Source organism: Musa acuminata, chromosome BXJ3-8 (assembly GCF_036884655.1).
Source record: "Musa acuminata AAA Group cultivar baxijiao chromosome BXJ3-8, Cavendish_Baxijiao_AAA, whole genome shotgun sequence".
NCBI classification, from domain to species: Eukaryota; Viridiplantae; Streptophyta; class Magnoliopsida; order Zingiberales; family Musaceae; genus Musa; species Musa acuminata.
In genome coordinates this window covers 48,849,459-48,993,637 of record NC_088356.1, presented here as the reverse complement: position 1 = coordinate 48,993,637, position 144,179 = coordinate 48,849,459, and the positions used below count along the sequence as shown (strand labels likewise).

General features: G+C 39.0%; 5 protein-coding genes and 2 pseudogenes across 5 annotated transcripts; 1 reads left to right on the top strand and 6 right to left on the bottom strand.

Moving 5' to 3' along the window:
• Positions 1–30,064: 30,064 nt before the first annotated feature.
• LOC135644408 (uncharacterized) lies at positions 30,065–34,042 on the bottom strand. Its single transcript, XM_065161950.1, has 5 exons — positions 33,686–34,042; positions 33,064–33,323; positions 32,858–32,980; positions 31,950–32,168; positions 30,065–30,431 (listed from the first exon to the last, which is right to left on the bottom strand). The coding sequence occupies exons 2-5, from the start codon at positions 33,229–33,231 to the stop codon at positions 30,078–30,080; spliced, it is 864 nt and encodes a 287-aa protein (XP_065018022.1). The 5' UTR covers positions 33,232–33,323; positions 33,686–34,042; the 3' UTR covers positions 30,065–30,077.
• Positions 34,043–47,858: 13,816 nt separating this feature from the next.
• Positions 47,859–51,735, bottom strand: LOC135644261 (uncharacterized). Its single transcript, XM_065161731.1, has 5 exons — positions 51,671–51,735; positions 50,934–51,096; positions 50,728–50,850; positions 49,820–50,038; positions 47,859–48,308 (listed from the first exon to the last, which is right to left on the bottom strand). The coding sequence occupies exons 1-5, from the start codon at positions 51,733–51,735 to the stop codon at positions 47,859–47,861; spliced, it is 1,020 nt and encodes a 339-aa protein (XP_065017803.1).
• A 2,986-nt stretch (positions 51,736–54,721) lies between these two features.
• On the bottom strand, positions 54,722–61,359 carry LOC135644260 (uncharacterized protein At4g26450-like; annotated as a pseudogene).
• A 736-nt stretch (positions 61,360–62,095) lies between these two features.
• On the top strand, positions 62,096–121,488 carry LOC135644259 (uncharacterized). Its single transcript, XM_065161730.1, has 4 exons — positions 62,096–62,263; positions 63,731–63,853; positions 119,326–119,544; positions 121,063–121,488. Exons 1-4 carry the CDS (start codon positions 62,096–62,098, stop codon positions 121,486–121,488), a joined length of 936 nt encoding a protein of 311 aa, XP_065017802.1.
• On the bottom strand, positions 86,710–90,084 carry LOC135645659 (uncharacterized; the record flags this gene model as incomplete). Its single annotated transcript, XM_065164285.1, has 4 exons — positions 86,710–87,171; positions 88,683–88,901; positions 89,591–89,713; positions 89,797–90,084. Coding segments are annotated over 4 exons (1,092 nt in total), but the record flags the coding sequence as incomplete, so codon positions are not given.
• LOC135645658 (uncharacterized protein At4g26450-like) lies at positions 93,633–99,286 on the bottom strand (annotated as a pseudogene).
• Positions 121,489–121,918: 430 nt separating the features above from the next.
• On the bottom strand, positions 121,919–128,228 carry LOC135644406 (uncharacterized). The gene is made up of 5 exons (XM_065161948.1): positions 127,908–128,228; positions 125,010–125,135; positions 124,804–124,926; positions 123,876–124,094; positions 121,919–122,357 (listed from the first exon to the last, which is right to left on the bottom strand). Exons 1-5 carry the CDS (start codon positions 127,941–127,943, stop codon positions 122,031–122,033), a joined length of 831 nt encoding a protein of 276 aa, XP_065018020.1. The 5' UTR covers positions 127,944–128,228; the 3' UTR covers positions 121,919–122,030.
• Between the last annotated feature and the right edge of the window lie 15,951 nt (positions 128,229–144,179).

The window sequence follows — 144,179 nt, the reverse complement described above, 5'->3', positions numbered from 1 at the left end:
TGAACACTAGTAGTCCACTTCTTTACAAAAGTTTCATACTTACGTGTTCTCATTCTCACTTCCTTTCCCTGGAAAGCCAAGAGGCAACCTCTAGAATTTCTAATTTATCTTGATAAAATATACTAGAAATCGAACTTAGATGTGTTACAAGGATCTACCAACTGCAAGCCAATCTAGCACTAAACATAAGATTAGTGGGAAAGAGAACATCTGGAAATATAATGAGATAAAACATTAACTGATAATGATACTTCAGCAATATTAGCTACATAGAGCACAATTAAGTTAATCAATGTTAACCTTCATCATCAAACAATAGACTATGGAATTAGATGGAAGCCTCTCCTCAAACAGGCAAACAGAAGTTACTGAACAAGGTACAAAACAACCATTCTCACAAGGTAAGGACAAAGTTAATGGCAGGAATTTAAAGCAGCAGACAACAAAAGCAGAACACAACTTTGTGACATGTGGTTTAGATACTGGACACAGCAACTGATAGTTGATATATCAATGTGCTATTTATTGTCTAAAATCCTAGATGTTTGAAATCCAGATACTGGCTGGAGGATAAGTAATAAGCAGCCTTACTTCAATTGCCACAACACAGTTAAAGGTTCAAAAGAACTTCTCATAATCTTGTGTTGGATGGTCCCAGACCTCCATGAATCCTACAAGTGAAAAATATTGTTAAAATTATAAAACAAAATGTTGTGTAGCAAACACTTAAAACAAACTTGGAAAACTATCTAATATGCTTCAATATCCAAACTTAATCATTCATGTAAAGCAATTTACAATGAATACAACCACACATCAGATGAATCCTCAAGCAAAAAGAGAGAATAAAAAATTAAGTACAACAGTAAATACACTCCATTTTCACCAGCTTATTACCGTAACAAGTATTTCGAAACCATTATGAATTGAGCTTGGAAATGTTTGTGCCAATATGCAAATTCAGCCTAACCCAATTCAGATGATCTGGCATACCTAGTGTCATGAGGTGAACATACTTGGACATGTTTTTGGCATGGCTTATCTTTACAAAATTTGACATAGGTTTTCAAATGACAAGAATTTTGAAAAATGCCTAGTATACGAGACTCTATACTGAGGTTGGGTCTAGGGACCCCTCAAGCTGCTATGTTCATGAAACTTGGTCACCTGGTTGTGAAAAGAGCAACCTCACTGTAATGCCATGACCCAACCTCACAATTGATTCCTACTAATACACACTGTACACAGATAGTGAACCAGAATTTGACAGCACTTAGTTGCACTCGTGTTAGTCTTGCATATATTTAGTTAACATATAGGTTGTTTATGTACATGTACTAAAGGACTATTGCGAAGGAAACTGAACTTGAACTCAACCTTAGCAAGACTCTCCAGTTGAACTGCCCGCATCCACTATGTAACTGGCTAAGCCAAGGTGGGTTTCAGCTCCAATCATGAATATCCTACATGATTGGCCATTTGGACAGCTTCGTGCTGCTGTGTGTCACTACAAGATGCATGTGACAAGGCTTACTTTCACTCGGATGGTGGGAAGATTAATATGCATGGCATGCATTTGAGGTGTTCCAAGGTCAACCAGGATTGCTAGATGGATTAGGCAAGGCTCAAGATACAATTTCACCACCTGGCACTTTCATATTTGGATTTGAAAGTGGAATCTAGCCCCAAGTCCCACTAAGCACTGGAACTGAGATGAAGGAAGACAGAGTAGGGGACTACTACTCATTCCAAGTTTTTTCCCTATCTTTTGTGTTGTACCAAAATTTTAGCTCTAATCTTATCTACTAAATTTAAATGGCTTTGCCTTCTATTTCATGAAAAGAAAAATCTCATGAACATCCAACAGTAGTAATAACTTGAATTTTAATATGTTAAAGAACTTTCAAAATTCAAATGATTGCAAAAATAAAAAGCTAACTGCTAAGAAAAGACTAATTTTGTGGGGGGAAAACAAAAATAGAAGTGAATTACTAGCACTAATCAAAGTTAACTCCTGAAAAATGATAATTTGTAAAGAAAACAACAAAAACTGCAGCAAATAATACAAACCTATATCTCCAAGAGATCCATATATTGAATCATCAACACCAGGAAACCCCTAAAAACAGACAAAAAAGAAAAAAAATAGCAGATTTATATTTGTAACAGGATTATATGAAAGAACAGAAAGATTATCTTCAAGAGATTAACTAGCAGAAGAAGAATTTAATCTGAAGAACAGGATTTCTGTTAACAAGCCATGCATATAACTTGAATTTTAATATGTTAAAGAACTTTCAAAATTCAAATGATTGCAAAAATAAAAAGCTAACTGCTAAGAAAAGACTAATTTTGTGGGGGGAAAACAAAAATAGAAGTGAATTACTAGCACTAATCAAAGTTAACTCCTGAAAAATGATAATTTGTAAAGAAAACAACAAAAACTGCAGCAAATAATACAAACCTATATCTCCAAGAGATCCATATATTGAATCATCAACACCAGGAAACCCCTAAAAACAGACAAAAAAGAAAAAAAATAGCAGATTTATATTTGTAACAGGATTATATGAAAGAACAGAAAGATTATCTTCAAGAGATTAACTAGCAGAAGAAGAATTTAATCTGAAGAACAGGATTTCTGTTAACAAGCCATGCATATAACTTGAATTTTAATATGTTAAAGAACTTTCAAAATTCAAATGATTGCAAAAATAAAAAGCTAACTGCTAAGAAAAGACTAATTTTGTGGGGGGAAAACAAAAATAGAAGTGAATTACTAGCACTAATCAAAGTTAACTCCTGAAAAATGATAATTTGTAAAGAAAACAACAAAAACTGCAGCAAATAATACAAACCTATATCTCCAAGAGATCCATATATTGAATCATCAACACCAGGAAACCCCTAAAAACAGACAAAAAAGAAAAAAAATAGCAGATTTATATTTGTAACAGGATTATATGAAAGAACAGAAAGATTATCTTCAAGAGATTAACTAGCAGAAGAAGAATTTAATCTGAAGAACAGGATTTCTGTTAACAAGCCATGCATATAACTTGAATTTTAATATGTTAAAGAACTTTCAAAATTCAAATGATTGCAAAAATAAAAAGCTAACTGCTAAGAAAAGACTAATTTTGTGGGGGGAAAACAAAAATAGAAGTGAATTACTAGCACTAATCAAAGTTAACTCCTGAAAAATGATAATTTGTAAAGAAAACAACAAAAACTGCAGCAAATAATACAAACCTATATCTCCAAGAGATCCATATATTGAATCATCAACACCAGGAAACCCCTAAAAACAGACAAAAAAGAAAAAAAATAGCAGATTTATATTTGTAACAGGATTATATGAAAGAACAGAAAGATTATCTTCAAGAGATTAACTAGCAGAAGAAGAATTTAATCTGAAGAACAGGATTTCTGTTAACAAGCCATGCATATACCTCAGCACCATGAAGATCAATTCCAACTTGAAGGTTATTAAGGTCTGCTTGTACTGATGGGCTGCATGACATATCAGCTCCCAGGTAGTCAGAAATGGCTAGACTGTAGCTGTTCATAATCATATATAGACTGACCACTGTCACTTCAAACAACTTTTATGTGTATAAATAAGCGTCTAACATGAAACGTTTGATGCTTCTTTTGCTTATTTTGGAGAAATGCTTACAGCAAACTTACCAAGAGGTGCACTTCTTGAGTTCCTCAAAAACTAAATAACCGATGAGGTTACTATAAATGGCATCAGAGAATACCAATTTTAACTCCAGATATAAGTGCTAAATAGAGACGAAACAACTGCTTTCCAACTGCTGTCTTGCTCTCTTTCGAGTTAGAAAACACTCTCTTGCTGAAGCCAATGCGTCATCACCTCTCGTGTAACGTTCAGTTGATTGATCCACAGCTGCCAATTTATCACCATCATCGTAACCTTTTACAGTTACATCTGATGTTGTTAACTCTGCAGCTTGCTCAGAGTTGTTCTGTGTATGACTAGAAGTCTTGGCTTGAGTATCAACTTTCTCTATATCCCGAGTATAATCTGTCTGTGCATTCTTCTCAGTAGGGCCATGTTCAGGTACCGCTGAAGTGCCTCCGGGTGGCTTTTGTTCCTTCCGTTTTGTGGCATCTTCTGATTGAGCACCAAAAGCTACATTCTCACCGAGCCCAAAGTAAAAATCGCTCAAGTCACTCTTCTTGGTTACCTACATGAAGCAGTCATGTCGGTTACATTAACTGATTAAAGAAAAGAAATGGGTGCTGCATAATGAAATTTAATGACCATGATAACCAACTAAAAAAGTAAAAGCATCGAAGAGAAGTGTGATCACTCCTGAGAAATAATGAAATTGCTAGTCCCACTTAATTGCAACATAAAACAACTTATCACTCAAATACTAGTCAAATTTAAATTGCATCATTGCTGAAAGCAACCATTTGAATTGGATTCGACATACAATAACTAGAAGCCTTCACTCATAATGGATCTTCTTGCACTATGGTTGATAACATAAAAGAAAATTCACATTAAGTTTCGGAACATTAAACATGCGTATTGTCACCAGAAGGACCAATCTTACTGGCTAAGCGTAAAAAAATTATGGTGCTCCATGTTTCACAATAACATGAGAACCATCATAAGTCTTGTCCTCTCCTAAGTCTTGCCCTAACTGATGTTAAAGACAAGAACCATGCTGATCATAAGTTAGCCAGATTGTCAAATCCACTCAAACCCTCAAGACACCTCACTGTGCTTCATAATTGGAAGATCATAGTTTATAAGACTACAAGTGTCACATATCTTAACACGATGTGATCTGATAGCCTATCTGACTAAACTGGGTATGAATCAAACCCCTAACCAAAACTGTCCAAATTCTGATCTGATCAAGGTTTTAAAAATCGAGATGAAGGTCAAGACTGGTAAACAAGAAGGGGATAATAATGCAATAATTGGTTGGGACAATATGGTTGGAGTATTGGACAAAGATGATGATAGGATAAGGTCACAGAAAAATTAAAATCAATACAAAAACCAAAATAAGATAAATTCAATTTTTATGGAAAAAATCAAAATTACCACCAAGTTTATATTAATAGATGACTAAGATGTGAACCTTGGATGCAATACTTTTACCAAGGTCTCATTCCATGTGGCCAACACCAAATAGCATCTAATACTTGATAGCTAATATTACAATTCATCAATTAGCTAATAGATAAATTCAATAATTATGCTCACAAATGCAATACTCCCGAAGGCGAAATATACACTTAATAACTTTCATCACTATAAATCTACAAAAGTTATCGAAAGTATTTCTATCTGATGTTAATACCAAAAGGATTTAAATTTAACAAAAGAAGATGACACAAGTATGTACAACATGACTCCAAATTGGAAGCACATTCAAATAATAAATTGATAAGTTCTAATAAAAGTATTACCATGTTTCATGACCCCGACAAACTCATAGTTTTGGCTTCTCAAAAAAGTCCAGATAAACATACAAAAGGCAATTGCTGATGAGCTTATTCTACAACAATGAAGTGATTTTAAGCTTTTATTCTTCCACCAGAGAAAAACAAAATCAATTGTCGAATACACCACATTTTGTTGAACAGTGGATGTTTTTTATGCACAAAAGGTTGCATAAATCACATTACATATGCAACAAGAAAAATAAAGCAAAGCAGCAAAAAGAAAGATATGAGCCACTTACATCATCTCTTTCTTCACGAATTTGGCGCAGCCTCTCTTCGTCCAACCATTTTTCTTGTTCTGCTATCTTTTTCTTGTAGGCACCGATTACAAACTTTTCCTTATCCACAAAAAGGTGATCATCCTTGCTCCTCCCTTTCAGCAGCTTCCTCTCATATACAATTTCATGTTCCCCCTCACGTTGTTTTGCTTTCTCCATAAGTGTTTCTATATACTTTGACTGCAACCAAGATCAAACACAGACATAAAATTTTTAACTTGCATTCTTAATCGTTAAGCACTCAAAAAACAAGGTCGATCCTCTCCCACAATTTAGGTTTAATACAAAAAGGATGCCGCCGAAAAAGAACTGCCGAATTAGGATTTTTGAATTCACATCGTACTTGAACAAAGCACAATTGAAAATTAAAATGTTAATTATTGTGCCAAAGCAAACATACAAAGTCCACAAAGCTTTACTTTGTATCCTATTATTGATATGAATTTCAACCAAAATATAATTCAATACTCTTTGTATGAGAGATCGACTAACTTGAAAAAGAAAAAAAAACTGGAAAAGGTATCCCATGTTTATTTCAAGAAAGGAATGGAGAAGATACCAATTTCAAAAAGAGTAATAATGTGAGTTCGTTTTGTAGAGTATCCAACTTTGGGTACATATCTACTCGTTTTCTTCCTCTGAGAAATATTCTTGAAGCCCAATTATCACCGCCATAGTCTTATCTAAAAGATTACTTCTTTCAATTTGATCCTTCGAAATGACCATAAAAGAAGAGCATAAAGAGGTCTCACATAAAACCGAAACGCAATTTCATGGGATCATCAGCGTAATCAAAAGGATCATGTTTTCATCCAAACGTAGGCAAAAGTGAAGTACCTTTCTCTCCGTTCGATCTTTCACCTTAGGGCGCGCAATCTTCCCTTTCATCTCGTCGTAAACCCCATCGTAGTCGAAGACCGAGGGATCCTCTTCCATTGCCTTTTTGTGTTGCTCCTCGATCTACCAAATTCCACCATCAATCAATCAACCCGTAAGTTAATTTACTCATCAATACCTGGAATAAGGAAACCATTTTAAAAAACCTTCCGGAGAGACTTGTTCTTGGACGCCTGCCGTGAGATTTCCCTCTCGATATCATCCTCGTCGTCGTCGCCGTCGAAAGCGAAGGCAGGAGGGGGAGGGCGAGGAGGAGCTGGCTTCGAGGTCTTCTGCGCCAGCGAAAATCGAAGATGGAGTCCGTACTTCTTCAACCCTCTTGCAGAACAAATAAGAAAGTGATGGATCGATCTCCCAATGACGAGCTCCGAGCTCTTAAACAATTAGGGCTCAAGAAAAGCCCTAGTTTGCAGAACGAATCAATCGTCGCTGGGCTCCAATCCGAAGGAATCACTGATTTGGTTGGATCAAAAACCCAAATAGACGCCGAAAACCCATGAATCCCGCGTAGAACCACTCAAGATTCAGTTGGATGGTCCGGGGAAAAGGTCAAAAAGCCCTAAAATTCGACCGCCGATCGTTCCGAGTCCGGTCTCCGATCGAAGCCCCACCAATATCGAATGAACCGAGGAAGGGATTTAGCATACGCCTCGGGAGAGGATAAGTAATCCTAGGCCGACGAGGTGTCATGACAAAACTCTCTTACTCTTTCCGGCCAACGCGTTCAATTACCTGCTTTATAATTGGACAAGTAAAAGTGAGCATCGTGAGAGAGCGAGAACAACTCAACGACCTTCCGGTTTTCCTGGCACAGATATGTATCAAAGAAGGGTGGAAAGCATACACAAAGACTGTTTCATACAACACGTCATGTCAACAACAACAATAAAAGAAAAATCACCTTATTTGGATTTTTTTATAGTCGTTTTTGTGTTTCCATGTCATAAAAATCAATTTCTAAATAAAGATAAACTCTATTTAATCTCGGTTGAGTTGATTGGATCGTCAATTTTGTTAAGTTGAAATCACTGTTTAAAATTTAAAATTTAAATTAATAAATAAATAAATTTAATTTTTATAAATTATATTAATTTTATATCTAAGATGAGTCGAGATATTACAAATTCTACATAATCTAATTATGACCTGATGTATGCGAGGTATAATATTATATCGTGACGAGTCATCTGACTTCGATATAATTAATTATATAATTATTAAAATATTTTAATAAAAAAGTATATTATATCATTTAAAATTTTCTAATATGGTAAGAAAAAGCCTTGTAGAAGAGCATATCTAGGTGATTCACATACATTTGCTTAGGCAGAAATGGATCATTAACACCATATATAATAACATAACATAATTCTTCCTCTTTAATCTCACTGACGAAACCATCATGATTTAGTTTATATTATAAGTCCTCTCATCCAACCAACTCCCAGTTTATATCCAGCTATAGTAAAATTCAAGATAACCCTTTGTGGATATTATAAAAACAAAATCAAAAGAAAAAGAAAACAAATTGGAATAAGAAATTGATTCGATGAGAAATATTTCCACCTTGTGATACAAGAAGCTGCAATGACCATATAGGATTTCGGATGATGCTAAGGCCATTGACTAATCATGGACTCTCCTGCAAATGCAGGATTAGAATGTTGACTTTTTATGAGTAAAACCTACTTCTGTGTCTCCTTTCTCATTATGCAGCATTCAAGCCATGTCTTTGATTTCAGAAGCTGCGTTTATTGTGAATATGTTCATTCTCCGGTTATATTATTCTAGATCCGATAATGTGATGATATTACCAAAAAATAAAATCCCTGAATACCTTTTAATTATATATATATTTATGACAAATATTCATTCTAAATGTTGGTGAAGACCATGGCCTCTGTAGCACCAGCAAATTTGGGTCCAACAAAACCAAAGCTTGCACACATTGCGCTGTCCCATACACGGAGCTCTCAGACCATGCATGTCTTTTAACCATGTCACAGCTCCTTTTACCCAGCCAGATTGGCAGCGCACAGTATGCAGCCTGTTCTTTGACTTCTTGATCAGATGATTCCCCACTTTGTTTCACTTTCTCTGAAACAAGCTGCAGCAATGGAGTCACTGCTTGTACCATAAATTAGATGAGCACAGTTGTTCGGTCGAACAGAGGGGCAGAGACAAGACAAACGAGTTGGATGTCTGTCTGATACTTTTTTGTTGGCCTCTGCTTTATCTCCACCAACACACAAGTAGAACTACTGTTCAGATGAACACTTGGAAAGCCACATCCGTCTACTGCTTCTCCGACCAATCTCTCTCTATATTTGAGGTTCTTTTAATGCTACACAACACCAACAAAATTAGATTTCTGTTCCTATTTCACGATTATTTGGTCAGTTGTGTCACCAGAGTCATCTCCATATATAATTACTGACGAAGAAAGCTGCCTATCGAGATAGGTAGCAGCTGAACAATGAATCCACATAAAGAAGCAGAACTTGCAATGATGATGACACCAGAAACCTCTAGACATTACAACACAAAATGCACAAGACAATGAATCCAAGCAAAGAACCATGACATACAGTGATGACACTAAAAACTTGTATATATCACTATGAAACATGGCAATATGGCAATTCTATGCGATTATCAGCGTAATCAAAAGGATCAGTAGGCAAAAGTGTACCTTTCTCTCCGTTCGATCCTGAACCTTGGGACGCGCAATCTTCCCCTTCATCTCGTCGTAAATCCCGTCGTAGTCGAATCCTCTTCCATTACGTGCTGCTTCTCAATCTACCAAATTCCACCATCAATCAATCAACCAACCCGCAAATTCATTTACTCATCAATACCAAGAATAATAAAACAATTTCAAGAAAACTTATAGAGAGATTTGTTCTTGGACGCCTGCCGTGAGATTTCCCTCGCGATGTCATAGTCGTCGTCGCCGCCGTCGAAACCGAAGGCAGGAGGGGGAGGGCGAGGAGGAGCTGGCTTCGAGATCTTCTGCGCCGGTAGGCCTTTGGTTTTTAAAGCCTCTTACTCGGGATCGGATTTGGCGAATCCAATCCGCGTAAGAGGCTTTAAAAACCAAAGGCCTCAAACCTCTCACGCGGAGGGGGAGTGGACCGGGCTGAGGACGGGGCTGGAGTGGAACGACGTCGCCGTCTTTTCGCCGTCATGGGAGTCACGCGACGGGCTCTGCACGTAGTACACCGGCCGGGCGGGCGACGAGGGCGCGATGCTCGTGACCTCGGAGTCGGTCTTGGCGTGCATCTTTGGATCTCAGCAACCCACAATTGGCTCCTCCTCCTCCTCCTCCTTTCTCCCTTAATTTCTACCCTCCTCTTCGTTGGCCGGAGAAGTTTCCGCGTGCCAACGCTGGACTTTGTCGCTTTTTGTGCCTTACCGTGGGTTTCAGTATTAGTTTACAGAGGCAATGGTGTATGGGTAATTTAGTCTGTGTTCTTCGCTTGCGTCACCACGGCGTGACACCCCACGTGCAGTTATTCGGTGACAGGTCACAGGTTAGCTGTATTCCTCTTTCCCCCCCCATCCGCCCCACGAAACATTTTTCTTGTGACAGACAATACATTACTTATTTCTACGAGGAGATGATGTTTTGTTTTCCTTGCAATGCGACGGTGATCGAAGCATGTGAGCACTGTCGTAGATTGTGGAACTGATAGCCAGTGAATCGACGAACGCGATTGGAGTTGATTCTGCATACTATATGCGATGAAGTCAATGCTGCACATGAGAGCAGACTCGACCTTGTAGAGCGCCACTAACAGTGTCCATTCACTTCTTTCCTTGCATGCATACACACTGTGTCAATTGTCAATGCATGGGAAATTGATTTCCCTCGTCTTAGAATTGTTGATCCTCGATCGAACAGTAGCCCATTACACGACGTGACAACTTGCAGGCATCAGCCACAGGCTGTAGGCAGCTGCAGGCTGCAGGCCGCAGGCCGCAGGCCTTCCTACAGCCGCCGTGGACTTGTAACAGTCCACGAAGCTGTGTCTTCACAGTGCGAGCACATGGCGAACCGCTCGCAGGCTTTACAACTGCACCAATAAAAAGGCCGGCGAACGAGTCGGAAGGTTCTCCTCCTCTTCGTATTCACCGCGTTGTTCACCGGTGTCCGTCTCACATGGTTCGATCAACTCATTGTTCAACCAATGCAATGAAAATCTTTGTCCTCAATAAATATATATATATATATATATATATATATATTTGTGACCTTTAACGTCACGCATCATAGTATATTCACGTGTAGTATATACGCGACTTAACCGTGTGTTTCTTTCCTTAAACGGGATTCCGAACCGTCCACCAACCGTGGTGTGTTGTGCTTGTACACTACTGGTTGGATACAATCGTATGGATCAACGTGTCATCGATTCAACTTCGAACTAATCTGCTACATTTGGAACCAAACTCCTGCCCGTAAGTTCAAATTTTGTAGATCTCGGCAATGTGGTTGGCCACCCTCGTACGACATACATTATCTCATAACATGTTCTCTCCTCTGACATCTCTGTTACTCGGAAGATAAAAGTTGCAGTAGGCCATCATCCTCCCAAAAACTCCATTCCTTGGCTCTCCATCATCTCCATTTCCATCTTGCTCTGAAGGGCAGAGAGAAAACCGTCATCCAGTAATCATATTAGTGATCACAATGATGCAGGTATGTTTTTATATCTCTGTTGTCGCTCAAATCTATCTTGGTTCAGAGCTTCAGCCCTCTACTACAGCTGCTGCCACTGCTTTTGCTGCTACTGCTCCATTCACGCCTTCTTCCTTCGTCTTCTGCTGCTCAGGTTCTTTGCCACCCTCTTCTCTTCCGTCACCTTTCTCCATCTCTCCTCTTCACTTTTGGGTTTTCTTCTTCTCCGTAACACATAGCTCGGTTCGATTTGCTTGTCCAATGGGAACTGCGACGCCAGGTTGCATTGCGAGACATGTCTAGCCAACGGCAACCTCCGGCCCAGGTGTCTTTCTTTAAGACCGAATCTGATCCGCATGACAGAGGCTTTAACAATAACGGGTGTATTTCTTTAAGATTCGTGTTAATGTGGGATGCTTCATACTTTTAAACGATGTATGCCATCAAAATCCTAAAAAGAGTCGCTTGTGAAATTTTCTTTTTGTCTCATCAATCTTCCCTCTCTTCTATTAAAATAACAAAATACCAATATGTCACATCCAATTATCACCTAACCAAAGCCAAGCTTCTCTATCTTTGCCTTCAAATACTATCAATCCTTTCTAAGTAGATTGCCTAGGCAACATCCACGCTCAATAGATGTAGGAATGTCCTATGCAAGAACTATTTGCTTTTCAGGTTAATTATGCACCATGTCTGATTTTCCATTGTAGAAACATATAACAGTTGGTCTTGTGAAACATCCAAGTTCTGCTTCAATTTCTAAAGCAACGTGGTACGCAACTAAGAACAATGGTCAAATGTGTGATCCTAGACCTCTTCCTTCAGCCGAACCATGTGTTTAGCAACCCACAGCTCTTCATGGAATATAAATGTTCTTGTTGCAAGCTCATGAATCTTATCCGTGTCGGCTTCAATTAATCAAACCTTTTCGACAATTTACCAAACCTTAGCCATAATTATCCATCATACCAAAAAAGAAATGTCTACCACATCAAATTCTTCTACTCTGTCCGAATAACGTTCTCTTACCCTTTCTTCTTCTATCATCCTGTTGCTTTGTTACCATGTATGTGTCCCTAAGTTGGTCCCAATCCTTTATGGATCTGGACAATGTTGCTTTGTTACCATGTATGTGTCCCTAAGTTGGTCCCAATCCTTTATGGATCTGGACAATTTAATTGGCACAAAATAAAACCTCTGGTGAACCCTTACACTGGTTCAGAAAATTGATTCCAGGATCATTGGTTTTATCCTGAATTGATCCAATCAGCTCGAGAAGTTTAGCACAATATGGGAACAACTCATTGACACTTCAGATGTTAATTGTTAGATGGTTTCTTCAATGAACGTGGACGGTGATATTATTTATAAGAGATTCACCTCTCCATATGGCTGCCGCCGAAAATGGAGGAGGAACTCAGTTATTCTTTTTTTAAAGAGAAAAAAGCAAATAAAACAGGGTTAAGAACATAATAAAAAAACATGCATGTACTACCGATCACCATGTCAACATCAAGGATTTTTGAATATGTCATGGTACACAATGAAGGCAGATTTAGAAAAATATAATCATCTTCAGAAGGCTAGATTTCATAAAAAAACTACATTTTAGTAATCTTTAGGCATAAATTTTATATATGACAATAAGTAGCTCCTGATGATCTTTGTATGATGTTTTCATATATAATACATGATTAGCCAGAGCTAGACTATTAGAGTTTCTTTTCACAAGTAATCAAAGATGAAAATAGAAAGTTAGAAATTTTGGTGAAATTCAAAATTCATAAATTGAACATTTAGGGGATTTTATCTAGAAAATTGAGTAATTTTTCTTTAACTTTCTGTTGTAGTTTCAAAAGTTGAGGAAAATAACAAGCTTTAAGTATTTTTTTATTTTTAATTTTAATTTTTCCCCAAATTTAGGTTCCTTTAATATTTTAATTATTTTTATCACAAATCTGATGTTTTTATTACACATTGTCCAATTTGACCAACCTAATGCAACACAAATTTTTATATCCTTGAGCATTCAATCCAGTAAAAGACTTGGTTCAAATTTCATGGACCTTTCTAACAGCAATAAAAAGTTTCATTCACTCTTCATTATATGATTTCACATGCCAATTCTTTGAACACTAGTAGTCCACTTCTTTACAAAAGTTTCATACTTACGTGTTCTCATTCTCACTTCCTTTCCCTGGAAAGCCAAGAGGCAACCTCTAGAATTTCTAATTTATCTTGATAAAATATACTAGAAATCGAACTTAGATGTGTTACAAGGATCTACCAACTGCAAGCCAATCTAGCACTAAACATAAGATTAGTGGGAAAGAGAACATCTGGAAATATAATGAGATAAAACATTAACTGATAATGATACTTCAGCAATATTAGCTACATAGAGCACAATTAAGTTAATCAATGTTAACCTTCATCATCAAACAATAGACTATGGAATTAGATGGAAGCCTCTCCTCAAACAGGCAAACAGAAGTTACTGAACAAGGTACAAAACAACCATTCTCACAAGGTAAGGACAAAGTTAATGGCAGGAATTTAAAGCAGCAGACAACAAAAGCAGAACACAACTTTGTGACATGTGGTTTAGATACTGGACACAGCAACTGATAGTTGATATATCAATGTGCTATTTATTGTCTAAAATCCTAGATGTTTGAAATCCAGATACTGGCTGGAGGATAAGTAATAAGCAGCCTTACTTCAATTGCCACAACACAGTTAAAGGTTCAAAAGAACTTCTCATAATCTTGTGTTGGATGGTCCCAGACCTCCATGAATCCTACAAGTGAAAAATATTGTTAAAATTATAAAACAAAATGTTGTGTAGCAAACACTTAAAACAAACTTGGAAAACTATCTAATATGCTTCAATATCCAAACTTAATCATTCATGTAAAGCAATTTACAATGAATACAACCACACATCAGATGAATCCTCAAGCAAAAAGAGAGAATAAAAAATTAAGTACAACAGTAAATACACTCCATTTTCACCAGCTTATTACCGTAACAAGTATTTCGAAACCATTATGAATTGAGCTTGGAAATGTTTGTGCCAATATGCAAATTCAGCCTAACCCAATTCAGATGATCTGGCATACCTAGTGTCATGAGGTGAACATACTTGGACATGTTTTTGGCATGGCTTATCTTTACAAAATTTGACATAGGTTTTCAAATGACAAGAATTTTGAAAAATGCCTAGTATACGAGACTCTATACTGAGGTTGGGTCTAGGGACCCCTCAAGCTGCTATGTTCATGAAACTTGGTCACCTGGTTGTGAAAAGAGCAACCTCACTGTAATGCCATGACCCAACCTCACAATTGATTCCTACTAATACACACTGTACACAGATAGTGAACCAGAATTTGACAGCACTTAGTTGCACTCGTGTTAGTCTTGCATATATTTAGTTAACATATAGGTTGTTTATGTACATGTACTAAAGGACTATTGCGAAGGAAACTGAACTTGAACTCAACCTTAGCAAGACTCTCCAGTTGAACTGCCCGCATCCACTATGTAACTGGCTAAGCCAAGGTGGGTTTCAGCTCCAATCATGAATATCCTACATGATTGGCCATTTGGACAGCTTCGTGCTGCTGTGTGTCACTACAAGATGCATGTGACAAGGCTTACTTTCACTCGGATGGTGGGAAGATTAATATGCATGGCATGCATTTGAGGTGTTCCAAGGTCAACCAGGATTGCTAGATGGATTAGGCAAGGCTCAAGATACAATTTCACCACCTGGCACTTTCATATTTGGATTTGAAAGTGGAATCTAGCCCCAAGTCCCACTAAGCACTGGAACTGAGATGAAGGAAGACAGAGTAGGGGACTACTACTCATTCCAAGTTTTTTCCCTATCTTTTGTGTTGTACCAAAATTTTAGCTCTAATCTTATCTACTAAATTTAAATGGCTTTGCCTTCTATTTCATGAAAAGAAAAATCTCATGAACATCCAACAGTAGTAATAACTTGAATTTTAATATGTTAAAGAACTTTCAAAATTCAAATGATTGCAAAAATAAAAAGCTAACTGCTAAGAAAAGACTAATTTTGTGGGGGGAAAACAAAAATAGAAGTGAATTACTAGCACTAATCAAAGTTAACTCCTGAAAAATGATAATTTGTAAAGAAAACAACAAAAACTGCAGCAAATAATACAAACCTATATCTCCAAGAGATCCATATATTGAATCATCAACACCAGGAAACCCCTAAAAACAGACAAAAAAGAAAAAAAATAGCAGATTTATATTTGTAACAGGATTATATGAAAGAACAGAAAGATTATCTTCAAGAGATTAACTAGCAGAAGAAGAATTTAATCTGAAGAACAGGATTTCTGTTAACAAGCCATGCATATAACTTGAATTTTAATATGTTAAAGAACTTTCAAAATTCAAATGATTGCAAAAATAAAAAGCTAACTGCTAAGAAAAGACTAATTTTGTGGGGGGAAAACAAAAATAGAAGTGAATTACTAGCACTAATCAAAGTTAACTCCTGAAAAATGATAATTTGTAAAGAAAACAACAAAAACTGCAGCAAATAATACAAACCTATATCTCCAAGAGATCCATATATTGAATCATCAACACCAGGAAACCCCTAAAAACAGACAAAAAAGAAAAAAAATAGCAGATTTATATTTGTAACAGGATTATATGAAAGAACAGAAAGATTATCTTCAAGAGATTAACTAGCAGAAGAAGAATTTAATCTGAAGAACAGGATTTCTGTTAACAAGCCATGCATATAACTTGAATTTTAATATGTTAAAGAACTTTCAAAATTCAAATGATTGCAAAAATAAAAAGCTAACTGCTAAGAAAAGACTAATTTTGTGGGGGGAAAACAAAAATAGAAGTGAATTACTAGCACTAATCAAAGTTAACTCCTGAAAAATGATAATTTGTAAAGAAAACAACAAAAACTGCAGCAAATAATACAAACCTATATCTCCAAGAGATCCATATATTGAATCATCAACACCAGGAAACCCCTAAAAACAGACAAAAAAGAAAAAAAATAGCAGATTTATATTTGTAACAGGATTATATGAAAGAACAGAAAGATTATCTTCAAGAGATTAACTAGCAGAAGAAGAATTTAATCTGAAGAACAGGATTTCTGTTAACAAGCCATGCATATACCTCAGCACCATGAAGATCAATTCCAACTTGAAGGTTATTAAGGTCTGCTTGTACTGATGGGCTGCATGACATATCAGCTCCCAGGTAGTCAGAAATGGCTAGACTGTAGCTGTTCATAATCATATATAGACTGACCACTGTCACTTCAAACAACTTTTATGTGTATAAATAAGCGTCTAACATGAAACGTTTGATGCTTCTTTTGCTTATTTTGGAGAAATGCTTACAGCAAACTTACCAAGAGGTGCACTTCTTGAGTTCCTCAAAAACTAAATAACCGATGAGGTTACTATAAATGGCATCAGAGAATACCAATTTTAACTCCAGATATAAGTGCTAAATAGAGACGAAACAACTGCTTTCCAACTGCTGTCTTGCTCTCTTTCGAGTTAGAAAACGCTCTCTTGCTTAAGCCAATGCGTCATCACCTCTCGTGTAACGTTCAGTTGATTGATCCACAGCTGCCAATTTATCACCATCATCGTAACCTTTTACAGTTACATCTGATGTTGTTAACTCTGCAGCTTGCTCAGAGTTGTTCTGTGTATGACTAGAAGTCTTGGCTTGAGTATCAACTTTCTCTATATCCCGAGTATAATCTGTCTGTGCATTCTTCTCAGTAGGGCCATGTTCAGGTACCGCTGAAGTGCCTCCGGGTGGCTTTTGTTCCTTCCGTTTTGTGGCATCTTCTGATTGAGCACCAAAAGCTACATTCTCACCGAGCCCAAAGTAAAAATCGCTCAAGTCACTCTTCTTGGTTACCTACATGAAGCAGTCATGTCGGTTACATTAACTGATTAAAGAAAAGAAATGGGTGCTGCATAATGAAATTTAATGACCATGATAACCAACTAAAAAAGTAAAAGCATCGAAGAGAAGTGTGATCACTCCTGAGAAATAATGAAATTGCTAGTCCCACTTAATTGCAACATAAAACAACTTATCACTCAAATACTAGTCAAATTTAAATTGCATCATTGCTGAAAGCAGCCATTTGAATTGGATTCGACATACAATAACTAGAAGCCTTCACTCATAATGGATCTTCTTGCACTATGGTTGATAACATAAAAGAAAATTCACATTAAGTTTCGGAACATTAAACATGCGTATTGTCACCAGAAGGACCAATCTTACTGGCTAAGCGTAAAAAAATTATGGTGCTCCATGTTTCACAATAACATGAGAACCATCATAAGTCTTGTCCTCTCCTAAGTCTTGCCCTAACTGATGTTAAAGACAAGAACCATGCTGATCATAAGTTAGCCAGATTGTCAAATCCACTCAAACCCTCAAGACACCTCACTGTGCTTCATAATTGGAAGATCATAGTTTATAAGACTACAAGTGTCACATATCTTAACACGATGTGATCTGATAGCCTATCTGACTAAACTGGGTATGAATCAAACCCCTAACCAAAACTGTCCAAATTCTGATCTGATCAAGGTTTTAAAAATCGAGATGAAGGTCAAGACTGGTAAACAAGAAGGGGATAATAATGCAATAATTGGTTGGGACAATATGGTTGGAGTATTGGACAAAGATGATGATAGGATAAGGTCACAGAAAAATTAAAATCAATACAAAAACCAAAATAAGATAAATTCAATTTTTATGGAAAAAATCAAAATTACCACCAAGTTTATATTAATAGATGACTAAGATGTGAACCTTGGATGCAATACTTTTACCAAGGTCTCATTCCATGTGGCCAACACCAAATAGCATCTAATACTTGATAGCTAATATTACAATTCATCAATTAGCTAATAGATAAATTCAATAATTATGCTCACAAATGCAATACTCCCGAAGGCGAAATATACACTTAATAACTTTCATCACTATAAATCTACAAAAGTTATCGAAAGTATTTCTATCTGATGTTAATACCAAAAGGATTTAAATTTAACAAAAGAAGATGACACAAGTATGTACAACATGACTCCAAATTGGAAGCACATTCAAATAATAAATTGATAAGTTCTAATAAAAGTATTACCATGTTTCATGACCCCGACAAACTCATAGTTTTGGCTTCTCAAAAAAGTCCAGATAAACATACAAAAGGCAATTGCTGATGAGCTTATTCTACAACAATGAAGTGATTTTAAGCTTTTATTCTTCCACCAGAGAAAAACAAAATCAATTGTCGAATACACCACATTTTGTTGAACAGTGGATGTTTTTTATGCACAAAAGGTTGCATAAATCACATTACATATGCAACAAGAAAAATAAAGCAAAGCAGCAAAAAGAAAGATATGAGCCACTTACATCATCTCTTTCTTCACGAATTTGGCGCAGCCTCTCTTCGTCCAACCATTTTTCTTGTTCTGCTATCTTTTTCTTGTAGGCACCGATTACAAACTTTTCCTTATCCACAAAAAGGTGATCATCCTTGCTCCTCCCTTTCAGCAGCTTCCTCTCATATACAATTTCATGTTCCCCCTCACGTTGTTTTGCTTTCTCCATAAGTGTTTCTATATACTTTGACTGCAACCAAGATCAAACACAGACATAAAATTTTTAACTTGCATTCTTAATCGTTAAGCACTCAAAAAACAAGGTCGATCCTCTCCCACAATTTAGGTTTAATACAAAAAGGATGCCGCCGAAAAAGAACTGCCGAATTAGGATTTTTGAATTCACATCGTACTTGAACAAAGCACAATTGAAAATTAAAATGTTAATTATTGTGCCAAAGCAAACATACAAAGTCCACAAAGCTTTACTTTGTATCCTATTATTGATATGAATTTCAACCAAAATATAATTCAATACTCTTTGTATGAGAGATCGACTAACTTGAAAAAGAAAAAAAAACTGGAAAAGGTATCCCATGTTTATTTCAAGAAAGGAATGGAGAAGATACCAATTTCAAAAAGAGTAATAATGTGAGTTCGTTTTGTAGAGTATCCAACTTTGGGTACATATCTACTCGTTTTCTTCCTCTGAGAAATATTCTTGAAGCCCAATTATCACCGCCATAGTCTTATCTAAAAGATTACTTCTTTCAATTTGATCCTTCGAAATGACCATAAAAGAAGAGCATAAAGAGGTCTCACATAAAACCGAAACGCAATTTCATGGGATCATCAGCGTAATCAAAAGGATCATGTTTTCATCCAAACGTAGGCAAAAGTGAAGTACCTTTCTCTCCGTTCGATCTTTCACCTTAGGGCACGCAATCTTCCCTTTCATCTCGTCGTAAACCCCATCGTAGTCGAAGACCGAGGGATCCTCTTCCATTGCCTTTTTGTGTTGCTCCTCGATCTACCAAATTCCACCATCAATCAATCAACCCGTAAGTTAATTTACTCATCAATACCTGGAATAAGGAAACCATTTTAAAAAACCTTCCGGAGAGACTTGTTCTTGGACGCCTGCCGTGAGATTTCCCTCTCGATATCATCCTCGTCGTCGTCGCCGTCGAAAGCGAAGGCAGGAGGGGGAGGGCGAGGAGGAGCTGGCTTCGAGGTCTTCTGCGCCAGCGAAAATCGAAGATGGAGTCCGTACTTCTTCAACCCTCTTGCAGAACAAATAAGAAAGTGATGGATCGATCTCCCAATGACGAGCTCCGAGCTCTTAAACAATTAGGGCTCAAGAAAAGCCCTAGTTTGCAGAACGAATCAATCGTCGCTGGGCTCCAATCCGAAGGAATCACTGATTTGGTTGGATCAAAAACCCAAATAGACGCCGAAAACCCATGAATCCCGCGTAGAACCACTCAAGATTCAGTTGGATGGTCCGGGGAAAAGGTCAAAAAGCCCTAAAATTCGACCGCCGATCGTTCCGAGTCCGGTCTCCGATCGAAGCCCCACCAATATCGAATGAACCGAGGAAGGGATTTAGCATACGCCTCGGGAGAGGATAAGTAATCCTAGGCCGACGAGGTGTCATGACAAAACTCTCTTACTCTTTCCGGCCAACGCGTTCAATTACCTGCTTTATAATTGGACAAGTAAAAGTGAGCATCGTGAGAGAGCGAGAACAACTCAACGACCTTCCGGTTTTCCTGGCACAGATATGTATCAAAGAAGGGTGGAAAGCATACACAAAGACTGTTTCATACAACACGTCATGTCAACAACAACAATAAAAGAAAAATCACCTTATTTGGATTTTTTTATAGTCGTTTTTGTGTTTCCATGTCATAAAAATCAATTTCTAAATAAAGATAAACTCTATTTAATCTCGGTTGAGTTGATTGGATCGTCAATTTTGTTAAGTTGAAATCACTGTTTAAAATTTAAAATTTAAATTAATAAATAAATAAATTTAATTTTTATAAATTATATTAATTTTATATCTAAGATGAGTCGAGATATTACAAATTCTACATAATCTAATTATGACCTGATGTATGCGAGGTATAATATTATATCGTGACGAGTCATCTGACTTCGATATAATTAATTATATAATTATTAAAATATTTTAATAAAAAAGTATATTATATCATTTAAAATTTTCTAATATGGTAAGAAAAAGCCTTGTAGAAGAGCATATCTAGGTGATTCACATACATTTGCTTAGGCAGAAATGGATCATTAACACCATATATAATAACATAACATAATTCTTCCTCTTTAATCTCACTGACGAAACCATCATGATTTAGTTTATATTATAAGTCCTCTCATCCAACCAACTCCCAGTTTATATCCAGCTATAGTAAAATTCAAGATAACCCTTTGTGGATATTATAAAAACAAAATCAAAAGAAAAAGAAAACAAATTGGAATAAGAAATTGATTCGATGAGAAATATTTCCACCTTGTGATACAAGAAGCTGCAATGACCATATAGGATTTCGGATGATGCTAAGGCCATTGACTAATCATGGACTCTCCTGCAAATGCAGGATTAGAATGTTGACTTTTTATGAATAAAACCTACTTCTGTGTCTCCTTTCTCATTATGCAGCATTCAAGCCATGTCTTTGATTTCAGAAGCTGCGTTTATTGTGAATATGTTCATTCTCCGGTTATATTATTCTAGATCCGATAATGTGATGATATTACCAAAAAATAAAATCCCTGAATACCTTTTAATTATATATATATTTATGACAAATATTCATTCTAAATGTTGGTGAAGACCATGGCCTCTGTAGCACCAGCAAATTTGGGTCCAACAAAACCAAAGCTTGCACACATTGCGCTGTCCCATACACGGAGCTCTCAGACCATGCATGTCTTTTAACCATGTCACAGCTCCTTTTACCCAGCCAGATTGGCAGCGCACAGTATGCAGCCTGTTCTTTGACTTCTTGATCAGATGATTCCCCACTTTGTTTCACTTTCTCTGAAACAAGCTGCAGCAATGGAGTCACTGCTTGTACCATAAATTAGATGAGCACAGTTGTTCGGTCGAACAGAGGGGCAGAGACAAGACAAACGAGTTGGATGTCTGTCTGATACTTTTTTGTTGGCCTCTGCTTTATCTCCACCAACACACAAGTAGAACTACTGTTCAGATGAACACTTGGAAAGCCACATCCGTCTACTGCTTCTCCGACCAATCTCTCTCTATATTTGAGGTTCTTTTAATGCTACACAACACCAACAAAATTAGATTTCTGTTCCTATTTCACGATTATTTGGTCAGTTGTGTCACCAGAGTCATCTCCATATATAATTACTGACGAAGAAAGCTGCCTATCGAGATAGGTAGCAGCTGAACAATGAATCCACATAAAGAAGCAGAACTTGCAATGATGATGACACCAGAAACCTCTAGACATTACAACACAAAATGCACAAGACAATGAATCCAAGCAAAGAACCATGACATACAGTGATGACACTAAAAACTTGTATATATCACTATGAAACATGGCAATATGGCAATTCTATGCGATTATCAGCGTAATCAAAAGGATCAGTAGGCAAAAGTGTACCTTTCTCTCCGTTCGATCCTGAACCTTGGGACGCGCAATCTTCCCCTTCATCTCGTCGTAAATCCCGTCGTAGTCGAATCCTCTTCCATTACGTGCTGCTTCTCAATCTACCAAATTCCACCATCAATCAATCAACCAACCCGCAAATTCATTTACTCATCAATACCAAGAATAATAAAACAATTTCAAGAAAACTTATAGAGAGATTTGTTCTTGGACGCCTGCCGTGAGATTTCCCTCGCGATGTCATAGTCGTCGTCGCCGCCGTCGAAACCGAAGGCAGGAGGGGGAGGGCGAGGAGGAGCTGGCTTCGAGATCTTCTGCGCCGGTAGGCCTTTGGTTTTTAAAGCCTCTTACTCGGGATCGGATTTGGCGAATCCAATCCGCGTAAGAGGCTTTAAAAACCAAAGGCCTCAAACCTCTCACGCGGAGGGGGAGTGGACCGGGCTGAGGACGGGGCTGGAGTGGAACGACGTCGCCGTCTTTTCGCCGTCATGGGAGTCACGCGACGGGCTCTGCACGTAGTACACCGGCCGGGCGGGCGACGAGGGCGCGATGCTCGTGACCTCGGAGTCGGTCTTGGCGTGCATCTTTGGATCTCAGCAACCCACAATTGGCTCCTCCTCCTCCTCCTCCTTTCTCCCTTAATTTCTACCCTCCTCTTCGTTGGCCGGAGAAGTTTCCGCGTGCCAACGCTGGACTTTGTCGCTTTTTGTGCCTTACCGTGGGTTTCAGTATTAGTTTACAGAGGCAATGGTGTATGGGTAATTTAGTCTGTGTTCTTCGCTTGCGTCACCACGGCGTGACACCCCACGTGCAGTTATTCGGTGACAGGTCACAGGTTAGCTGTATTCCTCTTTCCCCCCCCATCCGCCCCACGAAACATTTTTCTTGTGACAGACAATACATTACTTATTTCTACGAGGAGATGATGTTTTGTTTTCCTTGCAATGCGACGGTGATCGAAGCATGTGAGCACTGTCGTAGATTGTGGAACTGATAGCCAGTGAATCGACGAACGCGATTGGAGTTGATTCTGCATACTATATGCGATGAAGTCAATGCTGCACATGAGAGCAGACTCGACCTTGTAGAGCGCCACTAACAGTGTCCATTCACTTCTTTCCTTGCATGCATACACACTGTGTCAATTGTCAATGCATGGGAAATTGATTTCCCTCGTCTTAGAATTGTTGATCCTCGATCGAACAGTAGCCCATTACACGACGTGACAACTTGCAGGCATCAGCCACAGGCTGTAGGCAGCTGCAGGCTGCAGGCCGCAGGCCGCAGGCCTTCCTACAGCCGCCGTGGACTTGTAACAGTCCACGAAGCTGTGTCTTCACAGTGCGAGCACATGGCGAACCGCTCGCAGGCTTTACAACTGCACCAATAAAAAGGCCGGCGAACGAGTCGGAAGGTTCTCCTCCTCTTCGTATTCACCGCGTTGTTCACCGGTGTCCGTCTCACATGGTTCGATCAACTCATTGTTCAACCAATGCAATGAAAATCTTTGTCCTCAATAAATATATATATATATATATATATATATATATATATATATATATATATATATATATATATATATATATATATATTTGTGACCTTTAACGTCACGCATCATAGTATATTCACGTGTAGTATATACGCGACTTAACCGTGTGTTTCTTTCCTTAAACGGGATTCCGAACCGTCCACCAACCGTGGTGTGTTGTGCTTGTACACTACTGGTTGGATACAATCGTATGGATCAACGTGTCATCGATTCAACTTCGAACTAATCTGCTACATTTGGAACCAAACTCCTGCCCGTAAGTTCAAATTTTGTAGATCTCGGCAATGTGGTTGGCCACCCTCGTACGACATACATTATCTCATAACATGTTCTCTCCTCTGACATCTCTGTTACTCGGAAGATAAAAGTTGCAGTAGGCCATCATCCTCCCAAAAACTCCATTCCTTGGCTCTCCATCATCTCCATTTCCATCTTGCTCTGAAGGGCAGAGAGAAAACCGTCATCCAGTAATCATATTAGTGATCACAATGATGCAGGTATGTTTTTATATCTCTGTTGTCGCTCAAATCTATCTTGGTTCAGAGCTTCAGCCCTCTACTACAGCTGCTGCCACTGCTTTTGCTGCTACTGCTCCATTCACGCCTTCTTCCTTCGTCTTCTGCTGCTCAGGTTCTTTGCCACCCTCTTCTCTTCCGTCACCTTTCTCCATCTCTCCTCTTCACTTTTGGGTTTTCTTCTTCTCCGTAACACATAGCTCGGTTCGATTTGCTTGTCCAATGGGAACTGCGACGCCAGGTTGCATTGCGAGACATGTCTAGCCAACGGCAACCTCCGGCCCAGGTGTCTTTCTTTAAGACCGAATCTGATCCGCATGACAGAGGCTTTAACAATAACGGGTGTATTTCTTTAAGATTCGTGTTAATGTGGGATGCTTCATACTTTTAAACGATGTATGCCATCAAAATCCTAAAAAGAGTCGCTTGTGAAATTTTCTTTTTGTCTCATCAATCTTCCCTCTCTTCTATTAAAATAACAAAATACCAATATGTCACATCCAATTATCACCTAACCAAAGCCAAGCTTCTCTATCTTTGCCTTCAAATACTATCAATCCTTTCTAAGTAGATTGCCTAGGCAACATCCACGCTCAATAGATGTAGGAATGTCCTATGCAAGAACTATTTGCTTTTCAGGTTAATTATGCACCATGTCTGATTTTCCATTGTAGAAACATATAACAGTTGGTCTTGTGAAACATCCAAGTTCTGCTTCAATTTCTAAAGCAACGTGGTACGCAACTAAGTAACAATGGTCAAATGTGTGATCCTAGACCTCTTCCTTCAGCCGAACCATGTGTTTAGCAACCCACAGCTCTTCATGGAATATAAATGTTCTTGTTGCAAGCTCATGAATCTTATCCGTGTCGGCTTCAATTAATCAAACCTTTTCGACAATTTACCAAACCTTAGCCATAATTATCCATCATACCAAAAAAGAAATGTCTACCACATCAAATTCTTCTACTCTGTCCGAATAACGTTCTCTTACCCTTTCTTCTTCTATCATCCTGTTGCTTTGTTACCATGTATGTGTCCCTAAGTTGGTCCCAATCCTTTATGGATCTGGACAATGTTGCTTTGTTACCATGTATGTGTCCCTAAGTTGGTCCCAATCCTTTATGGATCTGGACAATTTAATTGGCACAAAATAAAACCTCTGGTGAACCCTTACACTGGTTCAGAAAATTGATTCCAGGATCATTGGTTTTATCCTGAATTGATCCAATCAGCTCGAGAAGTTTAGCACAATATGGGAACAACTCATTGACACTTCAGATGTTAATTGTTAGATGGTTTCTTCAATGAACGTGGACGGTGATATTATTTATAAGAGATTCACCTCTCCATATGGCTGCCGCCGAAAATGGAGGAGGAACTCAGTTATTCTTTTTTTAAAGAGAAAAAAGCAAATAAAACAGGGTTAAGAACATAATAAAAAAACATGCATGTACTACCGATCACCATGTCAACATCAAGGATTTTTGAATATGTCATGGTACACAATGAAGGCAGATTTAGAAAAATATAATCATCTTCAGAAGGCTAGATTTCATAAAAAAACTACATTTTAGTAATCTTTAGGCATAAATTTTATATATGATAATAAGTAGCTCCTGATGATCTTTGTATGATGTTTTCATATATAATACATGATTAGCCAGAGCTAGACTATTAGAGTTTCTTTTCACAAGTAATCAAAGATGAAAATAGAAAGTTAGAAATTTTGGTGAAATTCAAAATTCATAAATTGAACATTTAGGGGATTTTATCTAGAAAATTGAGTAATTTTTCTTTAACTTTCTGTTGTAGTTTCAAAAGTTGAGGAAAATAACAAGCTTTAAGTATTTTTTTATTTTTAATTTTAATTTTTCCCCAAATTTAGGTTCCTTTAATATTTTAATTATTTTTATCACAAATCTGATGTTTTTATTACACATTGTCCAATTTGACCAACCTAATGCAACACAAATTTTTATATCCTTGAGCATTCAATCCAGTAAAAGACTTGGTTCAAATTTCATGGACCTTTCTAACAGCAATAAAAAGTTTCATTCACTCTTCATTATATGATTTCACATGCCAATTCTTTGAACACTAGTAGTCCACTTCTTTACAAAAGTTTCATACTTACGTGTTCTCATTCTCACTTCCTTTCCCTGGAAAGCCAAGAGGCAACCTCTAGAATTTCTAATTTATCTTGATAAAATATACTAGAAATCGAACTTAGATGTGTTACAAGGATCTACCAACTGCAAGCCAATCTAGCACTAAACATAAGATTAGTGGGAAAGAGAACATCTGGAAATATAATGAGATAAAACATTAACTGATAATGATACTTCAGCAATATTAGCTACATAGAGCACAATTAAGTTAATCAATGTTAACCTTCATCATCAAACAATAGACTATGGAATTAGATGGAAGCCTCTCCTCAAACAGGCAAACAGAAGTTACTGAACAAGGTACAAAACAACCATTCTCACAAGGTAAGGACAAAGTTAATGGCAGGAATTTAAAGCAGCAGACAACAAAAGCAGAACACAACTTTGTGACATGTGGTTTAGATACTGGACACAGCAACTGATAGTTGATATATCAATGTGCTATTTATTGTCTAAAATCCTAGATGTTTGAAATCCAGATACTGGCTGGAGGATAAGTAATAAGCAGCCTTACTTCAATTGCCACAACACAGTTAAAGGTTCAAAAGAACTTCTCATAATCTTGTGTTGGATGGTCCCAGACCTCCATGAATCCTACAAGTGAAAAATATTGTTAAAATTATAAAACAAAATGTTGTGTAGCAAACACTTAAAACAAACTTGGAAAACTATCTAATATGCTTCAATATCCAAACTTAATCATTCATGTAAAGCAATTTACAATGAATACAACCACACATCAGATGAATCCTCAAGCAAAAAGAGAGAATAAAAAATTAAGTACAACAGTAAATACACTCCATTTTCACCAGCTTATTACCGTAACAAGTATTTCGAAACCATTATGAATTGAGCTTGGAAATGTTTGTGCCAATATGCAAATTCAGCCTAACCCAATTCAGATGATCTGGCATACCTAGTGTCATGAGGTGAACATACTTGGACATGTTTTTGGCATGGCTTATCTTTACAAAATTTGACATAGGTTTTCAAATGACAAGAATTTTGAAAAATGCCTAGTATACGAGACTCTATACTGAGGTTGGGTCTAGGGACCCCTCAAGCTGCTATGTTCATGAAACTTGGTCACCTGGTTGTGAAAAGAGCAACCTCACTGTAATGCCATGACCCAACCTCACAATTGATTCCTACTAATACACACTGTACACAGATAGTGAACCAGAATTTGACAGCACTTAGTTGCACTCGTGTTAGTCTTGCATATATTTAGTTAACATATAGGTTGTTTATGTACATGTACTAAAGGACTATTGCGAAGGAAACTGAACTTGAACTCAACCTTAGCAAGACTCTCCAGTTGAACTGCCCGCATCCACTATGTAACTGGCTAAGCCAAGGTGGGTTTCAGCTCCAATCATGAATATCCTACATGATTGGCCATTTGGACAGCTTCGTGCTGCTGTGTGTCACTACAAGATGCATGTGACAAGGCTTACTTTCACTCGGATGGTGGGAAGATTAATATGCATGGCATGCATTTGAGGTGTTCCAAGGTCAACCAGGATTGCTAGATGGATTAGGCAAGGCTCAAGATACAATTTCACCACCTGGCACTTTCATATTTGGATTTGAAAGTGGAATCTAGCCCCAAGTCCCACTAAGCACTGGAACTGAGATGAAGGAAGACAGAGTAGGGGACTACTACTCATTCCAAGTTTTTTCCCTATCTTTTGTGTTGTACCAAAATTTTAGCTCTAATCTTATCTACTAAATTTAAATGGCTTTGCCTTCTATTTCATGAAAAGAAAAATCTCATGAACATCCAACAGTAGTAATAACTTGAATTTTAATATGTTAAAGAACTTTCAAAATTCAAATGATTGCAAAAATAAAAAGCTAACTGCTAAGAAAAGACTAATTTTGTGGGGGGAAAACAAAAATAGAAGTGAATTACTAGCACTAATCAAAGTTAACTCCTGAAAAATGATAATTTGTAAAGAAAACAACAAAAACTGCAGCAAATAATACAAACCTATATCTCCAAGAGATCCATATATTGAATCATCAACACCAGGAAACCCCTAAAAACAGACAAAAAAGAAAAAAAATAGCAGATTTATATTTGTAACAGGATTATATGAAAGAACAGAAAGATTATCTTCAAGAGATTAACTAGCAGAAGAAGAATTTAATCTGAAGAACAGGATTTCTGTTAACAAGCCATGCATATAACTTGAATTTTAATATGTTAAAGAACTTTCAAAATTCAAATGATTGCAAAAATAAAAAGCTAACTGCTAAGAAAAGACTAATTTTGTGGGGGGAAAACAAAAATAGAAGTGAATTACTAGCACTAATCAAAGTTAACTCCTGAAAAATGATAATTTGTAAAGAAAACAACAAAAACTGCAGCAAATAATACAAACCTATATCTCCAAGAGATCCATATATTGAATCATCAACACCAGGAAACCCCTAAAAACAGACAAAAAAGAAAAAAAATAGCAGATTTATATTTGTAACAGGATTATATGAAAGAACAGAAAGATTATCTTCAAGAGATTAACTAGCAGAAGAAGAATTTAATCTGAAGAACAGGATTTCTGTTAACAAGCCATGCATATAACTTGAATTTTAATATGTTAAAGAACTTTCAAAATTCAAATGATTGCAAAAATAAAAAGCTAACTGCTAAGAAAAGACTAATTTTGTGGGGGGAAAACAAAAATAGAAGTGAATTACTAGCACTAATCAAAGTTAACTCCTGAAAAATGATAATTTGTAAAGAAAACAACAAAAACTGCAGCAAATAATACAAACCTATATCTCCAAGAGATCCATATATTGAATCATCAACACCAGGAAACCCCTAAAAACAGACAAAAAAGAAAAAAAATAGCAGATTTATATTTGTAACAGGATTATATGAAAGAACAGAAAGATTATCTTCAAGAGATTAACTAGCAGAAGAAGAATTTAATCTGAAGAACAGGATTTCTGTTAACAAGCCATGCATATACCTCAGCACCATGAAGATCAATTCCAACTTGAAGGTTATTAAGGTCTGCTTGTACTGATGGGCTGCATGACATATCAGCTCCCAGGTAGTCAGAAATGGCTAGACTGTAGCTGTTCATAATCATATATAGACTGACCACTGTCACTTCAAACAACTTTTATGTGTATAAATAAGCGTCTAACATGAAACGTTTGATGCTTCTTTTGCTTATTTTGGAGAAATGCTTACAGCAAACTTACCAAGAGGTGCACTTCTTGAGTTCCTCAAAAACTAAATAACCGATGAGGTTACTATAAATGGCATCAGAGAATACCAATTTTAACTCCAGATATAAGTGCTAAATAGAGACGAAACAACTGCTTTCCAACTGCTGTCTTGCTCTCTTTCGAGTTAGAAAACGCTCTCTTGCTTAAGCCAATGCGTCATCACCTCTCGTGTAACGTTCAGTTGATTGATCCACAGCTGCCAATTTATCACCATCATCGTAACCTTTTACAGTTACATCTAATGTTGTTAACTCTGCAGCTTGCTCAGAGTTGTTCTGTGTATGACTAGAAGTCTTGGCTTGAGTATCAACTTTCTCTATATCCCGAGTATAATCTGTCTGTGCATTCTTCTCAGTAGGGCCATGTTCAGGTACCGCTGAAGTGCCTCCGGGTGGCTTTTGTTCCTTTCGTTTTGTGGCATCTTCTGATTGAGCACCAAAAGCTACATTCTCACCGAGCCCAAAGTAAAAATCGCTCAAGTCACTCTTCTTGGTTACCTACATGAAGCAGTCATGTCGGTTACATTAACTGATTAAAGAAAAGAAATGGGTGCTGCATAATGAAATTTAATGACCATGATAACCAACTAAAAAAGTAAAAGCATCGAAGAGAAGTGTGATCACTCCTGAGAAATAATGAAATTGCTAGTCCCACTTAATTGCAACATAAAACAACTTATCACTCAAATACTAGTCAAATTTAAATTGCATCATTGCTGAAAGCAGCCATTTGAATTGGATTCGACATACAATAACTAGAAGCCTTCACTCATAATGGATCTTCTTGCACTATGGTTGATAACATAAAAGAAAATTCACATTAAGTTTCGGAACATTAAACATGCGTATTGTCACCAGAAGGACCAATCTTACTGGCTAAGCGTAAAAAAATTATGGTGCTCCATGTTTCACAATAACATGAGAACCATCATAAGTCTTGTCCTCTCCTAAGTCTTGCCCTAACTGATGTTAAAGACAAGAACCATGCTGATCATAAGTTAGCCAGATTGTCAAATCCACTCAAACCCTCAAGACACCTCACTGTGCTTCATAATTGGAAGATCATAGTTTATAAGACTACAAGTGTCACATATCTTAACACGATGTGATCTGATAGCCTATCTGACTAAACTGGGTATGAATCAAACCCCTAACCAAAACTGTCCAAATTCTGATCTGATCAAGGTTTTAAAAATCGAGATGAAGGTCAAGACTGGTAAACAAGAAGGGGATAATAATGCAACAATTGGTTGGGACAATATGGTTGGAGTATTGGACAAAGATGATGATAGGATAAGGTCACAGAAAAATTAAAATCAATACAAAAACCAAAATCAGATAAATTCAATTTTTATGGAAAAAATCAAAATTACCACCAAGCTTATATTAATAGATGACTAAGATGTGAACCTTGGATACAATAATTTTACCAAGGTCTCATTCCATGTGGCCAACACCAAATAGCATCTAATACTTGATAGCTAATATTACAATTCATAAATTAGCTAATAGATAAATTCAATAATTATGCTCACAAATGCAATACTCCCGAAGGCGAAATATACACTTAATAACTTTCATCACTATAAATCTACAAAAGTTATCGAAAGTATTTCTATCTGATGTTAATACCAAAAGGATTTAAATTTAACAAAAGAAGATGACACAAGTATGTACAACAGGACTCCAAATTGGAAGCACATTCAAACAATAAATTGATAAGTTCTAATAAAAGTATTACCATGTTTCATGACCCCGACAAACTCATGGTTTTGACTTCTTAAAAAAGTCCAGATAAACATACAAAAGGCAATTGCTGATGAGCTGATTCTACAACAATGAAGTGATTTTAAGCTTTTATTCTTCCACCAGAGAAAAACAAAATCAATTGTCGAATACACCACATTTTGTTGAACAGTGGATGTTTTTTATGCACAAAAGGTTGCATAAATCACATTACATATGCAACAAGAAAAATAAAGCAAAGCAGCAAAAAGAAAGATATGAGCCACTTACATCATCTCTTTCTTCACGAATTTGGCGCAGCCTCTCTTCGTCCAACCATTTAGCTTGTTCTGCTAGCTTTTTCTTGTAGGCACCGATTACAAACTTTTCCTTATCTGCAAAAAGGTGATCATCCTTGCTCCTCTCTGTCAGCAGCTTCCTCTCATATACAATTTCATGTTCCCGCTCACGTTGTTTTGCTTTCTCCATAAGTGTTTCTATATACTTTGACTGCAACCAAGATCAAACACAGACATAAAATTTTTAACTTGCATTCTTAATCGTTAAGCACTCAAAAAATAAGGTCGATCCTCTCCCACAATTTAGGTTTAATACAAAAAGGATGCCGCCGAAAAAGAACTGCCGAATTAGGATTTTTGAATTCACATCATACTTGAACAAAGCACAATTGAAAATTAAAATGCTAATTATTGTGCCAAAGCAAACATACAAAGTCCACAAAGCTTTACTTTGTATCCTATTATTGATCTGAATTTCAACCAAAATATAATTCAATACTCTTTGTACGAGAGATCGACTAACTTGAAAAAGAAAAAAAAACTGGAAAAGGTATCCCATGTTTATTTCAAGAAAGGAATGGAGAAGATACGATAAATAATCACCGTCACACCTGCCCCACCCTGAACACGAGGGAAAACCAATTTCAAAAAGAGTAATAAGGTGAGTTCGTTTTGTAGAGTATCCGACTTTGGGTACATATCTAAGAAATCTTCTTGGAGCCCAATTATCATCGTCATAGTCTCATCTAAAAGATCACTTCTTTCAATTTGATCATTCGAAATGACCATGAAAGAAGGGAATAAAGAGGTCTCACATAAGACTGAAACGTAATTCCATGCGATCATCAGCGTAATCAAAAGGATCATGTTTTCATCCAAACGTAGGCAAAAGTGAAGTACCTTTCTCTCCGTTCGATTCTGAACCTTGGGGCGCGCAATCTTCCCTTTCATCTCGTCGTAAACCCCGTCGTAGTCGAAGACCGAGGGATCCTCTTCCATTGCCTTTTTGTGCTGCTCCTCGATCTACCAAATTCCACCATCAATCAATCAACCCGTAATTTAATTTACTCATCAAAACCAGGAATAAGGAAACCATTTTAAAAAACCTTCCGGAGAGACTTGTTCTTGGACGCCTGCCGTGAGATTTCCCTCTCGATGTCATCCTCGTCGTCGCCGCCGCCGAAAGCGAAGGCAGGAAGGGAAGGGCGAGGAGGAGCTGGCTTCGAGGTCTTCTGCACCAGCGGAAATCGAAGCCGAAGTCCGTAATTCTTCATCCCTCGCGCTCACCGGCTCTTTTTCCTCCCCTTCCTCACTCCTATTCGAGGTCCCAATGACCAGCTCCGAGCTCCTTTATGAGGATTGTATTCTGCACATATTCATAAACAGAAACATCCTATACAAACATTATAAATTCACGGGCTAAAATCATCAAAACACGAAAGAAAAAAGAAATCCACAAAGCAACATATATGAACTTCTGGAAGTTCTTTCCGTACAAAATCTCGCCATTCCCTTTCACAGGGAATAACACTTTCTGTCATCCTTTTCGGAGAGAAGAGAAAAGACATCAATCCGAAATCCATCTAGACCACCACCAAGCACACATGATCGTGGGAGAAAAAAAGGCCACATCAAAACCACAATGGTTCATGTGATCGGATCGGTGTTCTCTTCTTGAAACAAATTTTATCGAGAAGGTAGCAAAGCGACCGTAACAGAAGTGCGCACCTCGTAGGCAGCAGCAGCAAAAAGCGGAGAAGAAAAGCCCAATATCAGATCAGTAGGGGGATTAGGGCTCGGACGGGCTCTTGATATGGATGGGTGTAAGGAAGAGGACGCGAAAGGAGTGACGGCGGAGGGATCGAGGATATGTGCGGCGGAGATCTCAGATCGCGAGACGACGTCAATTTATCGAGGCCCTCTGGGTTTGATTTCGCTCAGGTCCTCCCTATCTTCTCATTCGCTGCGAGTCTCGAAACCTTTGGACGGATCCTCGTAGTCTGTAATCGTTTCTGCTCAGATATCCTACACAGGCGGAGCTGTGTACTCTCAGACTCCACAAGAATTAATTGCATCAACGCCAGCCATATTGACCTGTTTAAAGCCTTTACCACAAGAATTAATTTATATTTATATACACATGAATCATATATAACTTGACATTGTATATTTTATTGGAAGACAGCAAACATAATAGAATATATTATTGATAAATGATCATTGCTTGACACTTAATTAATTATCACCGATGTAGATAGGCATTAGATCTATGATGGACCATACAGGATTGTGCTTGTGTTAATATATTTTTGTACCAGGTTTTTCTAGATTTTATGAGTCTTTTCTAGAAAATATCATTTTTGAATATTAAAAGGATTATATAACATAAAGCGAAGAAGATAATTAAGATTTTTTTTTTTTAAGGTTTTTGGAGTTGAAGTTAAGTCTGGCGATGAGTTGGCCGAATCAAGCTAGATTAGTGGAGGGTAGTTGGTCTGTACAATACCGCGTGAGAGCTAAGTGATAGAGCAAATCCTTCTATATTAGAATTAGAAATCGGGTGAAGTGTGGATCTTAGTATAAATCGATTCAAGTTTGTTTTAATTATTATTGATAGATTGATTGTGTCACGATGATTTTTCCTTGGATTAAATCTTGGTCCTGGATAAATAATCTAATCCGTTTCTTTACACCGGTTCCCCAGTCATAAACGTACCGGAGTTAGAAAAACAAATACAATTTGGTCTGACAATTGGCCACCCCATCTCAACAAATGGGTCAAAATAATTTATCAGATTAATATAACATTCGGACGTTTCGATCGATTGATCGATCTTATGAATCAAAGATTAACTTAATTGTTTCGATAAATCATTATATTATGCATCATCTAATCTCTCACAACCTATACCTAATAGTTGAATATTCTGAATCTTCAAAATCCCTTGAGAATTGGGGAGACACGCTCAACACAATTATAGAAAATCCAATCCGATTGAACTCAAGACTCCCTACAGTGGCTTACGACCTATTTGAAAGTTGGACACACGTCCTCCCCTACTACACATTACACACCAAAATTTGCTTTAACAAAAAAAAAAAACACTTATAGATGGCCCGGCCCAAGTGATGCATTAACAATAGGCTATAATTGGTCAAATTACGTCCAAGAACAGATGATGAGGAAACACAATCAAGATTAAACAAGACCTATGCATGTTTCCGGTGGCCAAGTTGATCAACAATTGGTCCACAATATGAAACATAGGCTGTAATGGCTTCCTAGAAGGTAAAACGGGGATGAGTCAAAGCATCAGGATACCTAAATGGACAAATACCAACCATATCCGAAAGAAGATGATCGGGCACTCAACCATCAACACCAATCCAAAAGAAATTTTCTTCACCAGTATTACACCAACCATGAAATCTCAAAAGAAACCCAACAAACTGGCACCAAATGATAGCTACAAAAGCATAAAAGAGGAGTGATAGCAAAGAGTTACAAACCAAGCTAAGCTGCACCTTTGCTCAAAAATAAAATCCCAAGATCATCAAACTTCAATTATAAGCTGAATTGCTATTTCCCGGTTCATGCTTCACTTTCATAAGAAAGATATTGTGGATCTTGGATGTATTTTCCATGTAAAATGACATCTCCGAGGAAATGTTTACCCAACATCATTGTGATGCTTTTTTAAACAGCAAGTAGCACTGGCAGAAAATGAAGCACATTATGTTATACTATGACACATCCACACCAAGCCAAACTCCAATGTCAAACCCATCAAGAAGTGAAACATTAAAATCTTTCCAGAAGCAAAGTCCAAGAATAAGAATTGATTTTTTACTTATCAACCAACAGGCCATTACTGTCCTAAATTTAACTAATGCCAGTTGTTCAATCCCCTCCTTTCACCCATCCCCTCTCCCTATCCACATTACCAACATAAGAAGCTTTTGGATTCTTAATTGAAAATTTGCTTCTGATGTTTTTGCCATTAAGAATGCTGCTGTTTAATGATATATTTGGTAAATGTATAAGAGTAAAGGCAAGTCTTATCAAACAAGACAAGCATGACAGAAATGAAATAAATCAATGAAAGTGTAATGGTTAATAGAAACTAAAGTGGAATAAAGGAAATACACTTACGAGTTGCAGGGGTTACGTTAGGTCAATGACAAAGCAATAGAACCAGTTGAGATGGTAAGTATTGTACAAGAAAAAATTGAAGCATTTAAATTTATCAAGATCGATGTTTTAGTTCACAATGTATCATCCGGAGGTGCTCAAGTTTGTTCTGAGGTATCCCGAGAAACAGTACGATGGTTTAAGTGCATGAAATATTACTTAGAGGAGTGCAATAATATCACATAACTCCTACAAGAAACAATTAGCCTCTGAACTTCCAAAAGCCAAAACTTTAGTAGACCTCAATAACTTGGAAGCAGTTTCACTTTATTATATCATACTCTTTTACTGCAAACAGTCCTGATAAAAAAATTTTAAAATGTCAAGAACTAACTACCAATAGCTCACAATATCTCTAATGGAAGATTCCTTCAAGAATTGACCAACAAAACCTTTGAATATGCAAAAGATGACAATTATATTCTTGACACGGAACCTTTATTTTGCTCAAAATGAGAATAAACAAGTCATATTTTAACCATTCTAGCAAGCAAGAAAGTCTACGGTTATTATGAATTCAGATGCTCCCGTTTACAGCAAAACATAGATTACACCTATATTCTCGCTAATGTACATGACATACTTGCAGTGAAGATGATCCTCTAGATTATTTTGCAACTAAAGACCAAATATAATACAGAGATGACACTAAGAACATTATTGTAAAGAAACAAGTCCACTTTTTCTTTAATTTCCAAAAATAACAAAACAAGATAGCTTATTCTATGTTCACAGATCACTTGCCACTATTGGCAGCATCGCAAGTAATTTTAGGATATGAAGTTTGTTAATGGGGGGAAGCAGTTTCATGATTAACCTCCACTAATTTCAGGTGAAAATTCCAACCAAAGCAACAACAATTAAAGCATAACAATCATGTTTATACATAAGCTTTAAAGACAACTATTATCAAAAATCAAGTTTCAAGTCCTGATTCATCTAATCTCACCTTTTCTCATGTCATACCTGCTATACAATGTAATTGTCTTTTGATGGCTTTGAAGAAGAATGCTTGATGGCACAATGACCATCATGACAAGTCTGACAACAGCAGGCTTTCAGATGAGGTAATTTGTCTCGCTGCTGTGATGAAATACAACAGATCCAACTGCTGAATTGCTCACCAGCAGATAAAAGTAGGGGCAGGGAGGAGAGAAAGATGGGTCGAGTAATTTTGTTGTATTAAGTCACATTAAAATTATAAAAAGAAAACAAATGCAGGGTCTTGTGACAAATAAGAAGGAAAAATAGAAAAATTAGGAAATAGATGAACATAAAGAACATGCTAAGAAAACCCAACATTATTTTTTTGCATTTTAAATTTATATTTTATCTAAGGAACGGATACTCCTTAAAACAAAATTACATGCAATTCAGACACTTTTGTTAATTAGAATTCTGAAAAGAAAGGGAGAAAAATCACTAATCAGCCTATAGTAGGCACCCAAAAAAGCCTGCAGGTTGCATTTTGTAAGAGTTTGGTTCAAAATGAAAAACTATCAATAGGTCTCTTGAACCAAGCTCAAATCAAAATAAAGCTGGTCAAGAAGGGTGATAAAGTATCTTCTTCCTCCTCATAACTGGTATGTGTTAGAATTTATATAACTTGTTCTTTCATTGTTTCGACTGAAATTTTTGTGAATTAAGTATGTTAAATTGAATCCTCCCCCTTTTTTTACCTTCCATCAACTCTCTTCTCAAATTCTTAAGCCTACCACCCTGTAGGTTGTTCTAAATCACTACCCTTGAATTGATTAAATCAACCACTACCATTGAGTTCATAAAAACTATGAACCCACATCCAATCCAAGTCTATTTCCCAAAGAAAACTATTTCACCTTTGGCTATTGAGTAATGCTAAGAGCAAACAGCCTGGTAAGCCAAGCTTCTCTATCTTTGCCTTCAAATACTATCAATCCTTTCTAAGTAGATTGCCTAGGCAACATCCACGCTCAATAGATGTAGGAATGTCCTCTGCAAGAACTATTTGCTTTTCAGGTTAATTATGCACCATGTCTGATTTTCCATTGTAGAAACATATAACAGTTGGTCTTGTGAAACATCCAAGTTCTGCTTCAATTTCTAAAGCAACGTGCTACGCAACTAAGAACAATGGTCAAATGTGTGATCCTAGACCTCTTCCTTCAGCCGAACCATGTGTTTAGCAACCGACAGCTCTTCATGGAATATAAATGTTCTTGTTGCCAGCTCATGAATCTTATCGGTGTCGGCTTCAATTAATCAATCCTCTTCGACAATTTACCAAACCTTAGCCATAATTATCCATCATAGCAAAAAAGAAATGTCTACCACATCAAATTCTTCTACTCTGTCCGAATAACGTTCTCTTACCCTTTCTTCTGCTATCATCCTGTTGCTTTGTTACCATGTATGTGTCCTTAAGTTGGTCCCAATCCTTTATGGATCTGGGCAATTTAGTTGGCACAAAATAAAACCTCTGGTGAACCCTTACACTAGTTCAGAAAATTGAATCCAAGATCATTGGTTTTATCCTGAATTGGTCCAATCAGCTCGAGAAGTTTAGCACAATATGGGAACAACTCATTGACACTTCAGATGTTAATTGTTAGATGGCTTCTTCAATGAACGTGGACGGTGACATTATTTATAAGAGATTCACCTCTCCATATGGTTGCCAAAAATGCAGGAGGAACTCAGTTATTCTTTTTTTAAAGAGAAAAAAGCAAATAAAACAGGGTTAAGAACACAATAAAAAAACATGCATGTACTACCGATCACCATGTCAACATCAAGGATTTTTGTATATGTCATGGTACACAATGAAAGCAGATTTAGAAAAATATAATCATCTTCAGAAGGCTAGATTTCAGTAATGTCATAAAAAAACTACATTTTAGTAATCTTTAGGCATAAATTTTATATATGACAATAAGTAGCTCCTGATGATCTTTGTCTGATGGTTTCATATATGATACATGATTAGCCAGAGCTAGACTATTAGAGTTTCTTTTCACAAGTAATCAAAGATGAAAATAGAAAGTTAGAAATTTTGGTGAAATTCAAAATTCATAAATTGAACATTTAGGGGATTTTATCTAGAAAATTGAGTAGTTTTTCTTTAACTTTCTGTTGTAGTTTCAAAAGTTGAGGAAAATAACAAGCTTTAAGTTTTTTTTTATTTTTAATTTTAATTTTTCCCCAAATTTAGGTTCCTTTAATATTTTAATTATTTTTATCTCAAATCTGATGTTTTTATTACACATTGTCCGATTTGACCAACCTAATGCAACACAAATTTTTATATCCTTGAGCATTCAATCCAGTAAAAGACTTGGTTCAAATTTCATGGACCTTTCTAACAGCAATAAAAAGTTTCATTCACTCTTCATTATATGGTTTCACATGCCAATTCTTTGAACACTAGTAGTCCACTTCTTTACAAAATTTTCATACTTATGTGTTCTCATTCTCATTTCCTTTCCCTGGAAAGCCAAGAGGCAACCTCTAGAATTTCTAATTTATCTTGATAAAATATACTAGAAATCGAACTTAGATGTGTTACAAGGATCTACCAACTGCAAGCCAATCTAGCACTAAACATAAGATTAGTGGGAAAAAGAACATCTGGAAATATAATGAGATAAAACATTAACTGATAATGATACTTCAGCAATATTAGCTACATAGAGCACAATTAAGTTAATCAATGTTAACCTTCATCATCAAACAATAGACTATTGAATTAGATGAAAGCCTCTCCTCAAACAGGCAAACAGAAGTTACTGAACAAGGTACAAAACAACCATTCTCACAAGGTAAGGACAAAGTTAATGGCAGGAATTTAAAGCAGCAGACAACAAAAGCAGAACACAACTTTGTGACATGTGGTTTAGATACTGGACACAGCAACTGATAGTTGATATATCAATGTGCTATTTATTGTCTAAAATCCTAGATGTTTGAAATCCAGATACTGGCTGGAGGATAAGTAATAAGCAGCCTTACTTAAATTGCCACAACACAGTTAAAGGTTCAAAAGAACTTCTCATAATCTTGTGTTGGATGGTCCCAGACCTCCATGAATCCTACAAGTGAAAAATATTGTTAAAATTATAAAACAAAATGTTGTGTAGCAAACATTTAAAACAAACTTGGAAAACTATCTAATATGCTTCAATATCCAAACTTAATCATTCATGTAAAGCAATTTACAATGAATACAACCACACATCAGATGAATCCTCAAGCAAAAAGAGAGAATAAAAAATTAAGTACAACAGTAAATACACTCCATTTTCACCAGCTTATTACCGTAACAAGTATTTCGAAACCATTATGAATTGAGCTTGGAAATGTTTGTGCCAATATGCAAATTCAGCCTAACCCAATTCAGATGATCTGGCATACCTAGTGTCATGAGGTGAACATACTTGGACATATTTTTGGCATGGCTTATCTTTTCAAAATTTGACATAGGTTTTCAAATGACAAGATTTTGAAAAATGCCTAGTATACGAGACTCTATACTGAGGTTGGGTCTAGGGACCCCTCAAGCTGCTATGTTCATGAAACTTGGTCACCTGGTTGTGAAAAGAGCAACCTCACTGTAATGCCATGACCCAACCTCACAATTGATTCCTACTAATACACACTGTACACAGATAGTGAACCAGAATTTGACAGCACTTAGTTGCACTCGTGTTAGTCTTGCATGTATTTAGTTAACATATATGTTGTTTATGTACATGTACTAAAGGACTATTGCGAAGGAAACTGAACTTGAACTCAACCTTAGCAAGACTCTCCAGTTGAACTGCCCGCATCCACTATGTAACTGGCTAAGCCAAGGTGGGTTTCAGCTCCAATCATGAATATCCTACATGATTGGCCATTTGGACAGCTTCGTGCTGCTGTGTGTCACTACAAGATGCATGTGACAAGGCTTACTTTCACTCGGATGGTGGGAAGATTAATATGCATGGCAGGCATTTAAGGTGTTCCAAGGTCAACCAGGATTGCTAGATGGATTAGGCAAGGCTCAAGATACAATTTCACCACCTGGCACTTTCATATTTGGATTTGAAAGTGGAATCTAGCCCCAAGTCCCACTAAGCACTGGAACTGAGATGAAGGAAGACAGAGTAGGGGACTACTACTCATTCCAAGTTTTTTCCCTATCTTTTGTGTTGTACCAAAATTTTAGCTCTAATCTTATCTACTAAATTTAAATGGCTTTGCCTTCTATTTCATGAAAAGAAAAATCTCATGAACATCCAACAGTAGTAATAACTTGAATTTTAATATGTTAAAGAACTTTCAAAATTCAAATGATTGCAAAAATAAAAAGCTAACTGCTAAGAAAAGACTAATTTTGTGGGGGGAAAACAAAAATAGAAGTGAATTACTAGCACTAATCAAAGTTAACTCCTGAAAAATGATAATTTGTAAAGAAAACAACAAAAACTGCAGCAAATAATACAAACCTATATCTCCAAGAGATCCATATATTGAATCATCAACACTAGGAAACCCCTAAAAACAGACAAAAAAGAAAAAAAATAGCAGATTTATATTTGTAACAGGATTATATGAAAGAACAGAAAGATTATCTTCAAGAGATTAACTAGCAGAAGAAGAATTTAATCTGAAGAACAGGATTTCTGTTAACAAGCCATGCATATACCTCAGCACCATGAAGATCAATTCCAACTTGAAGGTTATTAAGGTCTGCTTGTACTGATGGGCTGCATGACATATCAGCTCCCAGGTAGTCAGAAATGGCTAGACTGTAGCTGTTCATAATCATATATAGACTGACCACTGTCACTTCAAACAACTTTTATGTGTATAAATAAGCGTCTAACATGAAACGTTTGATGCTTCTTTTGCTTATTTTGGAGAAATGCTTACAGCAAACTTACAAGAGGTGCACTTCTACTCTGTCCGAATAACGTTCTCTTACCCTTTCTTCTGCTATCATCCTGTTGCTTTGTTACCATGTATGTGTCCTTAAGTTGGTCCCAATCCTTTACGGATCTGGGCAATTTAGTTGGCACAAAATAAAACCTCTAGTGAACCCTTACACTAGTTCAGAAAATTGATTCCAGGATCATTGGTTTTATCCTGAATTGATCCAATCAGCTCGAGAGGTTTAGCACAATATGGGAACAACTCATTGACACTTCAGATGTTAATTGTTAGATGGTTTCTTCAATGAACGTGGACGGTGATATTATTTATAAGAGATTCACCTCTCCATATGGCTGCCAAAAATGGAGGAGGAACTCAGTTATTCTTTTTTTAAAGAGAAAAAAATAAATAAAACAGGGTTAAGAACACAATAAAAAAACATGCATGTACTACCGATCACCATGTCAACATCAAGGATTTTTGTATATGTCATGGTACACAATGAAGGCAGATTTAGAAAAAAATAATCATCTTCAGAAGGCTAGATTTCAGTAATGTCATAAAAAAACTATATTTTAGTAATCTTTAGGCATAAATTTTATATATGACAATAAGTAGCTCCTGATGATCTTTGTCTGATGTTTTCATATATGATACATGATTAGCCAGAGCTAGACTATTAGAGTTTCTTTTCACAAGTAATCAAAGATGAAAATTGAAAGTTAGAAATTTTGGTGAAATTCAAAATTCATAAATTGAACATTTAGGGGATTTTATCTAGAAAATTGAGTAGTTTTTCTTGAACTTTCTGTTGTAGTTTCAAAAGTTGAGGAAAATAACAAGCTTTAAGTTTTTTTTTATTTTTAATTTTAATTTTTCCCCAAATTTAGGTTCCTTTAATATTTTAATTATTTTTATCTCAAATCTGATGTTTTTATTACACATTGTCCAATTTGACCAACTTAATGCAACACAAATTTTTATATCCTTAGCATTCAATCCAGTAAAAGACTTTGTTCAAATTTCATGGACCTTTCTAAAAGCTCAAAATCATGCAATAAAATGTTAACTTTCGAGTCTTTGACTCTAATAGTTCCCTCGTGCGTGATTTTAAGTGTTCGTCAAATGTCAAAAGCCGTTTCGCACATAGAAATCCGATTGAACTCATTTTTGTCCAAAGCGAAAAATAAGGCATTCATAGCCTTTGCGTTTAAAGAAAAATACTTCTTCTCCAAATCCGACCATTCGTTCATCGGTTTAGAGGGAAGTTGAAAACCGTTTTCAACGATATTCCATAAATCTAAATTCATAGAAATCAAGAAATCTCTCATTCGAGTTTTCCAATAAGTATAGTCCAATCCGCTAAACAACGATGGACGAAAAACTGATAAGCCGTCTTGAAAGCCATAAAGAGCCATTTCTCGTGGGTGTAAATCCGAAATGAGAAAAACCGGGCTCTGATACCAATTGTTAGGATTAAGAGCACTAAGAGGGGGAGGGGGGGGGGGGGGGTGAATTAGTGCAGCGGAAATCTTTCAACTATTAAAACTTCGTTCGTTGATAAAAGCGATTTCGGTGTAAAATCCGATTCTAAGATTACTTTAACTTAAGATTAAGCGAGATGACGATAAAGTAAATCTATGAAGGCGGTTTGCAGTTTATGATGGAAATCAAAATGCAAGCGCAAACTGAAATATGACGTTCGTACGATAAAACTGGTTTACGTCTAAATGTCGATTCTGAAAATACTGAACTTTGAGATACGTTTTGTAAATGCGCAGAAGGCAGTTTGCAGTTATAATTGAAATTAAAATGTAAACGTAAACTGAAATATGATGATCGTACGAAAAAGCTGATTTATGTCTAAACGCAGATTCGGAAAGCTCTGAACTTAGAAACTCGTTCGTAAAAGCGTAGAAGGCAGTAAGCTATTGAGGAGGTTTGCAGTAAAGATAAAATGCTCAAAGTAAATAATGCAAACCGAGATTTAGAGTGGTTCAGTCAATCTTGACCTACTCCACTTTTGGCTTCCTCCACCGACGAGGTCATCGACGTCAACTAGAGGCCTTCCTTCAATAGGTGAAGGCCAACCACCCTTTTACAGTTTCAGTCCTTTTGACGGGCTTAGGAGACAACCCTTACATAAATTTTCTCTCCTCTCTTTACAACTCAGAAAATGGAAGAACAGATGGAGGAGAACTTTTGGCCTTTACAATAATTTTGAGCTCTAAGAATCACAGAGAAAGATCAAGATTTCGAGTGTAAGTTCTTACTCTTTCAGTGTTGAATGAGTGGGGTATTTATAGGCCCCAACCCAGTTCAAATTTGGAGCTCAAAACTGTCAATTCCCGGAATTCCGGGATCAGGCGGTTGCACCTCCTGACTGGGGCGGTTGCATCGCCTGGCAGAGCTCGAAGACTGAGCCTCTGGGCGGTGCCACCTCTGTCAGGGGTAGTTGCACCTCTCTGCCAGAGCTCGAAGACCGAGCTCAGGCGGTTACACCTCCTGACTGAGGCGGTTGCACCGCTTGGCAGAGCTCGAAGACTGAGCTCAGGCAGTGCCACCTCCTGTCAGGAGAGGTTGCACCGCCCAGTCTCGCTTGGAGACTGAGCCCAGGCGGTGCCACCTCCTGGCTGGGGTGGTTGCACCGCCCAGTCTTGCTGGGAGACTTAGCCCAGGCGGTGCCACCTCCTAGCTTGGGCGGTTGCACCTCTCACAGCAATCAGGGTCCGAATGGGTTGATCCATTCGGCCCAATTTGGGTTTTTTAGGGGCCCAATTGCCCCAAGATTAAGTTAATGGGATCACCTCCCATTTCCAACTTAATTATTATGCTAACTACGATAATTCCTAAGACAATTTCTGCAGCTTGCTCCGGTGCGTCAATCGCTTCTTCCGGCGAGCTTCCGGCGAACTTCCGTCGATCATCCGATGAACCCTCGGTGATGCTCCTGCGGACTTCCAGCAAACTCCTGGACTTGCGACGATCCACTTGGCGAGTTCCGACGAGCTTCTTTGGCAAGCTTATGGACTTCTCGGATTTGTTCCCACAGAACCTCCGACGACTGTCCGAACTTCCGTCGAACTCTCGAACTCCCAACGTGATCATTGTCTTGACTCCGGCGCAACTCCTGCTGCATGTCTTACTTTCATCGTAGTTAATCCTGCACATGTAAACAAAAGCTTCGACTGAGACAATTAATCCTAAGCAATTAACCAAGTTGTCCGGCATGTCATTGGTCCCTCGACGCTTCGTCCGATTCTTCGACGCATCGTCCTTTCCTGCGGCCTATTGCCCAATCGGCCAGTTGACTCCGCAACTCCAATATCCTTGGCACAATACCCGCTCTTCTTGGTCCGATGCCCGAGTCCACGGCCCGAAGCCTTCTGTCGATACGTCGACCGATCCACCGGCCCGACGTCCAATCTTCTGACATGTTCCTCCGGCACAACATGATTTTCCTGCTTTAATTGTCTCATCCCGATCGAAGCATCCTGCGTCACTCAAAACGCAGATTAAATCATAAACATATATCAAGTAGTTTCATCATCAAAATACGAGATTCAACAAGACCCCTTTATGCCCTTCTTTCATGGTCATTTCGAATGATAAAAAAAATACACTCATTATTGTTTAAGCCTCTGTCACGCGGATCGGATTCGGTCTTAAACCCGATAAGAGTTGTTAATAGATCCAAATGGACCAATATCCTAATCGGACCTAATCCGGTAAATAGACCATCTAAAACGATACCAAATGGATCCTTATATCGTATCGGACGTATCATTAATTAGGTGGCAATCGGATCTGGCATATTGGTATTTGGTTATTTTAATAGAAGAGAAGGGAAGATTGACGAGACAAAAAGAAAATTACACAAGCGACTCTCTTTAGAATTTTGATAGCATACAACGATTAAAAGGACAAAGCATCCCACACAGACACGAATCTTAAAAAAATACACCCGTTATTGTTAAAGCCTCTGTCAAGAGGATCGGATTCGGTCTTAAACCCAATAAGAGTTGTTTATGGATCCAGATGGACCAATATCCTAATTGGACCTAATCCGGTAAATAGACAATATAAAACGATGCCAAATGGATCCTTGTATCGTATCGGACGTATCATTCATTAGGTGGCAATCAGATCTGACATATTGGTATTTGATTATTTTAATAGAAGAGAAGGGAAGATTGACGAGACAAAAAAAAAATTACACAAGCGGCGCTTTTTAGGATTTTGATAGCATACAACATTTAAAAGGATGAAGCATCTCACACTGGCACGAATCTTAAAGAAATACACCCGTTATTGTTAAAGCCTCTGTCACGCGGATCGGATTCGGTCTTAAACCCGATAAGTGTTGTTAATGGATCCAGATGGACCAATATCCTAATCGGACCTGATCCGGTAAATAGACCATCTAAAACGATGCCAAATGAATCCTTGTATCGTATCGGACGTATCATTCATTAGGTGGCAATCGGATCTGACATATTGGTATTTGATTATTTTAATAGAAGAGAAGGAAAGATTGACGAGACAAAAAGAAAATTACACAAGCGGCTCTTTTTAGGATTTTAATAGCATACAACGATTAAAAGGACGAAGCATCCCACACTGACACGAATCTTAAAGAAATAAACCCGTTATTGTTAAAGCCTATGTGACGCGGATCAAATTCGGTCTTAAACCCGATAAGAGTTGTTAATTGATCCAGATGGACCAATATCCTAATCGGATCTGATTCGGTAAATAGACCATTTAAAACGATGCCAAATGGATCCTTGTATCGTATCAGACGTATCCTTGTATCTTATCAGACGTATCATTTGTAGAAGTCCTAATCTAGAATATTGACCTTCTTTTCTCCTCTCCGATCTATAGTCTTTTTGAGATTTGTCTGGAATCAAGATTTTATCGGTGGTGAATGATGAGTGGGGGGAGACCAAAGGTGGTTGGAAGATTAGATTTTGGAGGAATCTTAATGGCATTTTCGCTATAGGATTATGACAACCTTCCTGTAGTCTGACTATATATTATTGCACGCTCTCTCTGGTTCTAATGATACCCCCAAGGATGAAGCTGAAATGTGAACGAGATATCTTTCCCATTGCTTCTCCCCACAACATCTGAAATCATTTTGAGGTGACGTTATAATTTCTTCCCCTCCATCTTTAGCTTTTGTTTTTGGCTCCAACTAAAGTTAAAGCTTTTGTTTGTTTATTCCCTAATAATAGAATCCTCTCTCTTTTTTATTTCTCGAATTGTTGAAGCGGTGGCTCATCATTTCCCTGCAAAATTTGTTGTTTGTTTAGAAGTGATTTTGTTCTCTATTTGCCATTAGAGAAGGCCTAAATTCTATTATTTATTATAGGACAACAATCTGCAGTGACAAAAAAAAAATTCTGCCACTTCCCCAAACAAGCAATACTTCTCCTGATAGAATTCTTCTCAGAATTGAACTTCTATGTTCATCTTACTGCTGCTCAGATTGATACAAATAACTGAAGAAGCTACAAATGAGGTCTATGTTATTGCAACTTTTGCGTTTACATCATTTTTATCTTGGTGCAATTTTGATAATAGCAACTTCGACTTCACCAGCCTCGGCTGCATACTCCTCTATTCATAATCATATACAGACTGACCACTGTCACTTCAAACAACTTTTATGTGTATAAATAAGCGTCTAACATGAAAAATTTGATGCTTCTTTTGCTCATTTTGGAGAAATGCTTACAGCAAACTTACCAAGAGGTGCACTTCTTGAGTTCCTCAAAAACTAAATAAACGATGAGGTTACTATAAATGGCATCAGAGAATACCAATTTTAACTCCAGATATAAGTGCTAAATAGAGACGAAACAACTGCTTTCCAACTGCTATCTTGCTCTTTTTCGAGTTAGAAAAACGCTCTCTTGCTGAAGCCAATGCGTCATCACCTCTCGTGTAACGTTCAGTTGATTGATCCACAGCTGCCAATTTATCACCATCATCGTAATCTTTTACAGTAACATCTGATGTTGTTAACTCTACAGCTTGCTCAGAGTTGTTTGAAGTCTTGGCTTGGGTATCATCTTTCTCTGTATCCCGAGTATAATCTGTCTGTGCATTCTTCTCAGTAGGGCCATGTTCAGGTACCGCTAAAGTGCCTCCGGGTAGCTTTTGTTCCTTCCGTTTTGTGGCATCTTCTGACTGAGCACCAAAAGCTACATTCTCACCGAGCCCAAAGTAAAAATCGCTCAAGTCACTCTTCTTGGTTACCTACATGAAGCAGTCATGTCGATTACATTAATTGATTAAAGAAAAGAAATGGCAGCTTTATAATGAAATTTAATGACTATGATAACCAACTAAAAAAGTAAAAGCATCGAAGAGAAGTGTGATCACTCCTGAGAAATAATGAAATTGCTAGTCCCACTTAATTGCATCATAAAACAACTTATCACTCAAATACTAGTCAAATTTGAATTGCATCATTGCTGAAAGCAACCATTTGAATTGGATTCAACATACAATAACTAGAAGCCTTCACTCATAATGAATCTTCTTACACTATGGTTGATAACATAAAAGAAAATTCACATTAAGTTTCGGAACATTAAACATGAGTATTGTCACCAGAAGGACCAATCATACTGACTAAGCGTAAAAAAATTATGGTGCTCCATGTTTCACAATAACATGAGAACCATCATAAGTCTTGTCCTCTCCTAAGTCTTGCCCTAACTGATGTTAAAGACATGAACCATGCTGATCATAAGGTTGTCAAATCCACTCAAACCCTCAAGACACCTCACCGTGCTTCATAATTGGAAGATTATAGTTTATAAGACTACAAGTGTAACATATCTTAACACGATGTGATCTGATAGCCTATCTGACTAAACTGGGTATTAATCAAACCCCTAACCAAAACTGTCCAAATTCTGATCTTATCAAGGTTTTAAAAATCGAGATGAAGGTCAAGACTGGTAAACAAGAAGGGGATAATAATACAACAATTGGTTGGGACAATATGGTTGGAGTATTGGACAAAGATGATGATAGGATAAGGTCACAGAAAAATTAAAATCAATACAAAAAACCAAAATCAGATAAATTCAATTTTTATGGAAAAAATCAAAATTACCACCAAGCTTATATTAATAGATGACTAAGATGTGAACCTTGGATGCAATACTTTTACCAAGGTCTCATTCCATGTGGCCAACACCAAATAGCATCTAATACTTGATAGCTAATATTACAATTCATCAATTAGCTAATAGATAAATTCAATAATTATGCTCACAAATGCAATACTCCCAAAGGCGAAATATACACTTAATAACTTTCATCACTATAAATCTACAAAAGTTATCGAAAGTATTTCTATTTGATGTTAATACCAAAAGGATTTAAATTTAACAAAAGAAGATGACACAAGTATGTACAACAGGACTCGAAATTGGAAGCACATTCAAACAATAAATTGATAAGTTCTAATAAAAGTATTACCATGTTTCACGACCCCGACAAACTCATAGTTTTGGCTTCTCAAAAAAGTCCAGATAAACATACAAAAGGCAATTGTTGATGAGCTGATTCTACAACAATGAAGTGATTTTAAGCTTTTATTCTTCCACCAGAGAAAAACAAAATCAATTGTCGAATACACCACATTTTGTTGAACAGTGGATGTTTTTTATGCACAAAAGGTTGCATAAATCACATTACATATGCAACAAGAAAAATAAAGCAAAGCAGCAAAAAGAAAGATATGAGCCACTTACATCATCTCTTTCTTCACGAATTTGGCGCAACCTCTCTTCGTCTAACCATTTTTCTTGTTCTGCTATCTTTTTCTTGTAGGCACCGGTTACAAACTTTTCCTTATCTGCAAAAAGGTGATCATCCTTGCTCCTCTCTTTCAGCAGCTTCCTCTCATATACAATTTCATGTTCCCCCTCACGTTGTTTTGCTTTCTCCATAAGTGTTTCTATATACTTTGACTGTAACCAAGATCAAACACAGACATAAAATTTTTAACTTGCATTCTTAATCGTTAAGCACTCAAAAAATAAGGTCGATCCTCTCCCACAATTTAGGTTTAATACAAAAAGGATGCCGCCGAAAAAGAACTACTGAATTAGGATTTTTGAATTCACATCGTACTTGAACAAAGCACAATTGAAAATTAAAATGCTAATTATTGTGCCAAAGCAAACATATAAAGTCCACAAAGCTTTACTTTGTATCCTATTATTGATCTGTATTTCAACCAAAATATAATTCAATACTCTTTGTATGAGAGATCGACTAACTTGAAAAAGAAAAAAAAACTGGAAAAGGTATCCCATGTTTATTTCAAGAAAGGAATGGAGAAGATACGAAAAATAATCATCGTCACACCTGCCCCACCCTGAACACGAGGGAAAACCAATTTCAAAAAGAGTAATAAGGTGAGTTCGTTTTGTAAAGTATCCGACTTTGGGTACATATCTAAGAAATCTTCTTGGAGACCAATTATCACCGCCATAGTCTTATCTAAAAGATCACTTCTTTAAATTTGATCATTCGAAATGATCATTAAAGAAGGGCATAAAGGGGTCTCACATAAGACTGAAACGCAATTCCATACGATCATCAGCGTAATCAAAAGGATCATGTTTTCATCCAAACGTAGGCAAAAGTGAAGTACATTTCTCTCCGTTCGATCCTGAACCTTGGGGCGCGCAATCTTCCCCTTCATCTTGTCGTAAACCCCATCGTAGTCGAAGGACGAGGGATCCTCTTCCATTGCCTTTTTGTGCTGCTCCTCGATCTACCAAATTCCACCATCAATCAACTAACCCGTAAATTCATTTACTCATCAATACCAAGAATAAGGAAACCATTTTAAGAAACCTTCCGGAGAGACTTGTTTTTGGACGCCTGCCGTGAGATTTCCCTCTGGATGTCATCCTCGTCGTCGTCGCCGCGGAAAGCGAAGGCAGGAAGGGGAGGGCGAGGAGGAGCTGGCTTCGAGGTCCTCTGCGCTGGCTTCGAAGGCAGAATTGACCAACAGAACCTTTGAATATGCAAAAGATGACAATTATATTCTTGACACGGAACCTTTATTTTGCTCAAAATGAGAATAAACAAGTCATATTTTAAACATTCTAGCAAGCAAGAAAGTCTACGGTTATTATGAATTCAGATGCTCCCGTTTACAGCAAAACATAGATTACACCTATATTCTCGCTAATGTACGTGACATACTTGCAGTGAAGATGATCCTCTAGATTATTTTGCAACTAAAGACCAAATATAATACAGAGATGACACTAAGAACATTATTGTAAAGAAACAAGTCCACTTTTTCTTCAATTTCCAAAAATTACAAAACAAGATAGCTTATTCTATGTTCACAGATCACTTGCCACTATTGGCAGCATCGCAAGTTATTTTATGATATGAAGTTTGTTAATGGGGGGAAGCAGTTTCATGATTAACCTCCACTAATTTCAGGTGAAAATTCCATCCAAAGCAACAACAATTAAAGCATAACAATCATGTTTATACATAAGCTTTAAAGACAACTATTATCAAAAATCAAGTTTCAAGTCCTGATTCATCTAATCTCACCTTTTCTCATGTCATACCTGCTATACAATGTAATTGTCTTTTGATGGCTTTGAAGAAGAATGCTTGATGGCACAATGACCATCATGACAAGAAGTCTGACAACAGCAGGCTTTCAGATGAGGTAATTTGTCTCGCTGCTGTGATGAAATACAACAGATCCAACTGCTGAATTGCTCACCAGCAGATAAAAGTAGGGGCAGGGAGGAGAGAAAGATGGGTCGAGTAATTTTGTTGTATTAAGTCACATTAAAATTATAAAAAGAAAACAAATGCAGGGTCTTGTGACAAATAAGAAGGAAAAATAGAAAAATTAGGAAATAGATGAACATAAAGAACATGCTAAGAAAACCCAACATTATTTTTTTGCATTTTAAATTTATATTTTATCTAAGGAACGGATACTCCTTAAAACAAAATTACATGCAATTCAGACACTTTTGTTAATTAGAATTCTGAAAAGAAAGGGAGAAAAATCACTAATCAGCCTATAGTAGGCACCCAAAAAAGCCTGCAGGTTGCATTTTGTAAGAGTTTGGTTCAAAATGAAAAACTATCAATAGGTCTCTTGAACCAAGCTCAAATCAAAATAAAGCTGGTCAAGAAGGGTGATAAAGTATCTTCTTCCTCCTCATAACTGGTATGTGTTAGAATTTATATTACTTGTTCTTTCATTGTTTCGACTGAAATTTTTGTGAATTAAGTATATTAAATTGAATCCTCCCCCTTTTTTTACCTTCCATCAACTCTCTTCTCAAATTCTTAAGCCTACCACCCTGTAGGTTGTTCTAAATCACTACCCTTGAATTGATTAAATCAACCACTACCATTGAGTTCATAAAAACTATGAACCCACATCCAATCCAAGTCTATTTCCCAAAGAAAACTATTTCACCTTTGGCTATTGAGTAATGCTAAGAGCAAACATCCTGGTAAGCCAAGCTTCTCTATCTTTGCCTTCAAATACTATCAATCCTTTCTAAGTAGATTGCCTAGGCAACATCCACGCTCAATAGATGTAGGAATGTCCTCTGCAAGAACTATTTGCTTTTCAGGTTAATTATGCACCATGTCTGATTTTCCATTGTAGAAACATATAACAGTTGGTCTTGTGAAACATCCAAGTTCTGCTTCAATTTCTAAAGCAACGTGCTACGCAACTAAGAACAATGGTCAAATGTGTGATCCTAGACCTCTTCCTTCAGCCGAACCATGTGTTTAGCAACCGACAGCTCTTCATGGAATATAAATGTTCTTGTTGCCAGCTCATGAATCTTATCGGTGTCGGCTTCAATTAATCAATCCTCTTCGACAATTTACCAAACCTTAGCCATAATTATCCATCATAGCAAAAAAGAAATGTCTACCACATCAAATTCTTCTACTCTGTCCGAATAACGTTCTCTTACCCTTTCTTCTGCTATCATCCTGTTGCTTTGTTACCATGTATGTGTCCTTAAGTTGGTCCCAATCCTTTATGGATCTGGGCAATTTAGTTGGCACAAAATAAAACCTCTGGTGAACCCTTACACTAGTTCAGAAAATTGAATCCAAGATCATTGGTTTTATCCTGAATTGGTCCAATCAGCTCGAGAAGTTTAGCACAATATGGGAACAACTCATTGACACTTCAGATGTTAATTGTTAGATGGCTTCTTCAATGAACGTGGACGGTGACATTATTTATAAGAGATTCACCTCTCCATATGGTTGCCAAAAATGCAGGAGGAACTCAGTTATTCTTTTTTTAAAGAGAAAAAAGCAAATAAAACAGGGTTAAGAACACAATAAAAAAACATGCATGTACTACCGATCACCATGTCAACATCAAGGATTTTTGTATATGTCATGGTACACAATGAAAGCAGATTTAGAAAAATATAATCATCTTCAGAAGGCTAGATTTCAGTAATGTCATAAAAAAACTACATTTTAGTAATCTTTAGGCATAAATTTTATATATGACAATAAGTAGCTCCTGATGATCTTTGTCTGATGGTTTCATATATGATACATGATTAGCCAGAGCTAGACTATTAGAGTTTCTTTTCACAAGTAATCAAAGATGAAAATAGAAAGTTAGAAATTTTGGTGAAATTCAAAATTCATAAATTGAACATTTAGGGGATTTTATCTAGAAAATTGAGTAGTTTTTCTTTAACTTTCTGTTGTAGTTTCAAAAGTTGAGGAAAATAACAAGCTTTAAGTTTTTTTTTATTTTTAATTTTAATTTTTCCCCAAATTTAGGTTCCTTTAATATTTTAATTATTTTTATCTCAAATCTGATGTTTTTATTACACATTGTCCGATTTGACCAACCTAATGCAACACAAATTTTTATATCCTTGAGCATTCAATCCAGTAAAAGACTTGGTTCAAATTTCATGGACCTTTCTAACAGCAATAAAAAGTTTCATTCACTCTTCATTATATGGTTTCACATGCCAATTCTTTGAACACTAGTAGTCCACTTCTTTACAAAATTTTCATACTTATGTGTTCTCATTCTCATTTCCTTTCCCTGGAAAGCCAAGAGGCAACCTCTAGAATTTCTAATTTATCTTGATAAAATATACTAGAAATCGAACTTAGATGTGTTACAAGGATCTACCAACTGCAAGCCAATCTAGCACTAAACATAAGATTAGTGGGAAAAAGAACATCTGGAAATATAATGAGATAAAACATTAACTGATAATGATACTTCAGCAATATTAGCTACATAGAGCACAATTAAGTTAATCAATGTTAACCTTCATCATCAAACAATAGACTATTGAATTAGATGAAAGCCTCTCCTCAAACAGGCAAACAGAAGTTACTGAACAAGGTACAAAACAACCATTCTCACAAGGTAAGGACAAAGTTAATGGCAGGAATTTAAAGCAGCAGACAACAAAAGCAGAACACAACTTTGTGACATGTGGTTTAGATACTGGACACAGCAACTGATAGTTGATATATCAATGTGCTATTTATTGTCTAAAATCCTAGATGTTTGAAATCCAGATACTGGCTGGAGGATAAGTAATAAGCAGCCTTACTTAAATTGCCACAACACAGTTAAAGGTTCAAAAGAACTTCTCATAATCTTGTGTTGGATGGTCCCAGACCTCCATGAATCCTACAAGTGAAAAATATTGTTAAAATTATAAAACAAAATGTTGTGTAGCAAACATTTAAAACAAACTTGGAAAACTATCTAATATGCTTCAATATCCAAACTTAATCATTCATGTAAAGCAATTTACAATGAATACAACCACACATCAGATGAATCCTCAAGCAAAAAGAGAGAATAAAAAATTAAGTACAACAGTAAATACACTCCATTTTCACCAGCTTATTACCGTAACAAGTATTTCGAAACCATTATGAATTGAGCTTGGAAATGTTTGTGCCAATATGCAAATTCAGCCTAACCTAATTCAGATGATCTGGCATAGCTAGTGTTATGAGGTGAACATACTTGGACATGTTTTTGGCATGGCTTATCTTTTCAAAATTTGACATAGATTTTCAAATGACAAGAATTTTGAAAAATGCCTAGTATACGAGACTCTATACTGAGGTTGGGTCTAGGGACCCCTCAAGCTGCTATGTTCATGAAACTTGGTTACCTGGTTGTGAAAAGAGCAACCTCACTGTAATGCCATGACCCAACCTCACAATTGATTCCTACTAATACACACTGTACACAGATAGTGAACCAGAATTTGACAGCACTTTGTTGCACTCGTGTTAGTCTTCCATGTATTTAGTTAACATATAGGTTGTTTATGTACATGTACTAAAAGACTATTGCGAAGGAAACTGAACTTGAACTCAACCTTAGCAAGACTCTCCAGTTGAACTCAAACTTGGACAGCTTCGTGCTGCTGTGTGTCACTACAAGATGCATGTGACAAGGCTTACTTTCACTCGGATGGTGGGAAGATTAATATGCATGGCAGGCATTTGAGGTGTTCCAAGGTCAACCAGGATTGCTAGATGGATTAGGCAAGGCTCAAGATACAATTTCACCACCTGGCACTTTCATATTTGGATTTGAAAGTGGAATCTAGCCCCAAGTCCCACTAAGCACTAGAACTGAGATGAAGGAAGACAGAGTAGGGGACTACTACTCATTCCAAGTTTTTTCCCTATCTTTTGTGTTGTACCAAAATTTTAGCTCTAATCTTATCTACTAAATTTAAATGGCTTTGCCTTCTATTTCATGAAAAGAAAAATCTCATGAAAATCCAACAGTAGTAATAACTTGAATTTTAATATGTTAAAGAACTTTCAAAATTCAAATGATTGCAAAAATAAAAAGCTAACTGCTAAGAAAAGACTAATTTTGTGGGGGGAAAACAAAAATAGAAGTGAATTACTAGCACTAATCAAAGTTAACTCCTGAAAAATGATAATTTGTATAGAAAACAACAAAAACTGCAGCAAATAATACAAACCTATATCTCCAAGAGATCCATATATTGAATCATCAACACCAGGAAACCCCTAAAAACAGACAAAAAAGAAAAAAAATAGCAGATTTATATTTGTAACAGGATTATATGAAAGAACAGAAAGATTATCTTCAAGAGATTAACTAGCAGAAGAAGAATTTAATCTGAAGAACAGGATTTCTGTTAACAAGCCATGCATATACCTCAGCACCATGAAGATCAATTCCAACTTGAAGGTTATTAAGGTCTGCTTGTACTGATGGGCTGCATGACATATCAGCTCCCGGGTAGTCAGAAATGGCTAGACTGTAGCTGTCCTGAATGACAGGAAGGTCATCTGAATGTGCTGTGTGGTTCATAACATTCTCTACAGGATATATCAATTCGTTCCTGCTTTATTACCACATCAGGAATAACTCATCTAGTGAGGGAGGAGTGCAAATATTAAGGTCTAATAAATTCAAGAAAAAATGGCATAGAAATATCAAACATTCCACAAATTGACCAGCTATATGAAAAAAACTTACTTGGCCTTCGAAGGATTACAGGCATTCACTTCAATTGGAGAATCGTCTTCCAAATCAATTACTGGAATCACTTTGTCATCACCTGAAAGACGGTTGAAGTCATAAGTAACTTTGGCCTTGCTATTTATCGACAGGCCAAAATCAACCGAAAGTTGTTTCTCAGTTTCCAGAGGAGGAGCTGAAATATTACAATCATTCAAAAGAGGATCACTGGGAATCTCAGTTATCTCAGGAGCTTCCATTAGGTTCAGATCACAGATTTTAAATTAAGTTGGTTGGTTTTGCTTTACATCTTCCATCTCCATGAATGATTGAGCTTCAACTTTTGGAGGTAAATTGGCAGTGACTTGTTTCAATTGATCGATTGCCTCCATTTCTTCACTCTGAGGTGGCATCTCCATGAACAGGCTAGCCTGAGTTTGTCTAGAACCATCAAGCTGAGAGAATTGATTTTGCTGAGATGCAGTAGGCAAAGATGAGTTAATTTGTTTCTCGTGTTCCTCCTCTTGACTCACATGGTTAGCAAACTTATCCTCCTTCCCTACATCTACCATCATAGCAGATGATGTTGAATGCAGGAGGTTCATCTGTGGCTCACAGGGAGACTCTATTGTTTCTTTAGAGGATTTGATATCAACATCACCAGAATTAGCTTGTTCTTCATATTTCAAATGGTCAGAGTGATCCACATGCGATTCTTTTAAGAAGCCATCAGTTGGAACATCATCTATAACCATCTCAAAATCTCCTTTAGGAACAACTTCAATCTTGTTTCCACCATCAGTACTGAGGCAATGGTCATCTGTAGGACCTTTATGTGACAGTGATGACCGCGGTCGCGTTGGCACTTTTGGAAAACCACTGAGCTTCAATAGATCACTACCATCATTGCTGAGAGAGGAAACACCTTCCTCGACTCCATCAGGCTTCACGGTTGAGTACTCTTCCGTGGAAATCTTTTTCTCTAACGCATCATACTTACCACTCTTAACTCCTCCAGCTTCTGAATTCGAAGCCAACACTTCTTCTGCCCCTTTGTTCTCATCGGCATCCACTTCCGTGGGAACATCCTTCCTGGTACTGTTTGAGCTCGCCTTCGATCCAGCATCATCAAGCTCTGAACCAGATTCACCCACCACTTCTCCCTTCGAGTGCTGTTCATTTTCAGCGATACAGCTTCCCACTTCCTCGTACCCACTTAGCCGATCTCTACGATACCCCGGGGCAAAGTCATCGTTGTCCTCCTCCATACTATCAGAATAGTCTCTGCTTCGTTTGTTCCACGGCCCATTTCTTTTCCTCTCTCTACCCCAATCCGGACCATCATACGAATCTTAAAGAAATACACCCGTAATTGTTAAAACCTCTGTCACTCGGATCGGATTCGGTCTTAAACCCGATAAGAGTTGTTAATGGATCCAGATGGACCAATATCCTAATCAGACCTGATCTAGTAAATCTAATCTTCCAACCACCTTTGGTCTCCCCCCACTCATCATTCACCACCGATAAAATCTTGGTTCCGGACAAATCTCAAAAAGACTATAGACCGGAGAGGAGAAAAGACGATCAATATTCTAGATTAGGACTTCTACGAATGATACGTCTGATACGATACAAGGATACGTCCGATACGATACAAGGATCCATTTGGCATCGTTTTAAATGGTCTATTTACCGAATCAGAACCGATTAGGATATTGGTCCATCTGGATCCATTAACAACTCTTATCGAGTTTAAGACCGAATTTGATACGCGTGATAGAGGCTTTAACAATAACGGGTGTATTTCTTTAAGATTCCTGTCAGTGTGGGATGCTTTGCCCTTTTAATCGTTATATGCTATTAAAATCCTAAAAAGAGCCGCTTGTATAATTTTCTTTTTGTCTCGTCAATCTTCCCTTCTCTTTTATTAAAATAATTAAATACCAATATTTCAGATCCGATTGCCACCTAATGAATGATACGTCCGATACGATACAAGGATTCATTTGACATCATTTTAGATTGCCTATTTACCGGATCAAGTCCGATTAGGATATTGATCTATCTAGATCCATTAACAACTCTTATTGTATTGGTCCATCTGGATCCATTAACAACTCTTGAACCTGATAAGAGTTGTTAATGGATCCAGATGGACCAATATCCTAATCGGATCTGTTCGGTAAATAGACCATTTAAAACGATGCCAAATGGATCCTTGTATAGTATCGGACGTATCATTCATTAGGTGGCAATCGGATCCGACATATTGGTATTTAGTTATTTTAATAGAAGAGAAAGGAAGATTGACGAGACAAAAAGAAAATTACACAAGCGGCTCTCTTTAGAATTTTGATAGTATACAACGATTAAAAGGACGAAACATCCCACACTGACACGAATATTAAAGAAATACACCCGTTATTGTTAAAGCCTTTGTCACGAGGATCGGATTCGGTCTTTAACCCGATAAAAATTGTTAATGGATCCAGATGGACCAATATCCTAATCGGACCTAATCCGGTAAATAGACCATCTAAAACGATACCAAATGGATCCTTTTATCGTATCGGACGTATCATTCATTAGGTGGTAATCGGATCTGACATATTAGTATTTGGTTATTTTAACAGAAGAGAAGGGAAGATTGACGAGACAAAAAGAAAATTACACAAGCGGCTCTTTTTAGGATTTTGATAGCATACAATGATTAAAACGACGAAGCATCCCACACTGACACAAATCTTAAACAAAAATACACTCGTTATTGTTAAAGCCTCAGTCATGCGGATCGGATTCAGTCTTAAACCCGATAAGAGTTGTTAATGGATCCAGATGGCCCAATATTGTAATCGGACCTGATCCGGTAAATAGACCATCTAAAACGATGCCAAATGGATCATTGTATCTTATCGAACGTATCATTCATTAGGTGGCAATCGGATCTGACATATTGGTATTTTGTTATTTTAATAGAAGAGAAGGGAAGATTGACGAGACAAAAAGAAAATTACACAAGTGACTCTTTTTAGGATTTTAATAGCATACAAAGATTAAAAGAAGGAAACATCCCACACTGACACGAATCTTAAAGAAATACACCCGTTATTGTTAAAGCCTCTATCACGTGGATCAAAATCGGTCTGAAACCCGATAAGAGTTGTTAATTGATCCTGATGGACCAATATCCTAATCGGATCTGATTCGGTAAATAGACCATTTAAAACGATGCCAAATGGATCCTTGTATCGTATCGGACGTATCCTTGTATCGTATCGGACGTATCATTCGTAGAAGTCCTAATCTAGAATATTGATCGTCTTTTCTCCTCTCCGGTCTATAGTCTTTTTGAGATTTGTCTGGAACCAAGATTTTATCGGTGGTAAATGATGAGTGGGGGGAGACCAAAGGTGGTTGGAAGATTCGATTTTGGAGGAATCTTAATGGCATTTTCGCTATAGGATTATGACAACCTTCCTGTAGTCTGACTATATATTATTGCACGCTCTCTCTGGTTCTAATGATACCCCCAAGGATGAAGCTGGAATGTGAACGAGATATCTTTCCCGTTGCTTCTCCCTACAACATCTGAAATCATTTTGAGGTGACATTATAATTTCTTCCCCTCCATCTTTAGCTTTTGTTTTTGGCTCCAACTAAAGTTAAAGCTTTTGTTTGTTTATTCCCTAATAATAGAATCCTCTCTCTTTTTTATTTCTCCAATTGTTGAAGCGGTGGCTCATCATTTCCCTGCAAAATTTGGTGTCTGTTTAGAAGTGGTTTTGTTCTCTGTTTGCCATTAGAGAAGGCCTAAATTCTATTATTTATTATTGGACAACAATCTGCAGTGACAAAAAAAAAATTCTGCCACTTCCCCAGACAAGCAATACTTCTCCTGATAGAATTCTTCTCAGAATTGAACTTCTATGTTCATCTTACTGCTGCTTAGACTGATACAAATAACTGAAGAAGCTACAAATGAGGTCTATGTTATTGCAACTTTTGCGTTTACATCACTTTTATCTTGGTGCAATTTTGATAATAGCAACTTCGACTTCACTTGCCTCGGCTGCATCCTCTTTTGTTCATAATCATATATAGACTGACCACTGTCACTTCAAACAACTTTTATGTGTATAAATAAGCGTCTAACATGAAACGTTTGATGCTTCTTTTGCTTATTTTGGAGAAATGCTTACAGCAAACTTACCAAGAGGTGCACTTCTTGAGTTCCTCAAAAACTAAATAACCGATGAGGTTACTATAAATGGCATCAGAGAATACCAATTTTAACTCCAGATATAAGTGCTAAATAGAGACGAAACAACTGCGTTCCAACTGTTGTCTTGCTCTCTTTCGAGTTAGAAAACGCTCTCTTGCTGAAGCCAATGCGTCATCACCTCTCGTGTAACGTTCAGTTGATTGATCCACAGCTGCCAATTTATCACCATCATCGTAATCTTTTACAGTAACATCTGATGTTGTTAACTCTGCAGCTTGCTCAGAGTTATTCTGTGTATGACTAGAAGTCTTGGCTTGAGTATCATCTTTCTCTGTATCGCGAGTATAATCTGTCTGTGCATTATTCTCAGTAGGGCCATGTTCAGGTGCCGCTGAAGTGCCTCCGGGTGGCTTTTGTTCCTTTCGTTTTGTGGCATCTTCTGACTGAGCACCAAAAGCTACATTCTCACCGAGCCCAAAGTAAAAATCGCAAGTCACTCTTCTTGGTTACCTACATGAAGCAGTCATGTCGGTTACATTAACTTATTAAAGAAAAGAAATGGCCGCTGCATAATGAAATTTAATGACCATGATAACCAACTAAAAACGTAAAAGCATCGAAGAGAAGTGTGATCACTCCTGAGAAATAATGAAATTGCTAGTCCCACTTAATTGCATCATAAAACAACATATCACTTAAATACTAGTCAAATTTGAATTGCATCATTGCTGAAAGCAACCATTTGAATTCGATTCGACATACAATAACTAGAAGCCTTCACTTGTAATGGATCTTCTTGCACTATGGTTGATAACATTAAAGAAAATTCACATTGCACGCGTCCAAGAACAAGTCTCTCTAGAAGGTTTCTTTAAATGGTTTCCATATTCCTGTTATTGATGAGTAAATGAACTTCCGGGTTGGTTGATTGATGGTGGAATTTGATAGATCGAGGAGCAGCACAAAAAGGCAATGGAAGAGGATCCATCGGTCTTTAACTACGACGGGGTTTACGACAAGATGAAGGGGAAGATTGCGCGCCCCAAGGTTCAGGATCGAACGGAGAGAAATGTACTTCACATTTGCCTACGTTTGGATGAAAACATGATCCTTCTGATTACGCTGATGATCGCGTAAAATTACATTTCGATTATATGTGAGACCCCTTTATGCCCTTCTTTCATGATCATTTCGAATGATCAAATTGAAAGAAGTGATGTTTTAGATGAGAAGTGGGGGAAGAAGAGTCGGTGAGCGCGAGGGATGAAGAAGTACGGACTCCAGCTTCGATTTCCGCCTACGCAAAAGACCTCGAAACCAGCTCCTCCTCACCCTCCCCCTCCTCCCTTCGCTTTCGGCGGCGGCGACGACGAGGATGACATCGAGAGGGAAATCTCACGGCAGGCATCCAATAACAAGTCTCTCCAGAAGGTTTCTTGAAATGGTTTCCTTATTCCTGGTATTGCTGAGTAAATGAACTTGCGGATTGGTTGATTGATGGTGGAATTTGATAGATCGAGGAGCAGCACAAAAAGGAAATAGAAGAGGATCCCTTGGTTTTCGACTACGACGGGGTTTATGACGAGATGAATGAGAAAATTGCGCGCCCCAAGGTTCAGGATCGAACGGAGAGAAAGGTACTTCACTTTTGCTCTCGTTTGGATGAACAAGATCCTTTTGATTAAGCTGATGATCGCATAAAATTACATTTCGATTATATGTGAGACCCCTTTATGCCCTTCTTTCATGGTCATTTCGAATGATCAAATTGAAAGAAGTGATGTTTTAGATGAGACTTTAGCGGGGATAATTGGGCTCCAAAATGATTTCTTAGAGGAAGAAAACCAGTAGATATGTACCCAAAGTCGGATTCGATTGCCACCTATTCGAGGCAGAAATTAGGGTACCTTCTTTTTGTCCGAGAAAGGGAGGAAGAAGAGCCGGTGAGCGCGAGGGATGAAGAAGTACGGACTCCAGCTTCAATTTTCGCCGACGCAGAAGACCTCGAAGCCAGCTCCTCCTCGCCCTCCTCCTGCCTTCGCTTTCGGCGACGGTGACGACGAGGATGACATCGAGAGGGAAATCTCACGGCAGGCGTCAAATAACAAGTCTCTCCAGAAGGTTTCTTGAAATGTTTCATTATTCCTGGTATTGATGAGTAAATGAACTTGCGGATTGGTTGATTGATGGTGGATGTTGGTAGATCGAGGAGCAGCACAAAAATTCAATAGAAGAGGATCACTCGGTCTTCGACTACGATGGGGTTTACGATGAGATGAAGGGGAAAATTACGCGCCCCAAGGTTCAGGATCGAACAGAGAGAAAGACACTTCACTTTTGCCTACGTTTGGACGAAAAGATTAACCTTTTGAATATATTGATGATCGCATAGAATTACGTTTCGGTTATATGTGAGACCCCTTTATGCGCTTCTTTCATTGTCATTTCGAATAATTAAATTGAAAGAAGTGATCTTTTAGATGAGTCTATGGCGGTGATAATTGGGCTCTAAGAAGTTTTCTCAGAGGAAGAAAACCAGTAGATATGTACCTAAAGTCGGATTCGATTGCCACCTATTCGAGACAGAAATTAGGGTACCTTCTTTTTGTCCGAGAAGGAGAGGAAGAAGAGTCGGTGAGCAAGAGGGATGAAGAAGTACGGACTCCAGCTTCGATATCCACCGACACAGAAGACCTCGAAGCCAACTCCTCCTCGCCCTCCCCCTCATGCCTTTGCTTTCGGCGGCGGCGACGACGAGGATGATATCGAGAGGGAAATCTTATGGCACGCGTTCAAGAACAAGTCTCTCTAGAAGGATTCTTGAAATTGTTTCCTTATTCCTGGTATTGATGAGTAAATGAACTTGCGGATTGGTTGATTGATGGTGGAATTTGGCAGATCGAGGAGCAGCACAAAAAGGCAATGGAAGAGGATCCCTCGGTCTTCGACTACGACGGGGTTTATAACGAGATGAAAGAGAAGATTACGCGCCCCAAGGTTCAGGATCGAACGAAGAGAAAGGTACTTCACTTTTGATCCTTTTGATTACGCTGATGATCGCACGAAATTACGTTTCGGTCTTATATGAGACCCCATTATGCCCTTCTTTCATGGTCATTTCGAATAATCAAAAGAAATACACCCGTTATTGTTAAAGTCTCTGTCACGCGGATCGGATTCGGTCTTAAACCGGATAAGAGTTGTTAATGGATCTAGATTGACCAATATCCTAATCGGACCAGGAATAAAGAAACCATTTCAAGAAACCTTCTAGAGAGACTTGTTCTTAGACACCTGCCGTGAGATTTCCCTCTCGATGTCATCGTCGTCGTCGCCGTCAACGAAAGCGAAGGCAGGAGGGGGAGGGGGAGGGCGAGGAGGAGCTGGCTTCGAGGTCTTCTGCGTCGACAGAAATCGAAGCTGGAGTCCGTACTTCTTCATCCCTCGCGCTCACGGACTCTTCTTTCTCCCCTTCTCGGATAAAAAGAAGGTACCCTAATTTTTGCCTCGTATAGGTGGAAATCGAATCCGACTTTGGGTACATATCTACTGGTTTTCTTCCTTTGAGAAATCTTCTTTGAGCCTAATTATCACCGCCATAGTCTTATCTAAAAGATCACTTTTTTCAAATTGTTCATTCCAAATGACCATGAAAGATAGGCATAAAGGGGTCTCACATAAGACCGAAACGTAATTCCGTGCGATCATCAGCGTAATCAAAAACCCGATAAGAGTTGTTAATTGATCTAGATGGCCCAATATCCTAATCGGACCTGAACCGGTAAATAGACCATCTAAAACGATGCCAAATGGATCTTTGTATCGTATCGGACATATCATTCATTAAGTGGCAATCGGATCTGACATATTGGTATTTGGTTATTTTAAGAAAAGAGAAGGGAAGCTTGACGAGACAAAAAGAAAATTACATAAGCGGCTCTCTTTAGGATTTTGATAGCATACAACGATTAAAATGACGAAACATCAAACACTGACACGAATCTTAAAGAAATACACCCGTTATTGTTAAAGCCTCTGTCATGCGGATCAAATTCGGTCTTAAACCCGATAAGAGTTGTTAATGGATCCAGATGGCCCAATATCCTAATCGGACCTGATCCGGTAAATAGACCATCTAAAACGATGCCAAATGGATCATTGTATCTTATCGAACGTATCATTCATTAGGTTGCAATCGGATCTGACATATTGGTATTTGGTTATTTTAAAAGAAGAGAAGGGAAGATTGACGAGACAAAAAGAAAATTACATAAGCGGCTCTCTTTAGGATTTTGATAGCATACAACGATTAAAAGGATGAAACATCAAACACTGACACGAATCTTAAAGAAATACACCTGTTATTGTTAAAGCCTCTGTCACGCGGATCAAATTCGGTCTTAAACCCGATAAGAGTTGTTTATGGATCCAGATGGACCAATATCGTAATCGGATCTAATTCGGTAAATAGACCATTTAAAATGATGCCAAATAGATTATTTTATCGTATCGTACGTATCATTAATTAGGTGGCAATCGGATCTGACATATTGGTATTTGGTTATTTTAATAGAAGTGAAGGGAAGATTGACGAGACAAAAAGAAAATTACCCAAGCGACTCTTTTTAGGATTTTGATAGCATACAACGTTTAAAAGGACGAAGCATCCCACACTGACACGAATCTTAAAGAAATACACCCGTTATTGTTAAAGTCTCTATCACGCGGATCGGATTCGATCTTAAACCCGATAAGAGTTGTTAATGGATCCAAATGGACCAATATCCTAATCGGACCTGATCCGGTAAATAGACCAGTCGGAGGTGCTGCGGGAACAAATCCGAGAAGTCTAATAGCTTACCAAAAGAATCTCGTCGGAACTCGCCAAGTGGATCGTCGCAAGTCCAGAAGTTTGCCGGAAGTCCGCAGAGCGGAATTTGGTAGATCGAGGAGCAACACAAAAAGGCAATTAAAGAGGATCCCTCGGTCATCGACAGCGACGGGGTTTACGACGAGATGAAGGGGAAGATTGCGCGCCCCAAGGTTCATGATCGAACGGAGAGAAAGATACTTCACTTTTGCCTACGTTTGGATGAAAACATGATCCATTTGATTAAGCTGATGATCGCATAGAATTACGTTTCGGTCTTATGTGGGACCCCTTTAGGCCCTTCTTTCTTGGTTATTTCGAATGAGAAAATTTAAATAAGTGATCTTTTAGATTAGACTTTGGCGGTGATAATTGGGCTCTAAGAAGATTTCTCATAGAAAGAAAACCAGCAAATATGCACCCAAAGTCGGATTCGATTACCACCTATTAGATGCAGAAATTAGGGTACCTTTTTTTTGTCCGAGAAGGGGAGGAAGAAGCGTCGGTGAGCGCGAGGGATGAAGAAGTACAAACTCCAACTTCGATTTCCGCCGGCGCAGAAGACCTCGAAGCCAGCTCCTCCTCGCCCTCCCCCTCTTGCCTTCGCTTTTGGCGACGACGACGACGATGATGACATCGAGAGGGAAATCTCACGGCAGGCATCCAAGAACAAGTCTATCCAGAAGGTTTCTTAAAATGATTTCCTTATTCCTGGTATTGATGAGTAAATGAACTTGCGGATTGGTTGATTGATGGTGGAATTTGGTAGATCGAGGAGCAGCACAAAAAGGCAATGGAAGAGGATCCCTCAGTCTTCGACTACGACGGGGTTTACGACGAGATGAATGTGAAGATTGCGTGCCCCAAGGTTCAGGATCGAATGGAGAGAACGGTACTTCATTTTCGCCTACGTTTGGATGAAAACATTAACCTTTTGATTACGTTGATGATCGCATAGAATTACGTTTCGGTCATATGTAAGACCCCTTTATGCCCTTCTTTCATGGTCATTTCGAACAATCAAATTGAAAGAAGTGATCTTTTAGATGAGACTATGGCGGTGATAATTGGGCTCTAAAAAGATTTCTTAGAGGAAGAAAACCAATAGATATGTACCCAAAGTCGGATTCGATTGCCACCTATTCGAGGCAGAAATTAGGGTACCTTCTTTTTGTCCGAGAAGCGGAGGAAGAAGAGTCGGTGAGCACGAGGAATGAGGACGTACGAACTCCAGCTTCGATTTCCGTCGGCACAGAAGATCTCGAAGCCAACTCCTCCTCGCCCTCCCCCTCATGCCTTCGCTTTCGGCGGCGGCGACGACGAGGATGACATCGAGAATGAAATCTCACGGCACGCGTCCAAGAACAAGTCTATCCAGAAGGTTTCTTAAAATGATTTCCTTATTCCTGGTATTGATGAGTAAATGAACTTGCGGGTTGGTTGATTGATGGTGGAATTTGGTAGATCGAGGAGCAGCACAAAAAGGCAATGGCGAGGATCCCTCGGTCTTTGACTATGACGGGGTTTACGACGAGATGAAGGGGAAGATTGCGCACCCCAAGGTTCAGGATCGAATGGAGAGAACGGTACTTCACTTTTGCCTTCGTTTGGATGAAAACATGATCCTTTTGATTACGCTGATGATCGCATGGAATTACGTTTCGGTCTTATGTGAGACCCCTTTATGCCCTTCTTTCATGGTTATTTCGAATAATCAAATTGAAAGAAGTGATCTTTTAGATGAGACTATGGCGGTGATATTTGGGCTCTAAGAAGTTTTCTCATAGGAAGAAAACCAGTAGATATGTACCCAAAGTCGGATTCGATTGCCACCTATTCGAGACAGAAATTAGGGTAGCTTCTTTTTGTCCGAGAAGGAGAGGAAGAAGAGTAGGTGAGCAAGAGGGAGGAAGAAGTACGGACTTCAGCTTACATTTCCGCCGACACAAAAGACCTCGAAGCCAACTCCTCCTCGCCCTCCCCCTCATGCCTTCGCTTTCGGCGGCGGCGACGAAGAGGATGACATCGTGAGGGAAATCTCAAGGCACGCATTCAAGAACAAATCTCTCCAGAAGGTTTCTTGAAATGGTTTCCTTATTCCTAGTATTGATGAGTAAATGAACTTGCGGATTGGTTGATTGATGGTGGAATTTGGTAGATCGAGGAGCAGCACAAAAAGGCAATGGAAGAGGATCCCTCGGTCTTCGACTATGATGGGGTTTACGACGAGATGAAGGGGAAGATTACAAGCCCTAAGGTTCAGGATCGAACGGAGAGAAAGGTACGTCACTTTTGATCCTTTTGATTACGCTGATGATCGTTCAGAATTACGTTTCGGTCTTATATGAGACCCCTTTATGCCCTTCTTTCATGGTCATTTCGAATGATCAAAAGAAATACATCCGTTATTGTTAAAGCCTCTGTCACGTAGATCGGATTCGGTCTTAAACCGGATAAGAGTTGTTAATGGATCTAGATTGACCAATATCTTAATCGGACCAGGAATAAAGAAACCATTTCAAGAAACCTTCTAGAGAGACTTGTTCTTGGATGCCTGCCGTGAGATTTCCCTCTCGATGTCATCGTTGTCGTCGCCGCCACCGCCGAAAACGAAGGCAGGAGGGGGAGGGCGAGTAGGAGCTGGCTTCGAGGTCTTCTACGTCGACAGAAATCAAAGCTGGAGTCCGTACTTCTTCTTCCCTCGCGCTCACCGACTCTTCTTCCTCCCCTTCTCGGACAAAAAGAGGTACCCTAATTTTTGCCTCGAATAGGTGGTACATATCTACTGGTTTTCTTCCTCTGAGAAATCTTCTTTGAGTCGAATTATCACCGCCATAGTCTCATCTAAAAAATCACTTTCTTTCAAATTGTTCATTCGAAATGACCATGAAAGAAGGGCATAAAGGGTTCTCACATAAGATCGAAACATAATTCCGTGCGATCATCAGCATAATCAAAAACCCGATAAGAATTGTTAATAGATCCAGATGGATCAATATCCTAATCGGACCTGATCCGGTAACTAGACCATCTAAAACGATGCCAAATATATCCTTGTATCGTATCGGACGTATCATTCATTAGGTGGCAATCAGATCTGACATATTGGTATTTGGATATTTTAATAAAAGAGAAGGGAAAATTAACGAGACAAAAAGAAAATTACACAAGCGGCTCTTTTTAGGATTTTGATAGCATACAACGATTAAAACGACGAAGCGTCCCACACTGACAAGAATCTTAAACAAAAATACACTCGTTATTGTTAAAGCCTCAGTCACGCGGATCGGATTCGGTCTTAAACACGATAAGAGTTGTTAATGGATCTAGATGGCCCAATATCATAATCGGACCTGATCCGGTAAATAGACCATCTAAAACGATGCCAAATGGATCATTGTATCTTTTCGAACGTATCATTCATTAGGTGATAATCGGATCTGACATAATGGTATTTGGTTATTTTAATAAAAGAGAAGGGAAGATTGACGAGATAAAAAGAAAATTACACAAGCGGCTCTCTTTAGGATTTTGATAGCATACAACGATTAAAAGGACGAAACATCAAACACTGACACGAATCTTAAATAAATCCATCCGTTATTGTTAAAGCCTCTGTCACGCGGATCAAATTCGATCTTAAACCCGATAAGAGTTGTTAATGGATCCAGATGGACCAATATCCTAAGCGGACCTAATCCGATAAATAGACCATCTAAAACGATGTCAAATGGATCCTTGTATCGTATCGGACGTATCATTCATTAGGTGGCAATCAGATCTGACATATTGGTATTTGGTTATTTTAAAAGAAGAGAAGGGAAGATTGACGAGACAAAAAGAAAATTACATAAGCGGCTCTCTTTAGGATTTTGATAGCATACAACGATTAAAAGGACGAAACATCAAACACTGACACGAATCTTAAAGAAATACACCCGTTATTGTTAAAGCCTTTGTCACGCGGATAAAATTCGGTCTTAAACCTGATAAGAGTTGTTAATGGATCCAGATGGACCAATATCCTAATCGGATCTGATTCGGTAAATAGACCATTTAAAATGATGCCAAATGGATTATTGTATCGTATCGAACGTATCATTAATTAGGTGGCAATCGGATCTGACATATTGGTATTTGGTTATTTTAATAGACGTGAAGGGAAGATTGACGAGACAAAAAGAAAATTACCCAAGCGACTCTTTATAGAATTTTGATAGCATACAACGTTTAAAATGACGAAGCATCCCACACTGACACGAATTTTTAAGAAATACACCCGTTATTGTTAAAGTCTCTGTCACGCGAATCGGATTCGATCTTAAACCGGATAAGAGTTGTTAATGGATCCAATTGGACCAATATCGTAATCGGACCTGATCCGGTAAACAGACCAGTCGGAGGTTCTGCGGGAACAAATCCGAGAAGTCTAGGAGCTTACCAAAAGAATCTCGTCGGAACTCGCCAAGTGGATCGTCGCAAGTCCAAAAGTTTACCGGAAGTCCGCAGGGCGGAATTTGGTAGATCGAGGAGCAACACAAAAAGGCAATTAAAGAGGATCCCTCGGTCATCGACTGCGACGGGGTTTACGATGAGATAAAGGGGAAGATTGCGTGCCCCAAGGTTCAGGATCGAACGGAGATAAAGGTACTTCACTTTTGCCTACGTTTGGATGAACACATGATCCATTTGATTAAGCTGATGATCGCATGAAATTACGTTTCGGTCTTATGTGAGACCCTTTTATGCCCTTCTTTCATGGTCATTTCGAATGATCAAATTTAAAGAAGTGATCTTTTAGATGAGCCATTTGCGATGATAATTGGGATCTAAGAAGATTTCTCAGAGGAAGAAAACCAGTAAATATGCACCCAAAGTCGGATTCGATTACCACCTATTAGATGCAGAAATTAGGGTACCATTTTTTTGTCCGAGAAGGGGAGGAAGAAGAGTCAATAAGCGCGAGGGAAGAAGAAGTACAAACTCTAGCTTCGATTTTCGCCGGCGTATAAGACCTCGAAGCCAGCTCCTCCTCGCCCTCCCCCTCCTGCCTTCGCTTTCGGCGGCGATGACGGCGACGATGACATCGAGAGGGAAATCTCACGGCAGGCGTCCAAGAACAAGTCTCTCTAGAAGGTTTCTTGAAATGGTTTCCTTATTCCTGGTATTGATGAGTAAATAAACTTGCGGGTTGGTTGATTGATGGTGGAATTTGGTAGATCGAGGAGCAGCACAAAAAGGCAATGGAAGAGGATCCCTCTATCTTTGACTACGACGGGGTTTACGACGAGATGAAGGGGAAGATTGCGCACCCCAAGGTTCAGGATCGAATGGAGAAAACGGTACTTCACTTTTGCCAATGTTTGGATAAAAAATGATCCTTTTGATTACGCTGATGATAGCACGGAATTACGTTTCGGTCTTATGTGAGACCCCTTTATGCCCTTCTTTCATGGTTATTTCGAATAATCAAATTGAAAGAAGTGATCTTTTAGATGAGACTATGGCGGTGATATTTGGGCTCTAAGAAGTTTTCTCATAGGAAGAAAACTAGTAGATATGTACCCAAAGTCGGATTCGATTGCCACCTATTCGAGACAGAAATTAAGGTACCTTCTTTTTGTCCGAGAAGGAGAGGAAGAAGAGTCGGTGAGCAAGAGGGATGAAGAAGTACGGACTCCAGCTTCGATTTCCGCCGACCCTAAAGACCTCGAAGCCAACTCCTCCTCGCCCTCCCCCTCATGCCTTCGCTTTCGGCGGCGGCGACGACGTGGATGATATCGAGAAGGAAATCTCACGGCACGCGTCCAAGAACAAGTCTATCCAGAAGGTTTCTTAAAATGATTTCCTTATTCCTGGTATTGATAAGTAAATGAACTTGCGGGTTGTTTGATTGATGGTGGAACCAATCGAGGAGCAGCACAATAAGGCAATGGAAGAGGATCCCTCGGTCTTCGACTACGACGGGGTTTACGACGAGATGAAGGGGAAGATTACGCGCCCCAAGGTTCAGGATCGAACGAAGAGAAAGGTACTTCAATTTTGATCAGTTTGATTACGCTGATGATCGCACGGAATTACGTTTCGGTATTATATGAGACCCCTTTATGCCCTTCTTTCATGGTCATTTCGAATGATCAAAAGAAATACACCCGTTATTGTTAAAGCCTCTATCACGCGGATCGGATTCGGTCTTAAACCGGATAAGAGTTGTTAATGGATCTAGATTAACCAATATCCTAATCGGACCAGGAATAAAGAAACCATTTCAAGAAACCGTCTAGAGAGACTTGTTCTTGGACGCCTGTCGTGAGATTTCCCTCTCGATGTCATCGTCGTCGTCGCCGCCACCGAAAGCGAAGGCAGGAGGGGGAGGGCGAGGAGGAGCTGGCTTCGAGGTCTTCTGCATCGACAGAAATCGAAGCTGGAGTCCGTACTTCTTCATCCCTCGCGCTCACTGACTCTTCTTCCTCTCCTTCTCGGACAAAAAGAAGGTACCCTAATTTTTGCCTCGAATAGATGGCAATCGAATCCGACTTTGGGTACATATCTACTGGTTTTCTTCCTCTGAGAAATCTTCTTTGAGCCTAATTATCACCGCCATAGTCTCATCTAAAAGATCACTTCTTTTAAATTGTTCATTCGAAATGACCATGAAAGAAGGGCATAAAGGGGTCTTACATAAGATCGAAACGTAATTCCGTGCGATCCTCAGCGTAATCAAAAACCCGATAAGAGTTGTTAAAGGATCCAGATGGACCAATATCCTAATCGGACCTGATCCGGTAAATAGACCATCTAAAACGATGCCAAATGGATCCTTTTATCTTATCGGACGTATCATTCATTAGGTGGCAATCGGATCTAACATATTGGTATTTGGTTATTTTAATAGAAGAGAAGGGAAGATTGACGAGACAAAAAGAAAATTACACACGTGGCTATTTTTAGGATTTTGATAGCATACAATTATTAAAAGGACGAAGCATCCCACACTGACACGAATCTTAAAGAAATACACTCGTTATTGTTAAAGCGTCAGTCAAAAGGATCGGATTCGATCTTAAACGCGATAAGAGTTGTTAATGTATCCAAATGGACCAATATCCTAATCGGACCTGATCCGGTAAATAGACCAGTCGGAGGTTCTGCGGGAACAAATCCGAGAAGTCTAGGAGCTTACCAAAAGAATCTCGTCGGAACTCGCCAAGTGGATCGTCGCAAGTCCAGAAGTTTGCCGGAAGTCCGCAGGGGGGAATTTGGTAGATTGAGGAGCAACACAAAAAGGCAATTAAAGAGGATCCCTCAGTCATCGACTGCGACGGGGTTTACGACGAGATGAAGGGGAAGATTGCGTGCCCCAAGCTTCAGGATCGATCGGAGAGAAAGGTACTTCACTTTTACCTATGTTTGGATGAAAACATGATCCATTTGATTAAACTGATGATCGCATGGAATAACGTTTCGGTCTTATGTGAGACCCCTTTATGCCCTCTTTCATGGTCATTTCGAATGATCAAATTTAGGTTTTTGGAGTTGGAAGTTAAGTCTGGCGTTAGCGATGAGTTGGCCGAATCAAGCTAGATTAGTGGAGGGTAGTTGGTCTGCACAATACCGCAGGTGAGAGCCAAGTGATAGAGCAAATCCTTCCATATAGAATTAGAAATCGGGTGAAGTGTGGATCTTAGTATAAATCGATTGAAGTTAGGTTTAATTAGGATTGATTGATTGATTGTGTCGCGATGATTTTTCCTTGGATTAAATCTTGGTCCTGGATAAATAATCTAATCCGTTTCTTTGCACCGGTTCCCCAATCATAAACATACCGGAGTTAGAAAAACAAATACAATTTGGTCTGACAATTGGCCACCCCATCTCAACAAATGCGTCAAAATAATTTATCAGATTAATATAACATTCGGACGTTTCGAACGATCGATCTTATGAATCAAAGATTAACTTAATTGTTTCGATAAATCATTATATGATGCATCATCTAATCTCTCGCAACCTATATCTAATAGTTGAATATTCTGAATCTTCAGAATCCCCTAAGAATTGGGGAGACACGCTCAATACAATTATAGAAAATCCAATCCGATTGAACTCAAGACTCCCTACTGAGGCTTACGACCTAATTGAAAGTTGGACACACGTCCTCCCCTACTACACATTACACACCAAAATTTGCTTTAACAGACAAAAAAAACACTTATAGATGGCCCGATCCAAGTGATGCATTAACAATAGGCTATAATTGGTCAAATTACGTCCAAGAACAGATGATGAGGAAACACAATCAAGATTAAACAAGACCTATGCATGTTTCCGGTGGCCAAGTTGAGCAAGAATTGGTCCACAATGTGAAACATAAGCTGTAGTGGCTTCCTAGAAGGTAAAATGGGGATGAGTCAAAGCATCAGGATACCTAAATGGACAAATACCAACCATATCCGAAAGAAGATGATCGGGCACTCAACCATCAACACCAATCCAAAAGAAATTTTCTTCACCAGTATTAGACCAACCATGAAATCCCAAAAGAAACCCAACAAACTGGCACCAAAGGATAGCTGCAAAAGCATAAAAGAGGAGTGATAGCAAAGAGTTACAAACCAAGCTAAGCTGCACCTTTGCTCAAAAATAAAATCCCAAGATCATCAAACTTAAATTATAAGCTGAATTGCTATTTCCCGGTTCATGCTTCACTTTCATAAGAAAGATATTGTGGATCTTGGATGTATTTTCCATGTAAAATGACATCTCCGAGGAAATGTTTACCCAACATCATTGTGATGCTTTTTTAAACAGCAAGTAGCACTGGCAGAAAATGAAGCACATTATGTTATACTATGACACATCCACACCAAGCCAAACTCCAATGTCAAACCCATCAAGAAGTGAAACATTAAAATCTTTCCAGAAGCAAAGTCCAAGAATAAGAATTGATTTTTTACTTATCAACCAACAGGCCATTACTGTCCTAAATTTAACTAATGCCAGTTGTTCAATCCCCTCCTTTCACCCATCCCCTCTCCCTATCCACATTACCAACATAAGAAGCTTTTGGATTCTTAATTGAAAATTTGCTTCTGATGTTTTTGCCATTAAGAATGCTGCTGTTTAATGATATATTTGGTAAATGTATAAGAGTAAAGGCAAGTCTTATCAAACAAGACAAGCATGACAGAAATGAAATAAATCAATGAAAGTGTAATGGTTAATAGAAACTAAAGTGGAATAAAGGAAATACACTTACGAGTTGCAGGGGTTACGTTAGGTCAATGACAAAGCAATAGAACCAGTTGAGATGGTAAGTATTGTACAAGAAAAAATTGAAGCATTTAAATTTATCAAGATCGATGTTTTAGTTCACAATGTATCATCCGGAGGTGCTCAAGTTTGTTCTGAGGTATCCCGAGAAACAGTACCATGGTTTAAGTGCATGAAATATTACTTAGAGGAGTGCAATAATATCACATAACTCCTACAAGAAACAATTAGCATCTGAACTTCCAAAAGCCAAAACTTTAGTAGACCTCAATAACTTGGAAGCAGTTTCACTTTATTATATCAAACTCTTTTACTGCAAACGGTCCTGATAAAAAAATTTTAAAATGTCAAGAACTAACTACCAATAGCTCACAATATCTCTAATGGAAGATTCCTTCAAGAATTGACCAACAAAACCTATGAATATGCAAAAGATGACAATTATATTCTTGACACGGAACCTTTATTTTGCTCAAAATGAGAATAAACAAGTCATATTTTAACCATTCTAGCAAGCAAGAAAGTCTACGGTTATTATGAATTCAGATGCTCCCGTTTACAGCAAAACATAGATTACACCTATATTCTCGCTAATGTACATGACATACTTGCAGTGAAGATGATCCTCTAGATTATTTTGCAACTAAAGACCAAATATAATACAGAGATGACACTAAGAACAATATTGTAAAGAAACAAGTCCACTTTTTCTTCAATTTCCAAAAATTACAAAACAAGATAGCTTATTCTATGTTCACAGATCGCTTGCCACTATTGGCAGCATCGCAAGTTATTTTATGATATGAAGTTTGTTAATGGGGGGAAGCAGTTTCATGATTAACCTCCACTAATTTCAGGTGAAAATTCCAACCAAAGCAACAACAATTAAAGCATAACAATCATGTTTATACATAAGCTTTACAGACAACTATTATCAAAAATCAAGTTTCAAGTCCTGATTCATCTAATCTCACCTTTTCTCATGTCATACCTGCTATACAATGTAATTGTCTTTTGATGGCTTTGAAGAAGAATGCTTGATGGCACAATGACCATCATGACAAGAAGTCTGACAACAGCAGGCTTTCAGATGAGGTAATTTGTCTCGCTGCTGTGATGAAATACAACAGATCCAACTGCTGAATTGCTCACCAGCAGATAAAAGTAGGGGCAGGGAGGAGAGAAAGATGGGTTGAGTAATTTTGTTGTATTAAGTCACATTAAAATTATATAAAGAAAACAAATGCAGGGTCTTGTGACAAATAAGAAGGAAAAATAGAAAAATTAGGAAATAGATGAACATAAAGAACATGCTAAGAAAACCCAACATTATTTTTTTGCATCTTAAATTTATATTTTATCTAAGGAACGGATACTCCTTAAAACAAAATTACATGCAATTCAGACACTTTTGTTAATTAGAATTCTGAAAAGAAAGGGAGAAAAATCACTAATCAGCCTATAGTATGCACCCAAAAAAGCCTGCAGGTTGCATTTTGTAAGAGTTTGGTTCCAAATGAAAAACTATCAATAGGTCTCTTGAACCAAGCTCAAATCAAAATAAAGCTGGTCAAGAAGGGTGATAAAGTATCTTCTTCCTCCTCATAACTGGTATGTGTTAGAATTTATATTACTTGTTCTTTCATTGTTTCGACTGAAATTTTGTGAATTAAGTATGTTAAATTGAATCCTCCCCCTTTTTTTACCTTCCATCAACTCTCTTCTCAAATTCTTAAGCCTACCACCCTGTAGGTTGTTCTAAATCACTACCCTTGAATTAATTAAATCAACCACTACCATTGAGTTCATAAAAACTATGAACCCACATCCAATCCAAGTCTATTTCCCAAAGAAAACTATTTCACCTTTGGCTATTGAGTAATGCTAAGAGCAAACAGCCTGGTAAGCCAAGCTTCTCTATCTTTGCCTTCAAATACTATCAATCCTTTCTAAGTAGATTGCCTAGGCAACATCCACGCTCAATAGATGTAGGAATGTCCTCTGCAAGAACTATTTGCTTTTCAGGTTAATTATGCACCATGTCTGATTTTCCATTGTAGAAACATATAACAGTTGGTCTTGTGAAACATCCAAGTTCTGCTTCAATTTCTAAAGCAACGTGGTACGCAACTAAGAACAATGGTCAAATGTGTGATCCTAGACCTCTTCCTTCAGCCGAACCATGTGTTTAGCAACCGACAGCTCTTCATGGAATATAAATGTTCTTGTTGCCAGCTCATGAATCTTATCGGTGTCAGCTTCAATTAATCAATCCTCTTCGACAATTTACCAAACCTTAGCCATAATTATCCATCATACCAAAAAAGAAATGTCTACCACATCAAATTCTTCTACTCTGTCCGAATAACGTTCTCTTACCCTTTCTTCTGCTATCATCCTGTTGCTTTGTTACCATGTATGTGTCCTTAAGTTGGTCCCAATCCTTTATGGATCTGGGCAATTTAGTTGGCACAAAATAAAACCTCTGGTGAACCCTTACACTAGTTCAGAAAATTGATTACAGGATCATTGGTTTTATCCTGAATTGGTCCAATCAGCTCGAGAAGTTTAGCACAATATGGGAACAACTCATTGACACTTCAGATGTTAATTGTTAGATGGCTTCTTCAATGAACGTGGACGGTGACATTATTTATAAGAGATTCACCTCTCCATATGGTTGCCAAAAATGGAGGAGGAACTCAGTTATTCTTTTTTTAAAGAGAAAAAAGCAAATAAAACAGGGTTAAGAACACAATAAAAAAACATGCATGTACTACCGATCACCATGTCAACATCAAGGATTTTTGTATATGTCATGGTACACAATGAAAGCAGATTTAGAAAAATATAATCATCTTCAGAAGGCTAGATTTCAGTAATGTCATAAAAAAACTACATTTTAGTAATCTTTAGGCATAAATTTTATATATGACAATAAGTAGCTCCTGATGATCTTTGTCTGATATTTTCATATATGATACATGATTAGCCAGAGCTAGACTATTAGAGTTTCTTTTCACAAGTAATCAAAGATGAAAATAGAAAGTTAGAAATTTTGGTGAAATTCAAAATTCATAAATTGAACATTTAGGGGATTTTATCTAGAAAATTGAGTAGTTTTTCTTGAACTTTCTGTTGTAGTTTCAAAAGTTGAGGAAAATAACAAGCTTTAAGTATTTTTTTATTTTTAATTTTAATTTTTCCCCAAATTTAGGTTCCTTTAATATTTTAATTATTTTTATCACAAATCTGATGTTTTTATTACACATTGTCCAATTTGACCAACCTAATGCAACACAAATTTTTATATCCTTGAGCATTCAATCCAGTAAAAGACTTGGTTCAAATTTCATGGACCTTTCTAACAGCAATAAAAAGTTTCATTCACTCTTCATTATATGATTTCACATGCCAATTCTTTGAACACTAGTAGTCCACTTCTTTACAAAAGTTTCATACTTACGTGTTCTCATTCTCACTTCCTTTCCCTGGAAAGCCAAGAGGCAACCTCTAGAATTTCTAATTTATCTTGATAAAATATACTAGAAATCGAACTTAGATGTGTTACAAGGATCTACCAACTGCAAGCCAATCTAGCACTAAACATAAGATTAGTGGGAAAGAGAACATCTGGAAATATAATGAGATAAAACATTAACTGATAATGATACTTCAGCAATATTAGCTACATAGAGCACAATTAAGTTAATCAATGTTAACCTTCATCATCAAACAATAGACTATGGAATTAGATGGAAGCCTCTCCTCAAACAGGCAAACAGAAGTTACTGAACAAGGTACAAAACAACCATTCTCACAAGGTAAGGACAAAGTTAATGGCAGGAATTTAAAGCAGCAGACAACAAAAGCAGAACACAACTTTGTGACATGTGGTTTAGATACTGGACACAGCAACTGATAGTTGATATATCAATGTGCTATTTATTGTCTAAAATCATAGATGTTTGAAATCCAGATACTGGCTGGAGGATAAGTAATAAGCAGCCTTACTTAAATTGCCACAACACAGTTAAAGGTTCAAAAGAACTTCTCATAATCTTGTGTTGGATGGTCCCAGACCTCCATGAATCCTACAAGTGAAAAATATTGTTAAAATTATAAAACAAAATGTTGTGTAGCAAACACTTAAAAAAAACTTGGAAAACTATCTAATATGCTTCAATATCCAAACTTAATCATTCATGTAAAGCAATTTACAATGAATACAACCACACATCAGATGAATCCTCAAGCAAAAAGAGAGAATAAAAAATTAAGTACAACAGTAAATACACTCCATTTTCACCAGCTTATTACCGTAACAAGTATTTCGAAACCATTATGAATTGAGCTTGGAAATGTTTGTGCCAATAGCAAATTCAGCCTAACCCAATTCAGATGATCTGGCATACCTAGTGTCATGAGGTGAACATACTTGGACATGTTTTTGGCATGGCTTATCTTTACAAAATTTGACATAGGTTTTCAAATGACAAGAATTTTGAAAAATGCCTAGTATACGAGACTCTATACTGAGGTTGGGTCTAGGGACCCCTCAAGCTGCTATGTTCATGAAACTTGGTCACCTGGTTGTGAAAAGAGCAACCTCACTGTAATGCCATGACCCAACCTCACAATTGATTCCTACTAATACACACTGTACACAGATAGTGAACCAAAATTTGACAGCACTTAGTTGCACTCGTGTTAGTCTTGCATGTATTTACTTAACATATAGGTTGTTTATGTACATGTACTAAAGGACTATTGCGAAGGAAACTGAACTTGAACTCAACCTTAGCAAGACTCTCCAGTTGAACTGCCCGCATCCACTATGTAACTGGCTAAGCCAAGGTGGGTTTCAGCTCCAATCATGAATATCCTACATGATTGGCCATTTGGACAGCTTCGTGCTGCTGTGTGTCACTACAAGATGCATGTGACAAGGCTTACTTTCACTCGGATGGTGGGAAGATTAATATGCATGGCAGGCATTTGAGGTGTTCCAAGGTCAACCAGGATTGCTAGATGGATTAGGCAAGGCTCAAGATACAATTTCACCACCTGGCACTTTCATATTTGGATTTGAAAGTGGAATCTAGCCCCAAGTCCCACTAAGCACTGGAACTGAGATGAAGGAAGACAGAGTAGGGGACTACTACTCATTCCAAGTTTTTTCCCTATCTTTTGTGTTGTACCAAAATTTTAGCTCTAATCTTATCTACTAAATTTAAATGGCTTTGCCTTCTATTTCATGAAAAGAAAAATCTCATGAACATCCAACAGTAGTAATAACTTGAATTTTAATATGTTAAAGAACTTTCAAAATTCAAATGATTGCAAAAATAAAAAGCTAACTGCTAAGAAAAGACTAATTTTGTGGGGGGAAAACAAAAATAGAAGTGAATTACTAGCACTAATTAAAGTTAACTCCTGAAAAATGATAATTTGTAAAGAAAACAACAAAAACTGCAGCAAATAATACAAACCTATATCTCCAAGAGATCCATATATTGAATCATCAACACTAGGAAACCCCTAAAAACAGACAAAAAAGAAAAAAAATAGCAGATTTATATTTGTAACAGGATTATATGAAAGAACAGAAAGATTATCTTCAAGAGATTAACTAGCAGAAGAAGAATTTAATCTGAAGAACAGGATTTCTGTTAACAAGCCATGCATATACCTCAGCACCATGAAGATCAATTCCAACTTGAAGGTTATTAAGGTCTGCTTGTACTGATGGGCTGCATGACATATCAGCTCCCAGGTAGTCATAAATGGCTAGACTGTAGCTGTTCATAATCATATATAGACTGACCACTGTCACTTCAAACAACTTTTATGTGTATAAATAAGCGTCTAACATGAAACGTTTGATGCTTATTTTGGAGAAATGCTTACAGCAAACTTACAAGAGGTGCACTTCTACTCTGTCCGAATAACGTTCTCTTACCCTTTCTTCTGCTATCATCCTGTTGCTTTGTTACCATGTATGTGTCCTTAAGTTGGTCCCAATCCTTTACGGATCTGGGCAATTTAGTTGGCACAAAATAAAACCTCTAGTGAACCCTTACACTAGTTCAGAAAATTGATTCCAGGATCATTGGTTTTATCCTGAATTGATCCAATCAGCTCGAGAGGTTTAGCACAATATGGGAACAACTCATTGACACTTCAGATGTTAATTGTTAGATGGTTTCTTCAATGAACGTGGACGGTGATATTATTTATAAGAGATTCACCTCTCCATATGGCTGCCAAAAATGGAGGAACTCAGTTATTCTTTTTTTAAAGAGAAAAAAATAAATAAAACAGGGTTAAGAACACAATAAAAAAACATGCATGTACTACCGATCACCATGTCAACATCAAGGATTTTTGTATATGTCATGGTACACAATGAAGGCAGATTTAGAAAAAAATAATCATCTTCAGAAGGCTAGATTTCAGTAATGTCATAAAAAAACTATATTTTAGTAATCTTTAGGCATAAATTTTATATATGACAATAAGTAGCTCCTGATGATCTTTGTCTGATGTTTTCATATATGATACATGATTAGCCAGAGCTAGACTATTAGAGTTTCTTTTCACAAGTAATCAAAGATGAAAATTGAAAGTTAGAAATTTTGGTGAAATTCAAAATTCATAAATTGAACATTTAGGGGATTTTATCTAGAAAATTGAGTAGTTTTTCTTGAACTTTCTGTTGTAGTTTCAAAAGTTGAGGAAAATAACAAGCTTTAAGTTTTTTTTATTTTTAATTTTAATTTTTCCCCAAATTTAGGTTCCTTTAATATTTTAATTATTTTTATCTCAAATCTGATGTTTTTATTACACATTGTCCAATTTGACCAACTTAATGCAACACAAATTTTTATATCCTTGAGCATTCAATCCAGTAAAAGACTTTGTTTAAATTTCATGGACCTTTCTAAAAGCTCAAAATCATGTAATAAAATGTTAACTTTCGAGTCTTTGACTCTAATAGTTCCCTCGTGCGTGATTTTAAGTGTTCGTCAAATGTCAAAAGCCGTTTCGCACATAGAAATCCGATTGAACTCATTTTTGTCCAAAGCGAAAAATAAGGCATTCATAGCCTTTGCGTTTAAAGAAAAATACTTCTTCTCCAAATCCGACCATTCGTTCATCGGTTTAGAGGGAAGTTGAAAACCGTTTTCAACGATATTCCATAAATCTAAATTCATAGAAATCAAGAAATCTCTCATTCGAGTTTTCCAATAAGTATAGTCCAATCCGCTAAACAACGATGGACGAAAAACTGATAAGCCGTCTTGAAAGCCATAAAGAGCCATTTCTCGTGTGTGTAAATCCGAAATGAGAAAAACCGGGCTCTGATACCAATTGTTAGGATTAAGAGCACTAAGAGGGGGAGGGGGGGGGGGGGGGGGGGGGGGTTTGAATTAGTGCAGCGGAAATCTTTCAACTATTAAAACTTCGTTCGTTGATAAAAGCGATTTCGGTGTAAAATCCGATTCTAAGATTACTTTAACTTAAGATTAAGCGAGATGACGATAAAGTAAATCTATGAAGGCGGTTTGCAGTTTATGATGGAAATCAAAATGCAAGCGCAAACTGAAATATGACGTTCGTACGATAAAACTGGTTTACGTCTAAATGTCGATTCTGAAAATACTGAACTTTGAGATACGTTTTGTAAATGCGCAGAAGGCAGTTTGCAGTTATAATTGAAATTAAAACGTAAACGTAAACTGAAATATGATGATCGTACGAAAAAGCTGATTTATGTCTAAACGCAGATTCGGAAAGCTCTGAACTTAGAAACTCGTTCGTAAAAGCGTAGAAGGCAGTAAGCTATTGAGGAGGTTTGCAGTAAAGATAAAATGCTCAAAGTAAATAATGCAAACCGAGATTTAGAGTGGTTCAGTCAATCTTGACCTACTCCACTTTTGGCTTCCTCCACCGACGAGGTCATCGACGTCAACTAGAGGCCTTCCTTCAATAGGTGAAGGCCAACCACCCTTTTACAGTTTCAGTCCTTTTGACGGGCTTAGGAGACAACCCTTACATAAATTTTCTCTCCTCTCTTTACAACTCAGAAAATGGAAGAACAGATGGAGGAGAACTTTTGGCCTTTACAATAATTTTGAGCTCTAAGAATCACAGAGAAAGATCAAGATTTCGAGTGTAAGTTCTTACTCTTTCAGTGTTGAATGAGTGGGGTATTTATAGGTCCCAACCCAGTTCAAATTTGGAGCTCAAAACTGTCAATTCCCGGAATTCCGGGATCAGGCGGTTGCACCTCCTGACTGGGGCGGTTGCATCGCCTGGTAGAGCTCGAAGACTGAGCCTCTAGGCGGTGCCACCTCTGTCAGGGGTAGTTGCACCTCTCTGCCAGAGCTCGAAGACCGAGCTCAGGCGGTTGCACCTCCTGACTGAGGCGGTTGCACCGCCTGGCAGAGCTCGAAGACTGAGCTCAGGCAGTGCCACCTCCTGTCAAGAGAGGTTGCACCGCCCAGTCTCGCTTGGAGACTGAGCCCAGGCGGTGCCACCTCCTGGCTGGGGTGGTTGCACCGCCCAGTCTTGCTGGGAGACTTAGCCCAGGCGGTGCCACCTCCTGGCTTGGGCGGTTGCACCTCTCACAGCAATCAGGGTCCGAATGGGTTGATCCATTCGGCCCAATTTGGGTTTTTTAGGGGCCCAATTGCCCCAAGATTAAGTTAATGGGATCACCTCCCATTTCCAACTTAATTATTATGCTAACTACGATAATTCCTAAGACAATTTCTGCAGCTTGCTCCGGTGCGTCAATCGCTTATTCCGGCGAGCTTCCGGCGAACTTCCGTCGATCATCCGATGAACCCTCGGTGATGCTCCTGCGGACTTCCAGCAAACTCCTAGACTTGCGATGATCCACTTGGCGAGTTCCGACGAGCTTCTTTGGCAAGCTTATGGACTTCTCGGATTTGTTCCCACAGAACCTCCGATGACTGTCCGAACTTCCGTCGAACTCTCGAACTCCCAACGTGATCATTGTCTTGACTCCGGCGCAACTCCTGCTGCATGTCTTACTTTCATCGTAGTTAATCCTGCACATGTAAACAAAAGCTTCGATCGAGACAATTAATCCTAAGCAATTAACCAAGTTGTCCGGCATGTCATTGGTCCCTCGACGCTTCGTCCGATTCTTCGACGCATCGTCCTTTCCTGCGGCCTATTGCCCAATCGGCCAGTTGACTCCGCAACTCCAATATCCTTGGCACAATACCCGCTCTTCTTGGTCCGATGCCCGAGTCCACGGCCCGAAGCCTTCTGTCGATACGTCGACCAATCCACCGGCCCGACGTCCAATCTTCTGACATGTTCCTCCGGCACAACATGATTTTCCTGCTTTAATTGTCTCATCCCGATCGAAGCATCCTGCGTCACTCAAAACGCAGATTAAATCATAAACATATATCAAGTAGTTTCATCATCAAAATACGAGATTCAACAAGACCCCTTTATGCCCTTCTTTCATGGTCATTTCGAATGATAAAAAAAATACACTCATTATTGTTTAAGCCTCTGTCACGCGGATCGGATTCGGTCTTAAACCCGATAAGAGTTGTTAATAGATCCAAATGGACCAATATCCTAATCGGACCTAATCCGTTAAATAGACCATCTAAAACGATACCAAATGGATCCTTATATCGTATCGGACGTATCATTAATTAGGTGGCAATCGGATCTGGCATATTGGTATTTGGTTATTTTAATAGAAGAGAAGGGAAGATTGACGAGACAAAAAGAAAATTACACAAGCGACTCTCTTTAGAATTTTGATAGCATACAACGATTAAAAGGACAAAGCATCCCACACTGACACGAATCTTAAAAAAATACACCCGTTATTGTTAAAGCCTCTGTCAAGAGGATCGGATTCGGTCTTAAACCCAATAAGAGTTGTTTATGGATCCAGATGGACCAATATCCTAATCGGACCTAATCCGATAAATAGACAATATAAAACGATGCCAAATGGATCCTTGTATCGTATCGGACGTATCATTCATTAGGTGGCAATCAGATATGACATATTGGTATTTGATTATTTTAATAGAAGAGAAGGGAAGATTGACGAGACAAAAAAAAAATTACACAAGCGGCGCTTTTTAGGATTTTGATAGCATACAACATTTAAAAGGATGAAGCATCTTACACTGGCACGAATCTTAAAGAAATACACCCGTTATTGTTAAAGCCTCTGTCACGCGGATCGGATTCGGTCTTAAACCCGATAAGTGTTGTTAATGGATCCAGATAGACCAATATCCTAATCGGACCTGATCCGGTAAATAGACCATCTAAAACGATGCCAAATGAATCCTTGTATCGTATCGGACGTATCATTCATTAGGTGGCAATCGGATCTGACATATTGGTATTTGATTATTTTAATAGAAGAGAAGGAAAGATTGACGAGACAAAAAGAAAATTACACAAGCGGCTCTTTTTAGGATTTTAATAGCATACAACGATTAAAAGGACGAAGCATCCCACACTGACACGAATCTTAAAGAAATAAACCCGTTATTGTTAAAGCCTATGTGACGCGGATCAAATTCGGTCTTAAACCCGATAAGAGTTGTTAATTGATCCAGATGGACCAATATCCTAATCGGATCTGATTCGGTAAATAGACCATTTAAAACGATGCCAAATGGATCCTTGTATCGTATCAGACGTATCCTTGTATCTTATCAGACGTATCATTCGTAGAAGTCCTAATCTAGAATATTGACCTTCTTTTCTCCTCTCCGATCTATAGTCTTTTTGAGATTTGTCTGGAACCAAGATTTTATCGGTGGTGAATGATGAGTGGGGGGAGACCAAAGGTGGTTGGAAGATTAGATTTTGGAGGAATCTTAATGGCATTTTCGCTATAGGATTATGACAACCTTCCTGTAGTCTGACTATATATTATTGCACGCTCTCTCTGGTTCTAATGATACCCCCAAGGATGAAGCTGAAATGTGAACGAGATATCTTTCCCGTTGCTTCTCCCCACAACATCTGAAATCATTTTGATGTGACGTTATAATTTCTTCCCCTCCATCTTTAGCTTTTGTTTTTGGCTCCAACTAAAGTTAAAGCTTTTGTTTGTTTATTCCCTAATAATAGAATCCTCTCTCTTTTTTATTTCTCCAATTGTTGAAGCGGTGGCTCATCATTTCCCTGCAAAATTTGTTGTTTGTTTAGAAGTGATTTTGTTCTCTATTTGCCATTAGAGAAGGCCTAAATTCTATTATTTATTATAGGACAACAATCTGCAGTGACAAAAAAAAAATTCTGCCACTTCCCCAGACAAGCAATACTTCTCCTGATAGAATTCTTCTCAGAATTGAACTTCTATGTTCATCTTACTGCTGCTCAGATTGATACAAATAACTGAAGAAGCTACAAATGAGGTCTATGTTATTGCAACTTTTGCGTTTACATCATTTTTATCTTGGTGCAATTTTGATAATAGCAACTTCGACTTCACCAGCCTCGGCTGCATACTCCTCTGTTCATAATCATATACAGACTGACCACTGTCACTTCAAACAACTTTTATGTGTATAAATAAGCGTCTAACATGAAAAATTTGATGCTTCTTTTGCTCATTTTGGAGAAATGCTTACAGCAAACTTACCAAGAGGTGCACTTCTTGAGTTCCTCAAAAACTAAATAAACGATGAGGTTACTATAAATGGCATCAGAGAATACCAATTTTAACTCCAGATATAAGTGCTAAATAGAGACGAAACAACTGCTTTCCAACTGCTATCTTGCTCTCTTTCGAGTTAGAAAAATGCTCTCTTGCTGAAGCCAATGCGTCATCACCTCTCGTGTAACGTTCAGTTGATTGATCCACAGCTGCCAATTTATCACCATCATCGTAATCTTTTACAGTAACATCTGATGTTGTTAACTCTACAGCTTGCTCAGAGTTGTTCTGTGTATGACTAGAAGTCTTGGCTTGGGTATCATCTTTCTCTGTATCCCGAGTATAATCTGTCTGTGCATTCTTCTCAGTAGGGCCATGTTCAGGTACCGCTAAAGTGCCTCCGGGTGGCTTTTGTTCCTTCCGTTTTGTGGCATCTTCTGACTGAGCACCAAAAGCTACATTCTCACCGAGCCCAAAGTAAAAATCGCTCAAGTCACTCTTCTTGGTTACCTACATGAAGCAGTCATGTCGATTACATTAACTGATTAAAGAAAAGAAATGGCAGCTTTATAATGAAATTTAATGACCATGATAACCAACTAAAAAAGTAAAAGCATCGAAGAGAAGTGTGATCACTCCTGAGAAATAATGAAATTGCTAGTCCCACTTAATTGCATCATAAAACAACTTATCACTCAAATACTAGTCAAATTTGAATTGCATCATTGCTGAAAGCAACCATTTGAATTGGATTCGACATACAATAACTAGAAGCCTTCACTCATAATGAATCTTCTTACACTATGGTTGATAACATAAAAGAAAATTCACATTAAGTTTCGGAACATTAAACTTGAGTATTGTCACCAGAAGGACCAATCATACTGACTAAGCGTAAAAAAATTATGGTGCTCCATGTTTCACAATAACATGAGAACCATCATAAGTCTTGTCCTCTCCTTAGTCTTGCCCTAACTGATGTTAAAGACATGAACCATGCTGATCATAAGGTTGTCAAATCCACTCAAACCCTCAAGACACCTCACCGTGCTTCATAATTGGAAGATTATAGTTTATAAGACTACAAGTGTAACATATCTTAACACGATGTGATCTGATAGCCTATCTGACTAAACTGGGTATTAATCAAACCCCTAACCAAAACTGTCCAAATTCTGATCTTATCAAGGTTTTAAAAATCGAGATGAAGGTCAAGACTGGTAAACAAGAAGGGGATAATAATACAACAATTGGTTGGGACAATATGGTTGGAGTATTGGACAAAGATGATGATAGGATAAGGTCACAGAAAAATTAAAATCAATACAAAAAACCAAAATCAGATAAATTCAATTTTTATGGAAAAAATCAAAATTACCACCAAGCTTATATTAATAGATGACTAAGATGTGAACCTTGGATGCAATACTTTTACCAAGGTCTCATTCCATGTGGCCAACACCAAATAGCATCTAATACTTGATAGCTAATATTACAATTCATCAATTAGCTAATAGATAAATTCAATAATTATGCTCACAAATGCAATACTCCCGAAGGCGAAATATACACTTAATAAGTTTCATCACTATAAATCTACAAAAGTTATCGAAAGTATTTCTATTTGATGTTAATACCAAAAGGATTTAAATTTAACAAAAGAAGATGACACAAGTATGTACAACAGGACTCGAAATTGGAAGCACATTCAAACAATAAATTGATAAGTTCTAATAAAAGTATTACCATGTTTCACGACCCCGACAAACTCATAGTTTTGGCTTCTCAAAAAAGTCCAGATAAACATACAAAAGGCAATTGTTGATGAGCTGATTCTACAACAATGAAGTGATTTTAAGCTTTTATTCTTCCACCGGAGAAAAACAAAATCAATTGTCGAATACACCACATTTTGTTGAACAGTGGATGTTTTTTATGCACAAAAGGTTGCATAAATCACATTACATATGCAACAAGAAAAATAAAGCAAAGCAGCAAAGAGAAAGATATGAGCCACTTACATCATCTCTTTCTTCACGAATTTGGCGCAGCCTCTCTTCGTCTAACCATTTTTCTTGTTCTGCTATCTTTTTCTTGTAGGCACCGGTTACAAACTTTTCCTTATCTGCAAAAAGGTGATCATCCTTGCTCCTCTCTTTCAGCAGCTTCCTCTCATATACAATTTCATGTTCCCCCTCACGTTGTTTTGCTTTCTCCATAAGTGTTTCTATATACTTTGACTGTAACCAAGATCAAACACAGACATAAAATTTTTAACTTGCATTCTTAATCGTTAAGCACTCAAAAAATAAGGTCGATCCTCTCCCACAATTTAGGTTTAATACAAAAAGGATGCCGCCGAAAAAGAACTACTGAATTAGGATTTTTGAATTCACATCGTACTTGAACAAAGCACAATTGAAAATTAAAATGCTAATTATTGTGCCAAAGCAAACATATAAAGTCCACAAAGCTTTACTTTGTATCCTATTATTGATCTGTATTTCAACCAAAATATAATTCAATACTCTTTGTATGAGAGATCGACTAACTTGAAAAAGAAAAAAAAACTGGAAAAGGTATCCCATGTTTATTTCAAGAAAGGAATGGAGAAGATACGAAAAATAATCATCGTCACACCTGCCCCACCCTGAACACGAGGGAAAACCAATTTCAAAAAGAGTAATAAGGTGAGTTCGTTTTGTAAAGTATCCGACTTTGGGTACATATCTAAGAAATCTTCTTGGAGACCAATTATCACCGCCATAGTCTTATCTAAAAGATCACTTCTTTAAATTTGATCATTCGAAATGATCATTAAAGAAGGGCATAAAGGGGTCTCACATAAGACTGAAACGCAATTCCATACGATCATCAGCGTAATCAAAAGGATCATGTTTTCATCCAAACGTAGGCAAAAGTGAAGTACATTTCTCTCCGTTCGATCCTGAACCTTGGGGCGCGCAATCTTCCCCTTCATCTTGTCGTAAACCCCATCGTAGTCGAAGGACGAGGGATCCTCTTCCATTGCCTTTTTGTGCTGCTCCTCGATCTACCAAATTCCACCATCAATCAACTAACCCGTAAATTCATTTACTCATCAATACCAAGAATAAGGAAACCATTTTAAGAAACCTTCCGGAGAGACTTGTTTTTGGACGCCTGCCGTGAGATTTCCCTCTGGATGTCATCCTCGTCGTCGTCGCCGCGGAAAGCGAAGGCAGGAAGGGGAGGGCGAGGAGGAGCTGGCTTCGAGGTCCTCTGCGCTGGCTTTGAAGGCAGAATTGACCAACAGAACCTTTGAATATGCAAAAGATGACAATTATATTCTTGACACGGAACCTTTATTTTGCTCAAAATGAGAATAAACAAGTCATATTTTAACCATTCTAGCAAGCAAGAAAGTCTACGGTTATTATGAATTCAGATGCTCCCGTTTACAGCAAAACATAGATTACACCTATATTCTCGCTAATGTACGTGACATACTTGCAGTGAAGATGATCCTCTAGATTATTTTGCAACTAAAGACCAAACTTGCAGTGAAGATGATCCTCTAGATTATTTTGCAACTAAAGACCAAATATAATACAGAGATGACACTAAGAACATTATTGTAAAGAAACAAGTCCACTTTTTCTTCAATTTCCAAAAATTACAAAACAAGATAGCTTATTCTATGTTCACAGATCACTTGCCACTATTGGCAGCATCGCAAGTTATTTTATGATATGAAGTTTGTTAATGGGGGGAAGCAGTTTCATGATTAACCTCCACTAATTTCAGGTGAAAATTCCATCCAAAGCAACAACAATTAAAGCATAACAATCATGTTTATACATAAGCTTTAAAGACAACTATTATCAAAAATCAAGTTTCAAGTCCTGATTCATCTAATCTCACCTTTTCTCATGTCATACCTGCTATACAATGTAATTGTCTTTTGATGGCTTTGAAGAAGAATGCTTGATGGCACAATGACCATCATGACAAGAAGTCTGACAACAGCAGGCTTTCAGATGAGGTAATTTGTCTCGCTGCTGTGATGAAATACAACAGATCCAACTGCTGAATTGCTCACCAGCAGATAAAAGTAGGGGCAGGGAGGAGAGAACGATGGGTTGAGTAATTTTGTTGTATTAAGTCACATTAAAATTATAAAAAGAAAACAAATGCAGGGTCTTGTGACAAATAAGAAGGAAAAATAGAAAAATTAGGAAATAGATGAACATAAAGAACATGCTAAGAAAACCCAACATTATTTTTTTGCATTTTAAATTTATATTTTATCTAAGGAACGGATACTCCTTAAAACAAAATTACATGCAATTCAGACACTTTTGTTAATTAGAATTCTGAAAAGAAAGGGAGAAAAATCACTAATCAGCCTATAGTAGGCACCCAAAAAAGCCTGCAGGTTGCATTTTGTAAGAGTTTGGTTCCAAATGAAAAACTATCAATAGGTCTCTTGAACCAAGCTCAAATCAAAATAAAGCTGGTCAAGAAGGGTGATAAAGTATCTTCTTCCTCCTCATAACTGGTATGTGTTAGAATTTATATTACTTGTTCTTTCATTGTTTCGACTGAAATTTTTGTGAATTAAGTATGTTAAATTGAATCCTCCCCCTTTTTTTACCTTCCATCAACTCTCTTCTCAAATTCTTAAGCCTACCACCCTGTAGGTTGTTCTAAATCACAACCCTTGAATTGATTAAATCAACCACTACCATTGAGTTCATAAAAACTATGAACCCACATCCAATCCAAGTCTATTTCCCAAAGAAAACTATTTCACCTTTGGCTATTGAGTAATGCTAAGAGCAAACAGCCTGGTAAGCCAAGCTTCTCTATCTTTGCCTTCAAATACTATCAATCCTTTCTAAGTAGATTGCCTAGGCAACATCCACGCTCAATAGATGTAGGAATGTCCTCTGCAAGAACTATTTGCTTTTCAGGTTAATTATGCACCATGTCTGATTTTCCATTGTAGAAACATATAACAGTTGGTCTTGTGAAACATCCAAGTTCTGCTTCAATTTCTAAAGCAACGTGCTACGCAACTAAGAACAATGGTCAAATGTGTGATCCTAGACCTCTTCCTTCAGCCGAACCATGTGTTTAGCAACCGACAGCTCTTCATGGAATATAAATGTTCTTGTTGCCAGCTCATGAATCTTATCAGTGTCGGCTTCAATTAATCAATCCTCTTCGACAATTTACCAAACCTTAGCCATAATTATCCATCATACCAAAAAAGAAATGTCTACCACATCAAATTCTTCTACTCTGTCCGAATAACGTTCTCTTACCCTTTCTTCTGCTATCATCCTGTTGCTTTGTTACCATGTATGTGTCCTTAAGTTGGTCCCAATCGTTTATGGATCTGGGCAATTTAGTTGGCACAAAATAAAACCTCTGGTGAACCCTTACACTAGTTCAGAAAATTGAATCCAAGATCATTGGTTTTATCCTGAATTGGTCCAATCAGCTCGAGAAGTTTAGCACAATATGGGAACAACTCATTGACACTTCAGATGTTAATTGTTAGATGGCTTCTTCAATGAACGTGGACGGTGACATTATTTATAAGAGATTCACCTCTCCATATGGTTGCCAAAAATGGAGGAGGAACTCAGTTATTCTTTTTTTAAAGAGAAAAAAGCAAATAAAACAGGGTTAAGAACACAATAAAAAAACATGCATGTACTACCGATCACCATGTCAACATCAAGGATTTTTGTATATGTCATGGTACACAATGAAAGCAGATTTAGAAAAATATAATCATCTTCAGAAGGCTAGATTTCAGTAATGTCATAAAAAAACTACATTTTAGTAATCTTTAGGCATAAATTTTATATATGACAATAAGTAGCTCCTGATGATTTTTGTCTGATGTTTTCATATATGATACATGATTAGCCAGAGCTAGACTATTAGAGTTTCTTTTCACAAGTAATCAAAGATGAAAATAGAAAGTTAGAAATTTTGGTGAAATTCAAAATTCATAAATTGAACATTTAGGGGATTTTATCTAGAAAATTGAGTAGTTTTTCTTTAACTTTCTGTTGTAGTTTCAAAAGTTGAGGAAAATAACAAGCTTTAAGTTTTTTTTTATTTTTAATTTTAATTTTTCCCCAAATTTAGGTTCCTTTAATATTTTAATTATTTTTATCTCAAATCTGATGTTTTTATTACACATTGTCCGATTTGACCAACCTAATGCAACACAAATTTTTATATCCTTGAGCATTCAATCCAGTAAAAGACTTGGTTCAAATTTCATGGACCTTTCTAACAGCAATAAAAAGTTTCATTCACTCTTCATTATATGGTTTCACATGCCAATTCTTTGAACACTAGTAGTCCACTTCTTTACAAAATTTTCATACTTATGTGTTCTCATTCTCATTTCCTTTCCCTGGAAAGCCAAGAGGCAACCTCTAGAATTTCTAATTTATCTTGATAAAATATACTAGAAATCGAACTTAGATGTGTTACAAGGATCTACCAACTGCAAGCCAATCTAGCACTAAACATAAGATTAGTGGGAAAAAGAACATCTGGAAATATAATGAGATAAAACATTAACTGATAATGATACTTCAGCAATATTAGCTACATAGAGCACAATTAAGTTAATCAATGTTAACCTTCATCATCAAACAATAGACTATTGAATTAGATGAAAGCCTCTCCTCAAACAGGCAAACAGAAGTTACTGAACAAGGTACAAAACAACCATTCTCACAAGGTAAGGACAAAGTTAATGGCAGGAATTTAAAGCAGCAGACAACAAAAGCAGAACACAACTTTGTGACATGTGGTTTAGATACTGGACACAGCAACTGATAGTTGATATATCAATGTGCTATTTATTGTCTAAAATCCTAGATGTTTGAAATCCAGATACTGGCTGGAGGATAAGTAATAAGCAGCCTTACTTAAATTGCCACAACACAGTTAAAGGTTCAAAAGAACTTCTCATAATCTTGTGTTGGATGGTCCCAGACCTCCATGAATCCTACAAGTGAAAAATATTGTTAAAATTATAAAACAAAATGTTGTGTAGCAAACATTTAAAACAAACTTGGAAAACTATCTAATATGCTTCAATATCCAAACTTAATCATTCATGTAAAGCAATTTACAATGAATACAACCACACATCAGATGAATCCTCAAGCAAAAAGAGAGAATAAAAAATTAAGTACAACAGTAAATACACTCCATTTTCACCAGCTTATTACCGTAACAAGTATTTCGAAACCATTATGAATTGAGCTTGGAAATGTTTGTGCCAATATGCAAATTCAGCCTAACCCAATTCAGATGATCTGGCATAGCTAGTGTTATGAGGTGAACATACTTGGACATGTTTTTGGCATGGCTTATCTTTTCAAAATTTGACATAGGTTTTCAAATGACAAGAATTTTGAAAAATGCCTAGTATACGAGACTCTATACTGAGGTTGGGTCTAGGGACCCCTCAAGCTGCTATGTTCATGAAACTTGGTTACCTGGTTGTGAAAAGAGCAACCTCACTGTAATGCCATGACCCAACCTCACAATTGATTCCTACTAATACACACTGTACACAGATAGTGAACCAGAATTTGACAGCACTTTGTTGCACTCGTGTTAGTCTTCCATGTATTTAGTTAACATATAGGTTGTTTATGTACATGTACTAAAAGACTATTGCGAAGGAAACTGAACTTGAACTCAACCTTAGCAAGACTCTCCAGTTGAACTCAAACTTGGACAGCTTCGTGCTGCTGTGTGTCACTACAAGATGCATGTGACAAGGCTTACTTTCACTCGGATGGTGGGAAGATTAATATGCATGGCAGGCATTTGAGGTGTTCCAAGGTCAACCAGGATTGCTAGATGGATTAGGCAAGGCTCAAGATACAATTTCACCACCTGGCACTTTCATATTTGGATTTGAAAGTGGAATCTAGCCCCAAGTCCCACTAAGCACTAGAACTGAGATGAAGGAAGACAGAGTAGGGGACTACTACTCATTCCAAGTTTTTTCCCTATCTTTTGTGTTGTACCAAAATTTTAGCTCTAATCTTATCTACTAAATTTAAATGGCTTTGCCTTCTATTTCATGAAAAGAAAAATCTCATGAAAATCCAACAGTAGTAATAACTTGAATTTTAATATGTTAAAGAACTTTCAAAATTCAAATGATTGCAAAAATAAAAAGCTAACTGCTAAGAAAAGACTAATTTTGTGGGGGGAAAACAAAAATAGAAGTGAATTACTAGCACTAATCAAAGTTAACTCCTGAAAAATGATAATTTGTATAGAAAACAACAAAAACTGCAGCAAATAATACAAACCTATATCTCCAAGAGATCCATATATTGAATCATCAACACCAGGAAACCCCTAAAAACAGACAAAAAAGAAAAAAAATAGCAGATTTATATTTGTAACAGGATTATATGAAAGAACAGAAAGATTATCTTCAAGAGATTAACTAGCAGAAGAAGAATTTAATCTGAAGAACAGGATTTCTGTTAACAAGCCATGCATATACCTCAGCACCATGAAGATCAATTCCAACTTGAAGGTTATTAAGGTCTGCTTGTACTGATGGGCTGCATGACATATCAGCTCCCGGGTAGTCAGAAATGGCTAGACTGTAGCTGTCCTGAATGACAGGAAGGTCATCTGAATGTGCTGTGTGGTTCATAACATTCTCTACAGGATATATCAATTCGTTCCTGCTTTATTACCACATCAGGAATAACTCATCTAGTGAGGGAGGAGTGCAAATATTAAGGTCTAATAAATTCAAGAAAAAATGGCATAGAAATATCAAACATTCCACAAATTGACCAGCTATATGAAAAAAACTTACTTGGCCTTCGAAGGATTACAGGCATTCACTTCAATTGGAGAATCGTCTTCCAAATCAATTACTGGAATCACTTTGTCATCACCTGAAAGACGGTTGAAGTCATAAGTAACTTTGGCCTTGCTATTTATCGACAGGCCAAAATCAACCGAAAGTTGTTTCTCAGTTTCCAGAGGAGGAGCTGAAATATTACAATCATTCAAAAGAGGATCACTGGGAATCTCAGTTATCTCAGGAGCTTCCATTAGGTTCAGATCACAGATTTTAAATTAAGTTGGTTGGTTTTGCTTTACATCTTCCATCTCCATGAATGATTGAGCTTCAACTTTTGGAGGTAAATTGGCAGTGACTTGTTTCAATTGATCGATTGCCTCCATTTCTTCACTCTGAGGTGGCATCTCCATGAACAGGCTAGCCTGAGTTTGTCTAGAACCATCAAGCTGAGAGAATTGATTTTGCTGAGATGCAGTAGGCAAAGATGAGTTAATTTGTTTCTCGTGTTCCTCCTCTTGACTCACATGGTTAGCAAACTTATCCTCCTTCCCTACATCTACCATCATAGCAGATGATGTTGAATGCAGGAGGTTCATCTGTGGCTCACAGGGAGACTCTATTGTTTCTTTAGAGGATTTGATATCAACATCACCAGAATTAGCTTGTTCTTCATATTTCAAATGGTCAGAGTGATCCACATGCGATTCTTTTAAGAAGCCATCAGTTGGAACATCATCTATAACCATCTCAAAATCTCCTTTAGGAACAACTTCAATCTTGTTTCCACCATCAGTACTGAGGCAATGGTCATCTGTAGGACCTTTATGTGACAGTGATGACCGCGGTCGCGTTGGCACTTTTGGAAAACCACTGAGCTTCAATAGATCACTACCATCATTGCTGAGAGAGGAAACACCTTCCTCGACTCCATCAGGCTTCACGGTTGAGTACTCTTCCGTGGAAATCTTTTTCTCTAACGCATCATACTTACCACTCTTAACTCCTCCAGCTTCTGAATTCGAAGCCAACACTTCTTCTGCCCCTTTGTTCTCATCGGCATCCACTTCCGTGGGAACATCCTTCCTGGTACTGTTTGAGCTCGCCTTCGATCCAGCATCATCAAGCTCTGAACCAGATTCACCCACCACTTCTCCCTTCGAGTGCTGTTCATTTTCAGCGATACAGCTTCCCACTTCCTCGTACCCACTTAGCCGATCTCTACGATACCCCGGGGCAAAGTCATCGTTGTCCTCCTCCATACTATCAGAATAGTCTCTGCTTTGTTCGTTCCACGGCCCATTTCTTTTCCTCTCTCTACCCCAATCCGGACCATCATACGAATCTTAAAGAAATACACCCGTAATTGTTAAAACCTCTGTCACTCGGATCGGATTCGGTCTTAAACCCGATAAGAGTTGTTAATGGATCCAGATGGACCAATATCCTAATCAGACCTGATCTAGTAAATCTAATCTTCCAACCACCTTTGGTCTCCCCCCACTCATCATTCACCACCGATAAAATCTTGGTTTCGGACAAATCTCAAAAAGACTATAGACCGGAGAGGAGAAAAGACGATCAATATTCTAGATTAGGACTTCTACGAATGATACGTCTGATACGATACAAGGATACGTCCGATACGATACAAGGATCAATTTGGCATCGTTTTAAATGGTCTATTTACCGAATCAGAACCGATTAGGATATTAGTCCATCTGGATCCAATAACAACTCTTATCGAGTTTAAGACCGAATTTGATCCACGTGACAGAGGCTTTAACAATAACGGGTGTATTTCTTTAAGATTCGTGTCAGTGTGGGATGCTTCGCCCTTTTAATCGTTATATGCTATTAAAATCCTAAAAAGAGCTGCTTGTATAATTTTCTTTTTGTCTCGTCAATCTTCCCTTCTCTTTTATTAAAATAATTAAATACCAATATTTCAGATCCGATTGCCACCTAATGAATGATACGTCCGATACGATACAAGGATTCATTTGACATCATTTTAGATTGCCTATTTACCGGATCAAGTCCGATTAGGATATTGATCCATCTAGATCCATTAACAACTCTTATCGTATTGGTCCATCTGGATCCATTAACAACTCTTGAACCTGATAAGAGTTGTTAATGGATCCAGATGGACCAATATCCTAATCGGATCTGTTCGGTAAATAGACCATTTAAAACGATGCCAAATGGATCCTTGTATCGTATCGGACGTATCATTCATTAGGTGGCAATCGGATCTGACATATTGGTATTTGGTTATTTTAATAGAAGTGAAGGGAAGATTGACGAGACAAAAAGAAAATTACCCAAGCGACTCTTTTTAGGATTTTGATAGCATACAACGTTTAAAAGGACGAAGCATCCCACACTGACACGAATCTTAAAAAAATACACCCGTTATTGTTAAAATCTCTATCACGCGGATCGGATTCGATCTTAAACCCGATAAGAGTTGTTAATGGATCCAAATGGACCAATATCCTAATCGGACCTGATCCGGTAAATAGACCAGTCGGAGGTTCTGCGAGAACAAATCCGAGAAGTCTAGTAGCTTACCAAAAGAATCTCGTCGGAACTCGCCAAGTGGATCGTCGCAAGTCCAGAAGTTTCCCGGAAGTCCGCAAGGCGGAATTTGGTAGATCGAGGAGCAACACAAAAAGGCATTTAAAGAGGATCCCTCGGTCATCGACTGTGACGGGGTTTACGACGAGATGAAGGGGAAGATTACGCGCCCCAAGGTTCATGATCGAACGGAGAGAAAGATACTTCACTTTTGCCTACGTTTGGATGAAAACATGATCAATTTGATTAATCTGATTATTGCATGGAATTACGATTCGGTCTTATGTGAGACCCCTTTAGGCCCTTCTTTCATAGTCATTTCGAATGATCAAATTAAAATAAATAATCTTTTAGATGAGACTTTGGCGGTGATAATTGGGCTCTAAAAAGATTTCTCAGAGGAAGAAAACCAGTAAATATGCACCCAAAGTCGGATTCGATTACCACCTATTAGATGCAGAAATTAGGGTACCTTTTTTTTGTCCGAGAAGGGGAGGAAAAAGAGTCGGTGAGCGCGAGGGATGAAGAAGTACAAACTCCAGCTTCGATTTCCACCGGCGACGACGACGACGACGATGACATCGAGAGGGAAATCTCACGGCAGGCGTCAAAGAACAAGTCTCTCTAGAAGGTTTCTTGAAATTGTTTCCTTATTCCTGGTATTGATGAGTAAATGAACTTGCGGGTTGATTGATTGATGGTGAAATTTGGTAGATCGAGGAGTAGCACAAAAAGGCAATGGAAGAGGATCTCTCAGTCTTCGACTACGACGAGGTTTAGGACGAGATGAAGGTGAAGATTGCGTGCCCCAAGGTTCAGGAACGAACGGAGAGAAAGGTACTTCACTTTTGCCTACGTTTGGATGAAAACATTAACCTTTTGATTACGTTGATGATCGCATAGAATTACGTTTCGGTCTTATGTGAGACCCTTTTATGTCCTTTTTTCATGGTCATTTCGAATAATCAAATCGAAAGAAGTGATCTTTTAGATGAGACTATGGCCGTGATAATTGGGCTCTAAGAAGATTTCTTAGAGGAAGAAAACCAATAGATATGTACCCAAAGTCGGATTCGATTGCCACCTATTCGAGGCAGAAATTAGGGTACCTTCTTTTTGTCCGAGAAGGGGAGGAAGAGGAGTCAGTGAGCGCGAGGGATGAAGAAGTACGAACTCCATATTCGATTTCCGTCGGCACGCGTCCAAGAACAAGTCTATCCAGAAGGTTTCTTAAAATGATTTCCTTATTCCTGGTATTGATGAGTAAATGAACTTGCGAGTTGGTTGATTGATGGTGGAATTTGGTAGATCGAGGAGCAGCACAAAAAGGCAATGGAAGAGGATCCCTCGGTCTTTAACTACGACAGGGTTTACGACGATATGAAGGGGAAGATTGCACACCCCAAGGTTCAGGATCGAATGGAGAGAACGATACTTCACTTTTGACTACGTTTGGAAGAAAACATGATCCTTTTGATTACGCTGATGATCGCACGGAATTACGTTTCGGTCTTATGTGAGACCCCTTTATGCGCTTCTTTCATAGTCATTTCGAATAATCTAATTGAAAGAAGTGATCTTTTAGATGAGACTATGGCGGTGATAATTGGGCTCTAAGAAGTTTTCTCAGAGGAAGAAAACCAGTAGATATGTACCCAAAGTCGGATTCGATTGCCACCTATTCGAGACAGAAATTAGGGTACCTTCTTTTTGTCCGAGAAGGGGAGGAAGAAGAGTCGGTGAGCACGAGGAATGAAGAAATAAGGACTCCAGCTTCGATTTCCGCCGACACAGAAGACCTCGAAGCCAACTCCTCCTCGCCCTCCCCCTCATGCCTTCGCTTTCGGCGATGACGACGACGAGGATGACATCGAGAAGGAAATCTCACGTCACGCGTCCAAAATAAGTCTATCCAGCAGGTTTCTTAAAATGAATTCCTTATTCCTGGTATTGATGAGTAAATGAACTTGCGGGTTGGTAGATTGATGGTGGAATTTGGTAGATCGAGGAGCAGCACAAAAAGGCAATGGAAGAGGATCCCTCGGTCTTTGACTACGACGGGGTTTACGATGAGATGAAGGGGAAGATTACGCACCCCAAGGTTCAGGATCGAATGGAGAGAACGGTACTTCACTTTTGCCTACGTTTGTAAGAAAACATGATCCTTTTGATTACGCTAATAATCGCACGGAATTACGTTTCGGTCTTATGTGAGACCCCTTTATGCGCTTCTTTAATGGCAATTTCGAATAATCAAATTGAAAGAAGTGATCTTTTAGATGAGACTATGGCGGTGATAATTGGGCTCTAAGAAGTTTTCTCAGAGGAAGAAAACCAGTAGATATGTACCCAAAGTCGGTTCGATTGCCACCTATTCGAGACAGAAATTAGGGTACCTTCTTTTTGTCCGAGAAGGGGAGGAAGAAGAGTCGGTGAGCGCGAGGAATGAAGAAGTATGAACTCCAGCTTCGATTTCCGCCAACAAAGAAGACCTCGAAGCCAGCTCCTACTCGCCCTCCCCCTCATGCCTTCGCTTTCGACGGCGGCGACGACGAGGATGACATCGAGAGGGAAATCTCATGGCACGCATCCAAGAACAAGTATATCCAGAAGGTTTCTTGAAATGGTTTCCTTATTCCTGGTATTGATGAGTAAATGAACTTGCGGATTGGTTGATTGATGGTGGAATTTGGTAGATCGAGGAGCAGCACAAAAAGGCAATGGAAGAGGATCCCTTGGTCTTCGACTACGACGGGGTTTACGGCGAGATGAACGTGAAGATTGTGTGCCCCAAGGTTCAGGATCGAATGGAGAGAACGGGACTTCATTTTCGCCTACGTTTGGATAAAAACATTAACCTTTTGATTACGTTGATGATCACATAGAATTACGTTTCGGTCATATGTAAGACCCCTTTATGCCCTTCTTTCATGATCATTTCGAATAATCAAATTGAAAGAAGTGATCTTTTAGATGAGACTATGGCGGTGATAATTGGGCTCTAAGAAGATTTCTTAGAGGAAGAAAACCAATAGATATGTACCCAAAGTCGGATTCGATTGCCACCTATTCGAGGCAGAAATTAGGGTACCTTCTTTTTGTCCGAGAAGGGGAGGAAGAGGAGTCGGTGAGTGCGAGGGATGAAGAAGTACGAACTCCATATTCGATTTCCGTCGGCACGCGTCCAAGAACAAGTCTATCCAGAAGGTTTCTTAAAATGATTTCCTTATTCCTGGTATTGATGAGTAAATGAACTTGCGGGTTGGTTTATTGATGGTGGAATTTGGTAGATCGAGGAGCAGCACAAAAAGGCAATGGAAGAGGATCCCTCGGTCTTTGACTACGACGGGGTTTACGACGAGATGAAGGGGAAGATTGCGCACCCCAAGGTTCAGGATCGAATGGAGAGAACGATACTTCACTTTTGCCAACGTTTGGATGAAAACATGATCCTTTTGATTACGCTGATAATCGCACGGAATTACGTTTCGATCTTATGTGAGACCCCTTTATGCCCTTCTTTCATGGTTATTTCGAATAATCAAATTGAAAGAAGTGATCTTTTAGATGAGACTATGGCGGTGATATTTGGGCTCTAAGAAGTTTTCTCAAAAGAAGAAAACCAGTAGATATGTACCCAAAGTCGGATTCGATTGCCACCTATTCGAGACAGAAATTAGGGTACCTTTTTATTGTCCGAGAAGTGGAGGAAGAAGAGTCGGTGAGCAAGAGAGAAGAAGAAGTACGGACTCCAACTTCGATTTCCGCCGACATAGAAGACCTCGAAGCCAACTCCTCCTCGCCCTCCCCCTCATGCCTTCCCTTTCGTCGGCGGCGACGACGAGGATGACATCGAGAGGGAAATCTCATGGCACGCGTTCAAGAACAAGTCTCTCCAGAAGGTTTCTTGAAATGGTTTCCTTATTCCTGGTATTGATGAGTAAATGAACTTGCGGATTGGTTGATTGATGGTGGAATTTGGCAGATCGAGGAACAGCACAAAAAGGCAATGGAAGAGGATCCCTCGGTCTTCGACTACGACGGGGCTTACGACGAGATGAAGGGGAAGATTACACGCCCCAAGGTTCTGGATCGAACGGATAGAAAGGTACTTCACTTTTGATCGTTTTGATTACGCTGATGATCGCACGGAATTACGTTTCGGTCTTATATGAGACCCCTTTATGCCCTTCTTTCATGGTCATTTCGAATGATCAAAAGAAATACACCCGTTATTGTTAAAGCCTCTGTCACGCGGATCGAATTCGGTCTTAAACCGGATAAGAGTTGTTAATGGATCTAGATTGACCAATATCCTAATCGGACCAGGAATAAAGAAACCATTTCAAGAAACCCTCTAGAGAGACTTGTTCTTGGACGCCTGCCGTGAGATTTTCCTCTCGATGTCATCGTCGTCGTCGCCGCCACCGAAAGCGAAGGCAGGAGGGGGTGGGCGAGGAGTAGCTGGCTTCGAGGTTTTCTGCGTTGACAGAAATCGAAGCTGGAGTCCGTACTTCTTCATCCCTCGCGCTCACGGACTCTTCTTCCTCCCCTTCTCGGACAAAAAGAACGTACCCTAATTTTTGCCTCGAATAAGTGGCAATCGAATCCGACTTTGGGTACATATCTACTGGTTTTCTTCCTCTGAGAAATCTTCTTAGAGCCTAATTATCACCGTCATAGTCTCATCTTAAAAATCACTTCTTTCAAATTGTTCATTCGAAATAACCATGAAAGAATGGCATAAAGGGGTCTCACATAAGACCGAAACGTAATTCCGTGCGATCATCAGCATAATCAAAAACCCGATAAGAATTGTTAATAGATACAGATGGACCAATATCCTAATCGGACCTGATCCGGTAAATAGACCATCTAAAACGATGCCAAATAGATCCTTGTATCGTATCGGACGTATCATTTATTAGGTGGCAATCGGATCTAATAAATTGGTATTTAGTTATTTTAATAAAAGAGAAGGGAAGATTGACGAGACAAAAAGAAAATTACACAAGCGGCTCTTTTTAGGATTTTGATAGCATACAACGATTAAAACGATGAAGCATCCCACACTGACACGAATCTTAAACAAAAATACACTCGTTATTGTTAAAGCCTCAGTCACGCGGATCGGATTCGGTCTTAAACCCGATAAGAGTTGTTAATGGATCTAGATGGCCCAATATCATAATCAGACCTAATCCGGTAAATAGACCATCTAAAACGATGCCAAATGGAACATTGTATCTTATCAAACGTATCATTCATTCGGTGATAATCGGATCTGACATATTGGTATTTGGTTATTTTAATAGAAGAGAAGGGAAGATTGACGAGACATTAAGAAAATTACACAAGCGGCTCTTTTTAGGATTTTAATAGTATACAACGATTAAAAGGACAAAACATCCCACACTGACACGAATCTTAAAGAAATACACCCATTATTGTTAAAGTCTTGTCACGCGGATCGGATTCGATTTTAAACCCGATAAGAGTTGTTAATAGATCCAAATGGACCAATATCCTAATCGGACCTGATCCGATAAATAGACCAGTCGGAGGTTCTGCGGGAACAAATCCGAGAAGTCTAAGAGTTTACCAAAAGAATCTTGTCGGAACTCACCAAGTGGATCGTCGCAAGTCCAGAAGTTTGCCGGAAGTCCGCAGGGCGGAATTTGGTAGATCGAGGAGCAACACAAAAAGGCAATTAAAGAGGATCCCTCGGTCATCGACTGCGACGGGGTTTACGACGAGATGAAGGGGAAGATTGCGCACCCCAAGGTTCAGGATCGAACGGAGAGAAAGGTACTTCACTTTTGCCTACGTTTCGATGAAAACATGATCCATTTGATTAAGCTGATGATCGCATGGAATTACGTTTCGATCTTATGTGAGACCCCTTTATGCCCTTCTTTCATGGTCATTTTGAATGATCAAATTTAAAGAAATGATCTTTTAGATTAGACTTTGGCGATAATAATTGGGCTCTAAGAAGATTTCTCAAAGGAAGAAAACCAGTAAATATGCACCCAAAGTCGGATTCGATTACCACCTATTAGATGCAGAAATTAAGGTACCTTTTTTTTGTACGAGAAGAGGAGGAAGAAGAGTCGGTGAGCGCGAGGGATGACGAAGTACAAACTCCAACTTCGATTTCCGCCGGCGTAGAAGACCTCGAAGCCAGCTCCTCCTCGCCCTCCCCCTCCTGCCTTCGCTTTCGGCGGCGACGACGACGACGACGACATCGAGAGGGAAATCTCACGGCACGCGTCCAAGAATAAGTCTATCCAGAAGGTTTCTTAAAATCATTTCCTTATTCCTGGTATTGATGAGCAAATGAATTTGCGGGTTGGTTGATTGATGGTGGAATTTGGTAGATCGAGAAGCAGCACAAAAAGGCAATGGAAGAGGATCCCTCGGTCTTTGACTACGACGGAGTTTACGACGAGATGAAGGGGAAGATTGCACACCCCAAGGTTCAGGATCGAATGGAGAGAACGGTACTTCACTTTTGCCTCCGTTTGGATGAAAACATGATCCTTTTGATTACGCTGATGATCGCACGGAATTACGTTTCGGTCTTATGTGAGACCCCTTTATGCCCTTCTTTCATGGTTATTTCGAATAATCAAATTGAAAGAAGTGATCTTTTAGATGAGACTATGGCGGTGATAATTGGGCTCTAAGAAGATTTCTTAGAGGAAGAAAACCAATAGATATGTACCCAAAGTCAGATTCGATTGCCACCTATTCGAGGCAGAAATTATGGTACCTTCTTTTTGTCCGAGAAGGGGAGGAAGAAGAGTCGGTGAGCGTGAGGGATGAAGAAGTACGAACTCCAGCTTCGATTTCCGTCGGCACAGAAGACCTCGAAGCCAACTCCTCCTCGCCCTCCCCCTCATAACTTCGCTTTTGGCGACGGCGACGACGAGGATGACATCGAGAAGGAAATCTCACGGCACGCGTCCAAGAACAAGTCTATCCAGAAGGTTTCTTAAAATGATTTCCTTATTCCTGGTATTGATGAGTAAATGAACTTGCGGGTTGGTTGATTGATGGTGGAATTTGGTAGATCGAGGAGCAGCACAAAAAGGCAATGAAAGAGGATCCCTCGGTCTTTGACTACGATGGGATTTACGACGAGATGAAGGGGAAGATTGCGCACCCTAAGGTTCAGGATCGAATGGAGAGAATTTTACTTCACTTTTGCCTACGTTTGGATGATAATCGCACGGAATTACGTTTCGGTCTTATGTGAGACCCCTTTATGCCCTTCTTTCATGGTTATTTCGAATAATCAAATTGAAAGAAGTGATCTTTTAGATGAGACTATGGCGGTGATAATTGGGCTCTAAGAAGTTTTCTTAGAGAAAGAAAACCAGTAGATATGTACCCAAAGTCGGATTCGATTGCCACCTATTCGAGACAGAAATTAGGGTACCTTTTTTTTGTCCGAGAAGGGGAGGAAGAAGAGTCGGTGAGCAAGAGAGATGAAGAAGTACGGACTCCAGCTTCGATTTCTACCGACACAGAAGACCTCGAAGCTAACTCCTCCTCGCCCTCCCCCTCATGCCTTCGCTTTCGGCGGCGCCGACGACGAGGATGACATCGAGAGGGAAATCTCATGGCACGCGTTCAAGAACAAGTCTCTCTAGAAGGTTTCTTGAAATGGTTTCCTTATTCCTGGTATTGATGAGTAAATGAACTTGCGGATTGGTTGATTGATGGTAGAATTTGGTAGATCGAGGAGCAGCACAAAAAGGCAATGAAAGAGGATCCCTCGGTCTTCGACTACGACGGGGCTTACGACGAGATGAAGGGGAAGATTACGCGCCCCAAGGTTCAGGATCGAACGGAGAGAAAGGTACTTCACTTTTCATCCTTTTGATTACACTGATGATCGAACGGAATTACGTTTCGGTCTTATATGAGACCCCTTTATGCCCTTCTTTCATGGTCATTTCGAATGATCAAAAGAAATACACCCGTTATTGTTAAAGCCTCTGTCACGCGGATCGGATTTGGTCTTAAACCGGATAAGAGTTGTTAATAGATCTAGATTGACCAATATCCTAATCGGACCAAGAATAAAGAAACTATTTCAAGAAACCTTCTAGAGAGACTTGTTCTTGGACGCCTGCCGTGAGATTTCCCTCTCGATGTCATCGTCGTCGTCGCCGCCACCGAAAGCGAAGGCAGGAGGGGGAGGGCGAGGAGGAGCTGGCTTTGAGGCCTTCTGCGTCGACAGAAATCGAAGCTAAAGTCCGTACTTCTTCATCCCTCGCGCTCACCGACTCTTATTCCTCCCCTTCTCGGACAAAAAGAAGGTACCCTAATTTTTTCCTCGAATTGGTGGCAATCGAATCCGACTTTGGGTACATATCTACTGGTTTTCTTTCTCTGAGAAATCTTCTTGGAGCCTAATTATCACCGCCATAGTCTCATCTAAAAGATCACTTCTTTCAAATTGTTCATTCGAAATGACCATAAAAGAAGGGCATAAAGGGGTCTCACATAAGACCGAAACGTAATTCCGTGCGATCATTAGCGTAATCAAAAACCCGATAAGAGTTGTTAATGGATCCAGATGGACCAATATCCTAATCGGACCTAATCCGGTAAATAGACCATCTAAAACGATGCCAAATGGATCCTTGTATCGTATCGGACGTATCATTCATTAGGTGGCAATCGGATCTGACATATTGGTATTTGGTTATTTTAATAAAAGAGAAGGGAAGATTGATGAGACAAAGAAAATTACACAAGCGGCTCTTTTTAGGATTTTGATAGCATACAACGATTAAAACGACGAAGCATCCCACACTGACACGAATCTTAAACAAAAATACACTCGTTATTGTTAAAGCCTCAGTCACGCGGATCGGATTCGGTCTTAAACCCGATAAGAGTTGTTAATGGATCCAGATGGCCCAATATCCTAATCGGACATGATCCGGTAAATAGACCATCTAAAACGATACCAAATTGATCATTGTATCTTATCGAACGTATCATTCATTAGGTGGTAATCAGATCTGACATATTGGTATTTGGTTATTTTAATAGAAGAGAAGGGAAGATTGACGAGACAAAAAGAAAATTACATAAGCGGCTCTCTTTAGGATTTTGATAGCATACAACGATTAAAAGGACGAAACATCAAACACTGACACGAATCTTAAAGAAATACACCCGTTATTATTAAAGCCTCTGTCACGCGGATCAAATTCGGTCTTAAACCCGATAAGAGTTGTTAATGGATCCAGATGGACCAATATCCTAATCGGATCGGATTCGGTAAATAGACCATTTAAAATGATGCCAAATGGATTATTGTATCGTATCGGACGTATCATTAATTAGGTGGCAATCGGATCTGACATATTGGTATTTGGTTATTTTAATAGAAGTGATGGGAAGATTGACGAGACAAAAAGAAAATTACCCAAGCGACTCTTTTTAGGATTTTGATAGCATACAACGTTTAAAAGGACGAAGCATCCCACACTGACACGAATCTTAAAGAAATACACCCGTTATTGTTAAAGTCTCTGTCACGCGGATCGGATTCGATCTTAAACACGATAAGAGTTATTAATGGATCCAAATGGACCAATATCCTAATCGGACCTGATCCGGTAAATAGACCAGTCGGAGGTTCCGCGGGAACAAATCCGAGAAGTCTAGGAGCTTACCAAAAGAATCTTGTCGGAACTCGCCAAGTGGATCGTCGCAAGTCCAAAAGTTTGCCGGAAGTCCGCAGGGCGGAATTTGGTAGATCGAGGAGCAACACAAAAAGGCAATTAAAGAGGATCCCTCGGTCATCGACTGCGATGGGGTTTACGACGAGATGAAGGGGAAGATTGCGTGCCCCAAGGTTCAGGATCGAACGGAGAGAAAGGTACTTCACTTTTACCTACGTTTGGATGAAAACATGATCCATTTGATTAAGCTGATGATCGCATGGAATTACGTTTCGGTCTTATATGAGACCCCTTTATGCCCTTCTTTCATGGTCATTTCGAATGATCAAATTTAAAAAGTGATATTTTAGATGAGACTTTGGCGGTGATAATTGGGCTCTAAGAAGATTTCTCAGAGGAAGAAAATCAGTAAATATGCACCAAAAGTCGGATTCGATTACCACCTATTAGATGCAGAAATTAGGGTATCTTTTTTTTGTCCGAGAAGGGGAGGAAGAAGAGTCGGTGAGCGCGAGGGATGACCAATCTTACTGGCTAAGAGTAAAAAAATTATGGTGCTCCATGTTTCACAATAACATGAGAACCATCATAAGTCTTGTCCTCTCCTAAGTCTTGCCCTAACTGATGTTAAAGACATGAACCATGCTGATCATAAGTTAGCCAGGTTGTCAAATCCACTCAAACCCTCAAGACACCTCACTGTGCTTCATAATTGGAAGATTATAGTTTATAAGACTACAAGTGTCACATATCTTAACACGATGTGATCTGATAGCCTATCTGACTAAACTGGGTATGAATCAAACCCCTAACTAAAACTGTCCAAATTCTGATCTGATCAAGGTTTTAAAAATCGAGACGAAGGTCAAGACTAAATTCTGATCTGATCAAGGTTTTAAAAATCGAGATGAAGGTCAAGATTGGTAAACAAGAAGGGGATAATAATGCAACAATTGGTTGGGACAAGGTTGGAGTATTGGACAAAGATGATGATAGGATAAGGTCACAGAAAAATTAAAATCAATACAAAAAACCAAAATCAGATAAATTCATTTTTTATGGAAAAAATCAAAACTACCACCAAGCATATATTAATAGATGACTAAGATGTGAACCTTAGATGCAATACTTTTACCAAGGTCTCATTCCATGTGGCCAACACCAAATAGCATATAATACTTGATAGCTAATATTACAATTCATCAATTTTTATGGTTGAAGCACATTCAAACAATAAATTGATAAGTTCTAATAAAAGTATTACCATGTTTCATGACCCCGACAAACTCATGGTTTTGGCTTCTCAAAAAAGTCCAGATAAACATACAAAAGGCAATTGTTGATGAGCTGATTCTTCCACCAGAGAAAAACAAAATCAATTGTCGAATACACCACATTTTATTAAACAATGGATGTTTTTTATGCACAAAAGGTTGCATAAATCACATTACATATGCAACAAGAAAAATAAAGCAAAGCAGCAAAAAGAAAGATATGAGCCACTTACATCATCTCTTTCTTCACGAATTTGGCGCAGCCTCTCTTCGTCCAACCATTTTTCTTGTTCTGCTATCTTTTTCTTGTAGGCACCGGTTACAAACTTTTCCTTATCTGCAAAAAGGTGATCATCCTTGCTCCTCTCTTTCAGCAGCTTCCTCTCATATACAATTTCATGTTCCCCCTCACGTTGTTTTGCTTTCTCCATAAGTGTTTCTATATACTTTGACTGTAACCAAGATCAAACACAGACATAAAATTTTTAACTTGCATTCTTAATCGTTAAGCACTCAAAAAATAAGGTCGATCCTCTCCCACAATTTAGGTTTAATACAAAAAGGATGCCGCCGAAAAAGAACTGCCGAATTAGGATTTTTGAATTCACATCATACTTGAACAAAGCACAATTGAAAATTAAAATGCTAATTATTGTGCCAAAGCAAACATATAAAGTCCACAAAGCTTTACTTTGTATCCTATTATTGATCTGAATTTCAACCAAAATATAATTCAATACTCTTTGTACGAGAGATCGACTAACTTGAAAAAGAAAAAAAAACTGGAAAAGGTATCCCATGTTTATTTCAAGAAAGGAATGAAGATACGATAAATAATCATCGTCACACCTGCCCCACCCTGAACACGAGGGAAAACCAATTTCAAAAAGAGTAATAAGGTGAGTTCGTTTTGTAAAGTATCCGACTTTGGGTAAATATCTAAGAAATCTTCTTGGAGACCAATTATCACCGCCATAGTCTTATCTAAAAGATCACTTATTTAAATTTGATCATTCGAAATGATCATGAAAGAAGGGCATAAAGGGGTCTCACATAAGACTGAAACGCAATTCCATACAATCATCAGCGTAATCAAAAGGATCATGTTTTCATCCAAACGTAGGCAAAAGTGAAGTACCTTTCTCTCCGTTCGATCCTGAACCTTGGGGCGCGCAATCTTCCCCTTCATCTCGTCGTAAACCCCGTCATAGTCGAAGAACGAGGGATCCTCTTCCATTGCCTTTTTGTGTTGCTCCTCGATCTATCAAATTCCACCATCAATCAACTAACCCGTAAGTTCATTTACTCATCAATACCAGGAATAAGGAAACCATTTTAAGAAACCTTCCGGAGAGACTTGTTATTGGAAGGGGAGGGGAGGGTGAGGAGGAGCTGGCTTCGAGGTCCTCTGTGCTAGCTTCGAAGGCAGAATTGACCAACAGAACCTTTGAATATGCAAAAGATGACAATTATATTCTTGACACGGAACCTTTATTTTGCTCAAAATGAGAATAAACAAGTCATATTTTAACCATTCTAGCAAGCAAGAAAGTCTATGGTTATTATGAATTTAGATGCTCCCGTTTACAGCAAAACATAGATTACACCTATATTCTCGCTAATGTACATGACATACTTGCAGTGAAGATGATCCTCTAGATTATTTTGCAACTAAAGACCAAATATAATACAGAGATGACACTAAGAACATTATTGTAAAGAAACAAGTCCACTTTTTCTTCAATTTCCAAAAATAACAAAACAAGATAGCTTATTCTATGTTCACAGATCCCTTGCCACTATTGGCAGCATCACAAGTTATTTTATGATATGAAGTTTGTTAATGGGGGGAAGCAGTTTCATGATTAACCTCCACTAATTTCAGGTGAAAATTCCAACCAAAGCAACAACAATTAAAGCATAACAATCATGTTTATACATAAGCTTTAAAGACAACTATTATCAAAAATCAAGTTTCAAGTCCTGATTCATCTAATCTCACCTTTTCTCATGTCATACCTGCTATACAATGTAATTGTCTTTTGATGGCTTTGAAGAAGAATGCTTGATGGCACAATGACCATCATGACAAGAAGTCTGACAACAGCAGGCTTTCAGATGAGGTAATTTGTCTCGCTGCTGTGATGAAATACAACAGATCCAACTGCTGAATTGCTCACCAGCAGATAAAAGTAGGGGCAGGGAGGAGAGAAAGATGGGTTGAGTAATTTTGTTGTATTAAGTCACATTAAAATTATAAAAAGAAAACAAATGCAGGGTCTTGTGACAAATAAGAAGGAAAAATAGAAAAATTAGGAAATAGATGAACATAAAGAACATGCTAAGAAAACCCAACATTATTTTTTTGCATTTTAAATTTATATTTTATCTAAGGAACGGATACTCCTTAAAACAAAATTACATGCAATTCAGACACTTTTGTTAATTAGAATTCTGAAAAGAAAGGGAGAAAAATCACTAATCAGCCTATAGTAGGCACCCAAAAAAGCCTGCAGGTTGCATTTTGTAAGAGTTTGGTTCCAAATGAAAAACTATCAATAGGTCTCTTGAACCAAGCTCAAATCAAAATAAAGCTGGTCAAGAAGGGTGATAAAGTATCTTCTTCCTCCTCATAACTGGTATGTGTTAGAATTTACATTACTTGTTCTTTCATTGTTTCGACTGAAATTTTTGTGAATTAAGTATGTTAAATTGAATCCTCCCCCTTTTTTTACCTTCCATCAACTCTCTTCTCAAATTCTTAAGCCTACCACCCTGTAGGTTGTTCTAAATCACTACCCTTGAATTGATTAAATCAACCACTACCATTGAGTTCATAAAAACTATGAACCCACATCCAATCCAAGTCTATTTCCCAAAGAAAACTATTTCACCTTTGGCTATTGAGTAATGCTAAGAGCAAACAGCCTGGTAAGCCAAGCTTCTCTATCTTTGCCTTCAAATACTATCAATCCTTTCTAAGTAGATTGCCTAGGCAACATCCACGCTCAATAGATGTAGGAATGTCCTCTGCAAGAACTATTTGCTTTTCAGGTTAATTATGCACCATGTCTGATTTTCCATTGTAGAAACATATAACAGTTGGTCTTGTGAAACATCCAAGTTCTGCTTCAATTTCTAAAGCAACGTGGTACGCAACTAAGAACAATGGTCAAATGTGTGATCCTAGACCTCTTCCTTCAGCCGAACCATGTGTTTAGCAACCGACAGCTCTTCATGGAATATAAATGTTCTTGTTGCCAGCTCATGAATCTTATAGGTGTCGGCTTCAATTAATCAATCCTCTTCGACAATTTACCAAACCTTAGCCATAATTATCCATCATACCAAAAAAGAAATGTCTACCACATCAAATTCTTCTACTCTGTCCGAATAACGTTCTCTTACCCTTTCTTCTGCTATCATCCTGTTGCTTTGTTACCATGTATGTGTCCTTAAGTTGGTCCCAATCCTTTATGGATCTGGGCAATTTAGTTGGCACAAAATAAAACCTCTGGTGAACCCTTACACTAGTTCAGAAAATTGATTCCAGGCAATGATTGCAAAAGGCGCTCGGGCGCTCGCCTAGGCGCTCGAGCGAGGCGAGGCGAGGCCCGAGCGCCTCGCTAATGTCCCAGGCGGCGCGCTTCAATCAGGCGCCGCCTGGGCGCTCGCCCGAGCCCAGGCGCTGGGCGCTTCGGGCGAGCAACTGGGTAAACCGAACCAGAATTTTAGGTCTGGTTCGGTCCTGGTTCGGTTGTTAGTTGGTTCAATCGAACCAACTAAACCGATATAACCCCAACCCTAACCTGCTACCGCTGCCGATTCCGATCGCGATCTCGTCGCTCGCTGTCGCTGCTCCCGCTGCCGCTGCCGCTGCTCGCCGCTGTCGTTGCTCGCGCCTCCCGCGAGCCTTCCCGCTGCTCGTGCCTCCCGCAAGCCCTCTCGCTGCTCGCACCTCCCGCGAGCCCTCTCGCTGCTCGCGTCTCCCGCGAGCCTTCCCGCTGCTCGCGCCTCCCGCAAGCCCTCCCGCTGCTCGCGCCTCCCGCGAGCCCTCTCGCCTCCTGCGAGCCCTCCCGCAAGCCTTCCCGCTGCTCGCGCCTCCCTCGAGGCCTCCCGCTGCTCGCGCCTTCCGCTCCCTTTCCCTTTCCCGCTGCCGCTGCCGTCGCTCGCCGCTGCTGCCGCTGCCGCCGCTCGCCGCTGCTACTGCTGCCGCTGCCGCCGCTCACCGTTGCCGCTGCCGCCGCTCGCCGCCGCTGCTTCCTCGTTTCTCCGTCAGCAGATTTATACTGTTAATGTGATTATATTTATTAATTATATTATATATTTTTATATTTTTATTTAAAATTTTAAATAATTATATTTATTAATTATATTTTATATTTTTATATTTTAGCGCCTCGTTTCGCTCGGGCGAGCGCCTAGCGCCTCGGGCGTTTTTGGACCTTAGCGCCTTTTGGCGCCTAGCGCTTTTTAAATCACTGATTCCAGGATCATTGGTTTTATCCTGAATTGGTCCAATCAGCTCGAGAAGTTTAGCACAATATGGGAACAACTCATTGACACTTCAGATGTTAATTGTTAGATGGCTTCTTCAATGAACGTGGACGGTGACATTATTTATAAGAGATTCACCTCTCCATATGGTTGCCAAAAATGGAGGAGGAACTCAGTTATTCTTTTTTTAAAGAGAAAAAAGCAAATAAAACAGGGTTAAGAACACAATAAAAAAACATGCATGTACTACCGATCACCATGTCAACATCAAGGATTTTTGTATATGTCATGGTACACAATGAAAGCAGATTTAGAAAAATATAATCATCTTCAGAAGGCTAGATTTCAGTAATGTCATAAAAAAACTACATTTTAGTAATCTTTGGGCATAAATTTTATATATGACAATAAGTAGCTCCTGATGATCTTTGTCTGATGTTTTCATATATGATACATGATTAGCCAGAGCTAGACTATTAGAGTTTCTTTTCACAAGTAATCAAAGATGAAAATAGAAAGTTAGAAATTTTGGTGAAATTCAAAATTCATAAATTGAACATTTAGGGGATTTTATCTAGAAAATTGAGTAGTTTTTCTTTAACTTTCTGTTGTAGTTTCAAAAGTTGAGGAAAATAACAAGCTTTAAGTTTTTTTTTATTTTTAATTTTAATTTTTCCCCAAATTTAGGTTCCTTTAATATTTTAATTATTTTTATCTAAAATCTGATGTTTTTATTACATATTGTCCGATTTGACCAACCTAATGCAACACAAATTTTTATATCCTTGAGCATTCAATCCAGTAAAAGACTTGGTTCAAATTTCATGGACCTTTCTAACAGCAATAAAAAGTTTCATTCACTCTTCATTATATGGTTTCACATGCCAATTCTTTGAACACTAGTAGTCCACTTCTTTACAAAATTTTCATACTTATGTGTTCTCATTCTCACTTCCTTTCCCTGGAAAGCCAAGAGGCAACCTCTAGAATTTCTAATTTATCTTGATAAAATATACTAGAAATCGAACTTAGATGTGTTACAAGGATCTACCAACTGCAAGCCAATCTAGCACTAAACATAAGATTAGTGGGAAAAAGAACATCTGGAAATATAATGAGATAAAACATTAACTGATAATGATACTTCAGCAATATTAGCTACATAGAGCACAATTAAGTTAATCAATGTTAACCTTCATCATCAAACAATAGACTATTGAATTAGATGAAAGCCTCTCCTCAAACAGGCAAACAGAAGTTACTGAACAAGGTACAAAACAACCATTCTCACAAGGTAAGGACAAAGTTAATGGCAGGAATTTAAAGCAGCAGACAACAAAAGCAGAACACAACTTTGTGACATGTGGTTTAGATACTGGACACAGCAACTGATAGTTGATATATCAATGTGCTATTTATTGTCTAAAATCCTAGATGTTTGAAATCCAGATACTGGCTGGAGGATAAGTAATAAGCAGCCTTACTTAAATTGCCACAACACAGTTAAAGGTTCAAAAGAAATTCTCATAATCTTGTGTTGGATGGTCCCAGACCTCCATGAATCCTACAATTGAAAAATATTGTTAAAATTATAAAACAAAATGTTGTGTAGCAAACATTTAAAACAAACTTGGAAAACTATCTAATATGCTTCAATATCCAAACTTAATCATTCATGTAAAGCAATTTACAATGAATACAACCACACATCAGATGAATCCTCAAGCAAAAAGAGAGAATAAAAAATTAAGTACAACAGTAAATACACTCCATTTTCACCAGCTTATTACCGTAACAAGTATTTCGAAACCATTATGAATTGAGCTTGGAAATGTTTGTGCCAATATGCAAATTCAGCCTAACCCAATTCAGATGATCTGGCATAGCTAGTGTTATGAGGTGAACATACTTGGACATGTTTTTGGCATGGCTTATCTTTTCAAAATTTGACATAGGTTTTCAAATGACAAGAATTTTGAAAAATGCCTAGTATACGAGACTCTATACTGAGGTTGGGTCTAGGGACCCCTCAAGCTGCTATGTTCATGAAACTTGGTCACCTGGTTGTGAAAAGAGCAACCTCACTGTAATGCCATGACCCAACCTCACAATTGATTCCTACTAATACACACTGTACACAGATAGTGAACCAGAATTTGACAGCACTTTGTTGCACTCGTGTTAGTCTTCCATGTATTTAGTTAACATATAGGTTGTTTATGTACATGTACTAAAAGACTATTGCGAAGGAAACTGAACTTGAACTCAACCTTAGCAAGACTCTCCAGTTGAACTGCCTGCATCCACTCTGTAACTGGCTAAGCCAAGGTGGGTTTCAGCTCCAATCATGAATATCCTACATGATTGGCCATTTGGACAGCTTCGTGCTGCTGTGTCACTACAAGATGCATGTGACAAGGCTTACTTTCACTCGGATGGTGGGAAGATTAATATGCATGGCAGGCATTTGAGGTGTTCCAAGGTCAACCAGGATTGCTAGATGGATTAGGCAAGGCTCAAGATACAATTTCACCACCTGGCACTTTCATATTTGGATTTGAAAGTGGAATCTAGCCCCAAGTCCCACTTAGCACTGGAACTGAGATGAACGAAGACAGAGTAGGGGACTACTACTCATTCCAAGTTTTTTCCCTATCTTTTGTGTTGTACCAAAATTTTAGCTCTAATCTTATCTACTAAATTTAAATGGCTTTGCCTTCTATTTCATGAAAAGAAAAATCTCATGAACATCCAACAGTAGTAATAACTTGAATTTTAATATGTTAAAGAACTTTCAAAATTCAAATGATTGCAAAAATAAAAAGCTAACTGCTAAGAAAAGACTAATTTTGTGGGGGGAAAACAAAAATAGAAGTGAATTACTAGCACTAATCAAAGTTAACTTCTGAAAAATGATAATTTGTATAGAAAACAACAAAAACTGCAGCAAATAATACAAACCTATATCTCCAAGAGATCCATATATTGAATCATCAACACCAGGAAACCCCTAAAAACAGACAAAAAAGAAAAAAATAGCAGATTTATATTTGTAACAGGATTATATGAAAGAACAGAAAGATTATCTTCAAGAGATTAACAAGCAGAAGAAGAATTTAATCTGAAGAACAAGATTTTATTTTTTGGCAATATCATCACGTTATCGGATCTAGAATAATATAACCGGAGAATGAACATGTTCACAATAAACGCAGCTTCTGAAATCAAAGACATGGCTTGAATGCTGCATAATGAGAAAGGAGACACAGAAGTAGGTTTTACTCATAAAAAGTCAACATTCTAATCCTGCATTTGCAGGAGAGTCCATGATTAGTCAATGGCCTTAGCATCATCCGAACTGTAATCCTATATGGTCATTGCAGCTTCTTGTATCACAAGGTGGAAATATTTCTCATCGAATCAATTTCTTATTCCAATTTGTTTTCTTTTTCTTTTGATTTTATTTTTATAATATCCACAAAGGGTTATCTTGAATTTTACTATAGCTTGCTGGATATAAACTGGGAGTTGGTTGGATGAGAGGACTTATAAAATAAACTAAATCATGATGGTTTCGTCAGTGAGATTAAAGTGGAAGAATTATGTTATGTTATTATATATGGTGTTAATGATCCATTTCTGCCTAAGCAAATGTATGTGAATCACCGAGATATGCTCATCTACAAGGCTTTTACTTACCATATTAGAAAATTTTAAATGATATAATATATTTTTTTATTAAAATATTTTAATAATTATATAATTAATTATATCGAAGTCAGATGACTCGTCACGACATAATATTATACCTCACATACATCAGGTCATAATTAGATTATGTAGAATTTGTAATATCTCGACTCATCTTAGATATAAAATTAATATAATTTATAAAAATTAAATTTTTTATTTATTAATTTTAATTTAAATTTTTAAACAGTGATTTCAACTTAACAAAATTGACGATCCAATCAACTCAACCGAGATTAAATAGAGTTTATCTTTATTTAGAAATTGATTTTTATGACATGGAAACACAAAAACGACTATAAAAAAATCCAAATAAGGTGATTTTTCTTTTGTTGTTGTTGTTGACATGACGTGTTGTATGAAACAGTCTTTGCGTATGCTTTCCACCCTTCTTTGATACATATCTGTGCCAGGAAAACCGGTAGGTCATTGAGTTGTTCTCGCTCTCTCACGATGCTCACTTTTACTTGTCCAATTATAAGGCAGGTAATTGAACGCGTTGGCCGGAAAGAGTAAGAGAGTTTTGTCATGACACCTCGTCGGCCTAGGATTACTTATCCTCTCCCGAGGCGTATGCTAACTCCCTTCCTCGGTTCATTCGATATTGGTGGGGCTTCGATCGGAGACCGGACTCGGAACGATCGGAGGTCGAATTTTAGGGCTTTTTGACCTTTTCCCCGGACCATCCAACTGAATCTTGAGTGGTTCTATGCGGGATTCATGGGTTTTCGGCGTCTATTTGGGTTTTTGATCCAACCAAATCGGTGAGTCCTTCGGATTGGAGCCCAGCGACGGTTGATTCGTTCTGCGAACTAGGGCTTTTCTTGAGCCCTAATTGTTTAAGAGCTCAGAGCTCGTCATTGGGAGATCGATCCATCACTTTCTTATTTGTTCTGCAAGAGGGATGAAGAAGTACGGACTCCAGCTTCGATTTCCGCTGGCGTAGAAGACCTGGAAGCCTGCTCCTCCTCGCCCTCCCCCTCCTGCCTTCGCTTTCGGCAGCGACGACGACGAGGATGACATCGAGAGGGAAATCTCATGGCAGGCGTCCAAGAACAAGTCTCTCCAGAAGGTTTCTTGAAATGGTTTCTTTATTCCTGGTATTGATGAGTAAATGAACTTGCGGGTTGGTTGATTGATGGTGGAATTTGGTAGATCGAGGAGCAGCACAAAAAAGGCAATGGAAGAGGATCCCTCAGTCTTCGACTACGACGGGGTTTATGACGAGATGAAGGGGAAGATTGCGCGCCCCAAGGTTCAGGATCGAACGGAGTAAAAGGTACTTCACTTTTGCCTACGTTTGGATGAAAACATGATCCTTTTGATTACGCTGGTGATCGCATGAAATTGCGTTTCGGTCTTATGTGAGACCCCTTTATGCTCTTCTTTTATGGTCATTTCGAATGATCAAATTGAAAAAAGTAATCTTTTAGATGAGACTATGGCGGTGATAATTGGGCTTCAAGAAGATTTCTCAGAGGAAGAAAACCAGTAGATATGTACCCAAAGTCGGATACTCTACAAAACGAACTCACCTTATTACTCTTTTTGAAATTGGTTTTCCCTCGTGTGTTCACGGTGGGGTAGGTGTGACGGTGATTATTTATCGTATCTTCTCCGTTCCTTTCTTGAAATAAACATGGGATACCTTTTCCAGTTTTTTTTTCTTTTTCAAGTTAGTCGATCTCTCATACAAAGAGTATTGAATTATATTTTGGTTGAAATTCAGATCAATAATAGGATACAAAGTAAAGCTTTGTGGACTTTATATGTTTGCTTTGGCACAATAATTAGCATTTTAATTTTCAATTGTGCTTTGTTCAAGTATGATGTGAATTCAAAAATCCTAATTCGGCAGTTCTTTTTCGGCGGCATCCTTTTTGTATTAAACCTAAATTGTGGGAGAGGATCGACCTTATTTTTTGAGTGCTTAACGATTAAGAATGCAAGTTAAAAATTTTATGTCTATGTTTGATCTTGGTTGCAGTCAAAGTATATAGAAACACTTATGGAGAAAGCAAAACAACGTGAGCGGGAACATGAAATTGTATATGAGAGGAAGCTGCTGAAAGAGAGGAGCAAGGATGATCACCTTTTTGCAGATAAGGAAAAGTTTGTAACCAGTGCCTACAAGAAAAAGCTAGCAGAACAAGAAAAATGGTTGGACGAAGAGAGGCTGCGCCAAATTCGTGAAGAAAGAGATGATGTAAGTGGCTCATATCTTTCTTTTTGCTGCTTTGCTTTATTTTTCTTGTTACAGATGTAATGTGATTTATGCAACCTTTTGTGCATAAAAAACATCCACTGTTCAACAAAATGTGGTGTATTCGACAATTGATTTTGTTTTTCTCTGGTGGAAGAATAAAAGCTTAAAATCACTTCAATGTTGTAGAATCAGCTCATCAGCAATTGCCTTTTGTATATTTATCTGGACTTTTTTGAGAAGCCAAAACCATGAGTTTGTCGGGGTCATGAAACATGGTAATTCTTTTATTAGAACTTATCAATTTATTGTTTGAATGTGCTTCCAATTTGGAGTTCTGTTGTACATACTTGTGTCATCTTCTTTTGTTAAATTTAAATCCTTTTGGTATTAACATCAGATAGAAATACTTTCGATAACTTTTGTAGATTTATAGTGATGAAAGTTATTAAGTGTATATTTCGCCTTCGGGAGTATTGCATTTGTGAGCATAATTATTGAATTTATCTATTAGCTAATTGATGAATTGTAATATTAGCTATCAAGTATTAGATGCTATTTGGTGTTGGCCACATGGAATGAGACCTTGGTAAAAGTATTGCATCCAAGGTTCACATCTTAGTCATCTATTAATATAAGCTTGGTGGTAATTTTTATTTTTTCCATAAAAATTGAATTTATCTGATTTTGATTTTTTGTATTGATTTTAATTTTTCTGTGACCTTATCCTATCATCATCTTTGTCCAATACTCCAACCATATTGTCCCAACCAATTGTTGCATTATTATCCCCTTCTTGTTTACCAGTCTTGACCTTCATCTCGATTTTTAAAACCTTGATCAGATCAGAATTTGGACAGTTTTGGTTAGGGGTTCGATTCATACCCAGTTTAGTCAGATAGGCTATCAGATCACATCGTGTTAATATATGTGACACTTGTAGTCTTATAAACTATAATCTTCCAATTATGAAGCACAGTGAGGTGTCTTGAGGGTTTGAGTGGATTTGACAACCTGGCTAACTTATGATCGCATGGTTCATGTCTTTAACATCAGTTAGGGCAAGACTTAGGAGAGGACAAGACTTATGATGGTTCTCATGTTATTGTGAAACATGGAGCACCATAATTTTTTTACGCTTAGCCAGTAAGATTGGTCCTTCTGGTGACAATACGCATGTTTAATGTTCCGAAACTTAATGTGAATTTTCTTTTATGTTATCAACCATAGTGCAAGAAGATCCATTATGAGTGAAGGCTTCTAGTTATTGTATGTTGAATCCAATTCAAATGGCTGCTTTCAGCAATGATGCAATTCAAATTTGACTAGTATTTGAGTGATAAGTTGTTTTATGATGCAATTAAGTGGGACTAGCAATTTCATTATTTCTCAGGAGTGATCACACTTCTCTTCGATGCTTTTACTTTTTTAGTTGGTTATCATGGTCATTAAATTTCATTATGAAGCAGTTATTTCTTTTCTTTAATCAGTTAATGTAACCGACATGACTGCTTCATGTAGGTAACCAAGAAGAGTGACTTACGCGATTTTTACTTTGGGCTCGGTGAGAATGTAGCTTTTGGTGCTCAGTCAGAAGATGCCACAAAACGGAAGGAACAAAAGCCACCCGGAGGCACTTCAGTGGTACCTGAACATGGCCCTACTGAGAAGAATGTACAGACAGATTATACTCGAGATACAGAGAAAGATGATACTCAAGCCAAGACTTCTAGTCATACACAGAACAACTCTGAGCAAGTTGCAAAGTTAACAACATCAGATGTTACTGTAAAAGATTATGATGATGGTGATAAATTGGCAGCTGTGGATCAATCAACTGAACGTTACACGAAAGGTGATGACGCATTGGCTTCAGCAAGAGAGCGTTTTTTAACTCGAAAGAGAGCAAGACAGCAGTTGGAAAGCAATTGTTTCGTCTCTATTTAACACTTATATCTAGAGTTAAAATTGGTATTCTCTGATGCCATTTATAGTAACCTCATCGTTTATTTAGTTTTTGAGGAACTCAAGAAGTGCACCTCTTGGTAAGTTTGCTGTAAGCATTTCTCCAAAATAAGCAAAAGAAGCATCAAACGTTTCATGTTAGACTCTTATTTATACACATAAAAGTTGTTTGAAGTGACAGTGGTCAGTCTATATATGATTATGAACAGAGGAGGAAAAGAAATGAACAGCACTCGGGGTAGAGAGAGGAATAGAAATGGGCGTCTAACATGAAACGTTTGATGCTTCTTTTGCTTATTTTGGAGAAATGCTTACAACAAACTTACAAAGAGGTGCAATTCTTGAGTTCCTCAAAAACTAAATAACCGATGAGGTTACTATAAATGGCATCAGAGAATACCAATTTTAACTCCAGATAAAAGTGCTAAATAGAGATGAAACAATTGCTTTCCAACTGCTGTCTTGCTCTCTTTCGAGTTAGAAAAACGCTCTCTTGCTGAAGCCAATGCGTCATCACCTCTCGTTTAACGTTCAGTTGATTGATCCACAACTGCCAATTTATCACCATCATCGTAATCTTTTATAGTAACATCTGATGTTGTTAACTCTACAGCTTGCTTAGAGTTGTTCTGTGTATGACTAGAAGTCTTGGCTTGGGTATCATCTTTCTCTGTATCCCGAGTATAATCTGTCTGTGCATTCTTCTCAGTAGGGCCATGTTCAGGTACCACTGAAGTGCCTCCGGGTGGCTTTTGTTCTGTTCGTTTTGTGGCATCTTCTGACTGAGCACCAAAAGCTACATTCTCACCGAGCCCAAAGTAAAAATCGCTGAAGTCACTCTTCTTGGTTACCTACATGAAGCAGTCATGTCGATTACATTAACTGTTTAAAGAAAAGAAATGGCAGCTTCATAATGAAATTTAATGACCATGATAACCAACTAAAAAAGTAAAAGCATCGAAGTGAAGTGTGATCACTCTTGAGAAATAATGAAATTGCTAGTCCCACTTAATTGCAACATAAAACAACTTATCACTCAAATACTAGTCAAATTTGAATTGCATCATTGCTGAAAGCAGCCATTTGAATTGGATTCGACATACAATAACTAGAAGCCTTCACTCATAATGGATCTTCTTGCACTATGGTTGATAACATAAAAGAAAATTCACATTAAGTTTCGGAACATTAAACATGCGTATTGTCACCAGAAGGACCAATCTTACTGGCTAAGCGTAAAAAAATTATGGTGCTCCATGTTTCACAATAACATGAGAACCATCATAAGTCTTGTCCTCTCCTAAGTCTTGCCCTAACTGATGTTAAAGACAAGAACCATGCTGATCATAAGTTAGCCAGATTGTCAAATCCACTCAAACCCTCAAGACACCTCACTGTGCTTCATAATTGGAAGATCATAGTTTATAAGACTACAAGTGTCACATATCTTAACACGATGTGATCTGATAGCCTATCTGACTAAACTGGGTATGAATCAAACCCCTAACCAAAACTGTCCAAATTCTGATCTGATCAAGGTTTTAAAAATCGAGATGAAGGTCAAGACTGGTAAACAAGAAGGGGATAATAATGCAATAATTGGTTGGGACAATATGGTTGGAGTATTGGACAAAGATGATGATAGGATAAGGTCACAGAAAAATTAAAATCAATACAAAAACCAAAATAAGATAAATTCAATTTTTATGGAAAAAATCAAAATTACCACCAAGTTTATATTAATAGATGACTAAGATGTGAACCTTGGATGCAATACTTTTACCAAGGTCTCATTCCATGTGGCCAACACCAAATAGCATCTAATACTTGATAGCTAATATTACAATTCATCAATTAGCTAATAGATAAATTCAATAATTATGCTCACAAATGCAATACTCCCGAAGGCGAAATATACACTTAATAACTTTCATCACTATAAATCTACAAAAGTTATCGAAAGTATTTCTATCTGATGTTAATACCAAAAGGATTTAAATTTAACAAAAGAAGATGACACAAGTATGTACAACATGACTCCAAATTGGAAGCACATTCAAATAATAAATTGATAAGTTCTAATAAAAGTATTACCATGTTTCATGACCCCGACAAACTCATAGTTTTGGCTTCTCAAAAAAGTCTAGATAAACATACAAAAGGCAATTGCTGATGAGCTTATTCTACAACAATGAAGTGATTTTAAGCTTTTATTCTTCCACCAGAGAAAAACAAAATCAATTGTCGAATACACCACATTTTGTTGAACAGTGGATGTTTTTTATGCACAAAAGGTTGCATAAATCACATTACATATGCAACAAGAAAAATAAAGCAAAGCAGCAAAAAGAAAGATATGAGCCACTTACATCATCTCTTTCTTCACGAATTTGGCGCAGCCTCTCTTCGTCCAACCATTTTTCTTGTTCTGCTATCTTTTTCTTGTAGGCACCGATTACAAACTTTTCCTTATCTGCAAAAAGGTGATCATCCTTGCTCCTCTCTTTCAGCAGCTTCCTCTCATATACAATTTCATGTTCCCCCTCACGTTGTTTTGCTTTCTCCATAAGTGTTTCTATATACTTTGACTGTAACCAAGATCAAACACAGACATAAAATTTTTAACTTGCATTCTTAATCGTTAAGCACTCAAAAAACAAGGTCGATCCTCTCCCACAATTTAGGTTTAATACAAAAAGGATGCCGCCGAAAAAGAACTGCCGAATTAGGATTTTTGAATTCACATCGTACTTGAACAAAGCACAATTGAAAATTAAAATGTTAATTATTGTGCCAAAGCAAACATACAAAGTCCACAAAGCTTTACTTTGTATCCTATTATTGATATGAATTTCAACCAAAATATAATTCAATACTCTTTGTATGAGAGATCGACTAACTTGAAAAAGAAAAAAAAAACTGGAAAAGGTATCCCATGTTTATTTCAAGAAAGGAACGGAGAAGATACAATAAATAATCACCGTCACACCTACCCCACCCTGAACACAAGAGGGAAAACCAATTTCAAAAAGAGTAATAAGGTGAGTTCATTTTGTAGAGTATCCAACTTTGGGTACATATCTACTGGTTTTCTTCCTTTGAGAAATATTCTTGAAGCCCAATTATCACCCCCGCTGTCTCATCTAAAAGATTACTTCTTTTAATTTGATCATTCGAAATGACCATAAAAGAAGAGCATAAAGGGGTCTCACATCAGATCGAAACGTAATTCCATGCGATCATCAGCGTAATCAAAAGGATCATGTTTTCATCCAAATGTCGGCAAAAGTGAATTACCTTTCTCTCCGTTCGATCCTGAACCTTGGGGCGCAAAATCTTCCCCTTCATCTCGTCGTAAACCCCGTTGTAGTCGAAGACTGAGGGATCCTCTTCCATTGCCTTTTTGTGCTGCTCCTTGATCTACCAAATTCCACCATCAATCAACCAACCCGCAAGTTCATTTACTCATCAATACCAGGAATAAAGAAACCATTTCAAGAAACCTTCTGGAGAGACTTGTTCTTGGACGCCTGTCGTGAGATTTCCCTCTCGATGTCATCCTCGTCGTCGTCGCCGTCGAAAGCGAAGGCAAGAGGGGGAGGGCGAGGAGGAGCTGGCTTCGAGGTCTTCTGCGCCAGCGAAAATCAAAGCTGGAGTCCATACTTCTTCATCCCTCTTGCAGATCTAATAAGAAAGTGATGGATCGATCTCCCAATGACGAGCTCTGAGCTCTTAAATAATTAGGGCTCAAGAAAAGCCCTAGTTCGCAGAACGAATCAATCGTCGCTGGGCTCCAATCCGAAGGACTCACCGATTTGGTTGGATCAAAAACCCAAATAGATGCCGAAAACCCATGAATCCCACGTAGAACCACTCAAGATTCAGTTGGATGGTCCGGGGAAAAGGTCAAAAAGCCCTAAAATTCGACCTCCGATCGTTCCGAGTCCGGTATCCGATCGAAGCCCCACCAATATCGAATGAACCGAGGAAGGGAGTTAGCATACGCCTCGGGAGAGGATAAGTAATCCTAGGCCGACGAGGTGTCATGACAAAACTCTCTTACTCTTTCCGGCCAACGCGTTCAATTACCTGCCTTATAATTGGACAAGTAAAAGTGAGCATCGTGAGAGAGCGAGAACAACTCAACGACCTACCGGTTTTCCTGGCACAGATACATATCAAAGAAGGGTGGAAAGCATACACAAAGACTGTTTCATACAACACATCATGTCAACAACAACAACAAAAGAAAAATCACCTTATTTGGATTTTTTTATAGTCGTTTTTGTGTTTCCATGTCATAAAAATCAATTTCTAAATAAAGATAAACTCTATTTAATCTCGGTTGAGTTGATTGGATCATCAATTTTGTTAAGTTGAAATCACTGTTTAAAAATTTAAATTAAAATTAATAAATAAATAAATTTAATTTTTATAAATTATATTAATTTTATATCTAAGATGAGTCGAGATATTACAAATTCTACATAATCTAATTATGACCTGAAGTATGTGAGTTATAATATTATGTCGTGACGAGTCATCTGATTTCGATATAATTAATTATATAATTATTAAAATATTTTAATTAAAAATATATTATATCATTTAAAATTTTCTAATATGGTAAGAAAAAGCCTTGTAGAAAAGCATATCTCGGTGATTCACATACATTTGCTTAGGCAGAAATGGATCATTAACACCATATATAATAACATAACATAATTCTTCCTTTTTAATCTCACTGACGAAACCATCACGATTTAGTTTATATTATAAGTCCTCTCATCCAACCAACTCCCAGTTTATATCCAGCAACCTATAGTAAAATTTAAGATAACCCTTTGTGGATATTATAAAAATAAAATCAAAAGAAAAAGAAAACAAATTAGAATAAGAAATTGATTCGATGAGAAATATTTCCACCTTGTGATACAAGAAGCTGCAATGACCATATAGGATTACAGTTCGGATGATGCTAAGGTCATTGACTAATCATGGACTCTCCTGCAAATGCAGGATTAGAATGTTGACTTTTGATGAGTAAAACCTACTTCTGTGTCTCCTTTCTCATTATGCAGCATTCAAGCCATGTCTTTGATTTCAGAAGCTGCGTTTATTGTGAACATGTTCATTCTCCGGTTATATTATTCTAGATCCGATAATGTGATGATATTGCCAAAAAATAAAATCCCTGAATACCTTTTAATTATATATATATTTATGAGAAATATTCATTCTAAATGTTGGTGAAGACCATGGCCTCTGTAGCACCAGCAAATTTGGGTCCAACAAAACCAAAGCTTGCACACATTGCGCTGTCCCATACACGGAGCTCTAAGACCATGCATGTCTTTTAACCATGTCACAGCTCCTTTTACCCAGCCAGATTGGCAGCGCACAGTATGCAGCCTGTTCTTTGACTTCTTTATCAGATGATTCCCCACTTTGTTTCACTTTCTCTGAAACAAGCTGCAGCAATGGAGTCACTGCTTGTACCATAAATTAGATGAGCACAGTTGTTCGGTCGAACAGAGGGGCAGAGACAAGACAAACGAGTTGGATGTCTGTCTGATACTTTTTTGTTGGCCTCTGCTTTATCTCCACCAACACACAAGTAGAACTACTGTTTAGATGAACACTTGGAAAGCCACATCCGTCTAATGCTTCTCCGACCAATCTCTCTCTATATTTGAGGTTCTTTTAATGCTACACAACACCAACAAAATTAGATTTTTGTTCCTATTTCACGATTATTTGGTCAGTTGTGTCACCAGAGTCATCTCCATATATAATTACTGACGAAGAAAGCTGCCTATCGAGATAGGTAGCAGCTGAACAATGAATACACATAAAGAAGCAGAACTTGCAACGATGATGACACCAGAAACCTCTAGACATTACAACACAAAATGCACAAGACAATGAATCCAAGCAAAGAACCATGACATACAGTGATGACACTAAAAACCTGTATATATCACCACGAAACATGGCAATATGGCAATTTCATGCGATCATCAGCGTAATCAAAAGGAACTTTTCGTTCAAACGTAGGCAAAAGTGTACCTTTCTCTCCGTTCGATCCTGAACCTTGGGGCGCGCAATCTTCCCCTTCATCTCGTCGTAAATTCCGTCGTAGTCGAATCCTCTTCCATTGCTTTTTTGTGCTGCTCCTCAATCTACCAAATTCCACTATCAATCAATCAACCAACTCGCAAATTCATTTACTCATCAATACCAAGAATAAGGAAACAATTTCAAGAAACCTTCTGGAGAGACTTTTTCTTGGACGCCTGCCGTGAGATTTCCCTCTCGATGTCATAGTCGTCGTCGCCGCCGCTGAAACCGAAGGCAGGAGGGGGAAGGCGAGGAGGAACTGACTTCGAGGTCTTCTACGCCGGCGGAAATCGAAGCTGGAGTCCGTACTTCTTCATCCGTCGGGCTCACATGCTCTTCTTCTTCCCCTTCTCGGACTAACTACTCGGACAAAAAAGTACCCTAATTTCAGGCATTTGGTTTTTAAAGCCGTTCACGCCGAGGGAGAGTGGGCCGGGCTGAGGACGGGGCTGGAGTGGAACGACGTTGCCGTCTTTTCGCCGTCATGGGAGTCACGCGACGGGCTCTGCACGTAGTACATCGGCCGGGCGGGCGACGAGGGCGCGATGCTCGTGACCACGGAGTCGGTCTTGGCGTGCATCTTTGGATCTCAGCAACCCACAATTGGCTCCTCCTCCTCCTCCTCCTTTCTCCCTTTATTTCTACCCTCCTCTTCGTTGGCTGGAGAAGTTTCCGCGTGCCAACGCTGCACTTTGTCGCTTTTTCTGCCTTACTGTGGGTTTCAGCATTAGTTTACAGAGGCAATGGTGTATGGGTAATTTAGTCTGTCTTCTTAGCTTGCGTCACCGCGGCGTGACACCCCACGTGCAGTTATTCGGTGACAGGTCACAGGTTAGCTGTATTCCTCTTTCCCCCCCATCCGCCCCACGAAACATTTTTCTTGTGACAGACAGCACATTACTTATTTCTACGAGGAGATGATGTTTTGTTTTCCTTGCAATGCGACGGTGATCGAAGCATGTGAGCACTGTCGTAGATTGTGGATCTGATAGCCAGTGAATCGACGAACGCGATTGGAGTTGATTCTGCATACTATATGCGATGAAGTCAATGCTGCACATGAGAGCAGACTCGACCTTGTAGAGCGCCACTAACAGTGTCCATTCACTTCTTTCCTTGCATGCATACACACTGTGTCAATTGTCAATGCATGGGAAATTGATTTCCCTCGTCTTAGAATTGTTGATCCTCGATCGAACAGTAGCCCATTACACGACGTGACAACTTGCAGGCATCAGCCACAGGCTGTAGGCTGCTGCAGGCTGCAGGCCGCAGGCCTTCCTACAGCCGCCGTGGACTTGTAACAGTCCACGAAGCTGTGTCTTCACAGTGCGAGCACATGGCGAATCGCTCGCAGGCTCTACAGCTGCACCAGTAAAAAGGCCGGCGAACGAGTCGGAAGGTTCTCCTCCTCTTCGTATTCATCGCGTTGTTCACCGGTGTCGGTCTCGCATGGTTCGATCAACTCATTGTTCAACCAATGCAATGGAAATCTTTGTCCTCAATATATATATATATATATTTATGACCTTTAACTTCACGCATCAGAGTATACTCACGTGTAGTATCTATGCGACTTAACCGTGTGTTTCTTTCCTTAAACGGGATTCCGAACCGTCCACCAACCGTGGTGTGTTGTGCTTGTACACTACCGGTTGGATACAATCGTATGGATCAACGTGTCATCGATTCGACTTCGACCTATTCTGCTACATTTGGGACCAAACTCCTGCCCTTGAGTTCAAATTTTGTAGATCTCGGCAATGTGGTTGGCCACCCTCGTACGACATACATTATCTCATAACATGTTCTCTCCTCTGACATCTCTGTGACTCGGAAGACAAAAGCTGCAGTAGGCCATCATCCTCCCAAAAACTCCATTCCTTGGCTCTCCATCATCTCCATTTCCATCTTGCTCTTAAGGGCAGAGAGAAGACTGTAATCCAGTAATCATATTAGTGATCACAGTGATGCAGGTATGTTGTTATATCTCTGTTGTCGCTCAAATCTATCTTGGTTCAGAGCTTCAGCCCTCTATTGCAGCTGCTACCACTGCTTTTGCTGCTACTGCTCCATTCTCGCCTTCTTCCTTCGTCTTCTGCTGCTCAGGTTCTTTGCTACCCTCTTCTCTTCCGTCACCTTTCTCCATCTTTCCTCTTCACCTTTGGGTTTTCTTCTTCTCCGTAAAACACAGCTCGGTTCGATCTGCATGTCCAACGGGAACTGCGACGCCGGGTTGCATTGCGAGACATGTCTAGCCAACGGCAACCTCCGGCTCAGGTGTATTTCTTTAAGACCGAATCCGATCCGCATGACTGAGGCTTTAACAATAACGGGTGTATTTCTTTAAGATTCGTGTCAGTGTGGGATGCTTCATCCTTTTAAACGTTGTATGCTATCAAAATCCTAAAAAGATCTGCTTGTGTAATTTTCTTTTTGTCTCGTCAATCTTCCCTTCTCTTCTATTAAAATAACCAAATACCAATATGTTAGATCTGATTGCCACCTAATGAATGATACGTCCGATGCGATACAAGGATTCATTTGACAGGCATCCAAGAACAAGTCTCTCCAGAAGGTTTCTTGAAATGGTTTCCTTATTCCTGGTATTGATGAGTAAATGAACTTGCGGATTGGTTGATTGATGGTGGAATTTGGTAGATCGAGGAGCAGCATAAAAAGGCAATGGAAGAGGATCCCTCGGTCTTCGACTACGACGGGGTTTACGACGAGATGAAGGGGAAGATTACGCGCCCAAAGGTTCAGGATCGAACGGAGAGAAAGGTACTTCACTTTTGCCTACGTTTGGAAGAAAACTTTAATCTTTTGATTACGTTGATGATCGAATAGAATTACGTTTCGGTCATATGTGAGACCCCTTTATGCCTTTCTTTCATGGTCATTTTGAATAATTAAATTGAAAGAAGTGTCTTTTAGATGAGACTATGGCGGTGATAATTGGGCTTTAAGAAGATTTCTCCGGGGAAGAAAACTAGTAGATATGTACCCAAAGTCGGATTCGATTTGCACCTATTCGAGGCAAAAATTAGGGCACCTTCTTTTTGTCCGAGAAGAGGAGGAAGAAGAATCGGTGAGCGCGAGCGATGAAGAAGTACAGACTCCAGCTTCGATTTCCGCCGGCACAGAAGACCTCGAAGCCAACTCCTCCTCGCCCTCCCCCTCATGCCTTCGCTTTCGACGGCGGCAACGACGAGGATGACTTCGAGAGGGAAATCTCACGGCACGCGTCCAAGAACAAGTCTCTCCGGAAGGTTTCTTGAAATGGTTTCCTTATTACTGGTATTGATGAGTAAATAAAGTTGTGGGTTGGTTGATTGATGGTGGAATATGGTAGATCGAAGAGCAGCACAAAAAGGCAATGGAAGAGGATCCCTCGGTGTTCGACTACGACGGGGTTTACAACGAGATGAAGGGGAAGATTGCGCGCCCCAAGGTTTAGGATCGAATGGAGAGAAAGGTACTTCACTTTTGCCTATGTTTGGATGAAAACATGATCCTTTTGATTAAGCTGATGATCGCATGGAATTACGTTTCGGTAATATGTGAGATCCCTTTATGCCCTTCTTTCATGGTCATTTCGAATGATCAAATTTAAAGAAGTGGTCCTTTAGATGAGACTTTGGCGATGATAATTGGGCTCCAAAAAGATTTCTCAAAGGAAGAAAACCAGTAGATATGTACCCAAAGTCAGATTCGATTGCCACCTTTTCGAGGCAGAAATTTGGGTACCTTCTTTTTGTCCGAGAAGGGGAGGAAGAAGAGCCGATGAGCGCGAGGGATGAAGAAGTACGGACTCTAGCTTCGATTTTTGTCGGCGCAGAAGACCTCGAAGCCAGCTCCTCCTCGCCCTCCTCCTGCCTTCGCTTTCGGCGACGGCGACGGCGAGGATGACATCGAGAGGGAAATCTCACGGCAGGCATCCAAGAACAAGTCTCTCTAGAAGGTTTCTTGAAATGGTTTCCTTATTCCTAGTATTGATGGGTAAATGAACTTGCGGATTGGTTGATTGATAGTGGAATTTGGTAGATCGAGGAGCAGCACAAAAAGGCAATGGAAGAGGATCCCTCGGTCTCGACTACGACGGGGTTTACGACGACATGAAGGGGAAGATTAAGCGCCCCAAGGTTCCGGATCGAACGGAGAGAAAGGTACTTCACTTTTGCCTACGTTTGGATGAAAACATTAACCTTTTGATTTCGTTGATGATCGAATAGAATTACGTTTCGCTCATATGTGAGTCCGCTTTATACTCTTCTTTCATGGTCATTTCGAATAATCAAATTGAAAGAAGTGATCTTTTAGATGAGACTATGGCGATGATAATTGGGCTCTAAGAAGATTCCTCAGAGGAAGAAAACCAGTAGATATGTACCCAAAGTCGGATTCGATTGCCACCTATTTGAGGTAGAAATTAGGGTACCTTCTTTTTGTCCGAGAAGGGGAGGAAGAAGATCCGGTGAGCGCGATGTTGGGAAATCATAGGGGGCGACATCATATGCGCAGCGGAAGAACAAGAAAACAAAAATCCCCGATTCCCAAAAAGATGTTCATCGTCGTGCGAAGATTGGTGCGCAAAATCCGCAAAAACACAAAACTGCGTATAGAGATTGTGTTACCTAGGGAGATCGTATATCCCTGTTTCCTTGCAGATCCTTAGGAGAGGGTGAAGGAGGTCAAGCGTCCTCCTCTCTAGCGGTGATCCACACAGCAGGGTTGCGACGACGCTCCTCAAAACTCCAGGCCTACTCTGAGGTGGAGAGGGAGAGGAGAATAGGAAGGGCAAGCAAAGACTCTAGCCTATGAGGCTGTGAATCCCTCCTATTTATAGAGATCCCGTGTCAAAACCCTAATGGGTCCTTTCCCTAGTGGGTATTGGATCTGCATCCAATAAGACAAGGGCTCCGTCGGATATCTCATATCCGAACCTCTACTCATCGCAATGCCTACCATATGTGTGTGACCCTCTAGGCCCAATATCGAGCTGGCCGTGAGTCACACCTGTCAGAACTCCTTCTAACTCAGTGAATTATTATCTCTGTAATAATTCACTCGACTCATCGACTACGGAAGTACTAGGCCACTACGCCGTAGTCCCCAGACGATACAGGGGAATCCAATCCATTGGACCTGTCTATCCTCAGTTACCATGTACCTATAGTCCCTCATCCATCTAATATCCCAGAGACCGTATATCGAGCATGGTGCTGTCAGACCCAAACGGTTTCTACTCGAGTCTCGCTCTAATCGGATTCTCCCGGAGAACTCTTTCTCTCTCAACCCGAATGACCCTGGCCAGGGATTTGTCTGAGCAAGAACACATGGGATATTCCTCTCATGATACCGAGAGTGGATGATCCTCTATCGACACTCAATAGCCCTCGTAAGGTCGACTACCACTCCCAATGACCAGCTGTACTAGATCTGGGAACAGCCAAACCTATAAGTCTGGTATCAAAGAGTGGAGCACTCATACAGGACATCCTTGGTGTCCCAAGTCTAAGAACCAGATACACCACTAGGACTACGGAATCGTTGTCTGACAATAAGGCATCATCAACCATCCAGCATTCCGTAAGCGGATCAATCAGTGAACTCATTCTCCAATGAGCACCTGTACTGTATCCCTAGTGTCCCTACACGAGCAGCTATGAGACCAGCTGCATCCATCATATGGACGGGTATACAGCACACCAGTCTATCCGGTTATCACGATGTCCCTCTCGAGTAACCTATGACCGGGATTATTTAGGATATGTGTTTAAAGGTGAATCGATCTCATTATCGTGATCTCATCACGATCCGATTCCCATTGCACAAATCCAAGGACATCACAATATATATGCATTTATGCAATAGTTATAAAGTGATATACGCCAAAATATAATAAGCAAAAAGATTCTGTATCAAGTCACACGTGCCATCACTCACGTGATTGGCTTGCTGGGCACTTATGACTAGCAATCTCCCACTTGACCTAAAGCCAATCACCTATGTGTCTGATCCCCATCAGACCCCTGTGACGCTCAAAGACAATCTGAGACAATGGCTTTGTTAGTGGATCTGCAATGTTATCTTCGGATGGAACTCTTTCCACTGCTACATCTCCTCGGGTCACGATCTCTCTGATAAGGTGGAACCTCCTCAGAACATGCTTAGATTTCTGATGAGACCTAGGTTCCTTCGCTTGAGCAATTGCCCCGTTGTTGTCGCAATATAGGGAGATCGGCTCCTCACTATCCGGCACGACTCCCAAATCTGTGATGAACTTCTTCAACCAGACTCCCTCCTTTGCTACATCTGATGCAGCAATGTACTCCGCCTCTGTGGTCGAGTCAGTAGTGGTATCTTGCTTGGAACTCTTCCAGCACACTGCTCCTCCATTCAAGGTGTACACATACCCTGAATTCGACTTGCTATCATCGACATCAGACTGAAAACTTGAGTCAGTGTAGCCTTCAACCTTAAGGCTATTACCTCCATATACTAGTAAAAGATCCTTAGTCCTTCTCAAGTACTTAAGGATACACTTTACTGCTTTCCAGTGCTCCAAGCCTGGATCCGCCTGATACCTGCTCGTGACACTCAGAGCATGCGCTATATCAGGCCTAGTACATAGCATGGCATACATGATAGACCCTATTGCTTAGGCATAAGGTATCATATCCATGTTCGCCCTTTCTTCTGGAGTCTTTGGGGACATACTCGTAGAAAGCGATATCCCATGTCTCATCGGTATGAGACCTCTCTTGGAATTTTCCATGCCAAACCTTTTGACAATAGTTTCTATGTACCTGGACTGGGACAAGCCAAGCATCCTTTTGGATCTATCTCTATAGATTCTAATCCCCAAGATATAAGATGCTTCTCCTAAGTCCTTCATGGAGAAGTGTCTAGATAACCAAGTCTTTATTGTGGATAGCATTCCTATATCATTCCCAATGATGAGGATGTCATCCACATATAACACCAAAAAGCTAATAGCGCTCCCACTTACCTTTCTGTATACACAAGGCTCATCTTCGTTCTTAACGAAGTCATAAGATCTGATTGCCTCATCAAATCTTATGTTCCAACTTCGGGAAGCTTGCTTTAGTCCATAAATGGATCTAAGCAACCTACACACCTTATCTGGGCAGTTCTTGGACACGAATCCCTCAGGTTGCATCATATACACCTCCTCCTCCAGGTTCCCGTTGAGGAATGCGGTTTTCACATCCATCTGCCAGATCTCATAATCATAGTGTGCTGCAATAGCCAATAGAATTCTGATGGATTTTAGCATTGCTACGGGTGAGAAAGTTTCGTCGTAGTCAACACCTTGCCTTTGGCGATACCCCTTAGCCACTAGTCTTGCTTTATAGGTCTCTACCTTTCCATCTACTCCGATCTTTTTCTTAAAGATCCACTTGCAACCGATGGGTACAATACCTTCGGGTGCATCAACTAGGTTCCAAACCTTATTGGAGTACATAGAATCCATCTCAGAATTCATGGCTTCTTTCCACTTCCCGGAGTCTATACTCATAATAGCCTCCTCGTAGGTCTGAGGATCAATATCCTCTACATCCTCTGCTCTAATATGTCCCACATATCTCTCAGGAGGATGGGATACTCTATCAGACCTGCGTAAAGTTGAAACTTGTGTATTAGATACCTGAACAGACTCGGGCTGTAGAGTGGTGCTTGAGCTTGGTTCTCCAACCTCGCTCAATTCTATCATTCTCCCACTGTCTCCGTCAAGAATGTGTTCCTTCTCAAGGAACACTGCTCTCTTAGCTACAAAGACCTTTTGGTCCTCGAGATGATAGAAGTAATACCCACAAGTTTCCTTGGGGTATCCCACAAATTTACATCGCCCTGTCCTTGATTCTAACTTATCGGGGTTGTGTCTTTTAACATGGGCAGAGCAGCCCCAAATCTTAACAACCTTAAGATCAGGCTTCTTCCCTTTCCATATCTCATATGGTGTAGACACCACCGACTTAGTTGGAACTCTGTTCAGAAGGTAAGCTGCGATTTCTAGGGCATATCCCCAGAATAAGATGGGTAGGTCAGCGAAACTCATCATGGACCGTACCATATCTAATAATGTACGATTTCTCCTTTCAGAGACACCATTGAGCTGAGGTGTATAAGGAGGTGTCCATTGGGATAATATCCCATGGTCCTTGAGGAAGTGAGTAAACTCTGTACTTAAGTACTCACCTCCTCGATCTGATCGAAGAGTTTTGATACTCTTTCCAGTCTGGTTCTCCACCTCATTCTTATACTCTCTGAATTTCTCAAAGGCCTCGGACTTGTACTTCATTAAGTACACATATCCATACCTTGAGAAATCATTAGTAAATGTAATGAAGTAGGAGTAACCTCCAATGGCATGAGTTGACATGGGTCCACATACATCACTATGTATCAGTTCCAACAACTCAGTGGCTCTCTCTCCAGTTCCACTAAATGGAGAGTTGGTCAGTTTTCCACGAATGCAAGGCTCACAAGTTGCATATGACACATAGTCGAATGGATCTAGATATCCATCATTTAGCAACTTTTGAATCCTTCTTTCATGGATGTGACCTAGCCTACTATGCCACAGGTATGCACTGTTCAACTCATCTCGTTTCCTTTTGGACACATTTATATTCATGATATGTGGAGTGGTGTCTAACATAAATAAACCATTATGCAATGTTCCTTTCGTGATGATCTTATCATCTAATAATATCGAACAACCATTGTTCTCAAAAACAAATTTATATCCACTAACTGTTAAACATGAAATGGAGATAATGTTTTTGATAATAGAAGGAACAAAATAACATGCATCTAATGCAATAAAAGCTCCACTAGGCAGATGTAGGGCGACCTCGCCAACAGCTAATACAGCAACTTTTGCTCCATTACCCATCTTGAGGTCCATCTCGCCTCTCTCTAGTCTCCTAGGCCTTGCCAGAACCTGCAACGAATTGCATATATGATAAGCACTACCGGTATCTAATACCCATGTGTTGTCATAAGAGTCTGACAAATGGAGACTGATCATGAATGTACCTGAAGCTTCATCAAGCTTTTGTTTCGCCCTTTCTGCAAGGTACTCTTTGCAGTTTCTCTTCCAGTGCCCATCTTTACCACAGTGGAAGCACTGGCCTTTGTTTTTTGTTGGGTCTTTCTTAGCAACCTTTGCTTTACCTTGTTTGCCCTTGCCCTTTCCCTTCTTAAGGGACCTTTCTGCTTTCCTTTTCTTTCTGGTCTCACTAGTGTAGAGAACTGGCTTCTCTTTCTTAATAGTACTCTCTGCCTCCCTCAACATATTGAGGAGCTCTTGGAGAGTCACCTCAAGCTTGTTCATATTAAAATTCATTATGAACTGTGAAAAGGAATCTGGTAGGGACTGAAGCACAATGTCCACACACAAGTTATCCTCTAGGACCATTCCTAGACCTGTGAGTTTCTCTATCCACTCAATCATCTTTAGGACATGGTTCTGAACCGGTGTCCCCTCAGTCATCCTAGCACGGAAAAGGCTCTTGGATATCTCATATCGTTGAGTCCTTCCCTGTTCCTCAAACAATTTACGGACATGTAGGAGAATGGATCTGGCATCCATCTTTTCATGTTGTCTCTGTAACTCTGGAGTCATAGAGCCCAACATATAGCACTGAGCAAGAGTGGAGTCATCAATGTACTTCACGTAGCGAGCGATCTCATCCTCGCTTGCCCCTTCTTCGGGCGTAGGCATCACTGTATCAAGGACGTACACGATTTTCTCCACTGTGAGAACAATTCTCAAGTTACGAAGCCAATCCGTATAATTTGGACCAGTGAGGCGGTTGACATCAAGTATGCCACGTAAGGGATTTGAAAGCGACATTTTCTGAAAATAAAGATGTAGCAAAAATGAATAACATGCAGATTTTGCAAGAAATAAACTATCAAGATATGGACTTCTATCTTAATATGCTCCCACTATTTTACTAACGAGTCACGCGACACCCTCAGCACGTGAAACGGAAGTCTCCGGCAGACTTCTAGTGGGGATCAGGATCCAATCAGCGTCTTAGTGTAACCTCGAGGGACTCGACCAATCACACTAAGCCTAAAAGGTAGACAACTCTTGCCGATCACAACTCCTTGTGATTCCCGTCCTGTTCGGCCTCCGAATCACCATGGCCTCGAGGGACTCGACCAACCATGATGCTCGGTTAAGTCAACACCTTCGTTACAAGATGAGTCTGATTTGATGATATACCCTCGAGGGACTCGACCAAGCATATCATGCCCTCAGGTCACCGGTGACATCTCTATGTCGTAAGCAAGATAGCGAATCGCGATATAGGTGAGTCTCGAGGGACTCGACCAACTCAACCTACACCGGGATTCGGTTCCTACTCATAACGATGGAAGGCCACGTGGGTCAATCTAATTGCCTCACGTTTACCGACTTAATATTATCGAGAGATGTTTCTATGATTTGGTCTCCTAATATGACATGTCACACATATGCATATTTAATATATATCTACATCGCATGCAAATATATATACATATCTAGTATGTGTATAAGCAATCACACCAGATGATCATGGACCACAACCTAATATGATTAGGCCCGAGCCAGTAGGCCTAATCACTCACATCAAGATCTATGTGTGCAACGGTGCATCTCCATGCCTTGTGATCGTCCATCTCGTCCTCGTCGGTTCCGTCGACATCTTGATGCATCTCCATGCATCACGATCGTCCGTCTCGTGGGTCCCGCTATGGCATCCACGCTCCCGCTGCGCCTCCTCATGTGATTACAACTTAATCATAGGCACGTAGGCCCGACAATAAACGAGAAATATAATGGAGGTTCGCAGACCTCAATAATAATAATCACAAGTACACACATCACACGGTCCATGATCATCCGTCCACTCATCATACATCACATGTATAAATAATCATCATTATGTAGGACTACTAGATAATAATAAAAATAATAATCAACTAAACCTTTTAATTAATTAATATTTTCTGAAATCAGGGATATATAGGGAATTTCTCAATTCCTAAGGGTATTTTCGTAATTTGGACAAAAGACAGAAACTAAAATTTCTCAAATTCCGAGGGGCAAAACTGTCTTTTGCCCAGAAAACCCTAATACCCTTTGCCCTTTTTGCTGCTGCCGCCACCGCCACCCTGCCGGCGGCGGCCTGTGCGGCGGGGCGAGGGCACTGCCCTCGCCTGCAGGCGGCACGCCCGCTGGCGGCGATGCCGCTGCGGGTGGGCGCCCCCTTCGGGCGCCGCTGCCTCCGCAGACGGTGCTGTACCGCCGGGCGGCCGCCCCTAGGGGGGGTTTCGCCCGCGGGAGCAGCGGCGGCAGGCGCCGCTTCCTTTCGGCGGCAGGCGCCGCTTCCCTACGGCGCCTCTGCCCGTGGGTTGCCAGCCCCGCCAGCAGCAAGCCTGCTGCAAGCAGACCGCCGGCCGGCTGCTGCAGGCACAGCGCTTGCGCATGCGCCGGCGTTGTGCTGCCTGGCTGCGGCTGCAGCTGCGGCTGCAGGTATGCAGATCGAGGGCAGCAACTGTTGCTGCCCTTCCTCGCTTTTGCGTCAACGATTTTGACGTCAATATTCTTCCTAAACACAACACACGCAGTTCAAAACCAATCATTCGCACGAACAACCTGGCTCTGATACCACTGTTGGGAAATCATAGGGGGCGACATCATATGCGCAGCGGAAGAACAAGAAAACAAAAATCCCCGATTCCCAAAAGATGTTCATCGTCGTGCGAAGATTGGTGCGCAAAATCCGCAAAAACACAAAACTGCGTATAGAGATTGTGTTACCTAGGGAGATCGTATATCCCTGTTTCCTTGCAGATCCTTAGGAGAGGGTGAAGGAGGTCAAGCGTCCTCCTCTCTAGCGGTGATCCACACAGTAGGGTTACGACGACGCTCCTCAAAACTCCAGGCCTACTCTGAGGTGGAGAGGGAGAGGAGAATAGGAAGGGCAAGCAAAGACTCTAGCCTATGAGGCTGTGAATCCCTCCTATTTATAGAGATCCCGTGTCAAAACCCTAATGGGTCCTTTCCCTAGTGGGTATTGGATCTGCATCCAATAAGACAAGGGCTCCGTCGGATATCTCATATCCGAACCTCTACTCATCGCAATGCCTACCATATGTGTGTGACCCTCTAGGCCCAATATCGAGCTGGCCGTGAGTCATACCTGTCAGAACTCCTTCTAACTCAGTGAATTATTATCTCTGTAATAATTCACTCGACTCATCGACTACGGAAGTACTAGGCCACTACGCCGTAGTCCCCAGACGATACAGGGGAATCCAATCCATTGGACCTGTCTGTCCTCAGTTACCATGTACCTATAGTCCCTCATCCATCTAATATCCCAGAGACCGTATATCGAGCATGGTGCTGTCAGACCCATACGGTTTCTACTCGAGTCTCGCTCTAATCGGATTCTCCCGGAGAACTCTTTCTCTCTCAACCCGAATGACCCTGGCCAGGGATTTGTCTGAGCAAGAACACATGGGATATTCCTCTCATGATACCGAGAGTGGATGATCCTCTATCGACACTCAATAGCCCTCGTAAGGTCGACTACCACTCCCAATGACCAGCTGTACTAGATCTGGGAACAGCCAAACCTATAAGTCTGGTATCAAAGAGTGGAGCACTCATACAAGACATCCTTGGTGTCTCAAGTCTAAGAACCAGATACACCACTAGGACTACGGAATCGTTGTCTGACAATAAGGCATCATCAACCATCCAGCATTCCGTAAGCGGATCAATCAGTGAACTCATTCTCCAATGAGCACCTGTACTGTATCCCTAGTGTCCCTACACGAGCAGCTATGAGACCAGCTGCATCCATCATATGGACGGGTATACAGCACACCAGTCTATCCGGTTATCACGATGTCCCTCTCGAGTAACCTATGACCGGGATTATTTAGGATATGTGTTTAAAGGTGAATCGATCTCATTATCGTGATCTTATCACGATCCGATTCCCATTGCACAAATCCAAGGACATCACAATATATATGCATTTATGCAATAGTTATAAAGTGATATATGCCAAAATATAATAAGCAAAAAGATTCTGTATCAAGTCACACGTGCCATCACTCACGTGATTGGCTTGCTGGGCACTTATGACTAGCACGCGAGGTATGAAGAAGTACGGACTCTAGCTTCGATTTTCATCGGCGCAGAAGACCTCGAAGCCAGCTCCTCCTCGCCCTCCTCCTGCCTTCGCTTTCGGCGATGGCGACGACGAGGATGACATCGAGAGGAAAATCTCACGGCAGGAATCCAAGAACAAGTCTCCCTAGAAGGTTTCTTGAAATGGTTTCCTTATTCCTGATATTGATGAGTAAATGAACTTGCGGATTGGTTGATTGATGGTGGAATTTGGTAGATCGAGGAGCAGCACAAAAAGGCAATGGAAGAGGATCCCTCGGTCTTCGAATACGACGGGGTTTACGACGAGATGAAGGGGAAGATTACGCGCCCCAAGGTTCAGGATCGAACGGAGAGAATGGTACTTCACTTTTGCCTACGTTTGGATGAAAACATTAACCTTTTGATTACGTTGATGATCGCATAGAATTACGTTTCGGTCATATGTGAGACCCCTCTATGCCCTTCTTTCATGGTCATTTCGAATAATTAAATTAAAAGAAGTGATCTTTTAGATGAGACTATGGCGGTGATAATTGGGCTCTAAGAAGATTTCTCAGAGGAAGAAAACCAGTAAATATGTACCCAAAGTCGGATTCGATTACCACCTATTCGAGGCAAAAATTAGTGTACCTTCTTTTTGTCCGAGAAGGGGAGGAAAAAGAGTCAGTGAGCGCGAGGGATGAAGAAGTACGAACTCCAGCTTCGATTTCCGCTGACACAGAAGACCTCGAAGCCAACTCCTCCTCGCCCTCCCCCTCATGCCTTCGCTTTCGACGGCGGCGACAACGAGGATGACATCAAGAGGGAAATCTCACGGCAAGCGTCCAAGAACAAGTCTCTCCAGAAGGTTTCTTGAAATGATTTCCTTATTCCTGGTATTGATGAGTAAATGAACTTATGGTTTGGTTGATTGATGGTGGAATTTGGTAGTTCGAGGAGCAGCACAAAAAGGCAATGGAAGAGGATCCCTCGGTCTTTGACTACGACAGGGTTTACGACGAGATGAAGGGGAAGATTGCGCGCCCCAAGGTTCAGGATTGAACGGAGAGAATGGTACTTCACTTTTGCCTACGTTTGGATGAAAACATGATCCTTTTGATTACGCTGATCATCGCACTGAATTACGTTTCGGTCTTATGTGAGACCTGTTAGGATCAAGAGCACTAAGAGGTGGGGGGGGGGGGTGAATTAGTGCAGCGGAAATCTTTCAACTATTAAAACTTCGTTCGTTGATAAAAGAGATTTCGGTGTAAAATCCGATTCTAAGATTACTTTAACTTAAGATTAAGCGAGATGACATTAAAGTAAATCTATGAAGGCGGTTTGCAGTTTATGATGGAAATCAGAATGCAAGCGCAAACTGAAATACGACGTTCATACGATAAAACTGGTTTACGTCTAAATGTCGATTCTAAAAATACTGAACTTTGAGATACGTTTTGTAAATGCGCAGAAGGCAGTTTGCAGTTATAATTGAAATTAAAACGTAAACATAAACTGAAATATGATGATCGTACGAAAAAGCTGATTTACGTCTAAACGCAGATTCGGAAAGCTCTGAACTTAGAAACTCGTTCGTAAAAGCGTAGAAGGCAGTAAGCTATCGAGGAGGTTTGCAGTAAAGATAAAATACTCAAAGTAAATAATGCAAACCGAGATTTAGAGTGGTTCGGTCAATCTTGGCCTACTCCACTTTTGGCTTCCTCCACCGACGAGGTCATCGACGTCAACTAGAGGCCTTCCCTCAATAGGCGAAGGCCAACCACCATTTTACAGTTTCAGTCCTTAGGAGACAACCCTTACAGAAATTTTCTCTCCTCTCTTTACAACTCAGAACATGGAAGTACAGAGGGAGGAGAACTTTTGGCCTTTACAATAATTTTGAGCCCTAAGAATCACAGAGAAAAATCAAGATTTCGAGTGTAAGTTCTTGCTCTTTCAGTGCTGAATGAGTGGGGTATTTATAGGCCCCAACCCAGTTTAAATTTGGAGCTCAAAACTGTCAATTCCCAGAATTCTGGGATCAGGCGGTTGCACCTCTTGACTGGGGCGGTTGCACCGCCTGGCAGAGCTCGAAGACTGAGCCTCTGGGCGGTGCCACCTCTGTCAGGGGCGGTTGCACCTCTCTGCCAGAGCTCGAAGACCGAGCTCAGGCGGTTGCACCTCCTGACTGAGGCAGTTGCACCGCTTGGCAGAGCTCGAAGACTGAGCTCAGGCGGTGCCACCTCCTGTCAGGAGAGGTTGCACCGCCCAGTCTCGATTAGAGACTGAGCCCAGGCGGTGCCACCTCCTGGCTGGGGCGGTTGCACCGCCCAGTCTCGCTGGGAGACTTAGCCCAGGCGGTGCCACCTCTTGGCTTGGGCGGTAGCACCTCCCACAGCAATCAGGGTCCGAATGGGTTGATCCATTCGACCCAATTTGGGTTTTTTAGGGGCCCAATTGCCCCAAGATTAAGTTAATGGGATCACCTCCCATTTCCAACTTAATCATTGTGCTAACTACGATAATTCCTAAGGCAATTTCTGCAGCTTGCTCCGGTGCGTCAATCGCTTCTTCAGACGAGCTTCCGGCGAACTTCTGTCGATCATCCGATGAACCCTCGGTGATGCTCCTGCGGACTTCCAACAAACTCCTGGACTTGCGACGATCCACTTGGCGAGTTCCGACGAGCTTCTTTGGCAAGCTTATGGACTTCTCGGATTTGTTCCCACAGAACCTCCGACGACTGTCCGAACTTCCGTCGAACTCTCGAACTCCCAACGTGATCATTGTCTTGACTCCGGCGCAACTCCTGCTGCATGTCTTACTTTCATCGTAGTTAATCCTGCACATGTAAACAAAAGTTTCGATCGAGACAATTAATCCTAAGCAATTAACCAAGTTGTCCGGCATGTCTTTGGTCCCTCGACGCTTCGTCCGATTCTTCGGCGCATCGTCCTTTCCTGCGGCCTATTGCCCAATCGGCCAGTTGACTCCGCAACTCCGATATCCTTGGCACAATACCCGCTCTTCTTGGTCCGATGCCCGAGTCCACGGCCCGAAGCCTTCTGTCGATACGTCGATCGATCCACCGGCCCGACGTCCAATCTTCTGGCATGTTCCTCTAGCACAACATGATTTTCCTGCTTTAATTGTCTCATCTTGATCGAGGCATCCTGCATCACCCAAAATGCAGATTAAATCATAAACATATATCAAGTAGTTTAATCATCAAAATACGAGATTCAACAAGACCCCTTTATGCCCTTCTTTCATGGTCATTTCGAATGATCAAAAGAAATACACTCATTATTGTTAAAGCCTCTGTCACACGGATCGGATTCGGTCTTAAACCCGATAA

Coding starts and splice junctions, on each gene's coding strand:
- LOC135644406 (XM_065161948.1), bottom strand. CDS start 127,943: ATGAAGAAGTACGGACTCCAGCTTCGATTTCCGCCG. Junction 124,927..125,009: donor AGAACAAGTCTCTCCAGAAG/GTTTCTTGAAAT, acceptor GGAATTTGGTAG/ATCAAGGAGCAGCACAAAAA. Junction 122,358..123,875: donor TTCGTGAAGAAAGAGATGAT/GTAAGTGGCTCA, acceptor TGCTTCATGTAG/GTAACCAAGAAGAGTGACTT.
- LOC135644259 (XM_065161730.1), top strand. CDS start 62,096: ATGAAGAAGTACGGACTCCAGCTTCGATTTCCGCCTACGCAAAAGACC. Junction 62,264..63,730: donor ATAACAAGTCTCTCCAGAAG/GTTTCTTGAAAT, acceptor GGAATTTGGCAG/ATCGAGGAGCAGCACAAAAA. Junction 119,545..121,062: donor TTCGTGAAGAAAGAGATGAT/GTAAGTGGCTCA, acceptor TGCTTCATGTAG/GTAACCAAGAAGAGTGACTT.
- LOC135644261 (XM_065161731.1), bottom strand. CDS start 51,735: ATGGTCATTGTGCCATCAAGCATTCTTCTTCAAAGCCATCAAAAGACA. Junction 50,851..50,933: donor AAAACAAGTCTCTCCGGAAG/GTTTCTTAAAAT, acceptor GGAATTTGGTAG/ATCGAGGAGCAGCACAAAAA. Junction 50,039..50,727: donor AGGATCGAACGGAGAGAAAT/GTACTTCACTTT, acceptor TCTTGGTTACAG/TCAAAGTATATAGAAACACT.
- LOC135644408 (XM_065161950.1), bottom strand. CDS start 33,231: ATGAAGAATTACGGACTTCGGCTTCGATTTCCGCTGGTGCAGAAGACC. Junction 32,981..33,063: donor AGAACAAGTCTCTCCGGAAG/GTTTTTTAAAAT, acceptor GGAATTTGGTAG/ATCGAGGAGCAGCACAAAAA. Junction 30,432..31,949: donor TTCGTGAAGAAAGAGATGAT/GTAAGTGGCTCA, acceptor TGCTTCATGTAG/GTAACCAAGAAGAGTGACTT.